Consider the following 123,419-nt stretch of genomic DNA (forward strand, 5'->3'; position numbering starts at 1 on the left):
ATACCAACACGAAGCCCTGCAGAACTGCAGTCTGTAACTTGTCTGCCGATGATTATGTATATGTACTAACAAAGTGTTCTTATGTACGGTATGTAAAGAAACTGCATTTACTCATATCTGCAGGCTGTTTTCTCACCACCTCTTTGAACTGTTCTATATGGAACAAGTGCTTGTGGGGGGTTATTTGTGGTTATTTAATGAATTACGCAGTGAGTAAAAGGTCAAAATTAACAACACATGTTCATCACAAGTTAGCCAAACCAAACATAAGGCCTTACAAATGCTTATTCAGTCTAAACAATAGTGGGGGGAAAAAACAGAGGTAATAAGTTTACAGTGATTAAAAAGTGAAACAGAGAAACCAACTAGCACATGGTTGTAATTTTCACTTCATTCAGTCAACTATTTATTTATTCACTTTATGTAGCTTTGCTATTGTTCCTGAACCAGGAGTGTCAGCCTGATCTGTGAAGCACTGTTAGTGTATACAGAGGTACAAACCAGTAATGAAATGATCCAGATCGTGAAGCGACTTTCAGAGGCTTCCTGGTCGTTGCAGACAGAGCATGTGCTGTGTGTGCAGCCCCAGAGAGAGGCGGACCCTGTGTGTGTGTGTGTGTGTGTGTGTGTGTGTGTGTGTGGTTCTGTTGATCAGGCAGAGGCGCGGCCAGTCATTCCTTGTCAGAAGTATAGCCGCCCTTATCACACATGGCTGGCCTTTTTATCTGTCACACATGAGCTGGATTCCAGACCTGATAACCAGCCTGCTTCCCAGCCCCCTTTACGGTTTTATTGCTATATTGCTGCACACAGACCACGTCAGGTATTTGCAGGGTCCAGCTAATATGCTAGCACTGTTGCCACTACAGTATGAGCTAAAAGTATGTATTTAAATAGTTATTTGTTTCTGCTAAATCCAGACAGGATGTGGATGCTGACGTGGTTTATCGGCAATTAAATTTACAAATAGTAGTTAAGAGTTGATTGACGGAGCACTAATGTGGCTCGGTAGGGAATGTACGAGTGTGTACTCCACCCACAGCGCATTTCCTCATTATGATACAGACTTGTTTGCAAGGTGTGGACCCAGCATAGAAATGAAAAGTAGAGAATGGACACCTACATTCACAACAGGACTCAAGGACAAGTCTGCTACAAGTTTATGTGATGTAAAATCATTCTGGCTCTTATTTACAGAGCACATGGAGTTCATCAATTGTCTAATAAAAGCTAACAAGTTACAATCCACTTTGATTATTACAGTCAAAATAAAGAAATACTACAGAAAGAGATCTGAATATTCTTCCTCTTTAAATTCACGGCTAGCTTTTGTAACTGGCATAAGTTGCTAAAGTATTAGCAACGATTGGTATCAAGCATCATTAGCTCGACCAGAAATTTGCATGTGAACATGAAAGTAGGGAGCCTACGATCTATCTCTCAATACGATTTTATATCTGTGGTTGAAGTGAAGTAATGACAGCAGTATAATCGATGAAACCGCTTTTGCATAGGCTGTTAAATGCGGTGCTGTAAATGATTGTCATGATACCGTTCTATTATTCAGACTGTATGGTATTATATTGAATGGCGCCTACACTAACTGGAGGAGCTTCTGAGTCACGGTGTGAGGAAGTAGATCAGAAACATGGCCTAAAGTCACATAGTAACATTAACTAGTTTAGACCACCAACAGGCAATAGTGCATTATTGTATAGTGAAAGCTGGCTACTGCAGTATATTGCTCGTCTTATGAGGGTGACGCCAGACACACCCTGTACCTTCGACCCGATGGCAGCTCATATTAATTTAGAGGAGGATGTGATTCATGAACTGCCTGCTCCTATCTTATCAGCGACGCGTTGAGTTCCCCTCAATCAGCCTTTTTAAACAGTCATCACTCAACTTTTGACACTTTACATCCCTGTCTTACCTAAAAGAGTTTGAAAAGTGGTTGTTTACCAGTCTACAGCCTGAGGTTGTAGCTTGAGGTGTACTGGCAGATGTAAAACTCCTCTAATGATAAAATAACCTTATAAAAATTCCAGTTAGGCTTAGTGGTGGGGGAAATATAACAATGATCCCAGCCTCTTCTATTCATTATGTTATTATTCTGGTCTCCCCTCCAGGTTGTGACTGGGTTAGGGTTATATTAGGGTTAGATAATATTAGTCAACCAGTTATGTCTGGGAGAAATCTGTATATAAAGTTATAGATGTGTGTGAATTTTATTTTTTGCAAACAGGTGATTTATAAATAGCGAGTAAGCCTTACTAAAACTTAACCGCCTTTTCTCAAAGTGGGTGTCACGGTCCTTTTTTCAGCATTGGTACCTCGTGCAACATTCGTGTGGACAGAATTAGATTCACAGCTCCCAAATGTATGTGTGTGTGTCTGTGTGTATTTGTGCCAGGACGTGTGGTCACTCCCATGTGTATTAAAGTAGCGCGTTGCTGCTGGTTGTGGCTGTCTGTGTGTTCCAACCGCAGATTACAGGGCCTGTCGGCAGACGGGGCTCTAAACGTGGGTCACAAGACGGCCCAGAATGTGACATGTTCATCTCAGAGAGCTGATAGCCAGTACCTTAAAGTATCTTAAAGCACATGTGCTTATATAACACAGAATTTAGTGTTATTTCTGTATGTGGGTGGCCTAGATGTGTGGTTCCCATATGTGAATGTGTCGTACATGTGTTTGAGTCATGTTGAACCGCAGTAATACTTAAATATAAAAGCAGCAGTGTGGATTTTCAAACTAAACATTTCACATTGTGTCAGAGCTGCCCTGAAAGAAATAATCTCTTTGGTTGAATTGAAGCTGAAATTGAAGGTTTCTGCACTTTGTCACCCTCTGTGTTAGCAAGAGGCAACTGAAATGATGTTGAACTACAACAATGAGGCATCCAGAGTTACATTTGTGACATAATCTCATCAGCCACATTGATAGCATGACTTACGTCATCGTTTGAGACATTTCATGTGAAAAATAATGAATAATAACCAGTAAAAAAACCTCCACACAAACTACAACTTTGTTACGGAGCATCTAGTGGTCACACGTTACAATATTTGTTGTTAGATAAGCTTTGTGGCTAGCTATGTGGCTAACAGGTGTATGTCAAAATAATTTTTATCATTAGGTAGTTCACAGCTCTTAAACTGCTATTTAAATCCTGCTCATTTCAGTTGTTTCCATCACGCAGAAGCTTTTAAACCAATATTCATGTTTCGTCTTTTACACACTTTGTCATCACATTTAGTTTTGGTTTCTTTCCTTGCAACAGATTAATATGTATTTATCTGTATATATCTGGTGTAGAAAAGCCTGTTGTTTCAAAGCATGAAACTACAAAAATGGCACAAATTAATTTTACAGCCAGGAAGATTGCAAGCTTATATAGCAGCATATAAATGACAATGTCAACCACCAAATGTGCCAGTCTAGCATCTAACAGTAGCCAACATAAAATTACATGAGTTAATTGTTATAAAAAAGCCAGTTAGCAGTAGCTTAGCTGATCTTATATATTCAATGTAGCCATTCTAGGCTCTAGCTAGCTAGTGTAAGCTATTCTTGTATGCTAGCCTGATTCTCCAAGATCTCAAGTTAATGGAAATATAAATAGATCACTGACGTGTCTGTTTTGAATTCCTTTTCCTTTCCTTTTGTTGCCATTCAAGTTTCCCACGTGGCTAGCTAGAACCTGAATGACTGTTTGCCTCCGCCCATTGTGGTTTGACATGATATGAATGATTTCTGCCTACAAACTGTATCACTGAAGCTCCAGTAGTCTGCCACCAATAACAATTTGACTCTCTAATGTCATGTGTTCAAAAATGATTACAAAAGTAGGCTGTGTGCTAGCGTGTCTTTAATGCTCCAACACAATGAACCTTTAATATATGAATGGAAACATCTAATGTGATGAAGTGGATTTAATATGTGTGTGTGTGTGTGTGTGTATGTGTGTGTGTGGGGGGACATGAAAACCTTGTGGGTGACTGTGGTTGCTTCTCTGTGCGGACTGTTTGTCTGCTGTCAGCCAGTCAGTCTGTCATTCAGTCAGTTTTATGAATGTGTGTGGGTGGGAGCTGGTGAACCAGTTTTGCCACGTGTGTGTATGTGTGTGTGTGTGTGTGTGTATGTGTGTGTATATGTGTGTGTTTGTTTGATGTTCACTTCAAATCCCCGGGACTGTCTGTAAGCTAATTATATAACAACACCTCTCTCATTCACTCCCACTCTGCCTCTCTTTTTCCCCTCCCTCCCTTTCTCTCTTTCTATGTTTCTCTTTCTCTCTTCATCCCTCTCCCGCCCACACACACACACACACACACACACACACACACACACACACACATAGAGTGCAGCATCGATGGAATACACAGAGGTACATCCTGTTATTGTCAGATCATTCATGTGGATTGTGACTGTGTTCATTGTGTCCCTGTGAGGGTGGTGGCTGTCATGCTAATGCTTGACAATGCCTTGTATTTTACCATTCAACCTCCATTGTATTGTCTCATGTTATAGGCACCGACGACTCTATTGGCTGCAGTGGGAGTTTTTGTCATGTATTGTTTAGTACGGCTATATAGACTAAACTGCGGCAGAATTATCTGTCAGTTTGTACAATGTGTGTTTGATTGTGGCTCCAATCAGCTGTTTTTTGTTTTTTTTTTAATCTGTTGAACGTTCACTAACTGGTGTGTAGATGCAACAAGGTTACTTTGGTTTAGGCGACAATTCTTTAAAGCAGGGCTGCAACTAATGACAACTAATGTCATTAAAAATACATGAGTTTTAATTATTTTTTAAATAGGTGATTAATAATTAGTCTAGAAAATGGTAAAAAAGGTCTGTTGCAGTTTCCAAGAGCCAAAGATGTCATTTTCAGAACTTGTTTTGACTTGTTTTGTCTGACCAACACTCCAAAACCCAAAGATATTCAATTTACAATTAAATAAATCAGGAAAAAGCAACAAATCTGCACATTTGAGAAGCTGGACAGGTCTCCCTCTAAAGAGATGATGTATCTCAAGAGACTTCCTGTTTAAAGGTTAAAAAAAAGAAAAATGGAGAATATCACATCTTTACAAAAAAATTTGCCACATACCTTTAATTTTACTTGATAAAGAACATTTTTTTACAAAGTCAGTAATCAGATTTGTCATCTAATTTTCCAGTGGTCAAGTATAATCGATTAATACACTAATTGTCTCATGTTGAAATTCACTTTTTTGAGGAAGATTTGAGCACCACTAAAGAAAAAGCAACACCAAGCTGCATTAAATTAAAGTGTGCGTATGTGTGTGTTTTTGTGCTGACTTGTCCCGGTGCATCACCTCCCACCTCAGCACAGCGAGGACCAAGCGAAGTCGTGACTTGAGACGCCCTCAAACATTCTGCCATCGTGTGAAAGCAGCTCTATAATAAACCACTGTGGCATTAACTAACTCTTAGAGTCTTGTTCATGCCAGAAACATTGAGAAAAGTTTACAGGAAGGTAACTTTTTTCTTACAAGTCAAGGCCAGGATGAAATGACAGTTTCTGCCTGAGGAAGAATTTTTTATATGACATGGAAAATATTTGTTCCAAAGCTTAAATACACATTTCACCTCTTCCCTCCTGGAAGTGCCTCTCCCTTTGAGTTAAAAGTGTTTTCTTTTCTTTGTTGTTTGTAATTTGTAGAGCTGCAACGGTTAGTTGATTAATCGATTATTCAATCGACAGAAAATTAATCTGCAACTATTTTGATAATCAATTAATTCCTTTAGTAATTTCTTAAGCAAAAATTTTAAAAAAATGTGGATTTAATGCTTTTCCTTGTCATATATTATAATAAACTTAATATCTTTGGGTTTTGGACTGTTGGTTGGACAAAACAAGACATATGATTGTGGAAAATTATAAATCATTTTTCACTATTTTCTGACTTGTTACAGACAACAAAAGATAAACTATTAATTGTGAAAATAATCGGGAGATTAATTGTTATTTGCAGTCCTTATGTTTTGCCTCCTTTGGTGTCCATTGGATTTTTGCACACCTATCATAGGTGTATGTGTACATTCTTTGTATTTATACTAAGAATTTACATATAAGGTATTGATATTATCACATAGAAATGCATTTCTTGCTTCAGGAAAACAAGCTGTTCAAAGTGGCTTTTCTGTTGGAGTGGTCTATGATTGACGGCTCACCTGCAGGAAGTCAAACTGGTGACGCCTTATTAGAATTAAAATGACAAAATGAGAGCCTTGTACTGGCTCGGTTTGTTTGTAATATTAATGTAGCTGTTTATTTAACTTGCTGAAACGATAGCGTATCAGTTCCTCCAGGTAAACATGCAGCAGGAGGTGTGTGGTGGAGATTTCCTGTAACCAAACAAGATCTCAACTTGTGGTTTTGAGTCATTTTGGTTTCAGGCAGAGATCGTTCTGCTCCTAAATATTGATTGAAGTCTCCTGAGGTTTCATTATTAACTGGCATATTTACCAGTGTCGCTCACAATCCTCTTGAGGCGTCATCGTGTTTACATAATAGATAGTTGAAAGTATTTTGAAGTTGAGTTAAATGGAAATGAAATGCAGCATCTGATTCTATAAAAATGCATGTGCAAGACATTCTGCTTACAGCATTTTATGGTGCATACTAATTGACACAACCAGCAGTAACAGAACATTTGATTTATGTCAAGTTTTTATTTAATAGTGGATGTTCACCTGTGACGTGATTAAGTTTCCTCTCTGACTACAGCTACAGGAAGTACAGCATAAAGTTTTCTCATGTGATGTATTTTTCCCAGTATTAATTTAAAAGCTTAGTTTTCCTGCCATAAAATACCTTTAAAAAGCTTCATTAGCCAGGATTTCAGTGCAGTTTTAGAGGCTTTACTTCACTGACAAAGATGAACTTGACAAAGATGAAAAAACACAATGTTAGAGATGTTCATGAGTCACGATTCTCAGATCCAAAATGTAGGTAATTATATTAGTAGAGAAGGAGGATCGCTCTCAAACCACATAGTTAAACACATATTCTTAGCAATGTTTTGTTATGCAGTGATTATCAGCTATTATAGCTTCAATACAATCGGCGTCAATGTTGTTTTTCTTAGACACGTATCAGACTGCTGTCACATTCTGTATCAAACAAGTTGTTCCTGCTCCACCCTGCACTTTAATATAAAAACATGTTTTTGCAATTATCATTCTAATAATTCCTTCTCTCTCTCTCTCTCTCTCGCTCTCTTTCTATCCAGTGACAGCTACATCGTGCGTGTGAAAGCGGTGGTGATGACGCGGGACGACTCGAGCGGTGGCTGGCTGGCCCAGGACGGGGGCGCTCTGAGCAGGGTGGGAGTGTGCCGCCTCCTGCCGCCGGAGCTGGCACCCGTGCCGGCCTCCAGCAGCTCCCAGTTCCTCATCCGTGGTGAACGGCTGCGGGACAAACAGGTAAAACACAAACACACACACATAATATGATGATGAAAAGCACTCGAAAGGTCATTTAAGGAGAAGAGATTGGAAAATGTGTCCCTGTTGTGTCTGATTAACAGGTGATCCTGGACTGTCCGCTGAGGAAGGATCTGGTTTACACCATAGCAACGCCCACGTTTCACCATTGGAAGGTGGAGGACAGGAAGTGTGGCCTGTCTTTCCAGAGTCCGGCTGATGCAAGGGCTTTCGACAGGGGGGTACGGAAAGCCATCGAGGACCTCGCTGAAGGTACGCTGTGCTACAGTGGGTCAGTTTATCTGCAGGTCAGATTGTAGATCACTCTGGAAGTCCAAGCTGATTCCAAAACCAGATGCAGTTGATTTTTGAGTCAAAATGTCGTCCATAAAAGGGTTAAGATGAAGTCATGATCATGAATAAAATGGGCAATAAACAGTGTACATGTCTTTCCAAATGTACAGTTAAAGAAATGTCACATACAAACCCAAGAACATCCAACTAATATTCAGTATTCAATGCAGCAAAGTTTAAACCCACAAGTATAATTCTTTACATTTTGTGTAGTCCAGGGATGAAATTAATGACCCGGTGTGGAAAACTGAAAGATTGCTTCCGTTAGATGATAGATTTTATGGAAAAGTGAAGTTAGGAAAGTAAAGATAAAGCCTATCCAGTGGTTGCCAAAAGTAAAGTGAGTTTAAGCTGAGAGGCAAAAGTCCACATCTGCAACATGTTGTGAGACAGACTCGAACTCTGAGTAGGTGTTCAAATAATACAAATTGGGTAATACTGTGCTTTCAGATATGTCGGGATACTGCTTAATATTGGAGGTACAACTTCTGTTTCTGATTGAAGGCAACAGCTTTCAATGATAGAAAGAGAATAATGTAATGAAAATAAGTGCGGACTGACTTTAGAGGCATAAAGTGATGAGCTTTAAGCTCAGCTGAGCTCTACAAATAGGACACCCAGATGTTCCCGCCCTGCCGTAATATCTCCTCCGCTTATGTTATTTTCTGTCCATCTCATTTTCACTCCAGCTTTTACCTCACAAATTAAGTTATATTTTCTTCTCGGTAGGCTCCACGACCTCCTCTACAGCACTCCAGAACGAGGGCGAGCTGGGCGACGACGACGTCTTTACTGTAAGCATGTTTCTTACATTCACTATCCAAGTCAGAAATGTGGGTGATAGAGGGCCATCCATCCATATTTTTTTTTTACCTCAAAGACTTTCTCCCTATCCATTATAACTACTACAAATCTTCAGAAATCTATGTGCTTTTACCTGACAAGATGAATCGCCATATTTGCCAGAAAAAACAACACTGGTTGTCGGATGGCACCTCGTCTCCACTGATTTGTGGGTTCACATAGAAAATAATACTGTGGCTCTTCCAGCGTACATCATGCAGTGCCAGTGTCTTTTGGATTCTAGCATTGTCACAATAACCACAATTTTAATTTTGGTACCAGCTATTTTCTTCATAAAGTAATAAACTGGGTTTGTAGAATCCAGACTGTAGCTCGGTTTATCTCAATCCTTCTTTTAACATCTCAAACAACATCCTTTGAAAGCATCACAGAAAAGGAAATTTCAGGTTGCAGAGTGCAGAAGTTTTTTTGTTTTTTTTTTTTTTAGTAAAGAAGGAGAAAATCCAGAGCTGCTACTTGGCTCTGGATTTAACCATTTTCAGTACACACTAATCAACTATTCAGCCAAGATCTTAAAGGGATCTCCTGCATCCAAAACATATCTCAGGATTTTATTTTCTGCTGTCTAACAGGGCGTTATTCAGCCCAGGACATTAGTATTCCCTCTGTGTCACATATACCTGCCACAGTCCATGAAGTGTGTGTGTCAGGGCCTCTCTACCTTAAGTTAGCATGGAGGACCCCCTCCCCCCACTCTGTAACCTGACACCAGGAGCAGCAGGCAGGGTCACAAGGTCACTTCCTGTATCCCACCACCTCCCTCTCTCCTGGTGACCCGCCCCCCCCCCCCCTCCCCTCCACCCCTCCAACCACCTCCCCACCCTCCCAGTTGAAAAGGAGAGCAGTAACCAAACTAGCAGCTAGCAGCTGTTTCCCAGCTTAGTGCAGGGCCGGTGATTTACGAGAGGAAGTGCCTCGTGGTTCATCTTTGACTCTAGCTGTCTGTAAGGGCCAAGACTAATAGGTGCTCTGCTGGGAGTGTACAGCCACCACAGAGACGCACACAAACATATGAGGAGGGGTGGAGGGAGGCTACAGCGCTGTCAGAGGGTGGAGCAACGCCTGAAATGGAGCATCAGGTTTTCAGTGAAGGAGAAGCTTTCGGTGCAACAAATCCAAAGCAATTCCGGGGTGTTGTTGCTGGAAAAGCTGCTTTATTCACCTGAAATAAGACTCAATTGTAGCTTATAACATAAGAAATAGTGAGATAGCCTCCATATTTCCATCTCAGCCGTCTTTCAAACTACTGAATTGAAACTTTTTTTCTGCACAAACATGGCTCCACCTTTCTGGTGAATCACCTCTAATGGCCCCGACAGACCAAGCCCACATTAGGGAACTAGAACCAGCAAAGGGAGACTGATGAAGTATTTTGTCTCGCTTCACGTCTGCTGTTAAAAATTGTACTTGGACACACTACAACGACTACAGCCAACGGCTAGCGCGCTGCTAACATGCACATACATCCTGCACCTGCACGAGAGGAAATATTTAGCCATGTGTAATCCTAAAAAAAAAAAAAAAAACAAGTGGAAAGAAAAAACTGAACTAAATCTAGCCTACCATTTTTACTCCACATTGAGTCTATGTTAAAAACTATGTCATATATACAGTATATGTCTGATAAAGCTGGAACTAACACTGTTAGTTTAGCTTAGGACCGGTGTTGTCAGGCCAAGATCTTATGCTTGTGGAAGAATGACAATGACATGAAAAATGAGGAAAAAACACATTAAATTTGTGAAATAACTGATTCACCAGGTTGAACAGTCACCTAGCTTTCTTTACTGGAGATTTGCCACCTGATACTTTGTTGCTTAAAGTTTCCAGCTTAGTCAGGTTTAGTTATTTTCTGCTTTGATTTATTGAGAAACTTGTCTTCCTCTCTCTGACTGTGCCAGTCGTCTGCGTCCATGCGTGTCATGTGTTGCAATAGATACACAATGCCCTTTGGGAAGAGTGAGAGAATGTAGCCAAACCATTGTATTAGCCTGGTGAACTAACAAGTCAGTAATTGATGACATAAAACGAAATTGTAGCTTTGAGCCTTGAGTCCAAAGCATTTTACAATGTGCCTCAACACATTCGCTGGCTTAACCATCAGGCGCGATAGGGGTTCATGGCTTTGCTCAAGGACACCTCGACATGTGGACAAGAGGAGCGATCGAACTGCCAACTACCCTGCGACTAACGGACGACCTGCTCTGCCTCCTGAGCCACAGCACATTAAGCAGTATCAGGTTCAGTCGAGCAGGGTCAGTTTTAGGCTCACACAGAACTCTTCTCTTCAACCCAGTGCCTCAGCCAACAATTTAACACACTCAACCCCCAACTAGTGCCAACTGTGCCAGACTCTCTGCAAAAAGTACAAGCTACGGTCAGCAACAGACACTAAATAACGGGCCAGCGATGCCACGACTGTTGGCTCGGTGTGTCAGGACCCTGCTGGAGTTACGACTGTCATCAACAATGTCCATCTTGACCGAGATCCAGTCTTAGCATTTATGTTTTCCTCTACCTGATGATCTTAGTCTCTCCTCCATAGAGAAAGTGTACAGAGCATTAATAGCATTTTGGGAAAAAAAATTCACCTTTTTCCTACACAAAAAACACAAACATATTGAGACCTGTTTTTAATGGGACTCGAGGCTCACCATGTCTTGTGAATGCTGTCAAGTTTTAACACAAGCTATGACACTAAAATCACAAGTTTATAACCACGGGGCTACGTCGAGGGGTTCAGTACTGCTTGTGTTCCTCTTAGCCTCTGTCAATGACCTTTCCCAAAGTTAGTGGCGGCGGCAGAGGTTTGCGAGGCCGGCAGTCGTGGACAGGGGGAAATGCTGTGGCAGATTTACAGTCTTTGGGGGACAGGGGAGGATGGTCGGAGGGGCTGGGGAAAGGGGGGGAGGTGGGGGGATAGCTAGGATGGACATACTTCCTAAATTATTCCTCGTTCACCAAACCTAAACTTAACCCAACCCTTCCTCTGTCCCTCCCTTCAGCACGTCTCCTCTCTGTGTCTCTATTTTGGCTCATTCACAACAGGGGGAGTGAAAGCTATTGAAGCAATTCTGGGCTCATCCCAGGAGAGCGAGACGGGCCTGTTGAAGGATGAATCCTCCCGAGCTTTGAGTCAGGACATGTTTTGTGTCAGAAAATAACTTGAAATGCCCTCTGTCCAGCCTTGGGCCAGAATATGTAGAGAGAGGATGTCCAGAAATATAAACTCTCCCCCTCAACTCCTCTCTGTCTTCTTGTGCAGTTTGCAGCAGAGAGTCTGGTCTGTGTTTTGAATTAGTTGCAGCCGTGGAGGCCAGAGTAGGACTGGTTTTAAACCGTATCAGCTCCTCCCCCCCGGTAATGTCTTCTCCAGGGGGGCGGGGCCTGGAGCGGAGGCAGCATGTTATGTTATTTTTGGCCGGCTGCTCTGAGGGCTTTGTAAGAAAGCAGGGGGAAATTCTCAGCATGGCGGTATCCATGTGGGGAGCACAGCCCTGGACACAGAGCGGGGATATAATGGGGATAGCTTCAGCAGACAGACAGACAGACAGACAGACAGACAGACAGACAGACAGACAGACAGACAGACACACACCAGATCTGGGTCATATAACTCTGGCTAATAATTCATAGCATTCGTTTAAGGCTCGTTGGAGTGCCAGATAGGAGATATTTAGCACATGGGGTTAAGATTTTGTCAACTTGATCATGTTTGAGAGTAAGTTTGTTTGACTTTTGCAGGGGTCATATGTTACTTGACAATAATCCTGTGTTTACACTGCATGAAACATAGTTCTGTTTGGACATATTATAAGTTGGACTAGAGGCTTTAAAGCAGTTCAGTGACAGTTTTGAGCAGGGAAAACATTTTTTGCTGGTTTAGTTTTAGCATTAAGCAGTCGTAATATTGCACTGATTAGATAACCAGTAAGTGATAGAAATGTGGAATCATGCAAAAATAAAATTCAGATCCTTTTGTTGAGCTGGATGATTGATGCAACCATTTTTGATTGTCATTTTGTTACATTACATTCATTTTGGTAGACACTCTTTATCCAAAGTACCTTCACATTTTTTCCCCCACACTCATGTTTTACATTTGAGTGTCCTGCTCAAGGACACTTTAACATATGGATAGGAGAAAAGCCAGAGTTTGAGCCACCAGCTTCTCTTTCTGAGATATTTTATTTCATTTTGTCTGTCCAGTAAAAAAGTTGTGGAATCAACTTCTCATCTGTTTTGTGCATGTGGAATTGTTTTTGTTTTGTTTTTTCATGAAAATAAATCATATCAGCACGGAAAAAGGAAGCACAGAAATCTCATGGCTGCTGCGAGGCTGCTGGCAGCGACCGAGCAATCGGCACTGGCCAAAACTTTTCTGGACAGACAAACCTGTTGACCGTTGATACGAGTTTCTGTGAATGTGGTGACCTTTTGATGACCGATCGTGTAGTTGTCAAAGCCAGATTAAAAAAAAAGTACAGAGAGTGACTTTCACGCCTAACTGCGCAGATTGACGCTAGAGACACATTTATATTTTTCTTTTTTCCAACATTAACAAGTCATTAAAGGGTCAACAAAACTCTTATATGATTCTTAAAGAATATTACACATCACAGGGTGCCTTGGTGGCCTAATGGGTTACCACATAACTGCAACGTCCACGGTTCAAATCCTAGCTGGGGGACCATAGTTGCATGTCATACCCCAAAAACTAAATGTATACATACCAATTCTTAAACAGTTCAGCTGCTCAAACTTCAATCTGGGGCTGCAACTAATGATTATTTTGATTATTGATTAATCTGCAGATTATTTATCTTGATTAATCAATTGTTTTGTCTATAAAATGTCAGCAAAAAAGTGAAAATGCCTGCTCTAACTTTTCCAGAGCAAAGGTGACATCTTCAAATATCTTGTTTTGTCAGACCAACAGTCCAAAATCCAAAGATATTCAGTTTACCATCATGTATGAGAATTGAACATTTGAGAAGCTGAAACCAGCTTTTCCATTTTTGCTTTAAAAAAATGACTAAAACAATCATTCAATTATCAAAATAACTGCTTATCGATTAATTGACTAATTGTTGGAGCTCTCTTTCCAACCTTCCAGAAGATAAAGCCACTTCTGCTTCTCACACAAAAACCCCCTTTTAGATTGAGTCAAATACATCTCATATATGCACACACATACATACATAAAGAGACAGGAGAAGTCCCGACCTGCCTATCAGCTGGTACACTTCGAGCCCCTTCACTCAACCCCACAGAGGTTGACCCCCAGTGTGGCTGTCTGAAATCTGTCTGTCTGACCGCTACACAGCAGCGGCCCGACTGTGTAGTGTCTGGCCAAGATTTGAGTTGGAGCCGAGCCCTGACAGCCTTTAGCGGAAAGAGGACAGGATACTGTTCACACACACACAAACACAAACACACACACACTCGCACAAAGTGGTGGAAAAGAGAGAAGGAAAGGTAGGAATGTGTAGAAAGTGAGATTGAGGAGAGGAGGACAGGTTTTTTAGGGGAGGGGGGAGAAGACTCAGGGGAGAGGCCAAAAAAGGTGATACTGAGTGTGCAGAAAACTGGCTTCCTAATATCAAGTCACGCCACAACCTTCATCTCAAACATGACAAATCGTTCTTTCACATGTCCAACGATATCGTCACAACCAAAGTGAGTTTAACAGGTGAATGTTTAAACGATTTAAACGATTAGCAGAATGAAGAATTTATCATTTATCAAACAAAAACGCCAAATATTTGCTTGTTCAAGCTTAACCGGTGTGAGGATTTACTGCTTTGCTTCTTTGTTGAAACTGTTGTAGAGATTACTTTATGCATATTTGGAGGCTGTAGTTTGTCGTGCTGTTGGAGGTGTTTTGCATATTTTGTCCACCCCATTTACATCAATGTGGGTAAACAAAATAATAGAAACACTATCCGTTGGGTCAGTTAAAGTTCATCACAGATCTTGCTGCAGTTTCAAATGCAAAAACAATACCTGCTTGACTCCTTACGTCACCATGGTAACCTTAACCAGAAAGGTTATACATAATCTCCACTTTTATAATTAGCTAACATGATTTTAAACCTAATTGTTTTTACAGGTTTTATGGATTTCTAAATGAATCCTGTTGCTGATGTTTTATAGCAGATGTTATTAATAAAAGTTTACCTCACACACAGTGATCCAAATGTGGATCAAGTGGCTCGAAAAACAGAGCTCCCTCTTCCTGTTTTCCCAATCAGTGCCGAGCCGAGGTTTCCTGTTTTTGTTTGTCCAATCATGGCGTCCTCTCGCACTAACTATTTGTTTGACGTATCCAATGAGAATGCAGGTTTCAGCCCGCATCCTGTGTTTGTTTGCCCCCTCAGAACACCACAGACAGCTCATCCAACTCCTCCCAGAAACTGGAGAGCTCCCTACAGCCGCTGGAGTCCTCGCCCCTTCCGCAGAGACACAAGTGTATGCTGGGACATCGTCACGACCTCCATGACCCCTATCGGCTCTCAGACCACTACTTTTTGGACCAGGTGAGACAAAGAGCTTCTGGTTCTCTCGTTATTTTTTCGTTGACGTTGTTTACTGCTCCCCTTAAACAAACCGTACGGGATGATTACTGCCAGCAGCGTTAAATCTCTACCCTCCTTTCTTTCAGCCGCTGTCTCGGCTTCCCCGCCACGTCACCTTCCAGGAGGATGAAGAAATCGTCCGCATCAACCCACGGGAGCGCAGTTGGGAGCGAACTACCGAGCGTCTCCATGGCCGTCAATCAGACCGCTCTTGGCTCACGGGCTACGAGGACTACCGCCACGCCACAGTGCGTGACAAGTTCATCCAAATGGACGACTCTGAGTCCTACGTCCACTTTGCCAAGACGGAGGCGCAGAAGCACGACTACACCTACCCGCTGGCACCGGCCCTGTCGCCCTCAGACTCTGACCCAGCCCTCGGACCCTTGACCAATAAGGGCCATGGCGGCTCGTATCACCACGGCTTCTCTTCTGTGGTCTCCACCCAGCCCCGCTCCTACCTCCCGAGCTCCTCCCCGTCCTCTAATGGCGGGAAGGGGCGGAAGCAGGAGGGGGCGGAGCGCGCTCATTGCGAGCACTGTGGCGAATCCTTTTACATCACCGACAATCGGAGAGGCCGGTGCCAGGATGCGCCGGACCCTGTGCGGGCGTGCATCCGGCGGGTCAGCTGCATGTGGCTGGCAGACACCATGCTCTACCACTGCATGTCCGACCCAGAGGGGGACTACTCAGACCCCTGCTCCTGTGACGGGGGCGAGGGCAGCGGCGGAGGCCGATTCGGCACGCGCTGGTTAGCCCTGCTCGGCTTGTCTCTGGTGGCGCCCTGCCTCTGCCTTTACCCGCCTCTCCACGCTTGCCACCGGGCGGGGCTCATGTGCGGCTGCTGCGGAGGCCGACACAAGGCCCTGAGCTGAGCCTCCACGCTTGGAAACGGCAAAACCTTAACCCAACGCAAGCACAGGGAAAGGGAAGGATGGGGGAAGACAGGGAGGGGACAAGTGGTCATGGCTGCTCGCTCTCTTGCCTTGGTTTCTCTGGGTTTCTCTACAAATTCCAGACACTGAAATAAGCCAAAAAAAAAAAAAACAGTTGGTGCATTTTCTGAACGGCCTGGGAAGATAAGCTCCCCCTTACGGCAGACAGTTCTCTCAGCTCTCCACGTGGCCATTTCATGCTCTGTTTCCAGTGAGAGAGCGCTCTTTTTCAGGGGGCCTTTTTTTTTTTTTTTTTATAGCTGACCTATATGTCATGTATCACATATGCAGGTACTTTATACTTTGTACACTGACTTGGCGTCAAAGAACTTGAATTATTTCTCTTTGTTCTATTCTTTTCTCTCCTTTGATGTTCGCGTGGCCATTTTGTTTATATTCTATTCCAATATCAGGCCCGCTCAGCTCAACTCCAGCTACAAGAGAAATCAGACACTACACCTCTTTGTGTGTGTGTGTGCGCGTGCGTGCGTGCGTGCGTGAGTGCGTGCGTGTGTGTGAATGGTATATGTGCATGCTTACAATGTGCGCCGAGGCCTTTTGTTGTCAGTTCTGCAGCTTATAGTAAAGTTTATGTATATAGTCTATGTAGCTCTCCGCCATCGACATCTTCTTTGTTCACTGAAAGAAACGTGGTACTCATCTTAATCTAATATCCCAAAGATTTGTGTTTTTATCCTATTTATTTTCTCACTAAATTGATCTACCAGCAAAAAGGGTGCTGGGTTGTGATTTACTCACTGAATGAGACAGTGCCTCAAGTCATGCTATGATACTCTAGCATTTGTCTCCCTGCTCCTTTCACATTACTTCAAACAGTGCCTAAACTATCACCTAAACCAGGAACCCATCCATTGTTAGAGTTCCAGTCTTGGCTTATTTTACTGAACGTACACTTGAAGCGGTGTGTGTGAGATTTTTAAGGCTCTGATTTCCTTGTTTTTCACAGAATCTCAGCCAGTGGTCCGTGTCATGTCAAGGACTAGAAAAAAATCAGAGATACCGTTAAAATTGGTGCCCGTTATTGCCTTAAAATGTGGAGTTGGAGATGGTCACTCCAAACGCTCCAAACTTCACCCCCGTCCCTCTGAAGATGTCTGCTATAATGAAAAGCGTGAGCATGGTTATGGCTCCAAGCAATCAGCCTCACCACATATACTTATAAACTTGGCTTAAACTATTTTTATAATGAAAAGGAACTCTTAAAAAGTTTCTCATCAAGTGTGTAAACTAAGGACTCCAGTATGCCTGCGATGTACAATCAGCTCCCCTCTTTTAGCCCCTTCCTCCAGTAGAGCCCACCAGTCACATATGTGGAACAGCTACGTCCTGCCTGAGGAGGATTTGAATGGTTTAACAAATCAAATGTGTTTTAAACCATGTTTAAATCTACTCCAAGTATCCAAAAAAGAAAATAGATATGAAACCTTCTAGCTAGTTGTCTGCAATTGAAAATCTGACACACTTGTGATTGTTTAAGGTCATAAGGTCTTTTTTTTGGCCAAAAATCGATATAATTATGACCTTTTACATGTACAATGTCACGAGAACAATGTAGTGAGTCTTATTTCACACTTATATATATATATATAAGATAAGTGTAATTCTTGATTTATTAAAGGAATAGTTTGGCATGTTGGGGAATAGACTCATTTGCTTTCTTGCCAAGATGAGCCTGGATGAGCAGATTGATACCACACATCTCTGCATTAATATGAAGCTAACCTACAGCTGAAATATGGCTAGTTTATCTTAGTATAAAAACTGAAAAATAAGGGGAAATAGCCTGACTGTGTCCAAGATCTTGCTTGTTAAATCCACACAAAAATTCAAATGCATGTTAATTAGTGAGCTTTGGAGTTTCAAGGTGTGTATTTTTGTTTTTTTTTTACCTTTGGACAGAGCCAGGCTAGCTGATTCCCTGTTTTCAAGTCTTTATGCTAAGCTAAGCTAACCATCTCTGTAGCTGTAGCTTCATATTATCAGGCACAGACATGAGAGCGGTATTAACTGTCTCTCCTCTAACTCCCGGCAACAAAATGAATAAGCGTGTTTCCCGAAATGTCAAACTCTTCCTTTGAGGCCAAATTATGGGAGATTAACACGTGAGACAACTTGCTGAAACCACAGTTACATGTAACTAGCGTGCTCTGTCCCTCTCAGTACTACAGTATTTATGTTTTTTCCTCCCATGCTCGATTTGGTATCATCGTGTCGTGCCCACAAACGTCACATGTTTGACAACAACAACTTGACTTTGACATTCAGGGTCATAGATGTACAAAAACAGGCATTGGAGAGGAAATAAAAAAAAAAATGCTGTACTACCTGCTTGCGTCACCTGCTGTTTGAGTGACACCGCAGCCGGCCAATCACACCCTCACACTGAAAGCACAACACTAAACTGACAACTGCTTGGGTGCTTTTTTTTTTTTTTTTGCTTTGTCTAATCCTGGTTGATGGCAACATTAGGGATGTAACCGGGAACACAATAAGCTGGCTAAAATAATTTTTTTTTTTTTTTTAAAAGAAAAGAAGGGGGATGTTATCTCCGCAAAAAAACAGCTGAATCCTGGAAACAAACATCCATCCCTGATTGTTGTGGGATGATGAAGGAAATGTCACTTACTGTAGTTGAAATACAGAATGCCTGAGGATGTCCTTTTTCCTTCTCTGGTTGTGTCTCATACATCCTGTCCTGTGCACCGGTTTGTACGTCCTTGGTGTGTGTGTGTGTGTGTGTGCGTGCCTGTGTATGTCAGCGTTTAATCATTTTTCTCCGTCTTGTCCGGTGTTTGTGTGTGTTCTCACATGTCAGAGCCATTTACAAGTGCCTGAACGCATCCTCTTTATCTCCTTGTGTATTTAAATCGAAAAATTAAAGAAACGACTCCCTGTATTGAATTAGACCCATTTTTTACGCTTAGTATTTTTACCTCTGTAAAAAAAAAAGAGCAAAAATTATATTATATATATCAAGTGTATGTTGTACATTTTTATTTCTATTTTGTTTTTTTTAAAATAACTGTTTCTAACATGTACGATGGATGTAGCTCTTGCTTTTCGAGAAGGAACAGGAAGTACTTTGTAGATACTGAAGGGTGGCCAGGTCTGTGAGAAAACTAAAGTGAAATGTGTGTCTTACCTTCCGCCTCCAATAAAATGAGAGAAAACAGTGAAACCACACACGAGTCTGCTGATTAATTTGAGTTCCGGCTCCAAGGTACTTCCCCATAAATATACATTGTAAAACCAGACCAGAAGCACTGTACATTTTGTCTTGTAACCAACCGCAGCTTTTCTGCTGCGCACATCAACATTTACCTCCATGTTCCTCCCGTTTTAGTATTTCATCAGCACATAAATCACGTTTCAACACATTAAAAGAACAAGAAGCATCAAAGTATTACTATGAATCGACTCCAACATGAACATAAAAATGAAATTAATCCTAAAAAATACATTTACAGGAGAGAAACTGTGGGAACACTAAAGAGACAAAGCGTCTCGGAGGCTGTACTTTGGCACAGTGGTGCTTTGAGGGCTGCAACTGACGATTTTCAATATCAATCTGCAGATTATTATGTTTTCAGATTGTCTGTACATTCGTCCCATTCTCTCGTGAACGTGAAATCTCAGGAACGCTTTGAGGGGATTTCTTCAAATTTGGCACAAACATCCACTTGGACTCAAAGAGGAACTGATTAGAATTTGGTGGTCAAAGGTCAAAGGTCACTGTGACCTCACAAAACAAGTTTATGGCCATAACCCAATTATTTATACGCTAATTATGACAAAGTTTCACACAAATGTCTAATAGGATAAAATGATGAAGCGTTTACATTTTATATCCAAAAGGTCAAAGGTCACCTTCACTGTGACATCATAATGTTCTTCAAAAACACTTTTCTGGTCGTTATTCAACACTATAACTTTTCACATTGGTTGGATACTGAATTGTTGACACTAATCTTGGGTGTCCACCTTGAAACTGTGGTGATTGTTTAGATCTTCTGTGCTGCCGGGTTGAAGATGTGTGTGAAGCATCCGCGTTTTACAATTTGTAGCTTCTTTGGAGCAACATCTGCATCTTGAAGCATCGTCTACTGTCATGGCTACAACTTTCAGAATGAGGTTTATTGTCCAAGCATGTGAACACATACAAGGAAAATACACTTAATGGTGCTGGAAAAAAAAAAAACGTCAGTAGGATTTATCCTCTGGGGACCATGAATGTCTGTACAAATTTCCAAATCCATTTAGCTGCTAAGATATTTCAGTCTGAACCAAAGAAATGGACCAATATGGCCCTAAAGCATCACCGCAAGCGTGGCGAAACGCTAAGTATGGACTCCTGTGACAAAGCAAATCTGAGAAGAAAGTTGTTCTAAATATAATGAAGTGCATTTTGGTGGCCAAATAGCCACGAGATACTTTATTAAGTTCCTCATTCAGTATCTAAAATGGTTTATTGAAAGTATATTTTCAACAAGGACAAACTCGTAAACATTCAACAAATAGTTTGAAGCCACATATAAAGTCTCTAAAAACAAATGCAGAGACTTTAGAGCAATAAACTTTAGATGGAGAAAGGATGTCACCCGTGACTTCACCAGGAGACTCAGGCTCTAAAAAAAAAACGTCAGTCGAGCCCTGACGTTGTTTATTATGTTTCAAGAACTTCGAGTTTGTTGCACAAAACTCTTAGTAAAGTATTTAATGAAAGAAAACACAAAGAATAAAAAAAAAAAAAAACTCTCAGCCTAGTACACCCTGTTTCATTCTCTCCAAGATGCCTTTCCCTCGCTACCTCCCTCCTCAGCAGGAACATGTGATAGCCATCGAGGACGTCGAGCTGTTTCACTCAGGATGTCTCTGGAAAAGCATGTGGGCGATAATGATGGAGCGCGAGAGAGGGGAGGGGGAGGGAGAGAAAAGAGAAGAAAAAGAAGGTCCCTGGGGGCTTTTGGGGGCCTGCTAAGCAGCTCAACGGCTGCAAACAGCATCACAGTCCACATGTGCAAACATTTAAGATATCTGCTCTTGTAATGGGGTCAGCGTGGCCCCTCTCTGGGTGCACAGAGCACCGGCGCTCACTTCCCAGTGCAGTTTACAGGAATGGGTGGCTTGTGCTGTGGTCTCATGTCCAAAGATAGGCAGAATTTTGATCTTTTCCTCCGCTGAGTTGTTGCTACATTTGCACCAAGTCAGCATTACTTTTGCAACACTTCGGCTCGTCGTGTTTCTCTGAACCCACCCTGGGGTCGAGATGTTGCAGGAGTAAATCTTTAAAAGGAGCCACATAATTGTTTCAGCATACTTTGTTAAGGAGTTCAGAGCCTGCACCTGAGATAAAGCATCTACGACTGCGGAGGAAAACATCTCTCTACTCCCACCCTGTGGAAAATGTTTTAGCTGTTAAGAGTTTGTGCAAAAGCACCTGGAAAACAAAGTTATTAAATCCTTTAGTAAAAGTAGTGATACCATAATATAAAAGTACTCAATTAAAAGAAGAAGTCGCCATTTTGTGTCAAAAGAACGCATGTTAGTAATAAACTGTATCAAATGTAGAAGTATTGACAGTGAACTATGGTCTCCATCAGATTTAATTACTGATGCATTAACATGTATTACAAGGTAATACATAAACTAACATAAACACATATACAGTAATTAAAAGGTTCAAAACTGTAGATGCAAACTGAAAATTTGAAATAAATAAATAAATAAATAGGAGACACCTGATACAAAACTTACATTTTCATGTCATATGCTCCTCTGCAGGTTAGGAAAATTCACCACAGGATCCATTTCGTAGCTGTTCTGCAGCTTTTGATTATATTTCATGATCTTCATCAGTTTGGAGTTTGCCCATGTTGTCATGGAGATTTTTTTTTTTTCTGAGCACTTTAAAGGAAAGGTTCCCAGTGTTTCCAGTCTGTCTTAAAACATGTCAGTTGTCCATATGAACAGTGAAAGAGGTTTTCCCCGCTGTAATCATTCCTCCTGTTCATACTGGCTATTAAAAGATCCTCTTCAAATGTGTTTTCAATGAAAGTGACAGTGTGTCCACAGTCATTTTGTGCAAAAATGCATTTAAAAGTTGATGTGAAGCTTATATGAGGCTTCAGTTGTCTGAGTTAGTCATATCAAGTGGATATCTGCCACATTTACAGTCTTTTTAGCATAAAATTCCCTCTTTGTGTTTCCTCGGACAGTGTTTCCCTGTTGAGCTGCGGTGGAAGTATAGTAACAAAAAGAGGGACTTTGGCACTAAAAAGACTGTAATGTTGAAAGATATCTACTTGATTTGACTCATTTGGACGACTGAAGCTTCATATTAGCTTCAGATAAACTTTTTAATACATTTTGCACAGAAGGAGAATGATTATGGCAAGAAAAATGTGTCAATTTTCATTTGGACTCCTGACTGTTGTTTTAAGACAGACTTGAATAATCGTGAACCTGTTCTTTAAGGACTTTGTGTTGGCTTAAAAACTGAGGTTCAAAGTTCATACTTCACACAGCAAGTACTGTGTTTAAAATGTCTAAAATGCACGGTGCCATCAAGCTAAAGTTAGCCTGAGTTCATGAAAAGTTTTGTTGACGTTTGGTTGAGAGAAAAATTTACATTTTTACCCGATAGAAGAAAAATCTTCTTATCTCATTTCTCATTGAATATAAAATGTGAATTTAACTGTACAGCTGGCAGAAAAATAAACGTAGAAGAGTAAAAAGTACAATATGTCTCCTTGAAGTGTAGTAGCAGTTATGCTGAGTCTCAGCCGTAGTACCAATCCTGTAAAACTGCACATAAGTACAGGTCTTGAGTAAATGTCCTTAGTTACTTCCCACCTCTGTTGACAATCCGGTGATGAAGGAAACTTCAAACAGGGCCTCAGAGGTAACAGTTCAGGGTTAGAGGGAAGTGGCAAGAGTCGAGGGATTAAAATGGAACAAGGCCGGAAGAGTCTGGGTGAGATCTTTATTTCAGGCGCGGAAAGAGAGCCTCTTCCTCTGGTGGCGCCAGTCCTCTGCCACTGTTCCATTTCCTCTTCCTCCTTCTGGTCTCTGTGCATAGCTCTCCTCCTCCTCTGTGAGCCTCAGTCACCGTCACACCTCCATCCTCTCCTCTGGTGGTACGGTTTATCTAATGACGCATCTGATCTCACCTTCAGTTCTAGACAAAAACTCTTAACTTTAGGAGGTGTGGATTAAAAACAAGGTCGCCTTCTTGAACTTTGAAGCTGCAGAAACTTAAATATCAAGCTAAAGCAGAGTATTGTCATTGTTTTTAATGGCTGATATCTCCAGTTTGACACCTGTTGCATTAAAAGAAATGTAAACAGGAACAACAAAACCAGAAAACTGACTTTACAGCTTGATGACAGTAACAAAGAAGTTTCTCCACATAGCAGAAATGTCAGGAAATATGACCTTGCACACATATTACAGTATTATACAGCGTTACAGCTCTGCTACAAGGTTAGCAGGAGACATTTTTTGATTTTTTTTAAAGATCTGCTCCACCATGAAACCAGCATGTGGAGCACAGAAGAGACTGAACAGTAAAGAAATAAGATGTGTTGCAGGCTGATTTGGAAATCAATTCTGTATAGCAGCTCATTAATGGTTTTGCTGATATTTATTGTTGATCTGTTCCCTTTTTTTTTTTATTCATTTGTCCCAAAAGTGACACACCACTTCAAGTCGACCGGCTGGTAGAACATGTAATTAGGCTTCGAAACAGGCTTCGATTGGATGTATTTTTGAACAATTTCTGAATGGATTTGAAGTTTTTGACTGGTGTCAGATTGCTGGTGGCAGAATGAGTCATGCTGCACACTACATAACTTATTATTAGAAGTTCACTACTGAAAACGAAAGTAGATCTACAACATACAGCGTGTGCACTTGAATCTGTCTTTTCAATACCTGGAGATGATTCATGACCCACATTTTTACAGGTGAACTAGAGGTGAGATGATTAATAGGCTACTATTTTGATAATTAAACCTTTAAATTCACTGGTTCCAGTTTCTTGAATGTGAGGATATGCAGCTTTTCTCTGTTTTATACCAATGTAAACTGAATATCTTTGGTGTTTGGAGTGTTGGTCGGACAAAACGAGAAATATGAAGACGTCACTTTGGGCTCTGAGGAATAGTGATGAGTATTTCTTAATCAATAGTGAACTGTACTGAAAAATGTAAAATTCACAGAGCAGTTTTACTGAATTATCAGGATGACTATTCAGAAGTAAAACCCAAACAAGTCTTTTGATATTAATGCATTTGAGATTTGCAGTGGCTCCAGATTTAATTCATTGTCCTGATAACTCAGTAAACCAAACCAAAAAAGAAAAGAAAAGACCCTGTGACACAAACATCCTTATAAATCACTTTTCTTTATTTAAATCAGCGTTAGGCAGTTATGCTATGAACAACACAGGAAAATAAAAACAAAAACCGTGACAAAAAAGAAAAGACATTAAAACATGAGATCCAGTTAACATTAACTGCACTTGGCACTGGATAGACAGTTCATGGAAAGAGGAGAAAAAAAAATATACACATTTGTCATACTCAAAATAGAAGTGCCTCCAGTATTCGTTATGTTGACCGTCGGAGTGAAAGACTGGAGAATTTAAATATGCCCTCAACAGCATATTAACATCAATAAAATACCGTTTTTTTTACCTGCTCTGAGCCCAGATTCAAATCGATCTCATCGTCAGCCTGCGACTGCCTCTCTGTGATTTGGTGGATCTGAAGGAATACGACAGGTGTGGTGCTATAGCGTCGCCGCAGTCTCTTAATACCGCTAGAACTGCTCGCACCCGTTCATTCGGCTTAAGATTGACACCCACAGAGGAGGAAGAGGCGAGTTTGATGAGGAACAAAAAAGTATCACTCCCCCACCCCCAAACCCCGAAGTACCGTCACACAACCGATGTCAAGCTCGGGGGCTTTTTACTTTATGTACTTATCCCTTTATAAATCAACCATCAATTCTTCATAAAAACATGGAGGAACTTCTGTTACCACAATACACTCCATTTACAATGGTAGTAGTGCACAGCAACAAAAGGAAAAAAAAAAAAAAATCAAATTTAAAGATATAAATTGAACTCATACATCCAACAAAAAAGGAAAAGCAATTAAAAAAAAAAAAAAAAGTAATCCCTCTCCCAGAAAAGAAAAGTCATGATATCATTTATAAAAACTGACATAAAAATGTGATCAGTTCTCGCTCACCTGGAACAGATGCTGAAAGCGGCTCGTGGCTGTTTGTGGTGGACCCTGATTGTGATATTACCTACGAGTTGCTTATAAACTTTGCATCGTTTTAAATCGCCTCCAGAGGTTTAAATCAGGGGAGGACGCTAAACTTTCTGAAACACTCGCTGCAGCGGCTGCTGGTGGGTCCCCACGGTTTACCTGCCGAATTTAACTTGCAGCAAACTTTTATTTCTAAAGAAGAACAATACTTGTTTGCTTGATCAGATGGCAGGTAAACGTGCAGCGTTAACATTTCCCACCCTGGTTTTAACCTTCTCCACCAGACTGAGAATCAGACTTCAAAAAATACATCAGCAGGGCAACGTCAACCCTTCTATTCCTAGTTAAAGAAAGGGAGGGGTTTGAGTGGAAATCTGCAAAGATGGAATTGGTTCTCGGGGGGTGGGGGTGGGGTGGGGGGATGGGGGCTTTGCGGGGGGAGGGTGGGGGAAGTGTGAGCCAATCCCAAACCAGGAGAGAGGAGCGGCAGAGAGGAGGAGAGCAGGGGAGGTGACGGCTCGATTCCCTCTGATGTTCGAGGGAGCATCGAGAGCCGAAAGAGAGAGAAAAAGAGGGATAAATAGATATATACTCTGCGATGGGGGGCGAGGGGGGAAATGTGTGCATGTACTGTGTGTGTATATGTGTGTGTGTGTGTGTGTGTGTGTGTGTGTGTGTGTGTGTGAATGTTGTGTTGGGGCTGTCCGTTCAGTGCTTTATCTGACGGTGACTCCTAGTTTTTCCAGCACGCGGACTCCTTTCTCCTGGTACTCCTCCCGGGTCAGCCAGAAGTTGTCCTTGTCCTTCATGATGTCGGCCAGCACGGCTCCGCCCAGGAACACCATGTGCTTTCGCCTGGGAGGATCCTCGATCCGGATCTTAAATTTCTACAAAACGAGGGGACAGGGAGACATGTAAGAGGTCCCTGTGTAGCAAAGACACATCTATGGCTGTGTTCACACTGGAGCTCAGAGTGTCCCGGTGTTAGTTTTTTCTGGTCTTAATGTGTTTCTAGTCTGTGTGAGCTTTCGGTTGGGACTACCTGGAGATTTGCATCAAAACTTGATCCGGAGGCATAAACCTGATGTTTGTGTATTCAAATCAAAACATGTAACTGCTGCCTTGGCAAACTTGAGAACAACTTCCGGGCCTGCGGCACCGTTACAAACATGAGGATAAAACAGCTGGAGGATCTAACATGTGTCCAAACCTGAAGGACTGCATCATAACTGACATGCCAAACTAGATGTATCTTTTTTTTTTTCTTTTTTGGTAATTTGCATATATATTATTTTCACAGTGTCATATTGATAGTGGATATTAATATGAAGCATTTTCACACTGGATATGAAGGAGATGCAGTGTGGAAGCCACTTTCACCAGTATTAATTAATTGTTTTAGCATTAGCATTCATTTAAGGTCATTTTTTGGCCATCTGACAGAAATAAGTCCAATATTCACTCTCCTTTTGGCTTTGTTTTGGTCTCCACTAACTAATATCTGTCTCATTAGCTGATAAATGCTCCACTGTGTTCACAGGCTAGTTGCTAACTCTGTCTGTACACTACCTGCTCAGCACCAAACAGAAGACAGAGGGTTTTTAGAACTTTTTGGAACATTTGTTCCCTGCGACTGAAAATGATAGGCGCAGTGAGAGTGAACCAAAACAATGAGCTAAAAGACTGTAAAGTGTCACAGAGCACATTACAAATTACTTAATATAAAAACACTGATTAGTGCAGCTTTAAAGTGATACTCCACTCAAAATCAGCATGAAAGGTAGCGTCATGGCAGCTTCAAGTCACTTACACTGGATTCTAATACTGACAAGTTTCCACTATGGAAAAAAGTATCACAACATCAATACAAACTTCTCAAACCACTCCCGCAGGATAATCCACTTCTCTGCCCTGTCTGTAGTCTCCGTATGTTCCAAACAGTCATATTTTCACCAAATAGGGCTAAAAGACGCTGCTCCTGTTTGTCGCTCACGTGGCTAGCTGTCTAAACGTAGCTGAGAGCAACAAACAAACAGCTAAAAAAGGTGCAAGATACAAATGGAGGCAGTGAATTTAGCTGTACTGCAGCACGAACGTGAGTGTTTGGGCAGATCAGATGGACCATGTGGAGTAGCAGAGAAGAGGAGTGGTTTGAAAGGTTTTTATGGATGTTTTGATAATTCTTCTTCCTACTGTGAAATGTTGTCAACATCGGAATCCATTGCAACCAACTGAATGAATTCAAGCCGACCGCAGCCTCGCTCTCCGTGACAGATCTGAAGTACAAACTTTTCAACAGACACTTTTCAAGCCTACAGGGGCTGACTATTTGGCATAGCAGTTATTTGAGGTCTTAAGGGACCCATCTGAAAGAAAATCCTCTGTCTTGTAACAGACTGCACACATTTGTGTTACTTGAAGATATATGTGGAGGGGAAAAAAACCAACACTACATATAAAGAGCTCCATTCCAAAACAAGATAAACACTTTGAGAAAAGTGGCCGCAGTTGCGGGCAGAAGAGTAAAGCACATAATGACTTGCTATTAAACTTATGAGTCATCTGTAGACCTTTGTTTACAAAATAGTTCTGTGTAAAATCATCTGTGTCTTCAGGATACTGAGGTGGAGCTGTAATGTAATGATATCTTTCCTAAACAAATATTTATCATTGGGAGGTGAACCCCACGCATTTTGTTATTTATGTGCTTAGTCAATGTCTGTTAGCCTCTGGCACCACCTGGTGGTAGCTTCTGTACACTGCACCGGTCTGAGGCGTCATATAATCATTAACTTTGCACCTGAAAATTTCAAATGTGTGTTGAGACAGACATGGTTTAATTAGTAGCTTTAGATAATTCAAGGGGTTTAATTTATTCAGCTAGGAACACCTGGTGTGTGGAACTAGACCTCATCAAGACAGAGGAGATACTGAGAAGTAAACTGCTAGTTGTCAGTCACAGTTTACTCACCACACTTGACTTAAATACATTCCCTGTGGTTGTTGTACCTTTTCTGGCACTGTCAGCCCTCTCATATGTGGGAAACACCACCCAGACTAACTTAAACACACCCTGAATCAGCTGGAAATACTAATTCACAGAAACTGAGAGGCCCGGTGCAATGAGTCCAGACTTTAGCTCATTTGAAGCTACCAGTGAGTTCAGTAGCATACTTTTTTTTTTTTTTTTTTTTTTTTACATTGTCAAATTCATACTGTAAACCACATCTGAGCAGTTTTAGCTCAAAGTCCTTCAGTAACACTCTTCACATTATAATTACAGATGAGGCGTTAAGGTTCAGTTTCTCACCGAAAGCTTGTCCACATCTCCCTTGAGCACACGCTCCAGGTACAGCTGCTTGAGTTCCCTCTCCAGCCGAGACGGCAGGCCCGGGTACATGGTGGATCCTCCTGATAACACGATGTGTTTGTAGAACTCAGGCCTGATGACGGGGAGACAGACAGAGAATGAGAGCGGGAAGAGACCAAACAACAGGCACATGCAGAGAGGAGGAGACAATCTTAAAGTCGAGTCATGTTGCTAGTTTTCCTTCACAACTGGAAGAACTAGCATATTCATTTTAAGTCCACAAATGTTGAAAATGTACTTTCAGGACATTACAAATTTAAGTTGATGACTTAAGCTGAATATAACTAAATAGATTATACAACTTTTTGCAGAAAAAATTAACAACATATTGGGTTTTCCAAGCGTTTGTTATCTTGGATTTTTCCTTCTCTTATAAATACCCAAAGATAAATTTTCATTCTTTTCCATTCAGAACTATGGAGTGCAAGAAATATTTGGTTTAAAGCCCTTAACTGCTTCAGTGGGAGCTCTATACTGCTGAAATGTTTGTTTGCATGTGTGTGTGTGCGCTGTGATTTGTTAATGTTGTGTATCATTGTGCGTTGGAGTGGAAACACCCCCAGCAGAGTTTATATCGCTGCATCTACCCTTCTTTATCAACAGCGACAGGAGCGTATCTGCCCGCTTTCCTCGGCCTCACCTGGTGTCTATGTCGGCCGCCTGGATGGTGTTGAAGAGCAGCTCGGCCACTCCGACGCCCTCCACGTTGATGAGGTGGGGCTGGAACAGAGCCTCAGGGGCCTCAAACCGCTCTCCACCCACCTTGATCACACGGCCATCTGGCAGCTGGAGACGTGTGGGAGGGATGAGATGAAAAGAGGAGAAAAAAAAAAGAAAGAAAGAAAGCATGACACCACTGAAGCAGTATGATTTAATGTGTGACTCAACATAAAGAGATAAAGGGTGTAAATCTTGATGAATCATTCTGTTCGATGGTTGTTTTTAAAAGTTGTTCTCAAGAAAAGGCAAAACTTTCCTGCACTTACAAAACAAAATCCTTCAAGACTCTAATGATATTTCACAGTAAGTTAAAGCACAGATATTATAGGCTACAAACTGAGTAGAGTGAACGTGTGTGTGTGACTATAAAAAGGCTTCATTCAGTTGAGGGCAGTGGGAGGAAGTGGAGCCCAGCCACCGCCGCAAAGTGGCTGCACAGGAAATGATGTAACTCACGGTTCAGGGCTCTCCGGCCACAGTTACATTGCCCTCCTTGTTTCGGCACACTCAAGCACACAAAATGATACTTACACATACATGTTCACACACCTACACACACACACACACACAAACGCACTCGCCTACGTTAACCCAAACACACATGGTCACAGTGAGCTCTGAGACACAACATGTGCTCGGTAAGGCGTGTAGAAACACAGACTTCACGACCTGCGTTTAGATTCTGTGGTTCCCTCTGCAGGGAAAAGGGCCTTGGAAAGAAAAGCAAGTCTAGTGGAGGAGCGCTGCACCCCCATATGTTTGAGTCCCAGAGAAAACAAGTTAGTCAGCAGCACTGCCCCGTCTAAAAAGCAGCCAACAGATCCAACAACGGGCATGTGGTAGTCTACTTAGCTCAGTGAAGAAACAGATTTAGTTACACCATTAGTTTTGATTACTTTTGGGAGAGATTCGTTCTATAGTGATGCTATTTTAAGCCAAAATATGAAACTTGTGCACATGTGGTGTGCATAAAAAAAAAACAACCTCATTTTACATCAAAAAGTAAACAAAACAAAATTGAGAATCCCCAGATGGCTGGAAATGTGTCGCTATTCTAAGTGAAAATTGACAACAGCTGCGTAATACGTCCAGTAAAATATGAATGAACCAATTTCCAAAGAAAGTGTTTTAGCAATTATTTCACATTTATATCTCGAAAATGAAAACATTCTTTGTCCTCTTTGCCCTCATATTCAGTCTCACTGTATCCTAGTTGGTTTTCTTGTGCTTCTGTCTCTGATTTAGATATTTTCTTTAATGGGAGATGTTTATTATGATTTTTATGGCATTTATTAGATAGTTGCCTATAGAGAGCAACACACATGGCAAGAGTGGGTGAGATGAGGGGGACTAGGACTGCTGAGCCTTATGGGGACCAATTTGGGAGTTTCTTTCAGTTCAAACTGCAGGAATGATTGATTACAGCTCCTCTTTCTGGATCTTTATTCATCGACGAGTATTGTTTTGTTTTATTTATTATCAAAGTCCTTATATTCCCCTATTTGATGTGAACAGTGTACACAATGTCCATGTGAGGGCAGCAACTCATTTTTAAGGCAAGTCTCACGCTGGCTACTGTGTCTACACACCTGCTGAAGTGAAACTACAATCACAAACACCACATTGAATCATAAGTCTTAGCTCAGCAGAAGTTGAACTGCACCGTTAAAACTACTTAAAACACACAAACACACATCCTGAACTTTCCCTACAGGTATTAAAAGAGTGACTGCTGCACTGACCCCTTACATGGGGCTTACTTTTTTATCAGTTTTTATTCAAATAATAAAAAATATAAATGTAAGTAGATTTGCTTTATTATTTTGAAAACTAAAACACGTGATTATCTACCGTGTATGATTCCACGAGCACAGTGGTCTCCAGCGCCAGCTTCTGCTCCTGCTCGATGTTGTAGCCCACGTAGCACAGCTTCTCCTTCATCATGCGCACAGTCTCGAAGTCTGCAGAGTGGTTGAAGGCGTAACCCCTCAACAACAACAACTGCACCCAGACAGGGAGACAAGGGATAGGGTAAAGTGGGGATGAAGAGAGAAAGCAGAGAGAATGTGACTATTGAGTTTCTTATTGAAATCTCTTAATATTTTTACTGTAAAAAAAACACCTCACACAGTGGCACTGCTATTGCTAAGGTCTTCTCAAAATTAAGACCGTTAATTCCAATTTCCTCCTTCCTAAGAAGCAATAAGACTCTAGATGACTATAACCCATATAAAGAGACTTAAATCACAGCAAACTATAAAACAAAAGATGCACCAACATTTGCATTTAACACCCTATTTTGGATGTAGAATTACAGTGCTGCAGTTACAGTGTGATGATGTAGTGCCAGTGAGTGTCATTATCATCCAGAGACTGTTTTGACTGACTGGATACCTTGATGAGGTAGCGGGTAATGTCCCTGCCTGCGATGTCCAGGCGTCTCGTCAGGTGGGGCAGGCTGAAGCCCTCGTACACAGGACAGATGTGTGTCACACCGTCCCCAGAGTCTACCACCACACCGGTCAGAAGGCCTAAAAAAAAAAAAAAACCATGAACTAGAGTTAATAATCTACACTGCTACCAAGCTAGGTGTGTTTGTGTGCTTTGGGCTACTGACTGTTAGCCTTGTCAGCTGGGTAAACACACAAAACCCGAGATAACACGTTTAATGTAACAATTGACTGTTAATAACTGCTCACTAGTTGGTAATAAACTCAGAGACAAAATGGCAGAGCGGCACACACACACCTCACACAGGGACGTGTGTTCGAAACAGAATGTGTAGGTGCGAATAGTTCATGTGAAGCTCTCCTGCTTGATGCATCACACGTGGGTTTAACACATCAGAACAACTTGGATCATGTCATAATAGTTGTCTGTCACTGGAACACTTTAAAATGATGTTCATGTGACTGTCTAGACTTTCTGGCACTAAGAATATCATTATCTGGCGTCTAAGTTGTCTCATGAAATAAATCTTTGTACAAACTATTTGACAAAGGTGTGGTAGTTAAATACAGCCTCACAAGAAATTTTTTTTTGCAAATAAAATGAACAGTCATCTCTTTCTGAGCTTCAAGCCACAGAGGAGGTGTAGGGTGACTTCTGAAGGAGCAGCGAAGCAGCTAATGGCACCTATAAATAATTTACTAGTTATAACACAGATATAATCCTGCTATCGGGGGGGAATCTTCTTTGAGGGTGAAAAGAAGAATACCAGCAAAAAAAAAGTCATGTGGAAACTGCAGTAGTCAACAGCAGAGTGCTCACATATCTTTCGGTTAAACCTGCAGCCCAAGCATGCATGTGTCTCTTCTTACCTTGGGCATACAGTGTCAGCACAGCTTGAATAGCAATGTAGACTCCTCCAAACTGGTAGGTCTCGAACATCACCTGCAGGAGAGACCAGATAACGTCAGACAGCGAGTTCAACCGGTTTTTGTTGATGAAACCAAATAAATACAGTACATCTGGCGACACATGAGGAACATGATCTCTGTAGCATAATTCAGAAGTAATATGTGATGAAATATTTTCACAGAGGATTAATCAAAATGGCACTTTTGCAATGCAGAATGACCTTAAAAGGCATTTCCTCCAAATGGCTGCTACATGCTGGCTCCAAAAAACTCAAAAAGGTCTCAACATCTGAATGAGCTTCTTCTAATGTACATCTTTGTGGGAGTTTTGTGCTATTAAGGGGATACTGATGCTTAGAGAGGGTTTGGGTGTGTGTCTGCTTGATTGACAGGTCTCTGAGGCTATAACACACAGCCCCACCTCAGCTGCACACAACACGGAGCTGTAAGTTATATAAACTGGAGACCTACAGTGGCCCAGTTAGGTGTGACAGGTAGGAAAGACCTACCTGTTTTTTAACATCTCAGTTTAATATAGTTTAACATCTTAGAGTAGAAAAGGTTGTATTTATTTAAACGCAGCTTATAACTTACAGTAAGAAATGCAAAAACTTGTGCACCCCAGTAGTCTGCTGGTTAAGACATGCCACACAATCTCAACGGCTGTGGTTCAAATCCAGCAGCGGACCCCCATCTCCCTAACTCCCTTAATTTCCTGTTTTCTCTCCACTGTCCCTATAATAAAAAGGCATAAAGTGCCCCTGAAAAATATATATATAAAATGCTAAAACTCTCTTTTCCTTTTCCCATCACACAGCTACAAAAATACCTACAAACCGCACACACACGGACATAAATGTCAACTTACCTCGATGATTTTCTCACGGTTCTTAGTTGGGTTCATTGGAGGCTCAGTCAGCAAGATCTTGCAGTTGCGGGAGTCGATGTTGAGCTTCTCTGGGCCGAAGGTGTAGTCCCACAGGTGTTTCATGTCATCCCAGTTCCTGACGATGCCGTTCTCCATGGGGTAGTTGACCTCCAGCATGGAGCGCAGCTCGCTGGCCTCATCCCCCACCATCAGATCCTGGAGGGAGGGGTCAAATGGCAACGCAGATAAATATTTAGAAGAAGCAGTCCTTTTCCAAAACTCAGTTTGGATCATTCAGAGTCACTTGGAGTAGGGATAAGCACTGAGAATTGGTTTAAGGGAAATAACACCTGTAATTTTAATTCGCCCCCTTGCCCTGCTGGTCTCATAAAAATCAGGGAAACTGGATCATCAGATGACAACAGATAAATTCATGGCCTCAGATCACGCCCAAGTACTAGGTCTTTTTTTTTTTTTTACTATAAAATTCAGTTACCCAGCATGCACAACAAGGCATTAGTTTCCATGCATGTACACCTGGAAACACTTCTGTTTCCCTCTAGCTACAGTAAACCACTCGTTTTAGCACCATCCAGCTAGCTGCATGCAAGGCAGCCTGGCAATGTAAACAACCGTTGGGTTAGAGCTCAGTGTTAGCCACACAGTCAAGCATCTCACGTTCCACTTGGAGACATCAAAAGCCTACTGAAGGCAGCCATTTTATGGGTTCATCCTGTGTGCTTTGGCATTAACAAAGTACCAGTCACAGGCATCGCCTCCATGTGGTCTCAATAGAAAAAAAAAAAAAAAGTACAAAGAAAAACAGAAAAACAGATGTGCTTCCGTCTCCAACTTTCAGCTGTCTGCCATGCATCCTCCAGTGTGGACACTTCCGCTGCACTAGTAAAGGTGAAGCACTCACAGATAGTGAAATGCTCTGAAGTAGGACATTCCTGAGCTGAAATATGTCAACTGCTTCATAACAGTGGGCTAAATGGATCTGTGATGCATATAGGGAGGTAAAACATCTATCATTTGGCAACATGCGTTGTAGAAGCAGCTGGCATTTTAAGATCTTTTTAGCTGAAAAACGGTTGTGATTATATCAGTCCTTAAATAGCAGCAGGATTGAGGGGGGGTGTAGCTGTCAGGATGCACCAGCAGATCAGAGACTCTGAGAATGGAATCGGTCCAAAATCTCTTTTAGCACTCCATCGATAACAGCTGGCCTATGATTCATCACAGCCATTTTTGCAACACTTTCAGCCTGAGGAGAGGAGTGCATTAGTGTAAGGTACTGTATATCTATCTGACTGTCGGCCACTCGTTAGGAGATCAACACTCAAACTCAGCGCTTTAAATCACCAAACTAGTTGGAATGTAGAAGAATGGAATCATTGTGTGAGTAGAAATGATGAAAGAAAACAAATGAAGACATAGAACAAAAAAAAAAAAAAAAAAACGACATTTCAAACAAAGAAAGATTTTTCGGCTGAGATCAAAACATGACACAACTCTCTGTAGCAGGCAAGAACAGGAGGCACACACCAACCTGAACTTACCATCTTCTGGGCATTCTACTTCACCGTGGGGGAACCAAACATGGAGGAAGAGGAAGGTAAATATATATATATGTATATATGAAAGAAAGATGAATAAACAAAAGAATTGGAAAGAACAGAGAAAGGTAGAGATAGGTTCCATGCTAAAATAATAGAAAACTGTCAGACATTTAGCTAGACCTCAGTTATCCAACTTATTTTTACCCACATTACAGTATCTATGCAAATATTTTATATTTGCAGGAATGCACTGAGATACTGTAAGATCTTATTTTGTACCAGGACGACATCTAAAAACAAGAAGGTAGAATTTGTGATTAGAGGAGGGATTCTGAACCAGATTATAGGAGTGATTGCTAACTCTTACTGGAGCTCACGACAGAATAATATCAGATCTTTTGATTGAAATTAGAACCTGACTTTGTTCTGTTTGGTTCCTTCATTCCAGGAGTATCAGGTGTACCGGTTCGTACCTTGATCTCAATGTTTCCCACTTTGGCTGTCGATCGAATGATGGGCCTCCCAACAAGCGCAGGGAAGATGTGCTCTGGGAAGTTGGAGCCTGCATAGCCGCACTTGACGAACTAAAAAGAGAGGGGGACGAGAAGACCAGAAGAAAGAGGAAGTGATGAGGAATGACATTTTAAGTACTGATAAGATAAACTGTGCAATACAACAAATATAACATCATGGTCATCCTGCTGATAACAGTGGGCTCAAATAGCTCTTGGACTGTGAGAAAAATGTAACCACAGACGCTTAAATACCAGAACATATTTCCTGCTATAGTGTCCAGCACAACAAAAACCTTAAACGTTTTAAAATAATGTTTAATGTTTTCACTGAACTGTAAGGTGGCACAGAAAACCAGGAAGAGAAAACATCTAAAGTGTATTATGATAAAAACAATTGCATATAATCTGTTGTCTCAGATTATAAAACTGATATGTCGACATTTTGCTCTGCTCTAATTAGAGATTTCCCCTCGCTTGCAAGTTGCGATGCTACCACTGAACACATTTTTGTCCTTCCTCTGCAATGCTTCTATGTAAAAACTGTATTATGGCAACACCGCACAAATAGTGGTTTTGTTTTCACAGTTGAACGTTAGACTCTACTGCACTTGTTCTATTTGTGTCATGACATCAAACATCTGCAGACACAGAAATGACTGCCAGTGTCCATAAAAAAAATTCAAAGATGATCCACCAAATATTTTTCTCTAAAGTAAATCAAAATAAATTCAGCGCACGTAGCTCACTGCTGCCCTACTGCCACAGGGTAATTTGATAAAAAATAAAACTGTAATCGTAACAGACGAGGCAAGCCAATTCTGTCAGTAGCAATTTTGTAAAAAAATCAACTAATGCTTGATTAATCCTCTTACAGAACCAGTTCACCCTCTACAGTCAATGTCAGTGGAAGATTGTGCAATTTACCAGTAACAGCCTCGCATCTTCCGTTTTGCAGATGCATGTGCTTGCCGTAACACAAAGCAAAGTTAAAAAGTCTGATTTCACAGTGGACTCAATGATGTGAAATAGCAAGTAGCAAGTCTATAAATGTAATGATGACATATGTGACTGTGGCTCAGACTCTTCTCACTTCCTCTTGACTTGTCAGTTCAACCTTGACACGGAGGCGGGGTTTTTTTTTTTTCTTTCTTCTTTTTTCTCTGAGCTTCATTCGCATAAGGCTATGCTTGAAAGAGTCGCATCTCAGAAAAAGCCTTATTAGTCACTAATATGCTGAGCCAACATCCTCTTTTACTGCTGACAAGCTTTGGGAAGGAAGTTTCTGCACTCTGAGAGACTGCGTTACCTGTTTGCATGAGTAACTCCTAAATATAAACACAGAGCAGCAAAGTATGTTGTATACTATGAATGGGGGACAAACTGCTTATTTTTCTATAAACCACAGCAGCTTAAACATCCTCCGAATTCAAGTGGACTGTAAAACCAGCCAACAATGTTATTAAATAAAGACCACCAAACTGTCCCCTCAGCAGTGCAGATATGACTTGACTTTTGCTACTTCCTTCTAACCCCGAACTGTTACCTCTGAAGCACTGTTTGAAGTTCTTTCATCACCAGCTTGTCAAGAGAGATAGGAAGTAACTAAAGAGATTTACACAAAAAAATGTGGATATCTGCCACATTTACAGTCTTTTGAGCATCAAATTCTCTCTTTGTGTTTCCCTGTTGAGCTGCATTGGAAGTATAGTAACAAAAAGAGGGACTTTGGCACTAAAAAGACTGTAATGTTTAAAGATATTTACTTGATTTGACTCATTTGGACGGCTCAAGCTTCATATTAGCACCAGACAAACTTTTAAATACATTTTTTCACAGGGGGAGGAGTGTAGATATTGCACCCTCCCCATCACTTACATTTTAAGTGCATTATGAAGGGATCTTCTAATTATCAGTATGAACAGGAGGGATATTTAAGGCAAGAAAAACCTATTTCAATGTTCATTTGGGCACCTGACTTGTTTTAAGCCATACTTGAAAAATTGTGAACCTGTCCTTTAATGTTTAGTGTTTGTCAACCCGGTAAAAGCACTCATTCATCCAATAAAGCTATGCAATGTTTTTACTTTTGATTTAGGGTGAACACACAATTGGAAAACTTATGCAAAGTGGTCTTTCAAACCCCTCAATAGCCTAACGCTACTAAATGACTCTTCTATCCGGGAAGTTGGGTCTTGCTACTAACCAGGAAAACATAAAAGTGGTTCCTTAATTAACCTAACACGGCCTAAGCTAGCTAGCCACCGTTACACCTAGCTGGCGTGGGGTTTCAGTACAAAATCTAGCTACTGCCCTTAATAGCCGAACCAAATGTCCAACAAAAACAGTGAATCTGCAAATTATGCATCGTTTGCTAAACGCATCATTGACTGACGTAGCTGGCAGACAGAATAAACCAGACAGCCAGCTGTTAAATGCTAGCTTCAAACTAGCAGGCTAGGCTAGCTGCTATAGCTTAACAACCGTTGGCAGCAAATGAGCTGTTACTCGTCTGTCTTAATTGTGTGGTTAGTACAGATGAATGAGCTACGACCAGAGCTGTGTATTGAGCGTTTATCCCACGGCTCTACATGCTGTTTCCGTGTCGGGTCTGTATGAATGAAAATTAGCTGGCTAACAGTCTGGCTAGCTACCCACCCAGTTAACGCTAGCTAGCTGACAGCCCCACTTCCTGTTTCAGCAAATCGCTCGACATAACGGCTCCGTTTTAAAGCAAAGCCACGGATCGATCACCGAAGCTGAGAACTCACCCCGGTCCCATTGTCACAGACCACCACTTTCCTTCCCTGGCTGTCCATTGTGTAAAAGCCCAGTTGCCTCTCTGAACCTTCCTCAACTTTCTTCGGCAAGCCGGAAGGAAGACGCACCAAACCCGGCCGAGAGTAGGAAGGGAAGGGTGCTCATCCGGTGTGTGTGTCAGTAAGAGCCGCTCAGATGACAGCCACTCCCTTCAACATGCCTGTTCAGCTTCCAGCTCCTCGCAGCAAATGTATTGACTGATAGTATTGCTATAAACAAAATTATTTAAGATTCTAGTCGCTCTGTGCATGAAGAGTAATTACTATTACACATGCAACATTACAAAAAGGAGTTAACAGTTTTTCAAGTCTGTCTTAAAAGGTACCCAAATGAGCATCGAAATAGGTTTTTCCTGCTGTAATTACAAATTACAAAAAAAATCACAATTATAAAATCCACACTTCCCCTTCTGTGCAAAAAATATTTAAAAATGTATCTGAAGCTAATACGAAGCTACAGCTGTCCAATTTAGTCAAATCAAGTAGATATCTTTTAACAGTTGCAGACTTTTTAGTGCCAAAGTCCCTCTTTTTGTAGCTATACTTCCACCGCAGCTCAACAGGGAAACACTGTGGAAACATTGAGGGAATTTTATGCTAAAAAAATGTAAATGTGGCAGATATCCACTTGATATGACTAACTCAGACTGGTGAAGCCTCATAAAAGCTTCAGATAGACTTTTAAATACATTGTTGCACAAAATGATTGTGAGGACACATTGTGGATTTTGTCCCACGTCATTTACATTGAAAGCGCACTTGAAGGGGTCAGTATGAACAGGAGGAATGATTACAGCGAGGAAAACCTTTTTCAGTGTTCATATTGACACCTGACTGTTGTTTTAAGACAGATTTGAAAAATTGTGAACCTGTCCTTTAAAGCCTCTCATCTGACTGGAAATGTGAGATTGTTTGAAGAAATATACTGAAGGAAAACGACTAAAGCAATCAGCCATTAATATGAATGTTTTAGTTGGACAACAAAACTCCTCAATAGTCTTATTATATTCAGACATATTTCCAATCTTTCTAAACTTCAGGGAGAGTAGAGTCTTGATCTTCAGAGCATGTAATAACTGCTGGACAAATCTGAAAAATTACTGAGCAATTAATGGACAAATAAAGCCTATTATGACAAAAAATTAATTATCTACAGCATAATTGGGAAAGTGTTACAGAGATAATCATACAAAGCATTTCTGTCAATTTTAATGAAGAGATCGGTCAGTCTAGAAAAAAGATTTGTCATATTAAACATAGTTACCACATTCTCATTGCAAAAAAAGTAAATGTACGTGGGGCTGAAATCAAATTACAACTAGAATTAAATAGCAAATAACAAAATAACAACTATAACAAAAACAAAAAAACATTTTCAAATTTCCATAATAAGAAAAAAGTCATATTTCATATTTCATGCATCTTCATAAAAGCCACTTTATTCAGGCCATATCAAGAAGGTACATTCTTTCCGTCTCCCATATTATTGAAGTATATGATAACATTTGCCTACAATGATATTAATATTCAAACAAAGATGGCATGTTTTACAATATAAACAAATAAATACATAAATAATCAAACATTACTTCAGTTTGTGAGCTTGCAGTAATAGTCTCTGGAGTGAATAAAAGTATGTGTGTGTGTGTGTGTGTGTGTGTGTGTGTGTGTGTGTGTGTGTGTGTGTGTGTGTATGGGTCAGTTTAAATAAACCACAACACTCGACTTCAAGGAGAGTAATACCCTGTAAGCGAGGATGCATGCTAAAGTCCTGCCTCTCTGCAGTTTTCAGATTATTGTGTTAAAATTAGTATATGAGCTGTTGTATGTGAGAATACTCTCCCACTTTACTGACAAAAGGCTTATTGTCAGGCTACAGACAGAGAACAGCCAGCAGGTGGAGTATTTTGACCGAAGGGGGAAGATCAATTCAGTATTACTCACAATGCCTCTTGTATCTGTATAAACCTGTGGAGTATCTGAATCATGTGTTAGCTGCAATAAGCGATAAAGTTGGTTAACTTCATTCTTTGGGTACAAGGATGCTCGGGAACATGAGGACCTTGGCCTGCATGAAAGACAGGTTAGGCAGTCCAGAGATCAGCCTGACAGCCTCTGCACTCAGCTCTTCATCCTGCTGAGGTTTCCTGATAAAGAACACACACACACACACACACACACATACACAAAGAGTACAAATTAAGATAGCAATGCAAGACAAGAAGATGTTTAATTATCAATACAGTAAGAGAAACTTGTGTATGATTTTTTTTATTTTTTATGTGCATGATAATGAGACCTGACTGAAGTGCTGGTCTTCTCTGCAGTGGACAACAGGCGATTTAAAGTGTCCTCTAGGCAGCTGCTGTTACCGCTGGTTTCCAGTTTGCTGATGGTCAACTCATACAGCTCACGGTCAACTCCTTTACATGCGAGTGTGTACAACAAGCACACGTGTGGACAAACATTAACATTTAGCAACAGTACACTGAGGTGCTTAATATTGCTCTAGTAGTAGTGTCACCATTGTGCAGGAGTGGCTGCTACATTTCTGCAGTGTCACATGCTGACCTGGAGGAGGAGTGTCGCTTCGGCTGCTGCTGGATCTGCTCTCCTCCTCGGGACCAAAATAATCCAAATTGAGAGCACAGCAGCCTGTGCTTGCAAGGGGAAGACACTGGGTGAGGAGGGATGGGGGGTTGTGGGGCTCTATTTATCATTCATAAAATGAGAACGAGCATCTACATGTGATTGATGTTTGATTCTTTTACTGAGACAGAGGGAAGGCCGAGAGAGAACAACTATAAAAGCTCAAACCAATGCAAAACTGTTGTTGTTCAACATATTTTTATATTCAAATTCAGAGGAGGCTCCTTAACTGAAATATCTAAGCCAACACCCAGCATGAGGTCACTAAAACAATATCCACATGGTAATAACATCATTAATGTGAAAGGTGGTTTCACTATGTTGCTGTTTGTTTTTCTTTCCTGTTATTTCTTGTAATAATGAAACTCTTGCTAAACATTGAAGGAAATCTTGAGCAAATGCAAACAGAGCGTGACTTCCACCTTGATTACGTGCCAATACAGAAAGATTAGACACTCTTAAAGAGTAATTTAACACCAGACTGAAAAGCAGGGTTTCACTGCCCTCTCTGGATGAAAATGTGTTTCACCTCTGACCACAACCAGCATCACACTTGTGGTTTTGCTTCCCAACCCAACCAGCACAGTGTTGATTTGTGCCCGTGCTGTTTCAGTTTCAACACACACAAAAAACACATCACTTATGCCAACCCAAACTGACTGCTCTGTGCGGCAAGTAAACAAAAAACGACATGTACCAAAAGCATTGTAAATAATCCAGACTAATAGACATATATTTCACATTACTTGCAGTGGCTGAATCCAAGTAGAAAAGCGTCTCTGTTGACACTTAAAGGTTATGAAAAGATGAAAATATGAAGTTCAAGTTTACTACAGCATCTCTACCATCTGCTGCTGTTAGATTATCATCTGATAGATAGAGATTTAGTTGTCATACCAACAGCCTCATATGCCGGCTGCACTCCACTTAACCGGGTTTCCCTGCTCTTCCTGCCACGTGACAGGTGGCATGCCGGCATGACCAATCAGAGCGTAGCACCTGTAATAACACCTCGTAGTGATGTCATGGTGTACTGACACACCCTGGAGGACACTATTACATCACTACCAGGGGAGAAGCTATACCAGGTGGTCAGCAAAATAAGTTTTTCCATGACTGTTAAGTTGCACTTTACGCTGAGTTTTGTTGTTGTTTAAGTAAATTTAAAATTTCTCAGATCAAAACAGAAGAATTGAAGAAAACTGAAACCTTCTAATATTATTTGTAGAGATGTTTGAGGCTATTGCTTGACACTTTTAATTACGTTAGTAGTTATCTGTCATAACAAATGTTTGCAAGATGCAAGTTAGACTATGTTGAAAATACCACCAGTTTTAAATGGTGGGACTTAAAAGTGTCAAGGAAATCTAAAACAGTTTTTGTCCTCTGTCTTGGGGGGGAACACAAACAACTGACAACAAGCTGTGTAGTTGTTTGAGTACTCAACAACTGAACTAAGCGTTCAACCACAAAGAAAAGTGACACAGCTTCAAACAAGGGAGAAAAGCTGAAAGAAGAGAAGCAAAAACAAGCCGAAAGGATCAACTGATTTATTTCAGTATTTACAAGGATTTCCCACAAGTCCTTATTGCAGTGCATTCAATTTGAATTTGAGCAGCAAATCTGAGGAAATTAAAACGTAGATTTTGTCAACAAATGGTAGGTCCAAAGAGAATTTCACCATTTGAAAAAACAAAAAAAAAACCCAAAACAAAACACTAAATAAGTCCTTTTTATAAAACAGTTGCTGGCATAAAGGCACAACTCATTAAGAAATACTGTAGTTGCAGTTACAGAAATGTTGTAGAAACACTTTCAATTCAATGAATGAAATACTGAAAAGGTGGATTTCAGGTATCAATTATTTTTTTTCCAAATTGAAGTGCTTTGGAATCAAACAGTCGTCTATCCTACTCAGCATGCTCATACAGTATACAGTGTATGCATCAGTGCACAGGAAGCAAACAAAGAAAAACAAGAGAGCAGCATAGAGTTTAGACAGTCATCACCACTGCAGCCTTCCTTCTGTTGCATTATTCAGCTTTTAATTATGAAATCCTGCCTAAGATACAGTGTTTCTTTCAATTATAACAATAATCACAACATAAATCAAAAGCCCAAAGACAGACTTCATATAACTAACCGTATGAAAAATTAAATAATATAAACAGACTACAAACAAATGTTTAAAAATATATGAAGTGCATATTCTTGTTGAACTACCCTTTCATTTAAACCCAGTGAAAAATAAAGTATGTTTTAACCTTTTTGCTGCATTCAGCATCACCTACAGAGAATACGCTGCCCTCTGCTGTGCATACTTTATTATTACAACACTGTCCTGTTACTTGATGCAATTTAATCACATTTGTCTTGCTTGGGTTGTAAATGTGGTGTCAAAAGTGTCACACATGGAAACAGAACAGGTAAAAAGGTTTTCTTAACCCAGGAGAGTTTCTCTATACCTGTGGACCCAACTCAGGTACGTGTCTTCCAGAAAATTACTGGTGAAGTTAATGAAACAGGTTAATCAGCTGCTCAGCGCCATTAAATGACGAACAATATGTCAGCTCGCATGCTGCGAACCAGAGCTAACATTCAAACATGTCAGCATGTTGCATGGAACAGTTCTTATAGCCTGTAGAAATAAGTTACTTTTACCAATCTGGTCGTTTGTTTTTTTAATTCGTCGTTTATCTTCATTAGCAACTTGTTATGCTATAAACTAATTCTATATTAACAGTACTGTTGAGTTAGCCATTACATGCAGCAGTTATAAATGGATTGTGCTGCAAAGTTTGTTGTCTATTATTGTCCTGAGATGCAAACAGAGATTATGGCTGATTTCATAGAGCAATTAGCCAATTAATTAAGATTTCACTTTTTTTTTTTTAAAACTAGCAGTATGTTACCTGCTAGTTAACTGCACATAGTCAGAAGGACACCAACAACATGCTGCGTTGTCTCCTTTACTCTTTTGTAATTTAGTTTTTTGGAGATTACATTAGATCTAGTTGAGCTTTTTGACAATCCTTGAGCCTTATTACCATCATTTCCATATATTCAATTAATTTACCAAAGAACATGCTTCATATAATTTTGTGTTTAATTGTAATTATATCTTTTTTTAATTAAAGTTTTAGGATAAATTAGAAACAAAGACTACACCAACATGACTGTACTACAACTAAGAAAATTAATAAAAATTTCCTGAGCAAAGAAAGACACTTATTACCTGTATTGTTTCTTTTTAAAAATTCTTTTTTTGATATCTCTTTACCAAATGTGTCTGACATAACTGAGGGCACCATGAAACCCTTTACAACCAAACACGAACAAATAAATAGTTTCCATGAAAAAGTAAAGACTAGTGTTAAATGTAAGAAATATAAAGCCAATAATTGGTTGGTACTGTCCATTCTGCAGGACAAATCTAAATATGTAATATGATCATGAACTGGACGGTACATTAAATAAAAATGGGGAATTTGATAAACACGTCCATTAAATTAACATGGCACATATAATGACCATGCTCCATGAGCTGACTGATGTCTGGTGAGGAAAACATGTTCAGCATTTAATGCTTTGCAACTGTGACATTAATTTAGCAATGCCCTCAATTCTTTTGTGTTGTAGTCAAAAATAACTTCAGAATAGTAGCAAAAGTAGCTCAAAGTGACATATATAATAGTTTTCAGTAGCTTTCACCTGTATCAGGTGTTACTTATAGGACTTATGTTTCCTGATCGCAACTGGGACTGATAAATACTGAGATAAATTCTGATTGTAAAAGAAAAAAGCAGGTAGAGATGAGGCACTGGAGTAGTGACAGAGGGAGAAAAGGGAAGCCAGTACAGTGTTTCCCCTTTACTTGTTTTGTTGTTTGTTCTTGCACATCTAAATTTTGGTTCCAGTTTTGGGTCTGTTGGTTGTAATATTATTTCAATTTTTCTTGTTTCTTGCTGAACACTGGGTCTAACTTTGTTATTGATGAGACAAAATTCCTTTCAATCACAATGTCTTGCTTTCACATCCTCTGTAGCAGTGTTATTCACTTTGTTGTGGTGACCCACTACTGAGTGAGTGGAGGGGAAACACAGCGTAAATTAAAAGAAGCGGAACATGCCCTGGAGGAAGAGGAGTCCAGAGGAGCCCAGAGTAAACTCTCAAAAGTTCTGGCTTATTAGAAGAAGCCACAAATGGGATGGCTGGTACTGTAGTCTACTTCCGACCCCAGAAGTGAGGGGCTCGGCGAGGGGACGTACCGTCCTGAGAGCTGCTAAGGCCACGGCGGCTCCAGTCCAGCTGCCTGGAAGGGAGCGCCTCCTGCAGAGACGAGTAAACAAGAATTTTAGACACATGGCTGCCAATAGCAGAGCAAGTTTAATGGTGTGATCAGTAAAATATAATCCTTCAGTAGCTGCAGGAAACTACGACCAAGGTTGGCACTTGGTGGAGATTCCCACATAGTTCCTCTCAGTTTCAAATACCTGCATTGATTCTGTTGAGGGGTCCGGTTTGTCCGGTGGCCCTGGAGGTGCTTGTGCTGTGACCACTGTGTGTCTTGGAGAACAGACAGCTGGCACAGAGTCTTTGGTGGGCTCTAGCATTCCCTGATGAATGATAAAAGGATGTGGATGGGAAATAAAAAAGCAAGCTATTGAATATATCAACTGTTAGAGCAGTGGAGACACTTAATATAGATTCTGGACAGAGCAACAGTGCAAATATAAAAGTGACAAAACCCAGTATCTTTTTACAGTATTGAAACTTTCATGACTTGTGCTGTATTCACACCATTAATACATTTCGTCTTCTATGACACACCACTCACACTACTCAACTTACAACAGTTACAATGCTTCTTCACACTAAAAACAGAATTATTTAGGTCACATTTCCCACAGTTGACTCACCAGGCTGGATGCAAAAGCAGGCACAGCCACTGGCTGCTTCTTCATGCCAATGAACACCTTTCAGAGAGCAAAGACATCAAATAAAAACCTTAAAAGGTCTTAAAATAAAACTGACCTTACATTTTCTGCATTTGCAGTGTAGTAGGGCTCAAAGTGTAAAACCTGGCTGCTCCAGCAGTATAATGAGCTCAATGTTACAAACAACCAACAGAGTGTGACAGCTTGGATTTTGTATTTTACTTCAGTATATACTGCAGATCAATTGCATTGATCTGTCCTCAGACTCACTATGGGTGACAGTCCTTTTAGGCTTAATATAGTATTTTTCAACTTGTTTACTCAATTACTAGCGCAGATCTTGTTTGGATCAGTGCTCAACTGTTACTGGCTGTTACTATTTTGCAAAACTCACAACGTTCCTTGTGTCCACACCAAGGCACCTGAGCAGAGTCCTGTTAGTATGGGAGCCACCCCACTGAAACTTGAGGCCAATCGCACTATGGACATCCTGGTAAGGCCACCGCAAACCCAGCTGAGCCCTGGGCAATGGTAAGAAAATTGAAAATCAGCATTATTGTGTATTCAGACAGTATTAATATCTATGCTAGTTTAGAGACTGTAAATCTGAATATCTGTGATGGCACCATTTTTACTCTAATGCATTATTTTAAGAGGAACCTGTGACAGACTGTTAACATATCTGCCACTATCACCACCATCCTAACATAATTCAGAGGGTTATCCTCACCACTGAGCTCTGGGACACGGCTCTGGTATCTTCTCTCCATCACTCTCAGGGAGATGTGGTTGAAGCAAAGCCCCGAGGCTGGACACCTCCTCCTCACCCTCCACAGCTGGGACCACAACCTCTGGGAAACTGGCCTGGAGGAGCTGCTGGACACGACAGGACAGTGAAGCCTAGACAGGAAAAAATAGAAAAAGGGTTTATTTTAATGGCTGTGAAGCATTATTAATGATATTAATATCATTAACAGCAACACCAACAAATCCAAACATTTTTTCAGTGAAGCCTCTCCCACCTGACAGCTCTTCCTCTTGAAACCCTCGTCTTGTCCCATCCTGTCCTGCTCCTCAGTGTCCTCGTCCGTCTGCAGGCTGCTGACTTGTTCTCTAAACTGTGTCCACGTTTTCCCGTCCTCCTGAGCCTTCTGCTCCTTGAACTCCGCCCATGACCCATCTCCATCCTCCTGTGTGGGTGCCGAGCAGAAATCTGCAAAGCTGTCACTCGGCGGGAGGCTCCCTAGACTCAGCACCCCTGCATCGACTGTTTGGGCATGATCACTATCACTTTGATGCTCGAAACTGCCGTCTTTGAAGTCTGCAAATTCACCGTCTGTATACGTTGCACGTGACTGGTTGGAGGTAGCAGAAGTTTCCTGAGTCGCAGATTGGTCGCAGTAATGAAAACCCTTCTCTGCTTCTGACTGTGACGGTCTGAGATTGACAAAAGAGTGAGAATGCCTGTAGTCTCCCAGTTCTTCTTCTTCGACATCAGTCTGGTCCCAGTCAGTCTGATCCTCCGGTGAAGCAAGAGATGAAACATTTGGCTCCAAGTCCTCAGAAGGACACTCAAATGAAACATCATCACAGAAGGATCCCAGGTCCTCTGCAGCAGACTCATACTCACTGACTGTTTGGGGGACAGTAGAAACACTGTTCTCTCGATCTTCTCCGTCTTCCTCTGACTCTCTATAATCCTGCAACTCTGAAGTTAACTGATGCCTCCTTTCCCTCTGGCTGTCTGCTGTCTTGCCTAGCTCCTCATCCCCAGAACGAGATGGATAATCAAAAGCTGTTGCAGCTTCCTGAGACTGACAGTGGTCCTGAGATGATTGCACGAGGGCTGCATCTCTTTTCTCACAGTGCTTGACCTTAGTGCAGCCATTTTCTCTAGCCTTATATGCACAATGAGATCTGGGCTCAGAGTCCATGATAATCCCTTGTCCTGGATCACAGGGTTTTTCACCCAAACTGTTCGTCCCTCCCACTCCGCCACCCCACTGCTCTGTGCTGCCTATAGGAGAGAAGCCACAGCACCAAGGGTGTGCTGCCTGCTCTGTAAACACAGTGAAATCAGCAAACCCTGTTTCCTCCTTCGGAGAGCAAGCACCTGATATGGAAGCAGCGTGGGTCCCAGAGTTGTGGTTTCTTTCTGTGTAACCGTTTGTGAGATGAAAAGATGATTCAGTGTTATTATGCAGCCCTTCCGCTTCTACCTGGCCCCTGCTGGACCCTGAGTTACCAGTGGATGTGGGCTGGGATTGTTCGGCTGGGTGGTTAAAGCTGCAGTTGGGTTGACGGGTGGCTGCTTTTATGGTTGGTGAAGGCTGTCTGAGGCGGGACGGTGGCTCAGTAGAATCAGCGAAGCCAGGAGGGGAGCAGGACACCCCATCAGAGAATCCACCAAACTCCCCAAACTCGTCTTCCTCTGATCCCACCTCCCCATCATCATCATCCAGAGGAGGAGGGGATGACGAGTGCAAGGGCATGATGTCTGACTCCATGGGTTCTCCTGGCAGGACTTGAAGGCTTCATGCACCTGGAAGAGGAAAGTGAACAGAACAAAGTTAATGAGAAGTGGGAGACGAATATTTTGAAAGTGTTTTAGTGGTCTGATGATGGCACAACGGCATTGATCTTTTCTAAAACACCACAACAAGACTGCAAGAATGAATTTTGCTTTTGTCTTAAGTGTTAGAAGAACTAGTCTGGAAAAAAATGCCAACAGTGAAAACTGGAGCAGTGAAATGACACAGCATATCAGACATTGAGAACACCAAAGTGATTGTTTGTAATATTACTCCACATTTAACAACCTTTCTTTGGCTGCCTATTTGTTTTAGGTTTGGTCTTCAGATTTTATTCATTACCTTTAAGGCACTAAATATACTGGCACTAAATCACATTCCAGAGTTATTCTCCCCCCTACCAACGTGAATGCAGCCTGAGGTCTTTGGACATGAACCATCTGTCTGTTATCTGTGTAACTAGGTTAAAGGATGTTCTTAATAGTAGACAGAAGAGCATGAAAATGAAAACAAAAACTTCCCATAGTTCACCTCAGCTCTGAAATGGCTTGCTTGATTTCAGGCTTACCAAATCACTCTTTTGTAAAATTCTTTTTGTTTTACATACTCTGCATCTTAGATTTGATAGTAATATGTAGGAGTATTAGTTAATATGACATGTTTTACTGATGTTCTGTTTTGCTGTTTTCCCTTTTTTACGTGAAGCACTTTGTAATGTTGATTTTGATTAGAGCAGCAACGATTAGTCAATAGACAGAAAAATAATTTCCAGCTATTTTGATAATCGATTAATCATTTTGAGTCATTTTTTTAACAAAAAAACTAAAACTCTCTGGTTCCTGTTTCTTAAATGTGAATATTTTCTGGTTTCTTTAGTCTTCTGTGACAGTGAACTGAATATCTTCAGGTTTCGGACTGTTGGTCGGTACAAAACATGACATTTGAGGTTGTATCTTGGGCTTTGGGAAACAGTGATTAACATTTTTCACCATTTTCTGACATTTTACAGACCAAACAACTAATCGATTAATTGAGAAAATAATCAACAGATTATTCAACAATGAAAATAATCATTGGTTACAGCCCTACTTTTGGTGAGTGCTATACAAATAAACTAAAGTATCATGATTATTATACAGTATAATGGATATACTGCAGCAAACAAAAAGTGACGATTCTTGAAAAAGCAAGACTGGTAAGATTTGCAGGTTAGAAATTTTGAAATATACAGTGTGGTCCAAAAGTCTGGGACCACATTGAAAATCTCTAATATTTTCACACAAATCTGGAAATAATTAGAAATTTTGAGTATTCAGAAACATTCAAAAACAGAAGAAGTTATGACATGTAAAGTGAGGAAGAAATATTTAAGATTCTTCAACTATTTCTAAGTCAGCAATCAAATTTAAGCAAACTTTTGGTATTAACCAACTTAACTCCTTTGTACAAAAGGTCAGATTTCCTTTAGTTGTATCCCTTCCATTGAATCATTTAGATGACACTCAGGTGGATTTGATCTACTTAAATATGGCTGTGCGTCAAGTTTCCAACAGATCATTGCTCACTAAGTAGCATTGTGATAGTTGGAAACACGGCATCAGAACTAATGTGAAAGTGTCAGAAGTCAAATTGTTTTTCTAAGCAAAGAGGGGCTTTCTCAGCATCAAATCATGGCTTGAATCCACATCATCAGAAGATCAATAAATCAAACTTACTTCTCTGAGAAATAGAAAAGCAACTTCATTACAGATGCAGAATTTTCTATATAAAGAAAGCAAGACTTCAATCAGCAAAAGTCAAAAGAAGGCTGTCTTGTAACGGTCTCAGAGGACGAGTAGCAGTCTCTAAACCACTTCTAAGAAATACCAGCATTTCACAGTGAATATTTACTGATGAATCCAAGTTTGAGATTTATGGCAGCAACAGAAGGGTTTATGTAGGTGGAGTCCATGCCAGCTCGAATGCATGCTGTCATTAAAGCAACAGGGGGACATACCAAGGATATTCTGAAATTCATGTACATTTTTTAAAGATTCAACTTTTCACTCAAACTGTTAAGCTGATATTATCATTTGTAATGAAAAAAATAGTATTACATTTGAAACAAATGCAAAATAGAGTATCTTGACTAGCAGTCTCAGACTTTTAGACCCAACTGTATAGCAAACTTTGTTAAAAAATAAATAGAGGAACCAACACAGATGATTGTTCCTCAAAGTAGAGTATAAAAAAATCTGAACTTCATGAATCTATTGCACAAGCTCAACCTTTTACATATCCTCTTTTGTGTCTCTTAAAACTAATCTGTCAAATGTTAACATCTAATTGAGATTTTATCAACTCTATGACTCCCCTTCTGGCGCTGTTGTGAACCTGGAGTGGAAAGAAAAAGTGTCCAGTATTGGCCCCAGTCAGGAAACCGATACAGGAAACACTATCCGCAGCTTTGTGCTACTTAGGATGAACAGTTCAAACCAAATCCTGAACATGAAGAAGAAGCCAGGATCATGGATTAGTGTCTGCATTAAAACCTTCAACACAAACACACAACATCTACTCCCTTGTGTGAAAAAAAATACAAGAAATAAATATGACAATTCTTCAGTTATTTTTAAGGCGACATATTATCAATATTCTTTGGTTTTGTGAATGGTCAGTAAAGCAAACACAACAACTGACGTCCTGCCATTTTCTCCTGTTTCTGTATCTTTAGACAGACAGGTGTCATATAGAAATACCAGGACATGAACAGCTGAATGTGAAGCCATGTAAACATGAACTGTAAACTCACTCTGACGAGGTGACAGTTAACATGAAGCTACATATTTAGGGGGAAACCAATTTAACTTTTAAGGTAAATAAGAGATGCAAAACCGATGTCCCTAATTCCGCTATCCTGTTACAACCACGGATGTATGAAGAGATCGGTTACAACACAGCAACTGATTAGCTGACATCACCGCCGTTAGCTAGCCTAGTGTCTAACGCCAAGCTAACCGTCAATATCGTTGACACCCTATTTTAATGAGGCTAACAGCTCGCTAGAAATACTAATTACCCGTTGTTGTTGTTTTAAATTTACCTGCAATCATTCACTTCACCTTCCCGTCACTTCTCGTGTATCAGTGGTGCAGTCTTGCTCCCCTGCATCTTTCAACATCATTCATGGTAAGCACTGAGATATGTAAAATATTGAGAGCTCTCACTATGTGTCGTTTCAAGGTACCGTAATTACTAGTCGCGAAGAGCAGTTGGATTTACGCCCAGAGGTCCACTTTGCAGGTCGGAGAGTGGCTCCTCTTTATAATAGACGATCTTCAATGTAATATGAAACAACCGCATTGAAAATGGTTCAAAATGGCGACATCTGCTGGGCGACTATAGGTATTACCATTTATAATCTGAGTCTGATTACCTGCTGTCATTATGGTTATTTTGTTCAATACTGTCTATATTATTAAAACGGATCACTTTTAAATAGTCTACAGCTCTGTTTTTGGATATCGTGGCAGATTGAGAAGCACAGACTGTATCGTTTTTATTTAATCTCTTTATTTATAGAAACCATTACTTACATGTGTGACATTTAGACAATAACAGAAGACACTTAAGCATCATAATGAAATAAAGATAACAGCACAACTTCATTTATAATTTGTTGATACATTCAACATGGTAACAGGACATGGGGTAAATTCAATCATGAAAAGTTCAAACACTAGACCAGGCCTCAAGAAGTTGGATTTATGGATGTCAAATTTCCCCTCGTAAAATTAATAAATTGACAGTCCGTTGAACTTTCTGGGTTTTTTGCATAGTATATTATTACATCCTTGGCTTCCAGCTTAATTAAATGCTTGCTTTGAGTGTCAAAATACTCTTCATTTTTTCCCCCAGAATCCTGATGTACACTTAAATGGAAAAAAACAGATGTTTTCTTCTTAATTTTTACAAAATTCACATTTATTATTGATATCCACAGATGAAGTAGCCAATCAGTGGCCCTGCTGTTGGTGGGATCATTTCTCCCAGAGTGCTGTGCAGAGGGAGCCAATATTTACCTCCAATTTATTCCACACAAATAAATTAAGTCAGTCAATAAACCATCCAAGGATGAATATGACTCTCTATCCTAAATTATGAATGAGAGCTCATTAATTTTCCTGTGTGTGTGTGTGTGTGTGTGTGTGTATGTGGGTTTGTATGCTTGTAGCTTGTATAACTCGTAGCTACAGAAGTTTGTTTACTTTGTCTCCATTCAGTAAGGTGTAACACTAGTAGCCTGCATGCTAATGTCACTCCGTTTGTCGTATTTATAATCACTTCCTGTTCACATTCTTTGAAGTCTCCAACTTGACCACGCCCATTTGCGCCGGGAAAATTTTTTCCGCCGTTTTGGATTTTCTGATAAACACGTTTTCTTCTGGCATATCATATTCAATCTAATCTTCATCAAACTTGGCATATATCATAATTAGATGATCCTGAACAAAATTTATGAGTTCGTTTCTGGGTATCACTTACCGTTGGTCTGTAACTGGTTACCAAACTTTTGAAGACGTGATGCACCTAACAGGCCATAACTCTTCAATGCTATATTTGATCGCAACCAAATCTAGGAATGTTGTACATTCAGCCACATTACACAAGTGTATAACATTTCATACAATTATACCCACAGGAGGCACTACTGTAACCTTATAACAATATTTGTACAATTCTGTTGTCTTTAATAAAATTAAACTTGGTACAGAAGTTCTTCATGAGAATGTGCACGACATATTGAAGGCACCGATAACCCCATTGCCATATCTCTTAAGTGTAATATTCCATGGCAACCAAATTCAGCAGAGTATTAGAGATGGAGATGCTGAACAAGTCTGTAGCGTTGGACATAATTTCACCTGTAGGTGGCGCTACAAGATTTTAAAAATTGCTACAGGAGCAGCAGCTATTAGTCTAATCAGCTAACAGCAGTCACACACATTTTCTTCAGAAAATGTACATTCTAGTTATAGATATTAATAAGGTTTTGTGGATAATTTACATACTTAGCAACTGTATAAAAAAAACAAAAGTGACCAGGTCAAAGATTTTGAAAAGAATTTGCACATTTTATTTTCCTTATTTTCAATAACTGGTTGTTTTATTTATTTTATGAACAAAGTAAGAAACTGAAAACATCCATAACAACTTTGAGACACTGTCAAACTTTGACAACAACTCTTACGAATGAGAACAATGGGAATACTGCTTGGTCTCTTTCCAAGTTGCACTGTTCAAGACACACTGCTCTAAGAAGACAAGGAAGAACCCTATATGTATAAGGCAAAGAATGGAAGTAACTTTGGGAGAGGGACTTCAGAGAACCTCCGCTCCTCAGATGGCAACCATTGTTGCTTGTGTGCAACAGAACAAGCAAAAATTAAAGGTTTGGAACCATGTCATGATGTGCACATATGTAGTGAAACATACTGACCACACTGAAGCTTTTTAGTGCACCCATGGCCTGACAAACCTCTCAAACACTGATTTGTGTTTGTTAAAAATTGTGAAGAGGTTTTAAACTTGTATAAGAAAGGCACAAAAGGCCACTTTGCTTTTGGGCACATTTTATGTTTTAATATTCAACATAATTTCTCACCTCCAGCTTGTTAATATTTTCTTTATTTATCTGTGATATCACTGATGCGGGAAGCAGTCCATGGTATCACAGACTGATGTTCTCTCAGACATGCTTTAAGTTTTTTTCTTCTAACTCCTGTCCTTGCAGTTTCTCACTGATGTGCCGTTTCCATGACTCATGAACCTCCACATGCACCTTCAGGTCTGAATCTGTGTGAAAGGTTCTACCACAAGTTATGCAACGAAATGACTTGTTTATCCTATTGTGTTGAGTTCCTGTGCACAATTTGAGATGATGGCTACTTGCAAACCTTTTGCCACACTTATTACAAAAATATGGTTTCTCTCCAGTATGCTGTCTCATGTGTACAATACGATTAGAGTTCTGTGTGAACGTCTTGCCACAGAAGTCACAACTGAAGGGTTTTTCACCGGTGTGAACTCTCGCATGCAGAACAAGCTGGTGCTTTTGATTAAACTCCTTGTTGCATTCAAAGCATTTAAAGGGCTTCTGCTCTTTGTGATTCTCATCCACATCCTCTTTTTCTGGTGTGATTTTGCACTCATTCTGCATTCTGCAAAATTTAAAATGATTGCTTGTGGCAAAACTTTTCCCACACTTAACACAAAAATATGGTTTTTCCCCAGTATGCACCCTCATGTGAGCAAGGCGACTTGAGTTCTGAACAAACGTTTTGTCACAGTAATCACAACTAAAGGGTTTTTCACCTGTGTGAATTCTTATGTGCAGGACTAGCTGGTAACGTTGTTCAAACTCCTTGTTACACTCCAAGCATTTGAAGGCCTTGTGCCCTTTGTGGCTCTTGCCTACATGCCTGATCAGATAAGAGTCTCTCTTAAAACTTTTACCACAAAAACGACAAGACTTTTCTTGCCTCGGAGGCTGTTCCAGTTCCACAAAGACTTCGACGCTACGATGAGGCGATGATGAACCGTCACTTTCATTCCATTTGTCATCATTTACAGTCATAGTTTCAGTACTGGAGGATGGGAAGAGCTCCCAGTCAGTGGTTGGTTCTGATTTAGGATGTCTGTCTTCAGTATCGATGGAAGTATCAGCCTCTATGTCTCCACTGATACACTTGTCCACCTGCTCCTCTTTGACCTGTGGGTGGATCTCTGTTTCCTCCACCTTAATGTCACAGTGCCGCAGTGAGGGAAGCAGCTCTTCAGAGACTGACTGGCTGTCTAAAGGATAGAGAGGACATTGTCAGTATTTTAGCAGGTCAGGTTTCCAGCATTAACCTAAAAACATCCCCCCCCATCCACCTTGGTATGATTCATTAATAGAGTTTCTCATTCATGTCTAAACTGGGACAACAGACAAATCTACTGATTAAAGAAGAACTAGATAAAGTATCCTGGTGGCCACGACCTGTGTTGGACCCTCTGTCTCGCTTCCTCTATGTTTCCTGTATAACCTTTTAAAAAGAGTACTGATAATTCTCCTTCTCTCTGGCCTTGCAGTGAAAAAGCACTGCACACACTGCATGTCTTACCTTCAGAGGAATGAGAATCCAATGACACATCCTTGGTCCTGTCGTTTTCTGAATCCTGTTGCAAATAACCTCCCGTCAGTATGTATCAGAGGTTAAAGGCAAGACAAGCTTTCACTTGTTACTTCACTAAATCACTATTACACACAGTGCTATAGAGGTGCATCACAGGTATAGTAGGACTGCAACTACATATTTTCATCTTGAGTAACTGCTTTATCGTTTGGTCTATAAAATGGTGCCGTCTTCACATTAGAGCCGGACTGATATATCAGCGGTTTGTAGAAATATTGTTTCCTGCGTATATATGTCAGCTGATGAATGACATGAAATTGAAGTACAGAAATGCCAAAGATAGTGTCATTCTTTAGTTTGGCCACAAGACAGTAGTGACAAGTTTATTTTTCAACTGTCAGACGTCCTGCTCGGTGCATTTATTGGTCTCAAAACCCCTTAAGGCACATTATCAAGAATGTTTTTTATGTTATGGGTTGTGTAAAGAAAATTAAAATCAACCAATGTAACATTATCTGATATTTTGAACAAACATTGACAAACATCTCTCCAAGATGTTTATCACTTGATGATCTCCATATCATCTATCTTTGTTATCAGTGATGGAAAGTAACTAAGTACATTTACTCAAGTACTGTACATAAGTACAATTTTGAGGTACTTGTACTTTACTTTTGATGCTACTTTATACTTGCACTCCACTACATTTCAGAGGGAAATATTGTACTTTCTACTCCACTACATTTATTTGACAGCTTTAGTTACTTTTCAGATGAAGATTTGACACAATGGATAATATAAAAAGCTTTTAAAATACAACACATTGTTAAAGATGAAACCAGTGGTTTCCAACCTTTTTGGCTGTTAACATCTTACAAAAAGCAGTGTGTAGTTGGGGTCACATTTCAGATGTCTATGAGTTGTTAACAGCTCCACCGAATAGTGATTTTTCCCTCTAAACTTCTCACATGGTTTCATTTCAATAAATGTTCAAATGATCCAATAGTTCACCAAATATCAAATATTAGAGAAAAAGTCTTTAAAAGTCTTTTTTAGTCTTTTTTTTCTGCTGACCCTTTTGAGGGGCCCGACCCCTAGGTTGGGAACCACTGAACTAAACTAGCTAACTGTATATAAAGTAGTTGAAACTAGCTCCACCTCCAGCAGCTACAACAGTAACATGCTGCTCTAACACTGATGCTTCACTATTACTAATATAATGATGTCATATATAATAATATATCAGTCAGAGGGACCAAACCACTACTTTTACTGCAATACTTTAACTACATCAAGCTAATACTTATGTACTTTTACATGCAGGACTTTTACTTGTAATGGAGTAGTTTTACATTGCTGTATTGAATAATTCTTCCATCACTGTTTGTTAAACCTGCTAATGTTGATCAAATATAACTTGAGCAGTACTAGCTAGTTAAGTTACCTCCGCTGCATTTTGTTGAAGCGTGCAGGAGGTAACGGTCGGGACAGCCGTTGGCGTCAGAAAACGGTGCATCCTATCGGTCCTCAGCTGTCCGTTAACGGTGTAGTCCTCCGGTACGAAATGCTCTGAGCAGACAATATATTTCTTTAACTCCTCAATGGGAGTATTTACATTTACGTTTAAGGCAGACAGCCACAGTTTGAGCCGCTCAGGTTCCCTCACTGGCAGGCGGTGAAACGACAAGGCAGTGCCAGTCTTTGCTTTATTTCTGCATGTCTTCACAGCGCAGGAGTGAGGCATGTTATAACAGATTTCCTCGTCTAAAAATAAATGGTATGTATGAAACCACAGTGCTCCTGTGATTTAAGTAAAATCAAAACAATCACCGCTACTTCCGGGTAACGCAACCTGTACGTCAGCATCAGCGTCTACATGCGCCCACAGAAAAAGTAGTCCCAAACTAAAGATGTTCTTGTGAAAGCCATTTAAAAAAAAACGTTAAAGTATAGTTTCACAGTTTTTCAAGTCTGTCTTAAAACAACAGTCAGGTGCCCAAATGAAAACAGGAAGAGGTTTTCGTCACAGTAAGCATTCCTCCTGTTCATACTGGCTATTAAAAGATCCCCTTCAAATGCACCTTGTAAGTGATGGAGGCCAAAATCCACAGTGTGTCCACACATTTGATCTTAAGCTTATATGAGGCTCCAGCAGTCTGAATGAGTTATATCAAGTGGATATCTGCCACATTTATAGTCTTTCTACCATCAAATTCCCTCTTTGTGTTTCCTCGGACAGTGTTTCCCTGTTGAGTTGCGGTGGAAGTATAGTAACAAAAAGAGAGACTTTGGCACTAAAAAGACTGTAATATTGAAAGATATCTACTTCATTTGACTAATTTGGATGGCTGAAGCTTCATATTATCATCAGATAAACCTTTAAATACATTTTTCCACAGAAGGAGGACTGTGGATTTTGTCCCCTATCATTTACATTGTAGGTGCATAATGGAGGGATCTTCTAGTGGTCAATATGAACAGGAGGAATGATTATGGCAAGAAAACACTTTTTCAGTGTTCATTTGAGCACCTGACTATTGTTGTAAGACAGACTCGAACAATTGTGAACCCATCCTTTAACTCTGAGTCTGAGGTAACGTACAATAAAGCTGCAGAAAGTGTGTTTCCCTACTTTTGATAAAATTTGATATGACATGCTTATTGATCCCATTGATATAACGGATCTAAGCTAAACTCACCATTCATAAGCCTGTAAACCAACTGTGAGTTTTTCAGACTCTGGGTTTTAGTGGGGAAATGATAAAATTATACAATAATGACCGTTTTGTGAGGTGTGACAATGTCTATAGGCTGTTTGTCTACTATTATACCTTGGGTGAATTAGAGTAATGTGAGACAATTTTTCCAATTGGTAATTCAGCAATACATTTCGATATAAGGGCAATATATTATATCAGCACCCAATACCATTCTGAAATCCCCAAAGGTTTCTTCTACTCATATCAGAAAAAGAGAACACAGATATCACACTCAGAGAAGAAATGGCAAATATAAAAGTGTTTCTTGTACCAAATTGTCCCAGATCATGTGCCTTTCCTAATGTGGGACAGTTCAGGCTGAAATCTGGGACACTCATTGGAAGGATAAAATTCACACAATAAAAACTTCTATGGTGAATAACACTCAAAGCCAAAGTGGACGCCGATGTTTGGTAATTTCAGTAACTAAAATGTTTTTGGTATTACAAACAATGTAGTAATGTATTATATTATGTATGTATTAATATTAGTAATATATCATTTTTAATCTGCCTAAAAATAACAACAAATTAGACATTATGAGACTAAGACCCCTGAATAACTATTAGTATTTCACATTTAATGTGCATACATGTTTCACCACTTTAACAACATATATGACTGTCGCACATTTATAAAACCAGCTGTCCCACAGTTCAAACAACATTTTCTAAAGTGGGACAATGAACAATTAACTAAAATAAAACATATGAAACATGTTTTTCACCATATTATAGCACAATTTGATTCACAAATATATCATAAACACAGTCTGATAACAATTGGAAACATAGCTTAATTTATTATGTCCTTAACATTAAATTACTCTAAATCCTTTGTAACTGATTTGACTAGACTTTCTGGCCCGGCCCCTCTCCATCACAACTAGTATAAGACCCTCTTGCTAAGTTATAACAATAAGTTAAATAAATTGAAAAGTGTTCCTAATATTTTGCCACCCTCACATATGTTAATGGGGTGGACAAAATATTAGAAACACTTTTCAATATAATGCACTGCAGTATACCACCAGCACCCACTATGACCTCGATGAATAAACATAAAATAGAATTATCAACTTTCTGACAATGTCAACAAAAACTGAAAATGTATAAGTTTCGTAAAAGTAGAATTTATGGCAGAGCATTAGATTGCACAGGTATTCCTAATGAAGTGCTCGGTGAGTGTTGTTTCCCCTCAACTGAACTCAAGTGGACAACAGAGCCCTCTAGTGGCCAAATCATATAACTGCATTTCTGCAAGTTAAAAAAATGATATATGACCAATATGATGAGGCATTGTGCCTTTTGGAAATAATCACACAGGCCTGTTTATGCTATAAAATCACAGTTATGTGAATAAGCACACATTTCCTCCAAAACACAGCATAAAGAACAAGTCAGTATTGATAGTGATCCACAATATTCAAAATGAAAACATCTTCTCAAAGCACCCGAGAACATTTTAGAAAATGTTTTAATGGTGGAAATAACGGCAGTTTGTTGTGTTAACAAAGACATCAAAACACTACAACAAACGCATTCCTAACATTTTATGAAAAAAATGAGATTATGATCAGAATATTACTTGGCCACCAGAGAGATCAAAAGAGATTGAGAGAGAGATTGACTTTAAATTCTTTCACTTGGTTTTAAAGCACTTCATGGAGTGGCACCAGCTTACTTGTCTAACCTGCTTACCATATGTGAACCAGTACAGCAGCCCAGCACTAACTGTCTTAACTGTCTAGCTAGCAGCCAATGTGGTTTGTCTCCCAGTTCAAAGTATTTTTGTCTAACTTGAGTGAGTAACATTTCAACACTCTTTGAGATTATGGTGTTATATTCATATTTGAGAGAAATAATTTTGTTTAGTGTAGTTGTGGTTTGCCTGTCTTTATATGTAGTTTCAAAGGATGTCAACTCTTCTTCTATCTCAGATAGTCTTAACCTAGTCTAGTTTCTTTTCTGCTGCCTCATATGACATTATATGGCCTCTAAAAACGGCTTTCATGGATTCCCAAAGTATAGAGTCATTTAGATCACCCTTACCATTAGTGCTTATAAATATTGAAATTTGCTTTGAGAGGAATGCACAAAATTCTGGGTCATCTAACAGAGAGGTATTCAAGCGCCAGGCATAATCTCCCCTAACGATCTCCAATTTGAGATCCAACGAAACAGGGGCACGGTCTGATATAAGAATGTTGTAATAGGTACATGAGGAAACAGCTGATAGCAGCCTTGAATCCAACATAAAATAATCTATCCCAGACTAACTTTTATGAACAAAATGAAAGAAGAAAAATGAAAAGTCTCTTCCAGTTGGATGGAGTAATCTCCAAATATCTACTATACTATAGGACTGAATAAGAGTATTTAACGATGTACTGCTCTTAGATGTACCCAATTGCCTTGGTTGCTTACCTAATTTCGAATCTAAAAGGCAATTGTGATCCCCTCCAATGATCACATCAGAGTCTGATAGATTGGGTATAGTATTGAATAATTTTTTAAAGAAGTCAAGGTCGTCTGACCATATATGTTTACCAGCGTTTTTGGAGAGTAGCCATGGTCAGGTCTGGGAAGATGTGCACCGTTGCGCCATCATAGGTAAGGGTCGAGCTCTGTCTTGCCAGTTATAGCATAAGTTCCTTAACTCTGTAGTTGTGCAGTCTCACTATGATAGATCTTGACTTTCTTTCCTGAGCAAGTTTAAGACTTCTGTGAGCCCTATACACTTTTATTGGTTTATTCAAATGTTTCTCTCCTAAAATCTTGAGTAGAAGTTTGGCCACAAAGTCAGATGGTTTACCTTCCTCAGCTTTCTCTTTGATGCCCACAATTTGAATGTTGTGTTGCCAGGAGCGAGCCTCTAGGTCATCGATCTTGGCCTGTTGCTGTGCAGATTCTGATGCTAGGTTAGCATACTGTCTTTCCAGCTCTTCAATCCCTTTCTCATGTGATTGTGTGGCCTCCTATGTTAATGTTAAACGGGCGTTGATCTCAACAAATACAGATTTCAGACCAGAGAGGATTGAATTGATTTCAACAAATCTTTTGTCCACTGTAGAGGTCAATGTGGCGATGGACCTAGTACTAGCATCTCCCTTATCTACTGCCTTAGCTAAGGTATCTCCAACAAATTTGTCATCTGTAGAGTCCTTTTCGAGCTTTCGTCTTCTGCATGGTTTTGTCATTCTGCTCAGGGTTGTGTATATCACTATTTGCAAAGGTTTTTCAGAAAAAATAAATATTTCAAAGTGAGGGTAAAATTAAAAGTGTAGTGAAGCTCCTGAACACACGTCTAGTCCATGCCACTGTAACTTGAAGTCCCCCTCTTCAGCCTGGCTTTTGGTTAGAATATTTTTGGGCATTATATCATTTAATCATTTATTTTATTATATTAATGTTTTAAAATGTTGCATTTCCTCTTATTTCACTTGTCATTGTCCTTTACATGTTTTATCTGCTATAGTTATTTTATTTTATTCTATTATTGCATTAGTCTAATTGTTTTCACTGTTTTCACTTATTCTATCTTACTATCAGCTTGTCAATCATCTGTAAGCACATAGAAGTACACTAACCTGTACAAAAGGTGCTATACAAATAACGTTCGATTGATTGAAAACTCTAAGCCGCCCTATACCCCGGCATACATCATCAGTACTCCATGCTTATAGTTATAGTGACCCTGGAACCAAACACATTACACACAGTGAACAAAACACAAAAAGAAACACAATGAAACTGAAGATTTAAAACTGTGTAAGAGGTAAGAAGGTATGAATCTGTCATCTACAAATTCCTGCTGATTTATACTATTCTGTCAGTTCAAATATGACTGAAAGAAGCATCCTCTTTTATATTTTAGCAATGCATTTATTCAGTTAATTATCTTAGTAAAACATATGCACAGTTTGGTTGCACTGACCCGTTGTCTTTGCTGTCTGGGTGAATATTTTATGTACGTTATTAGGTGTTGGAGCATCTGAGCAATGAGACACTGAGCACAAGCACCTTCCAAGATGAGAAGTTTAATGGTTTGCAAAGAAGCTGTTTTTACAAAAGCATGAGGAGAAAAAAAAAAGAAACATTTGGAGAGATCTAACACAATGGCAGAATGTTACTGTCTTCATCTAAATACTGGTCCAGTGCACATTCTCAATGAGACACAAAATCAGGGTCGCTTCAGGATATCTCGGGAATTTGACATCATGTTGTACATAAGAGGGCTCACGTTTCTTGTGGTGACAGAACAGACATCTGCTCCACTGTAAAAAAAAAAAAAACACACAAAAAAAATAGATCAAACAGCACAGAGAGGGGGCCAACATGATGCTCTGTAACATGAAAGACTTTCAGAAGATCAAAGTTACAGCAGGCAACACCCTGGTGATGCTCAAACTTACAAAACACCAAATCAAAATGATGGTTTGCCTTGTTTTGCGGTTAAAAATCTCAAAGTGAAAGAATCTACAGGGGGGTAGTTTGACCCAATACTTGTTTAATTTCATTAGTTTGTTAACATTTGTGCATGACATTTGTCTTTGACATCACGGTCCGAAATTCAGTTTCATCTGGACAAATTCCCAGAACACTCATCATTATAAAAAAAACTCAACTTTTCAAGATGCCTTCATATAAACAGCAAAAATTAGTATGTTACCAAATACAGTAGGTATGACTTTACCACACACACACACACACGCACAACCCTGCTGGTTACACTGTAATAAATAGAAATGATAACATGATTGTACAACCACACAATACATTAGCAACAGATCAGCCTACTTCTACTCAGAGGACACTTTATAAATGGACATCATGATGTGGCTGTTCTCACAACAGCCACCTAGGTTTTTAGCACTTAATATTAAGTCCTTTTGTTATTCTACTTGTTCAACGTCATGGGAGAAAAAGCTTTAATTAGATACTTAAGTTTATATTCTTGCTTTGTGCATCCTAATGTTCGTGTTCAAAGGTTGTAATTTGGATATGTACTAAACTTCATTTAAACTAGGCTATAAAGATAAAGAGGCCAAAGAAAAATCCACCCACAAGGGGAAATTTGCCCTTGCAAAGCGCCTGATAGATGTTTAGAACATAAAAGCATGCTTGATCCGAACAAAAACTGGCAATACCTCAGTCTTTCATGTACACAAAATCGCCAGGTACTAGCTTACATGCACAACAAAATGCTTTCTGCTTGTTACTCAGTTTGGTATTCATTGTGTAAAAACCGAAGCCTGTGAGGCCACGTTCATAAATATGTACATCCAAAGTCCAAAAAGCAGGGTAACATACAGACCTGGGTCAAATAAACTGTTTCTCTTACATCAGATTTTTGAATGAGGGTAGAAAGTGTCTGTGAAATAGACCTGAACAGGTATGAAACGGGAATCCTAAATAACTGAGGTGAAAATAAACAGTATGTCTGCCTTGGCATTTATCATCAGATTACAATCAGGAAGAGAATGACATTCAGTTATTTTAGTTATACTTTTAAAGGGTGGTAATTAAAATAATAGTGAAAAGGAATAATTACATTTCCCAGGATTGTTCTTCAAAGGACATGGGATCATTAGGAGATCAATAACTGGGATCTGTTGTATTTAACACTACATTTCAGGAAGAAACACAACACATGTTGAGGTTTTCCAAATACACAAGCACATGTACCGGTTTTGTGTCTTTGCTTACTGGAATACCAAGCAGTTGTGAGTCCCTTAAGTGGACACCAACGCCTTCTTTAAAGTGCACCAGTACCGAATAAGTAAGCTCAAGTACCCTGCATGCTTATCGTGTACCTGCACCACACTCAACCGTGCAGCAAACCTAATGGGAAAAAACACTCACAACAGTCCCAAGAACAATTTGCTAATTATGTTAAGCAAAACACACTCCCTGCACAAACACACACGCAAACATGAAGAGCTCCCTTTCCAGCCCTTTAGTACAGGAAGTCTCGAATTGTTCGTCTCCCTCCCCCATTGGCTCCGTGTGCTATAAACGACAGCGGAGGAGCTGAAAACAGTAACCTGTATTACACTTCAACACACATCTTGTTTCTACATCAATGAAACATACCGCTGAGTTAATGTCATAATCTTTACATAGTGTATATTAACATGGTTTTACAAGAAATTGTAGTATTACAAATGTATGGTCAATTGTTAAAAGAAAGAACACAAACAAAAAAAAAAAACAGTACCCAAAAACACACCCTGTCCACACAATTACACATTATTTGTTCTGTTGTAATACTGGAGTAATGATGCATCGCACTGGCTCACAGCTGCACTTCTCACTGCCCTCTCATACCAAACTGAACTTGTTTCCTGTTTGTGTCCGAAATAAACCAGCGCCTGCCAAAGCGAAAACGACAGCTCTGGCACTCAGGAAGACCCCGTCTGACCAACCAGGAGAAAACAAGTCTGCCCTCCGGAGCAGTCAGTTTGGGAGCAGCAACCTTATTGCTACGTGAAAGGAATTAGTAAATGCTCAGTGCCTGCATGTACAGTGAGCAGCATCTCTGTATTTTGATGAATGCCGCACAATAGCCGCAGCTCACTGAGATGTTAAACAAAGAGGTTTCTTTAAAGTTTGCACAGAAATCTAAAGGCAGCTTCATTAACGTGAGCGTGAACACGGCGCGCATCGTTTAACGAGCGCCCCGCGGTGATCTGCAGAGAGAAGTTCTGCACAGATGTCATGGCTTACTCCAAATTCACAGCAGCAAAAGGGTGATGAGAAAAACCTTTTACAAGCATAAGATCAACAAAATGAAAAAAAATCTTAACGGTAGCTCTGTGCAGCCTCGTGAAAAGGTGTACCAACAAAAGTCTTTCCCTCTTCACTGTGTTGAGCGGCTCTGAACCATGACACGTTTCAGTTAAATAGGAAGTATAACATCTGCGTCTATGACTACAAAGGTGATCAAACGAGCTTCTCCAACCTGGTTCAAGTGTTACTGTCGTCTATTTTGAATTTTCTAGTAAAGTCCTCCTTTATAAATGGTTTCCAAGTTATAAATCATGAATTTATTAATGGTTAATAAATAATTTACTAATGCTTTATAGATCAATTAAAAGCCATTAATAAGAACAATTTGTGGGTTACCCGGGTTGTGACAAATCCTCCTGCAGTATGACACTTACACATCTTTTTAGCTTTTTAGGACTTCTTACAGAAAACTCTGATGCACTGATGACCTGTGATTTATCAGCATAATTTATTAAATGTTAACTGACGACCTGATAGCTTATTAGATGGTTTAGCAATATTTACAGCTCTACTATTACTCAATTGAGAGGATAAACAAACAAAAACAACCCGGAAACCCAAAAGTTGTTCTCATTAATGGCTTATAAAAAAGTATTGACATTATCAACCATTAAAAATGCCATTAGGTACAATTTATAAACCTGTTATAAAGGGTGACTTATTAGAAAGTGACATCTAGAAATCTATGTAGTGATATTCTTACAGCTGTATGTGTTAAACTTTGCAGAGCATAGTGAATGTTCCTCCTCTAAGAGGTGTAAACGGAGCACTTTGAGACATAATACTTTTCATACCTGTGAGTTTTTACTTTGCACGTCACCTAAACTATCACTGTGTATTTATCATGACTTCCTTTCTGTCTCAGTGAAGGAAAAATACGTCTTGTGCAGAGCGGAATAGTTACAGAGTTAAAACCATGCGATGCATATAAGACTTAACAGTGCTTGTTAAGACCTGCTGGCTGCATTAAACAAGGACGTAACTGCTTTATAACTTCTAATCTGCCTCAGTGTGGACAAGACGCTAACGTGGAATGATTCAGGAAACATTTAAAAAAAAAAAAAAAAAAAAAAAAAGTAAGACATACTGTCAGACAGAAAATGGACTATAACAGCACCAGCCATACCACCAAAAAACTGTGACACTGAGTAATCATCTTGTGCATTACTATATCTTCTATACTACTATAGAAACATGAATACTATACATTCAAAATACCATCAGGATCTGATCCTGCTTCCAAACAACCAACTGACCGCCGAATGCGACTGAATGTTTTGGATTTTAGTTTGCACTCAGCCAACACCTGCACACTTTGACAGCACAGTTTCTTCTAAATATTGACTAGAGTGTATGTGGGTTTTTTGTTTTTTTTTATGCCAGAGGAGAAGTTGCATATCTTATTAGTGTGCAGCTTGGATGAGGTTTAGATGAAAAATGTGAGTGAAACAACAGACATCAGAGTCCAGTTCAGAAACTTCCTGTTCAGCAGCAGAACTTTCTATCAACAAGAGAAACGGCTGCAGTGAACGCTAAAATGAGTGCAAACTACCAACACACGCAGTGCACAGTATGGGACGCTTTCTGCTACATCTTATCATGATATAATCCTCATTTTTTGGGTATTTAGGTCGGTGAGATTGCAGCGTTGTTACCATGACAACTGGAATAAACCCAAGGGAAGGCAGGGGAGTGCCTACGGAGTTGGAGACACATCAGCACAGAGAAAACAGGGTGTAATACTCGACTCTTATCAGCCGCAGGTTGAGATTTAGAAGATAACTGCAGCAATAATCACACACCCAACTGAGTAAATCTGAAAGCACCAAACAACCTAAAATGTTTTGCTTTAAACCAGTTTTATCTTATACAAAAATCATGTTTATGCCTTTGAGGGAATTAATCAGTTTTAGTATTTAAACACTGCTCAGGTCCAATACAGCAGAAGTTTACAGCGTACATGTCACTGTTGCTGGGTGAAAATCTTCATCGTGAGCCACAAAAAGCTTTAATTTGCATTTTACGGTTTATCTAAGAAATTTTGCAGGACAATTTATGTTAAAGCATCTGATTAATCGCCAATTTTGGAGGTTTTCACGCCTCAACATCAGTTTGCTTTCATATTAGCTAAGTGCCAGATATTTTTTTCCTGAGTATTTGGTTTCGTAATGTCCGAGTTTATTTTCCACACCTGCCTCTGTCTCAGCATCCCTTAAGGATTCAACATGAAAAAATGAACGCACTATTAATAAGCTGTGAGATCCCTGATCTGACAAAAACTGGGGCTACAAGGAGGAAAAACCTGAAAATGGAACAAACACATTCACCCACAAAGAATCATTCCTCCTGGTTAAATAGAAAGGAATGGATAGAAGTGAATGAAATAAAGCAGAGGAACTCTAACTTGTTACTGTGGGAGACTTTTTTTCCAGTTGCTATGCTGCTGCAGTGTTGCATGATGGGTTATGGATGATGACGTAACAGACGCATGCGTATATGTATGTGTGTGTGTGTGTGTGTGTGTGTGTGTGTGTTTTCATCTGTGATCAAGTCCTTGCTTCACACACGACTTTGCAGAGCTGGAGCGGGAAGTTAACCGAGCTTGGTGATCTGTAGGTCTCCTTGTATCCGTACTGTGTCGATAGAGGCCAAAGATTTTACTTTGTGATAAAAGTCAAAGAGCTGGTGTCCGTCCACGAATATTCGGAACCTCTGGTGCTCGCAGTGGATCTCAATCTGACAGGAGAGACAGGTGAAAGAAACAGACAGAGGGAGGAAGAGAGGATTGGATAACACAAATCATTAATAATGCAAGTCCAGAAAAATGAGTAACAACAACAGCAGGTCAATGAAGATTATTTCTCATTTTCTAGTCAAGCACTTCTCTCATCTTGTGTAAAAATACAAGAATATTTAATCAACGCTTGTTAGAGCCTGACACGTTGCTTTTTTTTCTTGCTAGTAGTGTATGAGATGGCGATTTAGGGATACAAACCTATTGTGCCGCTGCGTTTATGGCATACTACACGGGATAAAAGCATCAGCTGACTGTCTCAATAATAAAAGTGACTTCACACCAGGAATGTGTGCAGCGATTTTATTTAAACTCTGGAGCAGTGACACTTTGGTGGAAAGAGTAACTGCACTTCCACTCAAGTGGAAGAACTGTTATTTCACTTAACTCAAGTAGAGGCGGGATTATTGCCTACTAAGAACTTGTTAAAATACTCAAGCAGCTCTGTTAAATACCAGTTTAAAGCTAATTGTCACTTATTTACATACTGGACACCATGACAGGGCCAATGCGGTATCCATAAAACTTTATATAAATATGTCCCAATAACTAATCCCCCTTTTAGAGTTCATAAAAGGAAAAAAGCTACTCAATTAAAACAAAAAGGCAAATATTTTACATCCCTTGCATTTGACACATACACTGATCGTTTGCATGAGAGCGATAACTAAATCTGAGGTAAATAAGGTGAAACTATTATTAAACACACAGTTTTATGGGTACAAATACCCATCTGGTTATCCTGCTTGGAAATTCTATTGTAAAAAAGTTTAACAAATAGTGTGTAAAATGTGTTTAATCTTGTAAGAAAGCACAAAAACGCTCTCTGATAATGAAGCTACAAGTGAGTCCATGTCCCTTTTGCTTACAAGCCCTGGCTCGGTTGTAGCTGCTCTGTGTGACGCTCAACAAACCACATACAAAAATGCAACAGTGTAAACTTTTCTTAGTATAGTTTGGAGAACAAACTCGCAGGTGTGATCGTGCTCCGAGGCAGACCGTTTGGACGAAGCGAATAACAGAAATTCTCTGAGACCGCATCACATCATGTGTCTTGTCCACATGCCTTCCGATTCATGAGGCAGTTTGTTGGAAGCAATCTGCATGACAGCCTTAATCTCCAGCCCCCAGCTTTTGACAGTCATGACTGTGCTGACCTGCTTCGTCACGCTCCGACCACAAACAATGACACTTTATCAGACAGACTGACGTTACATAACCAAACGCAGGGATCACCTCTAGAAATAAGTTCAAAAAATAGTAGTTGTAGTGTCTCTGTCTCGGTCATTTGAGTTATAATTATGTCTTGTTTCAGTATTTTAAGCATTCTTTAGAAACAATTGAACAATGAACCTTCTGTCTTTTAGTACGTATGATGGTACGTTTCCATTCATCAGAGTATCGTTCACTTACTGGACTGAAACACCTCATCATATATTTTTAGTCAAACGTACAGAATTAGTAGAGCGGAATATGACATTACAGAGCTAACATGTCCTCAGGTCCTATGACAATTACTCACATTGCATATGTGCTGCTGTTCAACCCCCCACCACAGCTAACATTAACAGCTGATGCGGCCCCTCATACAGTAAACACGCCGCTACACAGGATACGGCCTGTATTTACATCAGATGGATATAATGCAGCGTGGAAAACCATTTCCTGTTGGTCTCTTCTTTCTTCAACATTACTGCTGTAACATGTGATGATCTCTCTTACAGTTGATAGCTTGCAATGCTAAAGACAGACTTTTTAAAAAGGAAAATTCCACCCCAAAAAAAACCTTTAAATATATTTGTTTTGCAATGTCTAACAGTAGCGGCGCGTCAAAGCAGTTTCACAACACAACGCTGAAAGGATTCAACTTTGTTTTCACTGTCAAACAAGTGCATTAGATAATATCTTGGGACAACATGTCTGATCATCTGATCTCCTGTGTGACTTGCCTTTATGAACTCCGTTGCAATGTTGCGTCTGTACAGTAGAGCCGAATCAAAGCAATGAAATAAGTCAGCAAAATGTTATTATCACCAATAGAAGTAAAAGGCCAAAAAGATCCAATGAAAATCTGATCCAGGTTTCATACAAAGACAAACCCATTAAAGTTTGGACACACCTTCACTTGAATGTGTGTCCAAACTTTTGACTTGTACTCAACCTAAACTGTAACCGTGATAATGAATAACAGGTCAAAGGAGAAGGATGCGCGAGTAAGAGAGAACATCCCACAACGTCCAAGGCCACAGGTTCAATCTTTCACATTTATTGTGTTACTTCTTGCTCACAAGCAGCATCTACAATCAAGCCTCTTAAGATGATTTTTAATTGAGCAAACTGATAAGATCCAACCACTGCCATGTTCTTAAAAAATTAAATATGTTAAGTTCTGATCATTTTACTAAATTAGCTGATCTTAAACATTTCTATAAATGCCTGAATAAGAAGGCTCCTCAGGTGCTCAGTTACCAGGTGGTTCTTCTCTGGGTTTCTGGCCTCAGTAACATGAGGTACTGGGAACTGTATGGTGCCCTTTCGTAAATCCTCATTTAGACAGACGGCTCTTTCTGTCCGGGGGATCAACATGAGGAACTCTTTACCCACAGAACTCAAAATGGATCATGACAGGGATCCATTTAGACTCTAATTGAAACCATTTTTACAGAGGGATCGCTCATGTAGTCATGAGTGATCTGGTGCTTGTCTTATGATACTTTCATTGCATCATTGTTTGCAAATCCTTTGTGTTTTTTATGCATTTTCTTAAGTTTTCTGTATTTTAAAGGCTCATCTAGGGACAGGTATTGCAAATTAGCTAGGGCTACATAAATAAACATTACATGAATAAATAAACCTGAACCTGCTTGCAAATAGGGAGTGTTCATCATCATCATCTGACATGTTAATTAGTCATAAATGCAAAAAAGGGGTCTTTACCCTAAAAGGTTGATCGGGGATGAAGGGAAAATAGGCGGTGGACGCCTCCTCCTCCGTCCACTTCCCAGAGATCCGGGCGCTACGCAGGAACTGGCGGTCAGCGAAGCGGGCGGTGAGTTTCAGGGCCACGTCAAACGGCGGCGCCTCCTTCTCTGATTCGCGGCCGCAGGTCAGGCTCACGTCAAAGCTGAGGGAGGAAGGGGAACAGAGCTTTGAGGAGTCAGGCGGGCAGCATTGGGGTGGTAAAGGTGTAGCATATGATATAATAGCTAATCTGGGATAAGTCAAACGCATAATTCTGCTGCTGCTGTGTAAGAGCAAACTAACTGCGTGTTAATTATGCATAATCCCTGCTGCTAGTTTTGGTTTACCTCCTCTCCCCTGCAGCTGTGTTGTTTAAACACACACACACACACACAAGCATCTTTGTGCCAGCATGAGGACATGATTATTACAGTGACTAATATGCTGGGATGTAACGATGGAAAACAGTTGTGTATTTTGCTCCACGGGGTAGCTAAGTCAGCCGGGACATTCACATGAACTTTGGCTTGAATACTGAGCCAGCAGCAGTCACTGAACATGATGAGGTCATGGAGAGGTTTCTTCCAAGTTTGACACAAGTTTCCATGTAGGGTAAGGACACACCCAAACAAGTCTGCCTCACTGGGCCTCAAATTTTCTTTATTCCCCCTTTTTTTTCTTCCCTGGTGCTGAGGGAACGCCCTGTCTCTGCATACTTAAGAAGCCACCATTCTCTCCGGCTGCCCACGCATTACTCAGTGTGTCCTGGAGTGGCTGTGCAAGTCTGACTGGCCTTAAAAACAAAAAGCTTATCTCCAGAATCATGTGGATGACATAATAAAGGCTGATTTTAAACGTGGTGAGATAAATATAGACTCCAGATAAGGTGTGCATGCTTTTATGACGTGTTATCTTACCTGTCTGGCTCCAAATCAATAATGCCCATCACTATGATCTTCTTTCCTGGCCGCATGCCTCCCCGGATGCGTCCGCTGAATGGCACCGTCTATGCAAAGCAGTGAATTTATTACGCACAGCCGGGGAAACGAGCATCAAACACTTAAGGAGACTATTAATGCATCTTTCCTACCAGGAGACGTGATAAATCCTCCTTGTCAGGTGAGATGAGGCCGGGGTTCCCCAGCGAGTCGTTCAGCTGCTCATCTTCCACATTCTTCAACACCAGTGACAAAACACACAGGATGCAAACTGTCATTTATCGCCCTGTCAAGTAGGATATAAACTGGCATGGCTGAGGTTAAACACCCAGCATGAGGCTGCAGGCCTGTTTGAGAAGAAACACACACACGGTGTGGCCTCGCATGCGGCTGATCCCAACAATGACGAGGTGGCAGCAGACCTGTCATGTTGTTATCGGGGCTCCTGTCGTGTGCTATGTGAGATTATAAATCAATATCGCAGACACTAAATTGGCCGCATCTTGCACCGCGATGTGAAAAGGTGAATGCGCACATTCAGAGCACCGGCTGAGCGGCCTAGGTGAGCACACAACACCGGTACATTTCACCGCGAACGTATTGAATTTCCCATTTCCTCCCGGATGAAAGAGGAGTCGCCTTGCGCTCTGAATGCGTTGCGCACGGCGCTCCGCAATTACTGTAAGCAGCGGATAATCGACACAACGTTGCGCTTAAATCAAACCCACAGTCCGCTATGCAAAGACAATAAACACAACAGCCAGTAACATCCAACCCCCGCCCCGGTTCCCATGCAGCTCCAAAATACTCACTATTCCGTCCTTTTCCGCTGCCTGCACCGCCATCTTGAGCAGAATAGCATAGGATGCTTATTATCGGAGCAGAGGCAGCCCTGCCGGGGCGTGTGTGTGTGTGTGTGAATGTGTGTGTGTCAGCGTCGTGGCACTGACTCAGGAGGATATTCCTGTTCCTGCTCCTATTCCAGGGTCTCCACGTCTGAGCGGGCCTGGCACAGAGCGCAGTCACCTAGCAGGACATCCCTCCGCTCCACTGGCTGTCTGAAATGGGTGGATATCTGCTGACGTATGCTTTATAATAATTACAGACTAAAAGCTTAATCCCCGTCTGTTGGAGAAGGCTAATCAGACAGATTTTCTTCAACCCTTCACCCAATTAGGCAACATGCTCTTTGGACTCTTTTAGGCTTCATTTTCCAGATTATGCAGGGAAAAAAACCCAGCAGATAACTTTGATTGAATAACTTATGAGTCGTTTATTCACTTTGAATGTGACACCGGGGCTATCTGGCCTAATTGGCCAAAGCCTGCACACTGCACACTCAATACTTTTGAATGATTGAACAATACTGCACGCCTGCACATCGAGCTAAATATAGCTCTGAACAGACCCATTTCTGTCTAGTTATGATCCTGGAGCATTAATTGCTTTTCAGTGAATGAAGTGGACACTCACATTCATGGACATGTGCACACAAGCCCCCCTCCCTTTCTATGTTTTTCCCTCTATCTGTCCATTCCTGTGCATACAACCCCCACTTTAACCACACTGCTTCCTGCTTTAGTTTAAGCTGAGCCAGTTCGCCCCTCTGTGGCCTTTTAAACACATTACAAGCCAAAGCAAAACATTTCCAGGTTCTTCCCAGCTCAGGATGTGGGCACAAATAAAGTGATCATTTTAAAGCATCAGCCATTTAACTCTTAAAACTGTCTGTGTCAAATATGTTAGTTTCATGATTTCTTTTATCTCTCCAAACAGTTTTAATTATTTCATTAGTTTATTTAAGAAGGACAATATAGATAAACATTGTTACATACAGATCAGCAATGCAACAGATGTTAAAAAATGTAGATAGGGCATCTGTTTGAAAATAATTTGCAGCACCCATCCCCAAAGTATCAAACACATTAATGGATAATCAGGATAAAACAGCAAGACAGGTAAAACAGAGTGTGTACATGTGTATATGTATGTGTGTATTGTATATGACTGAGTATGCATTAACATATAAGTGTATATGTGTATATAATGTGTTTTTAGTTCTGGCAGTTTGATGTTCCATAATTTAGAGCCCTTTACTGAAAAACAAGATTGCCAAAAAGTCATATTTTTTATTAAGTTGACAGATTATACCTGTGGCAAGGCCATTTATGTACTTAAACACTGTTTTAATGAAGGAGAACTTTATAAAACTGTCAATACTCAGATTATGTCCTGGTCATGTATCCAAAGTCTTTTATCCAAAGTTCTTTGAAACAAGACATTTTGTACATGGATTCCTCCCACTGGGACATAAAACCCAAATCATGGGTGTGGTAGTATTATACTCTAAACTCAGATATGTTAAAATACAGTTTTAAATATGTGAGCATTGACAGTTTTAGGACAGCTGCTGTAGAGCAGCAGGCAGTTTTATGTTTTTCTTAAAGGCAAAAAACAAGTCAGAGACGTTCATAAGGTCTTGCATCCATTAGCTGGTTTGGTTTTTACATCACACTGTAAAAAAAAAGTTATTTCACAGAAATTTACTGTATTATTTTACAGGGTTTTTTTCTACATTAAGTGTAAATGCAATAAAAACGCAGTAAATTATTTTATAAAATAATAAAATAAAGGCTGTAATCTGTAAATTAATATAATGGAATATTATAGTTTTTTAACAGGATTAGTTAATTACAATTGAATGTTAAATTACATTGATTCTATGTAAAAATAAAAATAATACACATCCTATTATTGAATGTAAAATTAAGGCAACTTTCTGTTTTTTTTATAGCAAAACTTTAAATGTAATGTAAAAAAAAGTTTTTTTAAAAAAAGTAAAAAAATGATAAAAAGTCTGGCAGCAACAGTTGCCAAACACTTACCGTCAAATAGCAGTGGAAAAAAAAAGTATTAGTTATTAGTAGTTATTAGTTATTCTACAAAGAATTTTTTTAAAAATACAGATATTTACTGTAGACATTATCTGCATTTTTACAGTCCAACTGTTGTAAAATAAAAACAAAAAAAAATTATAAAATATTGCTAGAATGTTAAATAAATGTATAAATGTGCACAAAGAAATGAAAAATATTGCAGAAATACCTTAAAATTACCTTATTTAAATAATGGCTTGTTTTATACAGTATTCTTTTTTAAATTCATAGAATTATCCAATTTATCCTTAAGACTGCCCCATCAAAGCACGAATTTCTGGATGTAAAACACAAAAAAATTATGTAAAATTATATTCAAATTATCCTCTTTTAACACCCATTAATGGTATCTTGAGAGCTTTAGGCTTTAATTGTATGTGATTATCTCATCCATTTAGTAAATTCGAGTGAATTCCTGGTAAAAAAAAAAAAAAGGCTTACAAAAACATAATTTTAATAATCATTACCTCATATAAACATTATCTGAAAGTAATTACAAGCAACTATCCAATATATCTACAGACTATTCCAATTAACGTATGAGATTTACTGTATATAAATAGTATTTGACAGTAATTACAAGCACCTATCCAATATATCCGTCTGACACTCTTCTTCAGATGGATATTTTTTATATATTGTGTGTACACTGCCATCATTCTTCAGAACATGCCACTTATAGGGTATTTGAGGCTAAAGAGAGCTATTGTATTTAGGTCTTGATGCACAACATACTGGTGTTGGGGCTACATATCAAAACCAAATGGTCCTAAAATGCATGTTTGTTGTATCCTATGTTCCATCCTAATGCTGAGGAAAGCCTAGAGCTGAAACCTGTCTGTTTTTCACTGCTGTGCATTATTAAAAAGTGATATACACTTTATATGATATACACACTACAACATATTTGTGAGTGCTGATGACTTCATTTATTATTTTTGTGAGATGCTGCAGTGACAGTGTTTTTTGTTATCATACATATCATACATCCAATGACTGCACAACATTCAATTGTTTGAACATACACACACTTTGTTGATTTCTGTCTGAAGCGCAGAGACTACAGAGAGAAAATTTCTCAAGATAAAGTAACGCAAGTCATTTCCAAAGACTGTTGATTTGAAGATGATGATTCACATTCCGCTTTCAGTAAAAGTAAGGTAATCATTTTGTTTTTCTTCATAATATGAAATTTCGTATGAAGAGAGATATAAACTGAACTTGTCATGAGTTGAGCTAACACCAAGGGCAGCAGAAAGAGAAAGTAAGATAGTAGCATTCAATGCTAGCTACAACTTGACATAACTAAAGCGTTGATGTTGCATAAGTGTCAGAATTTTAAAATGTATGTAGAGTCAGCAGGGCTAACGTTAGCATTTGCTTTTTGTATGCATTAAGTAACGATAAGTCTGTGTGGCTTCAGATAACATAACGTTATGCCAGTCCTAATGAAGCTAACATTACTAAAGTTAGCTTTGAATCAGAATCTCACATCAGTCATAGTAACGTTAAATAAGTCACATTTGTCAGTTGACCAGTTATATGTTTAAGCTTGTATTCGGTCCTGCAAACATTAAATAAAAGGCTGTGGCAAGTTGTGACCTGAGAAAGACTTTAAGTGACAGCTAGTATGCAAGTGTTAATAAGTTTAACTAGTTAGCTTGATAAGTTACTAATATTATTTATTAAAGAAACATCAGACTGCCCAGCTGCTCCTAGTTTTCCTCCTCCTTTACTGCTAGTAAATACGTTGCTGTCTGCCAACTAAGTTTGTGTTGGTGTGTGTGTTCCTCGACTTTGCAGCAGCAACAACTAGCAATAATAACAATCAAATAGCAATAAAACAGCACAGTAACAGCAATATAGCACTTAAAAAATAAACACAATGCAGTAAGATTTACAGTGTGGTAGTGAAATGAGTGTAGTGTGTGTAAAGTGCTGTGTAAGTGTGTGTGTGTAATGTGCAGACAGGCAATTAGTGTTTATTTTTCATAAGCCTGGTTGTCTGGTGGAAAAAACTGTCTCGGAGCCTGCTGGTCCGGGCTTTGAGGCTGCGGTACCGTTTACTAGATGGCAGAAGCTGAAACAATCCGTAGTTGGGGTTAGGGTTAGAAATATAGTTGTAATACACTTGGAAAATAATAGAACAACTCAAAATATGTATGTTTTAATGTAATGTTAGTATATCAATGTGTCACAAATTTATTGATAAAATAAGTATTTTAATCATGATAATTATTTGAACTTTGCATCCCCCAGCCTCTTCCTTCACATATGGCCTGCATGGTTATTGGAAGGTTCCGGGCCTCAACATCCCCATGGTCATACCCAGCCTCATCACCCTGCAGGAGGGCCTTGTCAGCCAGGGGAAAGCCAAGTGGAGTTTAAGGAACTGCTTCTGGGTGCTACACTGCATGACCCAGACCTACTATCTGTTTCCTACTATCTGTTTGCCTCCTTCCTGAGGGTAGGAGGCAAAGTTGCCATTGTGTCTACATTGAAAAGAATACAGGCAACAATGTTGACACCTGTTGGTGTGTAGGTACTTTTAAGAGTATGATACACATTTTCTGCTTTTGTATTCTCAGGACAAGGCTTGCTGAGGCTCTTTGCAGAGGATCATAGCCATTGTTGGAATTCTGAAAGGAAATGGGTGACTTTCAATCTGTCCTATGAACTTGAGGCTTTTTTTAGCATGCAGATTCACATCTGTATGTTAATACTGATTATTTATTAGCTTATTTGTTTGTTTCTGGAAGGAATTTAGTTCCTGCTTTTGAATTTAGCCTGTATTTCCATGGCCAAGGAAAGTTCAATAAATATTTGTCAGAGGTTGGTGACTCAAGTCGCATGGCGTGATGCAAGTCGCGAATTTGAGGACTCGCAACTTGGTTGACTAACGCTGATAAGACTCGACTTGACTTTGACTTGAGGCAGATGACTCGAAAAGACTTGACAGTTTTTATTTAGCTGAATCACCTATTTGCATCATTGTAAATATTGAGCATGAACAGCTAACGTTTTGAGACATGAAAGGGTGGCTTCTAGTGTGGTGTGCACAACCCAGGCTTTAAAGACAGTGTCTAGCAAGACCTAGAAAACAATGCAAGACAGGATTGAGCTCAAAGCTTGTTGAAAGCATTTTCCCATACCTGCGCTGGTTTTCTCTCAAGCTAAATATTACCTGACCGTTTCTGATTCAGACAAGACAGCGTATGAATTGACAGCTTTTCATGACAGAGCTTCATTAGTCTGTTCGCAGTCCCTCACTAGTTCAAAGTCAATGTAATTCAACCACAGCAGAATCGTCTCCTTCTCTTTAATCAACTGTGTGACAAATGCAATCCTTCAAGATCAGGCAAACAAGATGGTATTTTTCCTTGATGATGCTTGATGTTTGAACAATTTCAGTATTCTAAATCAATGGATGTATTAGTCTACACAATCCACAGCAGAAAAAAGTAATCATCAGATAATAAAGATAAAAATACTATATTTCGTTGTGCAAGCGCCAAATGCGGGTAGATTTTCCATTTGGTGAGTAAATATACCAAAGTAGTCATGTGTTGCAGACAGAGACACAGGCTGTAGTATAACTTGCAGTTTTTTTATGTGCACACTTAACAACCACAACAAAGCAGTATATGTAGCTTACAGTTCACCAGCATATTTTTGCTGCTGATAAAACCCTCTGGCTTTGTGCTAGTTCCCCTTCTTCTACTACTTCTGCTTCAAAACTCTTACCTTACTCAAAGGCGCAACCTGGTGGCAGAATGGCAGAAGTCATACAACATATCCACACACATTAATACTGCGTAAAATACAAAATTATGAACCCTAGATCCTGGAAAACATGTTAGATCCCCCCCCCCCCTGCAGATTTATACATTTGTTTAACATTGTAGCAATGTTTTATAATGAGATTTTCTTTTTATTTTACAATGGTTGGACTGTAAAAATGTAGACAATGTCAAAAGTAAATATCCGTAGTTTTAAAATAAATCTCTGTAGAATAACTAAAGGTTTTTACTGTTATTTGACGGTAAGTGTTTGGCAACTTTTGCTGACAGACTTTTTACAATTTTTTTTTTACAGTGCGCCTCTCTATTTTTCTGCCAAAGAAATCCTATCAAGAAGTGGAGTTTTTTATTATTATTGCTGTTGTTTTTTTAAAAGCATTTTTGGCTGAATGTTCAATGTAATGGTCAATCTATTTTTGTCCTCGATGATGGGAAAATTGTTTTTTAAGCAAGAGGCAAGAAGGACACAAGACATAAAAATCTTCTTCCCACATGTGCAGCACTGTACACAATGAGACAGTTTTATTTATACAGCACATTTCATCACAGCTAAACTCAGTCTGCTTTATATAAAGATGCATACAGCAACAAGTGACACGAGGATATATATTAAATAAAATACAAGAACAAACAACTTGTCATAAAGTCTGTTAACAGTCATGTCCAATTAAAACAATTTTCCAGCAGCAGAAGCAACAACAGACAGCGTCAAATCACATCCTGTTTGTCTTTGACTCACAACAGACACCATTGACACCTGTTTGCTCTCATCATTTTCAAGCAGGCAAAATGCTTAATTATATCTCTACATGCGCTGTAAGCATTTTGAATACATGTGTTTTCTCACTTCTGCTATAAAAGACAGAATGATGACCTAATTACTTGATTTATCGTTTGTTTAATGGTCAGTGCAAATACAAATACTGTTTACACTACATGTAACATTAACATCATGTGTAGTTTTTGTAGGCTGAAGTAATTTGTGAGCCTTGTTACTCTGCGATCTTTCCTTGCCTAAAGCTGCAATCATGCCATCAGACATCTGAGGATGAGGGGGGATTTCTCTTTCTCTCTTTTTTTTCCTCTACTTTTAAGGATTCTTTTATGTGGGTTTTTCTCTTAGAGAGCTTCAGCCAGATCAGGAAGCATTAGCTGTTGTGGGCCTGTAAAGACTATTTAAAGCCCCTCGCCACTCAAAAATGTGGTTTTTCTTCTTGTTACTTCACTTGGATGTTTGAGCTTCACTGTGAAGAATTATTTTTCTTATTTAGAGTTTGACTCTGGAGGGCTGTTTCACGTCCATCAGCCGAAGACGGAAAGTTTCTCTGTACTCACCGTATATCTGAGTTAAAGGCCTACGAGCATGATATGTGACATCGCAGTTTGGATCCAGTCATGATACAATATGCAACTTACACAAAGGTGATGTGGAAACCTGAAGCCTCCAGTGCACAAACACTGAGACTGGACTTAACAGTGAAGTAGGAAACATCTTACATCCTGTAGTTACACTTTTTGAATGAAAATGTTTCCATATTAATAGATTCTGGATTCATCAATGAGGGAGAAGTAGATGTAATTTTAAGTATTTCTAAGTATTTGTAATTGTATTTGTAATTGTTGTAAAACAGGTCTGGAACAGATCTTTAAACACTGTGTGTGATATTATGCTATGTAGGTAAACCAGCCCAAATGAGACCCTGCTGACTCTGATTGGTCTGGATCTGACCTTACTGTGCCTACCTGTGGTGTTTACCTGTGTTGAGTGCTTCTAATCCAGTTGATAAAGGATTTCTATGCTGTAAACGCTCTTGGGGACAAAGGATGAATTCTGGTGAAGTTATTTTGTTCATATTGATTTTAGGTATAGAAGCTATTCCATCTGGTTCTACTTCTAATCTGTATTGAAGGAATGCTACCACTGTAACTTTTGTCCTCCCCTTCTGGCAGTGACAGTAACTACAAAAACACTGTCGACGTGTTTACGTCATAGACTCCGTCATAGCCTACTCTGTCGCTACTGTTGTGGCTGTGAAATGGTGGATATATTGTTCTGAACATCACACAACCCCTGCGAAATTATTCGTTTCACTATAAGAATTTGATCCATTTGGTCTGATAACATTTGCAAAGTCTAAAGGAGTTGCATGATTTAATTATTTTCTCCCATTCAAGTTAGCTGAGGGCTAACTGGTCAGCTGGCGGAAGTCTGTGGGGCACATGCTCTGCCCATAGAGCATGTGTAGTATGCATTTATCTGATGGATGTATAAAGGGAACTGGATACAGTGTTGAGGGCATGGCCCTGCTTCTCAGTGGCACATGAAGCCAAAAAAGCCACTTCCTGAAAACATATTTCACACGCTCTATGGGCCCAATGCACCCATGGAACATGCTCACTAGAGACTTCCACAAGCCGAGACCGCTAACTTCTGGTTTAGCCCTGTTGCTAACTTGAATGGGGATAAAACTATTCAATTGTGCACCTCTTCTAGACTTTTGAAATATGATCAGACCGAATGGATCAAATTCTGCTCGGAAAAGAGTCATTTCGCGGGTTTTGTGACACTCAAAAAAATGTATCTGCTGATTTACAGATGTCTCTTTCACACTGTAAATTTATGGGAAAAAGTCTTTTTGGGCCCAATAGCATCACGTGCTGTTGTAATTACACAGTTTGGCCACTATGTCAAATTAGCTTCAAAGCCCAACACTATTTCTGGGGGCTTGATTCATCCGGCTAGCAGGGGAGTTTCACCACAGACACCAGGTTTAAAATCTCCAGTGTACTGTGAAATACAGAGAGATTTATCTGGTAGTGACAGGCTTAATCAGCATTGTGTGAACTCATTTGGTAAGAGCTTGAATGTAACGGACGTTCATTTATATGTAAAAGTCCTGCACTTCACCTCTGCACATTGATAATCAGTTATTAAACTCCACTATGTCCTCATGCAGGCTCCTCTTTTATTAGTTCCTTGGTTTGTGCTTCCATCTTGTGGTTTCTGTGGGAACAACAACATAAACTGAAACGAATTTGAAAATAATTACATCATTTGCTCACAGGTCTTCTATGCAGATTCTGGAGTGAAAGGGTGAGAAGGTTTTACCTCTGTCAAGATGAAACAGTCTGATACATCATCATACCCAGAGGAAGTGAAGGATAAATGCAACAGAAGAAGACCTTCTTCAGCAGACACATAATACTGAAGGTGAAGGATCTTGGTTAAATGAGATGACTGCAGGCTATCAGTCACTCCTCCAGGCAGGTTGGCTACATTTCAAAAAGTATCCATCAGATCAAGTTATTTGGTGTTATTTTGAATATTAAAATATATATATAAATATGTGCACAAAAGTGATTTAACATAGTTGCACTTGTTTCCACACCAGTGTCAATTCCTTGTTTTGTTCCCCAAAAACAAGTGTACTGAATATAGTCAAAATAATAGAGAACAATGTACATGGCTATAAATAAATATTAAAAATAACATAAAGTGAATTCATTTAACCACTTTGGCAAATTATTACTTTTAAATGAAGAAAAATAAGATGCTGAACCTCATCATTGCTAATCAAATTACATGTCATATGGCTATATTTTGCAGTGGAGCATCAGCCCCTGCAGCTACAGGTTAGTTCATGTGGTCTGCGGCCCCTACGGGCCCACAACCGATCAGAAAGTTCACCAAAATCCAGTAATTTACAGATCAGTTGTTGCTCTATGCAGTCTGCAGGTACAGCAGATTGTGTGACTTCAGTATAAAGAGTCTCACAGCGCATCCCTCCATCCCTCCACCCCCACACCCCCCCTTCTCTCTCTCTCTCTCAGTCTCTCTCGCAGCGACCCAGCCGGCTGCCCGGTCCGCTCTCCTCCCTGCTGCCATGGCCGCGGAGGCTGCCAGTCGGGATGATGCGTCCCCCGGACTCGCAGACTGCACCGAGATGGAGGAGCGGGTAAAATGCTGTTTAGTATAATACAGGGTGTTTTCTTTGCGAAAATAAAACGTTCAGGATTGAGCCGGTGCCTGACAGCGGGCCTTTTCCTGCAGGAAGGCTGCAGCAAACCCGAGATGAAGGAAACTCTGCAGGATGCAGCCGCAACGATTTTTGTTGTTTTTTTTTACTATTGGTATAATATACAGCTAGATTTTTTAGGCGAAAAGAGGAGGGAGGGAGGATGAGCCTTATCGTTTTAACATCATAGAGAGAGGGAGAGAGGGAGGGAGGAAGAGAGGGAGCGCCGTGCACGTTTGAACGCGCACCGCGCCGCTGCTGCTGCTGCTGCTGCGCTCTCATTGACGCGCTGATGTGAAGGGAGAAGTGAAAGTGCAGCAGCTGGTCGATGGATGTAGGCTACCGAGGCTCAGCTTATAAATAGCCCCGACAGTAGCCAGCAATTCTTTAGCAGTTTCTGCTCGGAAAGCCTCAACACTCGCTGCGTTTGCTGCTGAATCCCGAGATATTTGAGCGCGCCTGTCAAGCCTATTTTCTTCCACTTGGCGGTGACGCAAGTTGGCATTAACTTGGCAGGCAAGGTAGGAATTCTTCCTGATTACCAGAGCAGAGCATGAGTATGAATGAAAAGGGAAGCTTTGTTGTGCAGATTGAGATCATCATCAGAGGAAAGTGTCCACCCAGAAGAGGCACAACGTGCTGTTTTCTCTATAGGCCTGTTCATCAATAAGATAATGGTTAGATGAGAGGGGCTGCGACTGTAGCCACACTTTTGGGGATTTTCTATCAGTTCTATTTTTGGATTAATCTATCAAGCACTTAAAATGTCAAAACTAGATCCCAGCTGTGTTCATTCAGAATGAAAACCAAAAAATACCAACATATTAATTTTATAATGACATGAAACAATGAAAGGCAAATTAATCTTACAACTTGTGAAGCTGTAAGCATCAAATATTTAGTGTTCCCTTTACAAATAGCTACAAAAACTCACTGATTTGACATTTTAAAAAAATGAAAATGACATTTTCTGTCAATACTATAGACTTTGGAGTAAAGCCACCTGTTATATAGGCTGTGGAGAAGGGTGTGTGTGTAGTTGGGTGGGTATTCTTCTGAGGAAATACATCCAGTCTCCACCAGCGTGCACGGAACCTGTTCTTCCACTTTGCATTTATGCACTGAGATGATCGTGTCAGCTGATATTCACATGCTCTTTAGTTGTTGTCTTCAGCCTGTAGACACACTCATCAGCCGCTCTTCATCCTTTCCACTTCTACCTTTTGTCTTCATCTTCTCGGGGTGAGTTTTTGCTCAAAATGCTCATTTCTTCTCCATCAGCTTGATTCCTGTCAGTGTGTTTTCCTCTAGATAAGGAAACTCTTCCTTTTTCAAGCGTTATCTCAAATGTCACCGATGGATCTTAACTGGGTTTAAAATCAGCTTGTCGTCTAGAATGATCACAACCACCAGCAACCTCCAGCTAATTCATACAGAATGAGGCTGAGATCTGTTTTTAGTGATAATATTGTATATTTTGCAGATGTAGGCTATAGTGCCAAAGGTGAGACCAACCAAATGCATCAGATTATGCAATGCAGTCTCCCTAATCTCCTCGCTGGAAAATGAGAGATGCTGGATTTAAGGAGGGAGTTAGTTGGAGACTGGGGGAAACCCGGTGAAAGAAGGCTGTTATTAGAGATTACTGGGCAAAGAATCGTTTTATGACCCAAATACTTTGTCTGCTGAAGCTTGACAAGATGCAGAGAAAACAGCGGGAATATCAGCGCTCGAGAGGACTTTTTTTCTGACATGTTGTTGTGCTAGAGGTGGCATTCATCTCAAACTTTTGAGTTGAGGGCAAACTAGTTTCTCCCTCCACTTGCATTCTTGAAAAAAAAAAAAGAAAGACTAATCTGGTTGCCTCCCCCAGTGGTTTGGTGACTGGCTTACATAGAAGAATGGTTTGCATTTTTCTTCTCAGCTGCTTGCAGTAAAGCCTTGTTAAAGCACCACTCCTAGTGATGGAGCTACAAACGTCGGCTCTGCAAAGGAAGAAAATCTGAAGTTTGTAGTTTTATTTATTGTTTCCCAGAAAGATTTGCAACAAAAGTTTTTGTTTTTTAGTTCTTACCCTCCCTCTGATACTGCCTGAACACACCTCACATTTGAATTCTGAACACTAAATGTGATATATGTTAGTCTGTAGGAATATAAGGATTCACAAAATTCATGGTTCAGTTAGACTGTTTGATATGTTTCAGTACAACAGTGTGCCTCACATTACCATTTATGATAACCAGGGCTGCATCTAATGATTTTTTTCACTATCAAATAACCTGACGATCATTTTGTCTATAAAAATATCAGAAAATATGTCTTAGAGATCATGGTGACGTCTTCAAATGTCTTGTTTTAAGATATAAGATATTCAGTTTATTATCATGTACGACACAAAAAGTTTTAAATCCTCACATTCAAGAAGCTGCAATCAGGAAACGTTTTTAGCGTTTTCCTTAAAAACTGCTTAAAACTATTATCCGATGACCAAAATAGTTGCAAATTAATTTTCTGTCAGTCAGCTAATCTATTAATCGACGAATCGTTGCAGCTCTAGAAAACATTCAGTTTAATATTTAGGAGATTTTGTGAGTTACTTAACCCAGTTATGGTCATTTATCAGCAGTATGACATCATTCAAAAGCAGTGTAACAGTATAACAAACCCTTTCAGATGAAGTGACAATAGCAGAAGAATCTCAACTCAAGCACTTTATTGACAGATTTTAAACAAAATGTGTCTGGATTTGCTTAAAAACAGTGTTAAGTTGAGAGCCTTGTATTGAAAGAGCCACATATTCGTCTAAGAGGCTGTTTAACTGAGGATTTAAGCTTCTCACAGTTAATTCGAAGTGTTGTAGGTTTTTCCTATGTGGGATTGCAGAATATTTGAGGAAGGCGCAGGAGGTTTTACAAATGGCTTAATGTCTGGGAGAAACAGGTGCCAAATTTGTGGCATTGTTGAGGGAGAGAGAGTGAAAAAGAAAGAGGAAGACGAGACAATTTTGGCCCTATTTTAGTTGTGAATGTATTACAATCAAACCACTTCAGTGACAGAAACAAACTGCAGCAAGATTTTTAAAAAACGCCTATAAAGTTCACCGTAAAACCTCATCACAATCAAAACACTTTTAACAGCTCACTGCAGGTCTGTATGAGTATATTATGATTGAAACTGCCAAACATACACAGTATTAATTCAGTGTCAAAGGATAGACACTGGATTAATTCCTCATGTAAAACCTTCATTCTTAGAGGAAGAGTGTATAGTTTAACCTCTGAAATATATTCATCCATTCTTGCTCTCTAATGTCTACAGTCTTAAATAGTCCAGCAGCAGCTCAACAGACAGAAGAAGCTGCTGAAGAAGAGCTTATCCCAAAATGAAGGAAAAATACTATTTATAGGCTCAAGATTTATCATAAGCCCTCATAAAGTATGTGCATACGACGCTTACAGTAAATAGTGAAGAACAAGTGCAACATCTGAAATCTGAAAATAATCAGTATATGTCTGCAGAAACACAGTCTTCTGTTTAACAAAGTACCATCTCTCTTCTAGCTGACGGAGGGGACCATGACGGCTGATTTGGAGGCTCCTCCGCCTGCTGGACAGGGGGATTCTGCGATCCGGTGTCAAGATGTGTGCCGGTCGTACGGCAAACTGAAGGTCCTCAGCGACCTCAACCTGACTGTACCGCAGGGACACATGTGAGTGGAGTCAAATCTGTCGCCATGGCTGTGATTTCAGACTGTTTTACTTGATTTATAAAGCATCTGTCTCTTTATCAACTTGTCAAAACTAAACCCAGCTTCAAATGAGAGTTTCTGTTTAACTGTACATGTGCTTGATATATTATTTAACTTTAACTATGTTTTTTTAACCAGTCAGGTCAGGTTAACATTGCAATAGGGAACTGGAGAGAACAGAGAGGAAAGAAGAAGAAACAACAATTAGAGCAGGAAAAACAAACATAAAAAAAAATATTTAAAATTCTGACTACATCTGTCTTTATTGGGAGACACTGTAAGATTTTTTAAAAACTTTACCATCTGTTGCACTATACCTCCTGTTCACACCTGGCATTTAATTGCGTCTTGGGTGATCTGATCACAAGTGGACATCTCGAAGTACAGGAGTGAATGCAGCCAAGACGTATTGAGGACACATTGAAATCTGATCGCTCAGACCACATTCGGAGGTACTCTTGGCCACCTATGGCCACGTTCTTTTAACAATGTGAATGTGTCCTGGGCCACACTGAAGGATCATCCACTCAACTGACGTCCTGTGCGTAAGAGGAAGTACATATTAATTCACGCGCCAACGGTGTCATATTAAAGTTTGAAACAACAACAAGCAAAATGGATTCTTGTGGATGGAGTACACATGAAACACATGATGTTCATTTGGGAGAAAGAGTTTTAATTTTGTCCATGCGCCAAGGTCTTTGCAAACTTCTTCTTCTTTTAATTTCTGGCAGACTAGACACAGGAAGTACATTGCTGCCTCCCACCGGTTAAAAACAATAACGCATTTGGTCTTTGCAAACAGAAATGATGTACAAGTCTTTATTTGCATATAGAACAGGGAAGTGAGATCCGATCACAAGCGGTCACTCGGGACAGATGTGGAGACGCACTCTAATGTCAGAACTGACGTACGTGTGATCGGAGGCACAAGCAACGTACTTGTCCTTCACCTCCCAGTCAGTAGATGTTTTCTCAACATGCAAATAAGGCATTCTTGGGTGAGGTGTCCAGGACCTGGCTGACAAGTCTACTCACCCTTTTTCTTTTGTCATGTATCTGCTGACTGATCAGTTGCCAAAATCTCAATTTCCTGAAAGACAGTCAGGTTTATCATTAGTAAATCCACTTTGTTTGACTCCTGAAAGCCGAAACCGGAAGATTGTGTCACCCAAACACAGTGAGAGTTACAGAGAGACAGTTGAAGACATCCAGGATGGTGTAAAAGATGTTAATGTATTCTGTGGTTAAAGGTATTCTGTAGTCCAGCTCTAAGTGCCTTTCCCTGCATGTGAGATTCATACTGTTCTCACACATACCTGCATTTTTTAAGTGACACATGAGATGAGGAAGATTGGGGAAAAACAGAAACCTTCAGACAGAAATTGTTTATACTGGTGTGACAGTCCTGAACAGAAAAGGGAAGTGAGAGTCTGTCAAAGATAAAGCGCTTCTCACATTTTTCACAGGATGGAAATGTGTGTGAAGTGTGAAATGACAAATGTGATACAGTGTTACACCTGGAATGCACTCAGAGAAACTGTGTCAGTATGATGCATGTGATCTGTTTGGTTTTTCTTTTTATTTAATACAAAATAATTCTTCAATGCAGTCATTTCTGAGAATCAGCTTAAAGAAGAATAATATTTAAAGAAAAGACAAAAAATGTCTCTGGTAATGTGCATTTTATTCTTCAATTTTGTAGTTTGAAATACACAAAGTAACTCCCTCTAAAACCTCAAATTTGTAGTTTTTATATGTCTGTTTGTGTAATCATGAGGTTTCGAGGTGTTGGTAGGCGCATATGTAAACTTTGGTCAGAGCCAGGCTAGCTGGTTCCACCTGCTTCCAGTCTTTATGCTAAGCTAGGCTAAACGTCTCCCACCTCCAGCTCTGTACTTAACACACAGACAGGAGAGTGGCCTCAATCTTCTCATTTAACTCTTAGCAAGAAAGCGGATAATATGTCAAACTATTCCTTTAAAGACACTTTAAAAACTTTGGAAGTCAGTGACTGATATCAAAATAGAGGCTAAACTAAAAAAAGATAATGACAGCACCTTCACCCAACATTAAACACCTGAAATACTTTGAATCCTGAACAACAGATGATGATGAATGACAGCTTTGTTTTGTTGCCACTGTAACAAGTGAAAAGTGGCACGATTTTGGCCAAGATGGCATCTTAACCTACACATAACCGAACTCAAACTTGATGAATAACACCACAAATGCACTGATATCAAATATATTCTATCTATCTCAATAAATCTCAATAAAAACATTGTTAAAAAAAAGCAGTGGTAAGGAGTTGACGGGTCAAGTGGCCTGATTAGAGATTGTATAATTATTTCTGTGTCTTGAATTCTGGGTAAAAATATAAAGCTGATTTTTATGAATGTAGCTCAACCTGGTTCACTGTGAATGTCTGCTGTGACAGTTGTTTACACAATCTAATTGTAGGTCCCTTTAAAGGACTGGTATGCAACTCTGACACAACACCTGCATATAATACAGACATCTGGTTATCTTCAGATGCTTACGTAAACATGATCCACCGTATGTTCTCTGTTGAAAATACTGTTGAAGGGCAATCTGAGTTCCTTCCTTGCCTGACTGTGTGTGTATATAAGCTGCAGTTTCTCTAACATGGTGCACTAGTTCCCATTCACTCACTTAGTGACAGAGGAGGCTATTTAGAGCTGCACCGGCGCCTTTGTGTGTCAGAGGGAAGTCCGCTATCACAGCATCATCGCCACAATATTTACGTACTGTTTTCTATGAAAGTGAAACCTCATGGACAGATGATAAACAAACAAACCGTTACGTTTGCAAGATGAATAATTTAACAGAGATCCTTCATGTTTTATCATTCTGATTCTGTGTTGCAGTTATGGCCTTTTGGGCCCCAGCGGATGTGGGAAGACCACGCTGCTGAAATGCATTGTGGGAACTCTGAAAATCTCAAAGGGTCACATCACCGTGTTGGGGAAGCCCCCTGCATTTCCCGGTCATGATGTCCCAGGGAAGAAGGTCGGGTACATGCCGCAGGTGAGAAACACATATCACGTTAATTTCTCCTGTTTAAAGGTGTGTTTGAATTAGTGTGTAATACATGTGCACAAACCGTTTTCATACATGCTTGTTAAATGTATAAATTTATCCTTTGCTATATACTCAAAGGCTGAATCGGTGTGCCCAAGGGTGCTTAAATATTATCCATAAATTTAGAGCTGCAACAATTAGTCGATTAATCGATTAGTTGATCGAAAGAAAAAGAATCAGTAACTATTCTGTTTAAGTCATTTTTCAAGCAAAAATTGGTTCCAGATCCATAAATGTGAGAATTTGATGCTTTTTCCTGGTCTTAAAGTAAAGTCAATTGAATATTTTTGGGTTTTGGACTGTTGGTCAGAAAAAACAACACAAAAGATCAAAAGATTAATGGATGAAATAATTGGCAGATTAAGCGATAAGGAAAATAATCGCTCTACACAACTTTATTCAAGGCTTTTAACATACCAAAAGGTCATTTTATTTCTCTAAATGGACTTCCTCTTGTCCTTTTTCTGAGCTATATGTTCAGTCAGAGAGCTTTCTCTCTACATTTTGGTTGCTAATCTGATCTTAAATTCAATTCAGGTTTAAGTAGAGTTGAAAAGAATTTAAATTATCTATAAATTGCTTTTTTTTTTAAAGAGTGTAGATTCCCTGTGAAATTCTTTGCAGCACTCTCTTTGCATTAAGCCCATTTTCTTTGTCTCACAGTTCCACATTTTACCCTTTGTTTGTCCGAGGCAGGGTTCTTAAGTATGCATGTTTTCTAAAGAAAATTCTGGCCTCACATTACCATCAGGGAGCTGCTCATTACAGCTGTAACTCTTGGATTAGGTGCTCTGCTCAGGGCCGTCTTTAATTTTGCCTCTGGTTAAGTCAGTGACCTGTACCTGAGTGAGTCTCATCACTGTCAGAGTGGATACCCGATGAGACTGATAACACACATGGCATGCGTCCCCTGTGTGAAACCCTGAGCATCACATTCGTCCCTGTAGGAAGCGATCTGTGACCCGGTGAAGATGAAATGCGACACCTCACATGTTCCCAGGGTGCGACTGTTGTGCCGCTGTGGTGAACTTGGCTCGTGTGTGTGTCGAGATGCATGACTTGTAACTTGGACTCGAACAGAGAGGCTAGCAATACATAATATATCCTAATTATTTATTGATACAATGAAATGTGCATATGAGTTATTATTTGATCCCTTAATCCTTTAAGGTTAAATATTTTCCCAGGAAATCTGGACTGTAATCCTTTCAGGAACGACAGCACGAAGTCAAAGGTCTTTGCGTACGTGCTCAGAAGGCAGCAGTTCACATGCAGATCTGTAGTATTGTGTTGTGAATTACATTATGAATTCAGTGGTTATTAGACACTATTAGATATTTCATAAATCAATTTATCAACAAAGGAACAATGGGAAAGGTGTCATGAGACTACGGTTGTGTATTTTTTGTCACAGACTGAAGTGTGTCTGTAGCACTGAGTATTGAAAACAGTCAAGAAAGCAAAGATTTGTACATTTTTACTCATTTTCGGCAAAGTTTTACATACAGCTGTTTGTGTGTGGGAAGTTCGGCTTTTTCTCTGTAATGAAAGAAAGTGTATTGTTGAGAAACACATGTTTCCTCAAAGTAAGGTGTCGGAAAAAGTATTGTAGTATTTGTTTTGGTATCGGTTCCAAAACTCAGGTATCTAATTGGAACAATTACGGAAAAATTTCAAATTATACCAAACGTACATGAGACATAATTTCCTTATGAAGAAGAGTGCAGAAGTGCAGAAAAGGAGGATTTGTAACTTATATGATGCTTCTCTCATCAGTTACTAGTATATTTGTTGGAATAAGGTGAGGTACATGATGGTGACCCTTGTGGGGGATGAAAAAGCTGCAGTATTCATGCCGTACCTGTGTTCACTGATACATTTAAGGTTTTGACCCCTCTCTAAAGAATAAAACATGGTTGCGTTTATGTTGCACAGGAGCTGGCGCTGTACAACGAGTTCACCATCAGCGACTCGCTGACCTTCTTCGGGCGAATCCACGGCCTGACGTCGAAGGAAACGCAGGTGCGGATGGACTTCCTCATTGACTTCCTGGATCTACCTCAGAAGCACAGCCTGGTCCGAAATCTCAGGTACAACCACGTACAGGTGACCTTAGAGACAGGATGGAGTGAGAACGCAGTGATTTAGAACTGAGCTTCTCCAGAAAGGTTCGTTTTTAGAGAACGTAACTATGCAGAACTGAATGTGGGTCTGTTTTATTGTGCATCATACCGCTGAATTTACACCACAAGCTGTTTGTGGACCACTCACCTACAGGTCCATCATTTTCTACAAATTTCTGCAGGTGAACTTTGGACAACATTCGATCAACAGGCATTTGGGCATCAACAACGTTCGATTTTTTAGATTAGGACAGATAACGAGATAATCAAAAAACATTTTGTCTTGTTTACATTTTTTTGCAGTAGGCAGGTTTAGTCAGTCGTGAAATACAGACAGCGCCAGACTGTAATAAATACAGCGTATCCTTAAATACAGCCGGTTCATGAAATGAGGTAAAAGTGTTTTTACAACAGTCTGATGCTTGTGGACTTTGACACTTGTGTTCCCTGCGTTAATGTGCGCATACAAAGACAAACACAGACATAATCACTCTCTCCTCCTCCACACGTCTTAAATCCAGAGCATATAAAACAATAAAATTAGCAAAGATCAAATAAAGAGATGTTATTTTTATTCTGTTATAATGTTGGATGTCTACTTTAAATATGGTTCCAAAACTTGAGGTGAACATGTGTAAAAATGCTCCCTGCAAGTCAAAAGCCAGGGCTTCAGCCTGCTGTAAACACTTTGTTTGTAATGTTACCTCTACTTCCTACTTGTGATGATGTCAGATTGTTCACACGTGCCCAGAAACGGCCATTCTTTCCATAGTCTTTGTTCTGATTGGTTAGCTTCTGGAAGCTGCGTCTTGGACAACTTCCACCGGCTCCGGAGGCTACATAGACAAACTGTAGTAGTAACATTTCACTTCTTTTTCTCATTTTTTACTCAAAATGGAAAATCTCAAATACATCCGTACATATTGGAGCCCAATTCTAATTCAAAGTATGTGAGGACAATGTGTGATAAGATAAATAAGGAGCTTTTTGAACTGTAAATCATGCAAAGACATTCCAGTGGAGCCCCCGAATAACAATAACGACCTGGAAATGTGCACGATACGTCCTCTTTTAAAGTTTAGGAAACATCATGTAAAGTTGCCAGTATATTGCATGATGTTAACTTGTGCACCAGCAAGTAGAGAACTTGATGTAAGCAAGCAAGGATCTCAGTTTCTTGTGAGACCTGGACTTTCACTCTACATTCAGCCTGCTTGCATCACCATCAAACTGTAAGTGTGAGCTTTAACCAGCGGCCTGATTGGCAGCTCAGTTTGTAATTGGTAACATGTTTACTCACCCGCCCCACAAATGATTTTATCTGCGGAGCCTTGTTCAACTTCATTGTTCCAACTTCCTGCTGCTGAGATTTCTGACAGCTTGTTTTTTGTTTTTTTTTGTGTTTTTTTTTTAAGAAAAAACTTTCCACTCAGCCGAACCTCCACTATCAGCTGCTCACTTTTTCATCATTTCCACAAAGGAAGATAGAAAGACTGAAAAGCCTTGTTCTCAAGCCATAAAAGGAAACGGTGGCAATATGAATTAAAAATAGTGTGCTTGGAATTTCGCCAAATATTTTTTTTGGGTCTCTGCTACATTCATTAAGTTATTTTTAAAAATCTGACTCTGTTCTTTAGGCCAAGTACAGACTACTGCAAGAAACAAGAGGAAACTAACAATGCACCGACTTACATCAGTAAAAGTGGTAGATTACTTAACGACCCCTTTATATTCCACAGTTATTGGAGGAAGAGTTATCAGCATCTCTTGTTGCGGCTCTTGATTCACATCCCTGATTCGTCACAAAGACCCTTCTGTTCTCAAAGAGGCCCCTCAAACCAGCTTCATTAGCACTTCATGTAATATTTATGTCTTCTGTGGTGTAACAGCCTGTCATGTTACTGAGTAACAATGCTTACTGGCAGTTTTACAGTGGATTTAGTGTATAAAGTCATTTTATTTAATAGTCTGTTGTGTTAATAATCTTGCAACGGGCTTCTCATCTTCTCCTCACTTGCTCTGCTGCAGGATTAAGTGACACATATTGTTCACTATACATGACATGAAAAATATTCCTGGTATGAGTAAACACACCATGTGGTACATGTGCTCATCGTGTGTTTCTGCTTCATGTCATCGTGTCTCTTTTGTGATCACAACACTTAGGATCAATCTGCTAATTTGTGATACATAAAAAAGGAGAATGTTTTTCAAATACTAGCAATAAAATTAGGTCAAATTGTCAAAATCCCCCCCCCCCCCTCTTGCTCAGGTCTTGTTGTTTTCCTCTGTGTTGTCAGGCAGGTTTGTCCTGCAGGTTTTGTCTGCTACTTTTGGCTCCCATCGCCTCCCTCCGGAGTGAGCGGCATGCATGTGAGAGGCGAGGTGGATTATCAGTTACGAAACAATTAGAAGTGTGGGAGATTCACCTTTGACACCCTTTGACTCCTTTTGTTTTCTCACTGGTTTTCTTTGTTTCTGTGTGTGTGTGTGTGTGTGTGTGTGTGTGTGTTGCAGTGGGGGTCAGAAGCGCAGGGTGTCTCTCGGAGCGGCTCTTCTTCAGAATCCAGAGCTGCTCATTCTGGACGAACCAACAGTAGGAGTCGACCCTGTGCTCAGGGCAAAGTATGTAAATACACACACACACACATACACATACACACCCATAATTGTTTCCTCTGGTATCACACAGCTTGTCTATAAGATCTCTTTTATGCAAGTCTTGAAAAGTACAGCCTTGTTGTTTAATTATAAACATTTGTCATTCTACACATCCCTTAAAGATCCACTGTGGGACATTCTTGTAAAAAAAACAAAAGCTCACATTGAGTGTTACTCACCAAAATGCACTGGGGTTATCCTCTAACATTGCTCTCAACAACATGCTGAATACATTTCCTTCCTCATGAAACATTTTCAGAGCTGATTTTTAAGTATTTAAATCCTACATTTATTATTATTGTCTTCTTTCCTGCCTTTGCTGGCATATTTCTACATTATTTCAGCCAGAATGTAGAGTCATTTAAATAGTGTGGAACCGTTGGCAGGACTGTATATCGTGTTGTGCATGTGCGTCTGCATCTGCTCATATCACTACTGGAGGTCAGACTTGACCGGGTACCTTTAATAAAAACATAAGAAGCTGAAGGAAGACATTTGATTTACATTTAACATAAATATATTTGTTTAGTAGTTATTGGGTTATCCTGGTTAACATCAAATATCAAAATATTTTTAAATCAATACCTTTATTTATTAATATGACAAAATCAAGGGTATTAGCATTGAGGATCCCTAACAAATTCTTCATATTTTTCATTTTCATGGCATTTTTGACTCACATTTTGATCTACAGTGTAGAAAGTGACAGAAAGCTTAGAGAGAGAGAGAGAGAGAGAAAGAAGGATGACATATGACTGACTTTATTTAGCAAGAATGATTAAATAAGTTCAGAAAATTGCATCACTAAACTCTACTGTGTCCTTTAACGCCAGGAAAATACGAAACTTAAGCTGTATCATAATAATTCAATAACCAAAACCCCAGACAAAATATTTCATATCACCATATTGTCATTATATCAATATATTAACCGGCTGTACAAACTATAGGAATCAAGATTATTTTCCTGCCAAATTCAGTTAGATTTAGTTTATTTTCCAGATATTGTTAGCTAGTTTGAGTTGAGTTGTAGGTGGTGAAAATGGTCATTTATTCCACTCCAGCTTCAGTGTTACAGCTGTGTAACTGAGAAAGGGTTTTTAAGGATAGAAGTACAAACATTCATGTCTACGTTCTACTGCAGAGCTGCAACAATCAGTTAAAAATTAGTCAAAAATTATGAAAAGTCACTGCTTTTCTTGGTCTTCACTTATAATATATAATTAGTAGTATAGTAAATTTAGTATTTTTGGATCTTAGACTTTTTGTCAGTCACCAACTTGTGTGTTAAGATATTGTGTTGCTGTTTTCATTAATAGATTAATCAAGAAAAAAAAACAGCAGATTAACCAACAATGAAAATAATTGTTAGTTGCAGCCTTATTCTATTCTTAAATAGAATAAGGTCAAGTCAGAAACACTTTTAGGAAAGCATGCTGCTCTCCGTCGGTGTTATGCACCACATCTCATTGTGTAATAGCACCACAAAGCCTCATCAGATCAGACGGCTGGCAGGCAAAACTGCTGCTGGCAAAGCCGTAAGCTTTTTCAGATGTTAAGAAAACTCTATTAGTGAGCGGGTCAAGTCTTATGTCATTTGTTTGGTTTCTTCGGTACCCTTTCTAGGATTTGGCAGCATCTGGTGGAGATTGTGAAGACGGGGAAAGTCTCCGTCATCATCACCACGCACTACATAGAGGAGGCCAGGCAAGCCAATGTGGTGAGATAACACACACAGAACCCACATGCATGTTCATAAATGCACCGAGGGAAATTATGCATAAATACGCACATGCATGCTCACAAACATTCAGGAATACGGCGGCAAAATCAATAGAACAAAGCACCTCGTCCACATTAGTCTTTATGTTTCGCTCCCTCATAGAAAAAACAACGAGTCCATTGAGGAGGTCAGTTCTGTGTCAACATGTGAGATGAAGTTTACTGTTTATTGGCTTTGACAGGAAGGACAAAAGCTCAATTTGAGGGAAGAACAACTTCCTATGGAGTTTGTGCGGAAGCTCTCTGGTGTGTTTATTTTCCATTTCACTGGATACAAATCACATTTGTGGTCACTAGTTCACTTAATTGGTTACTAGTTTTATACTCAATTATTTTGGTTCATGATTCAGTTCAAAGGAAAAGCTTGTTGATCCCAAATAAATCCCATAAAAAAACAAAAAATCAACACAGCTTGATACATCTTATTCCTCTGTGCCATAAACCTCCATAATCATTCAAAATCTATTAAAAACACTTCACTGAGCCACATTGTTGCACTGGATGACATGTTCTTGCGTTAACACTGTACAGTACAGTAGTTCATTTTGAGTCAATCCAACAAACACTGTCCTGCTCCCCTAAAAACTCACTAGACTAGAGCACTAAATGTGTATTAATCCGCTGCTGAAAATAGTCCCTAAAAATGCTACGTATACTCCTGTTATACCCCAGCTGTTTTAGGAAATTACTTTGCCTTTTTCATAAATTGAAATATGTATTTGTCATCTGTTTTTAAAGATATCTTCAGTAGCAACACATGTGCTTTGGGCTGAATGCCACAGACAGAGTAGGGAAGTCTGACAGTACTGAAAGACAGACTTACACATTGTTTGTTTAAGTCTTGTTAAGGGATTTGCTTACAGTAAGAAAAATACATAATACAGCCAGCCTTATCCTCTAAGCACAGTGTGTAAATGGATATGATTTGAGGACAATGGTAATTATGTTTTGATGTAATTTGCACATATAAATAATTTGTAAATCATATTATACTCAGAAAAGCAGAAAAGTGAATTGCTAGAAAACTAATTACCGAAAGATGTTTATTAGCTAAGATTACATGCATCTTGTCATCTGATCCTGGTGTGATGCATTAAATGACCCGTTTGGACATTGGACCTTTGCAGGCAGTGAATAAGATCTGTTCAGACTGTCAGCATACTGTGAACCCCACCCTGCTGGCATACAAATACAGACTAGTGTGAAGAAACAGACGGAGAGAAAACAGGAAGTAAGGCAGACACACATTTAAAAATAGAGCCATCAGAGAGGCTTTATAATCATTGTTGGGTTTTATTTGTGCACATACAGTCATAGATTTCAATCAAAATCATATAAAAAAACTCATAGATTTATAATAAATGGTCACCCAGGAGAACAGCAGGGCCTCACACACAGTACGAGTCATTACACACAGCTCACCCTTCATACAGCGCAGTAAGCCTATAGCGCCACATATTCATAGTACATTTAATAATCACCCGTCGCTGCCAGTCAAACTAATGCTTGGCTCAGCATAAATCCAGATATTCCATGAGTTCAGTCATTGTTTCAACAGTAATCTTCTTTCTGTATGAAGTCTTTAAAGCTGAATGCTTTACAGTTGTAAATTTATGCTGCAGATTAGGCGACAACAAGGCACATTTTTTTTCTTTTTTGTTTAAAGGTATAGTTCATCATTTGGGGAGTTAGATGAGAATATCGATACCAGGAAGCAGGGGGGAAACAGCTAGAACAATTTATTTAAAGTAAAACTATGTAACTTTTTAAAGGAGAAAAAAATACATATTCATAAGCAATAAAACACACCTTTGCTCACTTTTATGCACTAAAGGGTTTTGCATCCTTGGCTTTACTTGGTCTACTGTGACCACTAGCTTATGGTAGCTAATGTTGAGCAAACTGTAGATAGATATTGTCATTCAACTGACTTATTGAGTCAGCTTCCTGACCTAACGACTCTTTTCTTCTGTTATATACTGCTATATTGATCCCATAATTGGTTAACTCTCGTTAATTGTGGCCACAGTGGCAGCTGTTCAGCAAAAGTTACATAGTGTTGCTTTAATACTATGTGGCCTTTAGTTTCTGTGCTTTTGTAAGGAATGTGAGTAAACACACAAAGATGAAACAGAGTTGTGCGGTTTTCAGAGGCTAAAATGTCACTTCTCTTTTCTTGTACAATAACCTCTCACCTCTCATGTTACTGAGCAAGCATGTTTTAGTAAAGGGAACATGGCTGCTTGTTTTGTGAGAAGTGCTGAAGTAGTGCTATTTATTCTGTAGCTGAACAAACAGCTGCCTCTAAACCCCTTCACTGTGTGTATCTACTGTATGTATGTGGTTGGTCTGTTAATGTGTATGTATGAGAGTCAAATTGATACATTTTAAACTGGCCTTTTAATAAATTTGGGGATAAATACCTGCAGATGGAAAATGTTTTCTTAAATTAATATTTTAGAGTTTCATGCATCACTTTCATCAGTCTGTTCTCTGCTTTCAGTGAAGGATTTATTGTCTCATGATGGTTTAAATGTTGTTTAAGAGGCTTTTTCACTGCATTCAAATTCTGGGGGAAAGAAACAAAATGTTTGTAATATTTTTGTCCTGGTCTGATTTTAAGATATATTGGCATGTAACACGCCCTAACGTTCATGCATTCCAGAAAGTCTTATGGGCAGGTGCGTCGGATCATAAACTCTTTGACTGTGATAACACCAAAAAGTGCAAATCCTGCACACTGTCGGTCACTCGTTCTCACTTTATTAACAATGTTTCAGACCAAAAACATATTTAATAAAGTGATCGACAGTGTGCAGGATTTTTTTTGGTGCTTTCAAAGACATATTGGCATAAAATATTGGCAGTGACAGTGACTTCAGGTGGAAAATAGTATCTGTTCTGCCATGTCAGCAGGTCACAGAGCCTCAATTAATCAACTTGTCAGTGCAAGTATTTGTGTGTGTGTGTGTGCTGTCATATTCAAACCGAAACTCTTGCCTGCGGCACCGCATAACTCGAGCTTTTTCTGAGGCTGCACGAAACGAGGTCCAAGTTCATTTCGGCCTCTCGCTAATGCAACTACATGTAAACAGAGACACTGAAACTCTCCACTAGAACCTGTCTGACCACTCAGCTCAGTCAGCCATGTCTCCGTTCAGGGTTAAATGATAGGTGGGTGGACGAAGATCACGCTGACTGAGAGAGAATGAGGTAGATTTGCTGATTTATTTCTATTTGTGTCTGTTACACCTTGACAGAACTATGTCACACAGTGCAGCAATGCATCACTCCACTGCCAAGGAATGAGCTTTGCAAGGTCGTGTCAACATGCTCCGTTGTTGTTTCATCAGTGTTACTCCGTCTAGTAGAATAGCTCGACTTTGATCACATAGCAACTGCAAATTTTGTTTATAGCCTGTTTGACCCACTAAAGACACACACACACATACACACACACACAGACCTACAAAACAAAATCCTACTTTTATAACAGAAGCTTATGAAAACCTGCCCTGATGTGATAAAATACAACTCATTCTCCAACGAGGTTATCACAAATAGTAAGACATATTCACAATAATTGATATTCTGGGATTCTACTTATTTATCTTATACTGGTCCTTTACGCAGACCCTCAGTTCAAGCCCCCAGTTCTGATTGGTTAGCTTCAGGAAGCTGCTTCTCCAGCAGACTTCCAGCAGCTCTTGGTGGCCACGTAAACAAACAACAGGAGTAGGATTTCACTTCCTGTTCTTGTTCTTTACTCAAAATGGAAACTTCTCAAATACATGTTTGAGTGTGAATGCAATCCAAAATATGAGAGCGGACAACGCACATAACCCATGGAGCAACCTTAGTTACAAAGGCTACAGAACAGACGGCTGTTTGTGGGCACATGTGAACAATCTGACATCAGTTCGATGGGGAAGTGGAGGCAAACAGAGAAGGCTGAAGCCCTGACTTTTGACTTGCAGGGAGCATTTTTACATACGTTGTTGTTCTGGAACTTTGATCATGTTTAATAATAGAAATCAGACATTATAACAGAAAATCACAAAAAGCATGATATGTCCTCTTTAATAAAATATAAAATAATGCTTGCTGTAATAGATGTGAAAAGTATTTGTTCCATGACAAAATCTTTTTAGCGCACAAGAATTGATGAGTTTTGCATCTCTAGTAGCAAATACAGCCAAACATGATGGCTGAACAAAGTTAAGACTGACAGAACAACAACAATAAATCAAAAAATGTCAAACGTTCTTTCTCACATAGAAATGTATTTTTGTGATCATGGAGGAAAAATTCTCCTCAAACATTTAAGCTATTTCTTCATCAATTATTATAATTTTTACCAATTACCAATTAACCATAGAGAGGCAAAACTGTGGGCATATTTTTGAACATTTTGGGCCTTTTTTCTTTCATATTTAGAAAATGTTCAGCTCCAAATGTGGAGGGGACGTTGAACTGAGTGTTGTTGGACTATTCAGGAACTTTTGGCCAGATGTTTCTAAAAAAAAGGAGAAAAAAATGTCAATCTGTCTGCTCACACTGTTGGATTGACAAATGTTCTCTGTAAAGTGCGGAACAGAAACACCACAGCTGCCGATAAGAGAAAAATATCACTTATAAATAAAACTTTTATCAAACAGATCGTCTCTCTACATTGATTTAACACTCCTGTCCTTTTTTTAGGTCGGTCTCATGCGGAACGGCCGCTTGCTGGCTGAAGGTCCTCCAGACGACGTCATGAAGCAGCATAGTGCAACAGTAAGTACTTTTATAGCCCTCATGGGCTCTGTGGACACTCACAGGTGCTGATAGGCAGGGAAGGGAGTTTCTCATGGGACCACAAGGCAAGTTACTTTGAGAGCAGTTCAGTGTTGTTTATTGAGTTTCACAGTCATTGAAATCTGAAATAAACATAAAAGAAAAGAAAAGAAACAAGGCATCAAGGCAAGTTAAGGAAGATTAGAAATGCCAAAAGAAAAACAAATGAAACAATGAAATAAAGTGAAATACAACACAAAATGTTACATTTATTTCCTTTTTATGGAAGCATTTACTGTCATTTAACTTTTTGTCTTTTACACCTGAACGATTTGTTTTTTATTGTGACATGAAATTTCCTACCACATTAAAATCAAATCACAACACAGAAAACAAAGTGAAAGAGGTGCATTACATTGCAGTGTAGACCAACAGAGGGCAGCGAAGACATAAGAGATACTAAGTTACAAAACACTCATTAGTTTTCATGAGGAGGTGCTGCAGAGCTTATGGAGATGCATCATCAGAAAAGGAATACAAAGAAAATACAAATAGCAATGTATAATGTATTTTACCTGGTTTTTATTTAGGCACTTTACATCTTCCGTAAGAAGTGATGCAACTTTTCAAACTGTAAATTGTTGCCACATTAATGTAATTTTGAAAATGAGATGCATAATCTATGAAAACTTCTTTCAAAACCCAATCAAGAGATACTGCGCTTAACAAATGGACCAAGAAACAGAGCAGAGATCTGATTTCTCCTTCTGATGCAACTTCAATTGTGAGGCACAAAAAATATACAAATTTAAACATGTTAGATTAAACGAACAAGCAACTTTAATATGTCTCATTGAAAATAAAACAGAAAAAAAACAGTTATGCAGTGATATTTTCTGCTTTGTGAAGACAAAGTGAAGCCTTAATGGGGAAAATAATATTGTACACTTATCATCTGGTCCGTCTTTACATTATGCATCTATTATCTATTGCAGACCTTGGAGCACGCCTTCCTGCAGCTGTGTGAGACGTCAGACCAGATCGGCTCTAAACGGGGGTCCAGTCCGCAGGGAGCGTTGGAGAACAGCCAATCATTCGAGAGCGGGCGCGACGAGAGCCGGCCGATTCTGGGAAGCGGAGCAAGAACTGCAGAAGAATTCCCCAAATATTCAGGTGCTGATTTGAAACATGTAAAACACATCTTATTCAATCCCAGATGTAAATATTACCTGATATTATTTTTGCAGATGTTAATACTCAGTTTACAATCTGCCTGTTTTTGCAGGGTGATAAATATATAAATGTGGTGGGAAATATGTAAATATTGATATATAAAATACCTTTGGGTTGCTGTTTGTGTGTAACATCACCTTTTAAAGTGCATCTTTATTGTGTGTGTGTGTGACGGTACAGCGGACTGGAAGGTGCGAGCCAGACATTTGCTGCCGAAGTGGAGAAACATCGCCGCCCTGATGATCAAAACCATGGTGCGGATGAAGAGAATGCCGGGGTACGTCAAAGTTAATACTATATAATAGTAGTAATATGTAGTAATTAATAGTAGAAGTTATGATTGACATTCTGTTGCAGCGTTTGTGACTGTTACCGTCTCCTCTGTGCTCGCAGCTCGTTGTGTTTCCAGTTCTTGCTGCCCGTCATCCAGATCTCTCTGATCTGTTTGTGTGTCGGAGGAGACCCAAAGGGGATCGACGTTGCCGTGGTGAACAACGAAACCTCCCCCTCCGCTTATAGCTACTCGCTGCTCTCCTTCTTGGACAACACCAGTGTGCACCAGGTATTTATTTAACCTGTGGATGCATTGATATTAATACTCTTGTATGTGTCACAACAAAAGAGGAACCATTAGTTTCTGTGGTTGTTCGCTTGTTTTTTCTCTTTCTATTCACCGGAAACATATCCTGCAGATCTTTTGATTAATTCAGATTTATTTTGCTTATTGATTTATTATGTGTATTAATTCTTGCATGACAGATAGTTACTTCACTATTCAGTCAGCTTGCACAGACGTGTGTGTGTTTTGTGGCTTAATGAGTTAGAAAATTTGTCACAGAGCTCGGAGCGACTGTTAGTTTATGAAATTGTTCAGTTTAGAAAGGAAGTAACACATTTCTCTACCAGTTCCTAAATTTAGTTTGACTTTCAACAAATTTGTTTCACCTCTGTTCACGGCAGAGCAAACATCAAGTCTTACATTTTCTAGGAAACTAATGAAAGTTTGTTTTTCGGGGTTTGACACAGACACACAAGCTTTCAATTTATGTAAATGTTTAATAACAAGCATTAGAAGCTTTGGACGTGTTTTACTGGATTCAGATGTGCAGCATTACATTGCTTAAGCAAAATATAATCAGTCAGCATTCAGTTGATTTAAAGAAGTTAAAAATTGATCATATAATGTATAAACTACATCTATTCTTTATATCCACAGGTTCCCTTGTCTCACACAGACGCTTTTAATGGGATCTATAACGGCGAGTACTGGGGTGTCATCAGCTTTGGCAAGAACTTCACCAGCTATCTGACAAAAAGGTGAGAGAAACATCACCATAAGAAAAGATGCACCGATCAGATAGGCTGGATCAGAATCTGCACCAGTACCGTCCTGGTTAACTTAATCTTGTATTGGACATGATGTGACTGATGTGCATCAAAGACAGCGTTTGCACTATCAGTTATATTATTGTATGAGTGTCAGTTCCTAATGCTGCAGCAACCCCCGGCCTTCTATTGCATAAAGCAGCTATAATCAATATTTTTCATAATAACAGTGTATCAAATAACAATGTGTAATGTTAGAGGAGTCGCTCGTAGTGACGACAGAGAATTATCAGTGACTCTGCAGCTCCTCTCAGCTTTACGGCTCATTGTTTAGCTGTACACCTGTTTGCTTCACAATCACCACTCTCACAGCATTGATTTCGGCTATAGCAGGCAGCTGTTTTCAGAAAAACCCATTGTACACTACCTGCTCAGCACCAAACAGACAGCAATCAGCAAACAGACACAGTTAGAGACTAGCTGGTGAACATAGTGGAGCATTTAGCAACTGAAGAGACAGATATTTCCCTCAGGAGTTGGTAGAGAGCAAAAACAGAGATAAAGGAGGTAAAAAAAAGTCGTTCGGCTGACTATATAGCAAGAAATGGGCTGTAATGACAGTTAATGGAAGCACAATTTCGTTGTTTTCTGCTATATAGCCACTCAATGCAAAATTTTAAAACTTCAGTTCACACCTGTGTCATGTTAAGAATTTCAGGATTTCAAATTAAACGAGTGAAATCAGGCTTGAAACATTTGAGTTCACATACTTACCAAACAGATCCTGAACCTGTGTGACTGGCTGTAGTCTGGCCTGACATGTCTCGACTTGTCCGGACATGATTTGACCTTTTGTCATGCGGCCTGTGTGTTGTTTTTGTTTCCCAATTTACTTTTCTCTCCTCCTTTGGCTTACTTGAGATAGTTCCTTTTTATAAATGTCACAGCGCAGACTGACGCTTAGGAAGTTACGCACCTGCAATGCCATCCTGATTACAGAGGGTTGCGTTTGTGTGCATCAAAGGGATTCTTCAGTACTCCTACAAAACCCACAGTAAAGCAGACTGGCTCCATCCAAATGTCAATGTGATGCACAGACAGCATTCCAGAAAGAAACATGATAAACGCAAACAGACGTACACACTTAACCTCACTGCACACATCTCTTAACAACCGTTATAAGTATAACACATAACAAATCAAACTGCACAGGTACAAACAGCTAATAACTGATAATTAAGAGTCGACCCTCCTTCACAATCACAAAAGTCTTCACAGTGTATTAGCAGCGGTGCACCAATATTCCTCTCAGTAACAGCATGAATTCATGAAGTAGACGTGTCTAAATATACAACATCCAGAAAAGAAAGAATCCAGTGTCTGATGGGGGGAGAAAAATGTGGAGATTTCTACCAAGCAGAAATAATTTCCAGCTAACACAGAGCGGCTTTGTTGATGCCAAGTTTTGACAGATCATTGAAGATAAAGACAGGTAGAGTGTTTGGCGCTGTCAGAAACATCAGCTCACATATTTCTGAACTTGTTCGGATCATGTGGAGGAAAGTACCAGAAGCCTTAATGGGACTCAAGCTGTAGTTTGCCCATAAGATGCAGCTTACATGGTGTCAGATACAGTATGTTTATTACAGATAGTTGAAGAAAACCTTGAAGTCTTGGTGTAAACATGATACTACTTTACTTTACCCCGCTATGCAGCACTTATAAGCACTATATAAACACTTAATAAACTGTGCATAATACATTATAATACACTATTTTTAGTGCATTTATCAATAACCTTGTATGAAGCTGGTCTACAAACAGATAATGAACGCTTGATAACACAGTAATATATGTAATCATATATCTTTATCCTTTTTAAATACATCTGTGAACAGTAGAGCTGCAACAGTTAATCGATTATTCCATCGACAGAAATTTAATCTGCAACTATTTTGATAATCGATTAATTGTTTCAGCCTTTATCAAATCAAAAATGCCAAATATTCTCTGGCTCCAGCCTCTTAAAGGTGAGCATTTGCTGTTTTTCTTCGACAAAGAAAAACAGCAAATCAAGGGCTTGAGCAAACTGTAAATGGCATTTTTTCACTGTTTTTAACATTTCATACACCAGACAATTAATTGATTAGTCAATAATGAAAATAATCATTAGTTGCAGCCCTAGTAAACAGCTCTTTAAAACCTGCCTGTGTATGATTTCTGCGTGTGTGTAATCATATTCCCTTTAACTATGATTACAGTTGTGTTATACTGTGTTATAAATCATCAGTTGGTAACATTAAGTGTTAATAATTGTTGACAAAAATGTCAATAAGCACTTTAAAATGTCCTTAGATCTGCTTGCAACTACATTACAGTTTGGTATAAAACATTTATTAAGTGTTTAACTGCTTATAAATGCCAAATAAAAGTGTTTAAGATTAAGTATTACCCTTGAAAACCATGTGAATGAGGTATTTTGTGATAGGACACCATGTGCTTTCAAAGCCGACTGAAGCTGAAAGTAATTCTAATACACGTTGAATGTCCTGAAATGCAGATGTAAAACTTAATCTTCCTCCCACCTGTGTTGCTTGTTGACACACATAAACGTACTTAAATCACACCAACTCACACCTTAAAATTACCATCATGTGAGGATGAGTCAGTCCTGTAGGATAAAGGGCACATATTACTGTCTAGGTGTGAATCACAGTCACGTTTATGTGTCTGACGCCTGGGTAGACAGTCTGGTCCTTCCTGTCAGTAACTCTCAGTCGTACTGAATCATGTGGCGTTCATGTGACAGATCTGAATATAGAAAACAAAAAGGTGTTGCTTTTACAGCTCTTAGTCATGTAATACCTGTTGGATGTCAGTAAGAATCAGGTTTGGAGTCAATTCTGAGTTTGCAGGTTCACTTTTGTAATCACACAATTACAGTCACATTTTATCAGATACTCATACAGAGCAGATGTGATTTCATATGGTGAAAGGTTACGCTGCTTACTATCTATAAATAATTGTGTGATGTGTCCTTGTGATGCAGTCACAAAAATGGAACTCAATCATGTGACACAAATAATATAGTATATTATAGGGCTGAAAAGAAGACATTAATCAATTAGTCAAAATACTACTATTTTGATTATTCACTGTTTATGTTATTAATCAAGCAAAAATGACCGATAAACTGTTTCCAGGTTCTTATATGTGAGGATATTCTGCTTTTTTCTGTTTCACATCGTTGTTAAATGATCATTTTTGTGTTTTGAACTTTTGGTCTGACAAAAAAATGCAATACAAAGAAATTATCTTGGACTCTGGGAAATCCCTGTTTTGTTTTCTGACTTTCATAAAGACATATTAATCAAGACAATAATTAACAGACTAATGATGATAAAAAAATCTTTACTTGCAGGCCCTAGAGGAATAGTGTAATAATGTCTAGAAACTGTTGAAACTAAACAAACGAACACAACTGTCAAATATTAAATAAGAAAGTTAGATATTGTTTGTCTGCAATGTTTTGTTAAAAGATGAAACATCAAATTCTAATTCATATGTGTAATATGGTCACACTCGGGCTGCATTTAGTGACAGCTATTTGCAGATTGCACAGTTCACCAACATTTCCCAGAGGCGGAGCTGCTCTGCAGATGGAAATAAGTTGAGACAAATTGAGATTATGGCAAAAAGATGTTTAAGGATTTTTTTCTTAATAAATAAGGGGACCTAGGCAAGAAAATTAAAAGTCATAGCCACAGGAAGGAACGTGAGGCAGGGTCAAGACTTGAATAAAATTTCAACTTGTATCGGTTATAATATGATCAGTGGCTCAATGAGGCCATGGATGTTGCTTTATTTGTGTGTTTGAGAAATAAGTGACCCAGCTGACCTAATTAGTCACATGAGTCTGAAGTCACATAGCTGTTATCTAATTAGTTTGGCTGTTGACCATTCAAGGTCACGAAGAATATCAAGCTAAAAAATAACATATTTCCAAATAAAGCTACGATTTCTTATCCCAAAGCTGAATAGTCAACAAATGTTTCCTGATGGCAAACATAAAATATTGTGTTTTCAGTCAAAAATATTCACATTTTCAGAGTAAAACTTGACCATTGGTGAAAGCCAAAATTACAGCCCTGGTGAAAAAGTGTAGTGTTTTTCCCTTTAGATCAACTCTATTGAATCTATATCTGATAATTTGGTAATCTGTCTTTTAATTAACCTGTTAAAAGCTTATGTTCTGCAAATAATGACTGAACAGGAAAAAGCAATATTCAGAATATCAGCATCTTCAGCATCGTGTGTCTCTTATTTTTGCTTTTATTACAACACTTTCATTCAGGTTTTATTGATTGTTGTTGAATATTAAAATGTTTTTCAAATCATGACCATGCTCCTGATTTTACAGGATGATCCAGCGGCAGGTTTCTAGAGATGTGATCGATGGAGGATCAGTACACGTCTGGCTGGACCTGACAAGTAAGATGCAAACCAACCTTTGTGCAGCTGAAACGGTTCTATTTTACTACAACTGCAATTAATTACTGCCAGTACATTGTTTGGCAGTGTTTTCCTTGGTGCAAGTTAAAATTGTAAAGTAATATTCCAGCTTGAGTTTTCTTGCCATAAATCATCTTGCGCAAACTAAATATCTTGGAAATGCTGAAATGCTATTGTCTTTTCATGAGATTCTCTTCATCTGCTCTATATTTAATAAATTAAAGAAGAGAAAAACAAGTAAAGGAAAAGATTAACATGTACTGCACATGTCTCCTGCACAGTGCATTTTCCTGTAAAAAAAATATAATCATTGACAGAAGACATATTATACAGCTGAAGGTGTTAACTTTCACTGATAATGTTTTTTTCTAGATCGACAAATTGCCTTCATGCTGCAGAAGAAACTACACGAGGCCTTTCAGGTAAATATTAGTTTTCTGCTGTTTTATATTGTTTATGATTTTATTTTACAAGGAGAGATGCAGTCAGAAATCATCCAACAGTGTACATTTGACTAAAATGTTGCATAATGTTCCCAATTACCATAACTATTAACGTTAATTAACTGTTTTCTCTTTTACAAACTCTTCATATTTGTAAAACAAAAACTTCAGCAATTCATTTTGTTAGTTTTGAATTAAAACTTTGTAGAATGACACTATGATAAAATTACATCATCAGGATCTGCCATGAAATATAAACATGTTAAATATGTTTGACTAAGATTGTAAAACTCTGTGTTTTATCTGCAGGCTTTTGTGGATAATAAGTTGGGCAGTATGTCCTACCTGGTCGCCATGCCGATAAAGGTAATAAAGAGGTTATGAAACAACAGAATATGTAGAAATGTACAAAACCTTTTTGTATTGAAATCTCAGAAATACATAAAAGCAGCACAGCAATAAAAGTCCCATAAATACTGTATATGCAGTTTCAGTTGTTGTTGTTGTTACTGGTGATGATACAAACTCAGTTTTAATACTTTGTTGTTGTCGTCTTGCAGTTTGAAGAGCCGATTTATGGCAGCCTGAATACAGACTTCACTACGTTTGTTACACCTGGAGCTGTGCTCAGGTCAGTATTATGTAGTATCAGGTCATTATGATGTAGTATCAGGTCAGTATGATGTAGTATCAGGTCAGTATGATGTAGTACCAGGTCATTATGATGTAGTATCAGGTCATTATGATGTAGTATCAGGTCAGTATGATGTAGTATCAGGTCAGTGTGATGTAGTACCAGGTCATTATGATGTAGTATCAGGTCAGTGTGATGTAGTATCAGGTCAGTATGATGTAGTATCAAGTCAGTGTGATGTAGTATCAGGTCAGTATGATGTAGTATCAGGTCAGTATGATGTAGTATCAGGTCAGTATGATGTAGTGTCAGGTCAGTATGATGTAGTATCAGGTCAGTATGATGTAGTATCAGGTCATTATGATGTAGTATCAGGTCAGTATGATGTAGTATCAGGTCAGTATGATGTAGTATCAGGTCATTATGATGTAGTATCAGGTCAGTATGATGTAGTATCAGGTCAGTATGATGTAGTATCAGGTCAGTATGATGTAGTATCAAGTCATTATGATGTAGTATCAGGTCAGTATGATGTAGTATCAAGTCATTATGATGTAGTATCAGGTCAGTATGATGTAGTATCAGGTCATTATGATGTAGTATCAAGTCATTATGATGTAGTATCAGGTCAGTATGATGTAGTATCAAGTCATTATGATGTAGTATCAGGTCAGTATGATGTAGTATCAGGTCAGTATGATGTAGTATCAAGTCATTATGATGTAGTATCAGGTCAGTATGATGTAGTATCAGGTCATTATGATGTAGTATCAAGTCATTATGATGTAGTATCAGGTCAGTATGATGTAGTATCAAGTCATTATGATGTAGTATCAGGTCAGTATGATGTAGTATCAGGTCAGTATGATGTAGTATCAAGTCATTATGATGTAGTATCAGGTCAGTATGATGTAGTATCAGGTCATTATGATGTAGTATCAAGTCATTATGATGTAGTATCAGGTCAGTATGATGTAGTATCAGGTCAGTATGATGTAGTATCAGGTCATTATGATGTAGTATCAGGTCAGTATGATGTAGTATCAGGTCATTATGATGTAGTATCAGGTCAGTATGATGTAGTATCAGGTCATTATGATGTAGTATCAGGTCATTATGATGTAGTATCAGGTCAGTATGATGTAGTATCAGGTCAGTATGATGTAGTATCAGGTCATTATGATGTAGTTTCAGGTCAGTGTGATGTCAACCTACCTTTAACTTCCTTCTTCCTCTGGTCCTCCAGTATCACCTTCTACCTGGCTGTGGGTCTGACGGCCCTCTCCTTTGTCCTGGAGAGGAAGGAGGGGCTTCTGGACAGATGCTGGGTCGCAGGTGAGAAGTCAAAGTTCACACTGCTCCTATACACCATACAAACACAAAAGCTGTGTCCCAGTTCCATAATACAACTAATTCTATGCAGGTTTGAGTATGTTGTGCATTCATACTAGGTAAGTGAGAAAATGTATAAGACTCAAGAAACTCAAACAAGTGTGCATACTAAAGAACATCTCAGTGTGTTGTTGATGGACACTATTTTCCCCGTGCTATAAAGCAAAAAAGAAATTGGGGAGAAACACAAAGCTGCAAAAATCTGAATAATTTCAGGTGTTGGAGAAACAGCTCAGGAGGATATTGGAAAACAAAAAACAAAGTTTTAAATCTTTAGAAAAACATTTAGCTTTCTCTTTGTGACAGTGGTTCAAAGTTGCAGTGACTGATATGTGTTGATGTGTGTCAAGTCAGATCAAATTTATTCATCGAGCCCATTTAAAAACAACAGATACTGAATAAAGTTTTTTACAGATACAATTAAAATACAGTTATGTAATTAAAACAAAAATAACAGATAAGCAACCGAAACAGACAAAATTGTGTGTGTGTGTGTACAAACCAGTTTACTGTTTACTGTTCAGAATCAGTATATAGTATATACTGTGTATAATTAGTATGTAGGGTGGACTTTGTTAATTTCTGCATCTGTTGCTTCCCTTCTGACACAACATGTAACAGTATTGAATAGTGAAATTACCTTTTTGTCCTTAAAATGCCTCCAAATTAGATGATTTTAGTTACAATTACTGCTATTTGCCTTCACAAGCAAGAAAAAAATTACTTATACACCTATTCCTGTTTAAACATACATTTTTTCATAAAATTGAACACATTTTATACACAAAAAGACACCTGCAGGAAATATTCTGTACAGTTCTTTCTTTCTTATTTCTTTACTTTACTTTAAAATGTCATATTTTGTTACACTATTATGGTTGTTAGTAGTTAGTTAGAGTCAGATATCTGCATTTAATCTGTATATTTATTCAGATCCTTTGACTGCAGGAGATAAAGCATCGGTGACAGATATTGAACACTGAGTACGGCTGTCTTATTGACTCCAATCAAAGTGTCATTCAAGTGTAATTTGAGATGTAACCAGTAGGGGGAGTTATCTGATCACTGCAGCAAGGAGGAACTGTTTTATCTCCAAACATTATGAATTATTAATGTACAGCTTTAAAATGATAAATAACTTTGTAGGAATCTGTAAATTGCATTTTTTAAATTATTAGTAATATATCTAGAGTTGCTGTAGCCATTTAGATTTAGGTAAGATTAAATAAACACAGATTTGAGATGACTTGTTTACCTCTGATATTATAAGAGCTTTCAGACAGATTATTTATAACTGAATAATTATTTAACATCTCTCTCTCTCTCTCTGCTTCTCCCTCTGTGTCTCTCCACCAGGTGTGAGCTCCATGGAGACGATGCTGGCTCACCTCTTCTCTCAGCTGTTTGTCATCAGCGTTCAGATCATCCTGCTGCTCCTCTTCATACTGCTCGTCTTCAAGGTTCGACTCCCCATCAAAGGCAATAAAACAGACAGCTACTGCGACAAACATCACGCAGAATAAAGACGCCGCGCACAAACACAGAGACACGCTTCATATAAGCAGCAAAAAATAAGGTCCGCAGGGAAGAAAGTAACAGCAGGAAAAGTAATAAAACAACCAAATGATCAATAAAAATGAATAAAGGGCTAAAGAATTGTTTTACTATATAAATAAAGCTGACTGTGTTCTCACATCAAAGTATCACAAACTCACACGAACACACGTCTTCATTGCAATGCCAATACTCGTCGGAAAACAGACCACAGGGTCAATACTGTTTAACCTTTATTGAGACCACAACACTGTCAATTTATGTTTAAGAGAGGCTGAAGTCTTATAATATTTCCTGCACTATTTCACCACCAAATCCACTGTATAAAGGAGATTTTTTTTTATATTTAAGGGCTCTTTCAAAGCCTCTAAAAGGTCACTGCGATTATTCTCATTATCGATTAATATCCAGACTGTTTTCTCTATTTATCAGTTAGTCTGTGAAGTGTTAAAAAATAGTGAAAAACTTGCATTACATCACATATGAGAAGCTGGAACCAGAAAATGTTGATTGAAAAATGACTGAAATGATTATTTGATCATCAAAACAGTTTTCCTGATGATTGACTAAGCGATTAATCGTTGCAGCTCTACCTAATATGATCTGGCTTGTAGAGAGTTTGACATGTAGGGAGCAGTTCTAACACGCTGTAGGTTTATGCAGTTCATTTGCATTTTTACCACATCATCAAATATCTGACTTTACCTCCATGTAAAGATCCAGTTTCAGAGCCATAATTATGTTAATAATAATTCAGTTTGACTATCTTAATTGTCCAAGATTTGATGTTTTTTTTCTTTAACTCGTGAGGAAATATGGTGTAAATCCTCTTGTGTGTGTCTGACAGACTCTGAAGGTCAGCGGGGTCATGTTTGCTGTAAGAACATTGAACCAGTGGGAATATGGTGATTCTGTTGACCATTGATTTTCAATACATGTGTATGAAATCAATACAGTGTGAAGGCACTTAGACAAAAGAGGATAGACATAATTTGTGAGTGTTTGTATCTGTATATGTGTGTGTGTCGGGTCCATGCAGACACATGCTTTTATGGGTGTGTGTGCTCGTCTCTGACTGACAGTGTGTGTGTGTGTGTATAAAGGCGTGCATGAGCATGTGCATGTGTGTGTTAATTAAGGTGCTGAAGTCCAAAGAGACCACCACTCCATAAATCACTCCCTGCGTTTCCCGTATCCAGGGATCACTGTGGGATCGCCACGACAACAGCCCTTGATTGCTGTGGCAACCGAGTGGTCATGTGGCCTCTGGGTGCAGGTCTATTTTTGCACGTTGTCAGGGGAGACGGATAGTGTCTTAACACACTGAGGACAAGTGCACCAATGCAGACACACACACACCAGCAGATTTGAGTGAAGTTGAGAGTTATCACCTGAATCTACTGAGCTCATACTTGCAGACTTTACTTTCCGTTTTTTTATTATTAAATTGTTTAACACCTCCGCCCTGTTCACACTCACGTCTGTCTGTGTAATTTACAACCAAGCATAATCAGCATTCACATTTCTTTTCACTTCTTGCTACATTTTTGGCTTACAGATCAGTGCAGAGTACAGGTCGTTTCCAGATAACGATCGATCGTAGAAGTTAAGAGCGTTTCCTCAGGGCGTTTCTACAAACATTCTTAAATTTCTACACGGGTTTCCCAAAGCGGCTCTTAAAGGATAGGTTCCACAATTTTTTTCATTCCTCCTGCTAAAACTGGCCATTAAAAGATCCTTTTTCAAGTGTTCTTGTAATGTAAGTGATCAGGGACAAAATCCACAGTCCTAATTTTGTTCAGAAATGTACTTAAAAGTTTATCTAATGCTAATTTGATGCTTCAACAGTCTGAGTTAAAGTTAAATCAAGTGGATATAGTCTATATAGAAATAATGTATATGACGCTGCAATTGCCATTCTGTTCTGGCTTTACTCTCCTTATCTCAGTCTTTTTTTTTTACCATTTTGTCCACTTTTAGGTGCAGTGCAGCTTTGTGCATAAAAAAAAAGATTCAACTTTTATGAGCCTGTTATCTTTTCTCACACCTGTGCCTCCATCTTTGTCTCTTTCTCTGCAGATGCCTAACGAAGGCTCCTTGGTGCTGGTCATAATTCTGATCGTGCTGCAGGGCATCACTGGCATCTCCTTCGGCCTGGTCATCTCAGCCGCCATCGATGACGAGCAGAGCGCCAATCAGGCTGCCCTGGGCATCTTCTACCCCAACCTCATCATCAGCGGTAGGCCTATGTGTGTGTGTGTGTGTGGGTGTGTGGGTGTGTGGGTGTGTGTGTAACCGGTTTAGAGTTTGAAAAAAGTTTGAAAAAAGTGCTGTGGGTGTCCTATTTCTGGAACACTATTTAATCAGTGAAGCTGATCGTAAACTCTTTGATGTTATGAACCGTGAGTAGGTGTTATGTAGGCAGCTGTAGATAAATTATGTTTACGTTGGTTTCGAGCACCAAAAGTTTAGAGGCTTCAGGAGAATTTGTGGGTCTAATTCTGCTTTAACGCTTAAGCTAAATTAAGAGAACTAATAAAGAGAACTGCTCTCATGGTCAAGTGGGCGGTGTTGGTGTTTGTCGACCTTTGGCGTTAGCTGATAAGCTAATACGCAGATTTCTTGCACAAATTATGGTTAAAAAGAATTTTCCCCTACCTTAGTTATTGGTTAAGGGCAAAGTTTCTTGAATTTAATTTTAGCAAGACACTGAACCTCAAATTATTTCTGCTATGTGCGTGAGCGAACGAGAGGCACGCTTTGTCTTGCTCGAGTTGAAAAGCGCCGTATGAGTGCAGCCCATTTACCATTTTAACGACACTGCGACATACCTTTTATTGGCTGTTTCCCACTACAACTCAGGATGCTGAAAGGTCATCTGCTCATGTAGCAATGCCGCAGCCACAGGTAGAAACTTAATTATTGCCAGCAGAAACCACAAACATGTCATCACCGTGGGTCGTGATATATGTCTTTGCAGTGGGTTTGATGCGTCACAGCTGCTGGTAGCAAGGTCGATACTTACTGGTTGAACTCCAGCACTCCTCCCACCACGATGGAGTGACTGTACTCGCATTCACAGTTGCTGCAAAACAAATGCACAGAGCCAAACCAACAATGAATTAATCCACTTACAAGTATTGTTTGTGTATCGAAAGTCTGATATATCGTATTCCTCTGTGCCGTAGACTTCTGCTGTTGTCCAAAAACTATTAAAAACACATCAGTCAACCACAGCGTTGCACTGGGTGACATGTTCCATCACCACAAAGAGTTTTGGGCATGTTTGTTTAGAAACGACTCCAAAGACTAATAACAGTGATCACATTTTCAGTCTCAGGAGAGTAGTTCTGTGTAAGGCAGACGCTACTGTGCATTTGCAGGAATGTGGTTCTGTTTACAGTCCTTCACAAGCTTGTTGTGCTACATATCACAACCTCTTGACTTTGTATTAAAGTTCTTTGGGAAATTTACAGTGTAGCACATCTGCCGTCATGGAACTACTCTCCAGAGACTGAAAACATGATCGCTGTTGTGAGTCCTTGGAGCCGTTACTAAACAAACTGCGGTAACCATTGCCTTCGGGGTGAAGGAACATGTTACCCAGCGCAGCAGTGTGGCTCATTGATGTGTTTTTAATAGTTTTTGGACAGCAATGGAGCTCGACGGCACAGAGGAATAAGATATATCAGGCCTTGGATACACACACAATACTTGTAAGCAGATCAATTCTTTGTTGGTTTGGCTCTGCACATGAGAGTTGTTGACAATAAGAAAAATATAGAAAAATCACCAGCTTTATCCTTTAATAATTTATCATCCAAAAGCTGGGGTTGAAAGTTCACCACTAGATCCCTTTAGTAGGTCTGGAGTTTTAGATGATATCATACGATATTCATCTTTGAACCTCAGCTTTTAAAGTCAACATGGACCAGATGTCCTTTAAGACAAAATGGACATCTGGGCAAACTTCATCTGCTAATGAAGACCATTTGAGACCATGTCTTATGTTAATTTTATCCTGAACTTGCATTACTTTAATGGAAATCCAAATTTTAAAAAGTACCTTGTGCACTTCCTCCTCACTTCCTCATCTGCTTTGGAAGTAAAATTTCAGTTCTCATCACAACAGGGTAAAAACAAGAGAAACCAGAGCTTGTTTAAATGCTTTATGGGGCTCATTATCAGGATATCCAGATACAAACTAGATTTTAACAGGTGTAAATGACATCTTACACATTATCCTGTCTATCCTGTGCTGTAGGTATCATCTGGCCGGTGGAGTGTATCCCCTATCCGCTCCGCTACATCAGTCTGGCACTTCCTCAGACGTACGCCTCCGAAGCTCTTCGCTGTATCATGTACAGAGGTAATGTATACGTGTTACACAACTCTCATCTGTTTTACAGTCAGGAACTGCCGTAGCTCGTCTAGTGTGTAGTTAGCGTGTGTTACGTTCACGTCTATGGACACACGAGTGCAAGCATGTACACAACATCGTGCACAACATAGCCAGTCATCTAAATAATTAATCAGCCTTGGATCCTGTGTAACTCTGCTTCCTGGAATGTAAGGTATAGTGGTTTCGCTCTGTCTCCCCATCTTTCTCTTTCTCTTGATCTCATCGCCTCTGAACAATAAGACGTGACGACGGCCCGAGCTCCCTTCGTGTTACATGATACATGCCAAGCACAGGAAGTCAGAGGAGCCATTTCCTGCTGCAACAATTAGTTGATTAATCATTTAGTTGATTGACAGAGAATTAGTCAGCAATTGTGTTAATAATCGATTAGTCATTCTTTAAGCAAAACTGTCAAACATATGCTGGTTCCAGCTTCTCAAATGCAAAGATTTGCTGCTATTCTGTGTTTTTATATAACTGTAAATTGAATACTTTTGGGTTTTGGACTGTGTGGAAAATTACAACAGGCATTTTTCATTATCATCTGACATTTTACAGACTAAACAACTGAACGATTAATCAAGACAGTAATTTGGCAGATTGATCGATAATGAAAACTGAGCTGAACTGGGCTGGGCTGACCACTTTCAGCCTCTTGTATCTAAATAGTGAATGTAAACATAAATCTTTCCGACAGGTTGGGGTCTGTCTCGGATGATGGTGTGGCGAGGCTTCGCGGTCACTCTGGGCTGGAACACTTTCTTCCTCATCCTGGCCACGGTCATCTTAAAGCTGAGGACGTGACAGCCTCGTCTCAGAGACCGTCATCCTCCAGTGCGGGGGCCGAGCCGTCAGGTGAAGCCCAGGAGCCAACCGCTGACCTGGGCCTCCTGTCTGTGGATGCACCGGGGCAGCAGAGAGCAGGAGGGGAACGGACTGATGCATCAGTCTCGCTCCTCCAGGTTATCTGTCTCTCTCGCACACACACACACACACACACACACACACACAGACACACTCCTGAAGTTCCCAGCCAGCTGCCTGATCCTGCAACAGTTGCGTTGGCCTGTTCGAGCGTGGGTGAACTTTCAAAATGCTACACATAGAAGCACACAAGTATATACACAAGCACATATGAGAATATATGCTAAATTGTGTGTTTCACTTCTATCTGCAGCTTGTTGAAACTCTTTACCCCCCCCCAGAATGGGCCTTCCACCAACTCAGGGTCGCTTTTTTATTTCTGTTTAAAGTCTAGTCTTAATGCTAATAGAGAGATATTTCTGTGATACACTATATTTCAAAGTAGGTGAGGCCTAAGAAGTCCATTTTGGAAAAAAAGAGGAAAAAAATGGTGATGAATATACTGACTATAACTGTAGGGCATTGGTTTTGTCTGTGCAGTATTTTATTGTCTACCTTATATTTGCATTATAGATTAAATGTATGTAAATGTTCTGTAAAATTGACAGTGTCCGAAAAACAGTCTCAGCACAAAAAAAGTGTTTTTAAAAACAAGAAAATGTGAAAACTTTTTATTTTTTTTCCGGTTGCTTTACAAGCAGAAAAATCGAGGAGAGGATTGTCGTTGTTGCAATATGTCGTGGGAATCCAAAGCAGACTTTTAGGTGCTGATCGCTTCACTCTGTCCAGGAAATCATCTCTCATTCAGGCTTCCCACAGCAACAGTTTCTTCTCTAGTTTGCTCTAGTTTTCCTGTCAGGTGCGTGACAGGAAGTGGTAACCGTGTCTCGTCTCGGAGGGTTACCAGGTGCTCAATCGCAAACCGCCGTTTAGAAGTGTCATTGTCGTGCTTAGTTCAGCTTGCTGATATTCTCCGCTACTTGTGTTTTGTGCCTGCATCTCCTGTGGGAGGAAAAAAAAGTGGGGGTTTCATGTTGGTGATGGAAAGTTTTCATTCTGTATAATTTTTTTTTTTTTTTTGAATATTCTCCACTTTGCTGGACAGAGTGGAGGCCGTCAGATAGATTCTTCCCACAGGTCAGGTGCATCATGCTCGTCAAGCCGTCTGCATCCATATGAAATATATTTTTACGCAAACAAACTGTTCATACTTTATATTTTGTTTATGAATCTTTCACTAACAATAACACAGAATAAAAAAAAGCACAGGGGAATAATGCTGTTTTAGATTCAATATGTCTTGGAGATGTGCCTTTGGGATGTTGTGGTGTCACTGTGGGAAAAGGGAAGAAAAATTCAAGCAAAATCCAAAAAATGAGGAAAATATTATCAGATTTTATTTTGTTTTTTAAATGCAACACAACTGTTTAGGTAAGCTAGTCTTTGTATTAAGACTTAGATTGTGGGATGCAAACAAAATACGTACATGGGAAAATGATGGATGATAAGATTGTAATGGCTAATTGCTAAGAAAAAGTAACCTGTTACTATAAAAAAAATAACTGTAGTCTGATTTAAACATGTTATTCCCAAAATAACATTCACTCTCCTCTATGAAGACAGGACATATTGATCTCTAAACCAGCAAGCTTTCTGACTTGCCTTTAAAGCAATGGTTCGACATTTATGGAGAAGAGGCTCATTTGCTTTCTTGCCAAGAGTTAGACGAGAAGATCAATACCACTTTCATAATAAGTACACTAAATACTTAGTTTAGCATAAAGACTTGAAACGGGGGGAACAGCTAGCCTGGCTCAGTCAAACAGTAACAAAATCAGCCTTTCAGCACCTCGAAATTTCAATACTTTTTGTCCAGGAGTTGTGATTTCCTGGAGCTGTGATGTCACAATGAGGTTGTCAGCTGACGAGCAGAGAATCAAGAGAGACCAACATATAACCGCCTGTAAAACCACCACACATGGCTGTTTTTATTTGTTATTTTTATACGTATTAAACAAACTAGATATACCTTGTTATTTGCCGGCTCCACCTTCATATTAACCTTAATAACATGGGAGTGGTACCCATCTAACACTCAGCAAGAAAGCAAATAAACATAGTCCAGAATCACATGTTGTGCCAATGTAATTAAAATGTTTACATTCATCTGGAGGCATGCTTAAAAACTCTGAACATTCTTTTTATTGGCAAATATTTTACCCAGTTCAGCTGTAAAACTAAACACATATACCAGCATGTGTTGTGTTTAGATGTGTGTTGTGAATGTTCCTTCTGCCTCGTAGCTATGATGCTACATGTATCAGTGCTGGTAATGACAGTAATACTCATGTAATGAAGAATTTATGTTTCTGTTAACAGGATAAATAATGAATCAAAATGACCTTTGGTTTCTGCTGGATTATGTCGTGGTCTAATGGTATACATGTATATACAGTATGCAGTGTGTAGTGTTAGGTGTTGAATATCTGGGAGACAGTTCCCCCCTGCACTGTAAATCTGCTGTTGCTCTCATTGCTCTGCAGTACCTTCATCAGTGTTCCTATCGCACATTTTAAGGGATGTTGTTTTCTTGTTTGATAGAAACAGAGGAGCGGTAGCCTCTTCCTCATAGAAGCAGCTTTCTATCATGGTCAGATGACACCGAGATGTTTCTAACTGGACATTATAATATTCTGTAGCTCTGTTCATATTATTATTTCCATGACAGAAAGTTGAAGATCATCCTGGTGGGATTACCTCGGTGCCTCATCGACTCCCAACACACAATAGTGTGTCTAATGTACCTTTGCAAAAAGAGTTAAAAATGATGGACAATCATTGGTAAAATTGGTACCACTTATGTGAAAGTATGGACATTCTTTGGCTTTTTTTTTGTTTTTTTGTTTTTTTTGGACAATTTCTGAACTATTGGGATATTATTACCAAAAACTGTATAAGATTGTCATATGATGAAGTGCATTTTAGAGGAATAACCTTTCAAATACCCATAATCCAGTCTGTAAATCTACCTACAAAACCAACTAACCATTATAGAAAAGTAAAGAATAAAACTTCTCATGCATAACACATTTGACAGTAATTACATGGACTGCAATTATCCTACTGACAACACTATTCAGGGGCTGGTGTTATATCACCATGTTGCTACTGTGATTTAACCTCTGAGTAAACTTAGCAAAGAGAAAATAAAAAAGGCTTTTGTTCACAGTAATTCATGATGACAAAACACCTTAAAAATTCAAACCTATTTTCTCAATCAGGTTCTTAACGTGAGCGATGGGATCACACACGAACACGCTGTTTTCCGCCAACGTTCAGTCAGTTTTTATTATTTAACGTGAGAGATTTATGTCGGGAAAAAGGTGATGTCATGTATTTCCGTGTACCAATCAGACTATTAGTTATATTTGAATGAGAATCAGATGACAGTTAAAAGGTTATTTGCTTATGTTTTAAGGCGACTAATCTCAAAATTCAAATCTGATCAAACCACACCCAGTCCTGATGAAGATTAGCTAAGTTCATGTGTGTTAAACTATTTATTAATAATAACTTAACATGTTTTTTTTCCCAGACTTTAACTTCGACTTTAACTTGTTGCTTCTTTACTTACAAGTTTAGAGAAAATAGGTGAATACAGGTGGATACAAGTCTGAAAATTCCATCTATAAAGCAACATTTACTGTAAGTAGCCAGTTATTCCTCTGAGTTTTGTCTTTATGTGGTTAATACAGGATTATTGCAGTTCATGTACACATATGAAAGTCTGTATAACCAGGATGTATCACGTCCATTCTTCTCCAAACTCCAGTCGACTACCTCCGCTGTCTCTCCCCAAAGGGCATGTAAAGCATTTACACTCCTGTGTTGTGACATGTATGCACTATGTTTGCAGACATGCTTCGATGAAGTTCTTTTAATGTATTTTGAAACAATAAAACCTTGATGAGAAATCCTCTCTTTGTCCCCTGCTTCTGCATTTCAGAGCGCTGCCAGATTTTACTTAATACCAAAGTACAATTCCTGTGGTTACAAAAACACCCGGAGGCCAAGGACGACAGATTTATTTAATGACATCATGCTCGCTTGCATCACTGTGTTGCTCGTTGCCATGGTGATGGTGATGACCCCATTGCCTTTGGTAGAGTCTGGATCCTCACCTGACTGACTGTTTGAACTTTGTGTGTGTGTGTGTGTGTGTGTGTGGTGTGTGTGGTGTGATAGTGGGTGTGCCTTGGTATGTGGGTTTTTTCATGGTTACTGGGTTAATGGGTCTGTGCATGCTCATATTTCCTGTGATGTGTGTCCACAATCTGAGCTTATATGTGTGTAAAGAAAAATGTCTTTGTGTGTGTCTCCTATTGCATGTGTGTATAGTAGACACAGAGGAGGTAATATTGTGTCTTGATGTGATGTATTTAAAAGCAAACTTTTAGCTTTACAACCACAAAGTATTTCAATAAAGAGACATAGTTTTAAAATCAAATAGTGATTAACTGAGTAAAACTTAATTTACTGACAGTAGAACTACTGGAAATGAAAGCAAAAAGTTTAGAGGTCAGATATAAATAGATTGAAACAGGGCTGCAGCTAACAGTTATTCTCATTATCAATCAGTCTGGTACACTTGATTAATCGACCATGTGAAATGTTAAAAAATTGTGAAAAAATGTCATGCACCATTTCTCAGAGACAACAGTCTTCAATTTGCTTGTTTTGTCTGAAGCCTATCAGTGTATTTTTGTTTTTGTCAACATATCTCATAAAAACAACAACAACAACAACAACGTGTTGGTCCGTCTCTTAATGCTTTCTGACTTCTCTACCTTGTGTGTGGCACTTAAATCTTAAACAGTTGGGCACTGTAGTTTTTTTTAGCAAACATTATGTAAACAGGTGGAAATGGTGCAACTTCCAGCAGTAGATTAATACACATTTGGTGCTCTTGGGAGTATTTCTGGCAGATTGACTCAAAATAAACTACAGTGTGTGTGTCTGTTGGTCTGTTTTCTGATGTGTGTGTGTGTTTTTTTTTGACAACAATGGAGGTCTATGGAACAGTGGAATAAAATATATTAGACTTTGGTAACACAGATAGCACTTGTTTTCAATTCATTGTTGCATTTAGTCTTTAAATGGGATTTATTGATAAGAAAAATATATAAAATCACAATACCTTATGTAACATATGCCTCTAAGCCCATTGTGGTGTGTCTGTGTATGAAGATGCATACTATACACACGTGTCTTTGTGTGTATGTGTATGTGTGTGTGTGTGTATATATGTTCCTGTCTCACATGACATCTCTTCTTAAAACCCCTGTGGACGGCAAAGCTTGAAGAGATCCGACATGGCTGCCAGCGAGTTTCCAACAGATACCTGAACCCCCTCAAGACTTGTCCTCCGTGTGAGTTTCCACCTTCTCATCTCCCTTCTATTAAACCCACTATTAGCATTGTGAGTGTGATTATATGTCCTGGTGTCACGTGACCTGAAACATATGTACGTCAAGAGAAACTCGTGAAATAATTAATTTCCCACAAGCAATCCCTCTGCGTATTTGTTTCAAATGTACACATGTGTACGTCGGCTCGTGTGTCTGCAGCTATGGTTGTGAAAACCCTCAAGCTATGTTCTTTTGTTTGTAAAACTGTTTATCATCTTCAGTGTGCGTCTAACATTTCAACAAGGCCATAGCACACCTCGTAATGCAACCACTGGAAAATAGATAACGGCCTCAGTGACAGGCTGCTATTAAAATAGTCCTTAGTTCAGCGTGAAATGAGAGTCTGGTTGTCTGTCCACAGCCAATTACAGTGGTTGGTGAGCTTAGTGATGACACCATACCTAATTACAGTCAATGACTCTGTAATTA

At 39.4% G+C, this 123,419-nt stretch overlaps 6 protein-coding genes across 10 annotated transcripts in view; 2 read left to right on the forward strand and 4 right to left on the reverse strand.

Moving 5' to 3' along the window:
* LOC122997231 (sprouty-related, EVH1 domain-containing protein 2-like) overlaps positions 1–19,393 on the forward strand; it is a 28,215-nt gene extending 8,822 nt beyond the window's left edge. The window contains exons 2-6 of the mRNA XM_044373264.1: positions 7,266–7,458; positions 7,563–7,731; positions 8,542–8,606; positions 15,057–15,215; positions 15,341–19,393. Of these exons, the coding sequence (XP_044229199.1) occupies positions 7,266–7,458; positions 7,563–7,731; positions 8,542–8,606; positions 15,057–15,215; positions 15,341–16,129 (1,375 nt within the window). The 3' untranslated portion in view covers positions 16,130–19,393. The remainder of the gene's footprint in view (positions 1–7,265; positions 7,459–7,562; positions 7,732–8,541; positions 8,607–15,056; positions 15,216–15,340) is intronic.
* Positions 19,394–24,595: 5,202 nt separating this feature from the next.
* On the reverse strand, positions 24,596–38,825 carry LOC122996879 (actin-related protein 2-A-like). 2 transcript variants are annotated; one of them, XM_044372659.1, is made up of 10 exons: positions 38,651–38,825; positions 35,841–35,951; positions 35,368–35,382; positions 33,806–34,021; positions 32,899–32,971; positions 31,973–32,109; positions 31,430–31,579; positions 29,499–29,644; positions 28,799–28,931; positions 24,596–26,375 (listed from the first exon to the last, which is right to left on the reverse strand). In XM_044372659.1, the coding sequence occupies exons 1-10, from the start codon at positions 38,696–38,698 to the stop codon at positions 26,205–26,207; spliced, it is 1,200 nt and encodes a 399-aa protein (XP_044228594.1). In that variant the 5' UTR covers positions 38,699–38,825; the 3' UTR covers positions 24,596–26,204. The 2 variants fall into 2 exon arrangements, with proteins under 2 accessions (XP_044228594.1, XP_044228595.1); XM_044372660.1 differs by lacking the exon at positions 35,368–35,382 and having other exon boundaries at positions 38,651–38,823.
* A 1,302-nt stretch (positions 38,826–40,127) lies between these two features.
* On the reverse strand, positions 40,128–52,003 carry aftphb (aftiphilin b). Of its 2 annotated transcripts, XM_044373433.1 has the most exons (10): positions 51,898–52,003; positions 47,307–48,826; positions 47,015–47,184; positions 46,679–46,805; positions 46,267–46,323; positions 45,841–45,963; positions 45,616–45,676; positions 41,270–41,353; positions 40,998–41,121; positions 40,128–40,845 (listed from the first exon to the last, which is right to left on the reverse strand). In XM_044373433.1, exons 2-10 carry the CDS (start codon positions 48,789–48,791, stop codon positions 40,722–40,724), a joined length of 2,355 nt encoding a protein of 784 aa, XP_044229368.1. In that variant the 5' UTR covers positions 48,792–48,826; positions 51,898–52,003; the 3' UTR covers positions 40,128–40,721. The 2 variants fall into 2 exon arrangements, with proteins under 2 accessions (XP_044229368.1, XP_044229369.1); XM_044373434.1 differs by lacking the exon at positions 40,128–40,845 and having other exon boundaries at positions 41,011–41,121; positions 41,223–41,353.
* Positions 52,004–53,902: 1,899 nt separating this feature from the next.
* LOC122997602 (zinc finger protein 436-like) lies at positions 53,903–57,847 on the reverse strand. Its single transcript, XM_044373862.1, has 3 exons — positions 57,417–57,847; positions 55,961–56,015; positions 53,903–55,649 (listed from the first exon to the last, which is right to left on the reverse strand). Exons 1-3 carry the CDS (start codon positions 57,714–57,716, stop codon positions 54,544–54,546), a joined length of 1,461 nt encoding a protein of 486 aa, XP_044229797.1. The 5' UTR covers positions 57,717–57,847; the 3' UTR covers positions 53,903–54,543.
* A 4,903-nt stretch (positions 57,848–62,750) lies between these two features.
* Positions 62,751–73,689, reverse strand: LOC122997345 (galectin-related protein B-like). The gene is made up of 5 exons (XM_044373430.1): positions 73,028–73,689; positions 72,368–72,460; positions 72,195–72,283; positions 71,254–71,440; positions 62,751–68,258 (listed from the first exon to the last, which is right to left on the reverse strand). Exons 1-5 carry the CDS (start codon positions 73,058–73,060, stop codon positions 68,115–68,117), a joined length of 546 nt encoding a protein of 181 aa, XP_044229365.1. The 5' UTR covers positions 73,061–73,689; the 3' UTR covers positions 62,751–68,114.
* Positions 73,690–81,686: 7,997 nt separating this feature from the next.
* On the forward strand, positions 81,687–121,499 carry abch1 (ATP-binding cassette, sub-family H, member 1). Of its 3 annotated transcripts, XM_044373501.1 has the most exons (21): positions 81,687–82,584; positions 82,795–82,907; positions 86,528–86,676; positions 89,607–89,766; positions 91,756–91,910; positions 94,461–94,568; positions 96,231–96,324; positions 101,088–101,162; positions 102,158–102,335; positions 102,576–102,672; positions 102,789–102,957; positions 103,612–103,712; positions 108,142–108,212; positions 108,606–108,655; positions 108,986–109,042; positions 109,237–109,307; positions 110,557–110,645; positions 112,059–112,162; positions 114,336–114,495; positions 116,521–116,625; positions 117,356–121,499. In XM_044373501.1, the coding sequence occupies exons 1-21, from the start codon at positions 82,488–82,490 to the stop codon at positions 117,460–117,462; spliced, it is 2,310 nt and encodes a 769-aa protein (XP_044229436.1). In that variant the 5' UTR covers positions 81,687–82,487; the 3' UTR covers positions 117,463–121,499. The 3 variants fall into 3 exon arrangements, with proteins under 3 accessions (XP_044229436.1, XP_044229438.1, XP_044229437.1); XM_044373503.1 differs by lacking the exons at positions 81,687–82,584; positions 82,795–82,907 and adding an exon at positions 83,201–83,488; XM_044373502.1 differs by lacking the exons at positions 81,687–82,584; positions 82,795–82,907 and adding an exon at positions 84,095–84,209.
* The last annotated feature ends 1,920 nt before the right edge of the window (positions 121,500–123,419 follow it).

This window comes from Thunnus albacares, chromosome 14 (genome assembly GCF_914725855.1).
Source record: "Thunnus albacares chromosome 14, fThuAlb1.1, whole genome shotgun sequence".
Taxonomy (NCBI): Eukaryota; Metazoa; Chordata; class Actinopteri; order Scombriformes; family Scombridae; genus Thunnus; species Thunnus albacares.

Excerpts from the sequence above, each read along its gene's own strand:
- LOC122996879 (XM_044372659.1), bottom strand. The coding sequence starts at position 38,698 with ATGGACAGCCAGGGAAGGAAAGTGGTGGTCTGTGACAATGGGACCGGG. Across the intron at positions 35,952-38,650 it reads TCTGTGACAATGGGACCGGG|TTCGTCAAGTGCGGCTATGC; the intron begins GTGAGTTCTCAG and ends CTCTCTTTTTAG. Across the intron at positions 28,932-29,498 it reads GCGGCCGACATAGACACCAG|GCCTGAGTTCTACAAACACA; the intron begins GTGAGGCCGAGG and ends CCCCGTCATCAG.
- aftphb (XM_044373433.1), bottom strand. The coding sequence starts at position 48,791 with ATGGAGTCAGACATCATGCCCTTGCACTCGTCATCCCCTCCTCCTCTG. Across the intron at positions 45,677-45,840 it reads CCTCAACAGAATCAATGCAG|GAGGCGCTCCCTTCCAGGCA; the intron begins GTATTTGAAACT and ends TCGTCTCTGCAG. Across the intron at positions 41,354-45,615 it reads CCTTAGCAGCTCTCAGGACG|GCTGCTGTGCTCTCAATTTG; the intron begins GTACGTCCCCTC and ends TTGCAAGCACAG.
- LOC122997602 (XM_044373862.1), bottom strand. The coding sequence starts at position 57,716 with ATGCCTCACTCCTGCGCTGTGAAGACATGCAGAAATAAAGCAAAGACT. Across the intron at positions 56,016-57,416 it reads TTCAACAAAATGCAGCGGAG|GATTCAGAAAACGACAGGAC; the intron begins GTAACTTAACTA and ends TATTTGCAACAG. Across the intron at positions 55,650-55,960 it reads GGATTCTCATTCCTCTGAAG|ACAGCCAGTCAGTCTCTGAA; the intron begins GTAAGACATGCA and ends TCTATCCTTTAG.
- LOC122997345 (XM_044373430.1), bottom strand. The coding sequence starts at position 73,060 with ATGGCGGTGCAGGCAGCGGAAAAGGACGGAATA. Across the intron at positions 72,284-72,367 it reads AGGATTTATCACGTCTCCTG|ACGGTGCCATTCAGCGGACG; the intron begins GTAGGAAAGATG and ends TGCTTTGCATAG. Across the intron at positions 68,259-71,253 it reads TCCCCGATCAACCTTTTAGG|ATTGAGATCCACTGCGAGCA; the intron begins GTAAAGACCCCT and ends CTCTCCTGTCAG.
- abch1 (XM_044373501.1), top strand. The coding sequence starts at position 82,488 with ATGAAGAAAAATAAGATGCTGAACCTCATCATTGCTAATCAAATTACA. Across the intron at positions 108,213-108,605 it reads CGTCTGGCTGGACCTGACAA|ATCGACAAATTGCCTTCATG; the intron begins GTAAGATGCAAA and ends GTTTTTTTCTAG. Across the intron at positions 108,656-108,985 it reads AACTACACGAGGCCTTTCAG|GCTTTTGTGGATAATAAGTT; the intron begins GTAAATATTAGT and ends TTTTATCTGCAG.